This window comes from Cibotium barometz, chromosome 48 (assembly GCF_041138505.1).
Source record: "Cibotium barometz isolate CiBa-2024 chromosome 48, ASM4113850v1, whole genome shotgun sequence".
Classification (NCBI taxonomy): Eukaryota; Viridiplantae; Streptophyta; class Polypodiopsida; order Cyatheales; family Cibotiaceae; genus Cibotium; species Cibotium barometz.
This window is the reverse complement of record NC_141093.1, coordinates 20,955,076-21,099,254: the sequence shown is the minus strand read 5'-3', so window position 1 is coordinate 21,099,254 and position 144,179 is coordinate 20,955,076. Positions and strand designations below refer to the sequence as shown.

The 144,179-nt window shown below is 41.3% G+C and overlaps 1 protein-coding gene across 3 annotated transcripts; it reads right to left on the bottom strand.

Annotated features, from left to right (window-relative positions):
- Nucleotides 1-55,817: 55,817 nt before the first annotated feature.
- LOC147610946 (DUF1997 family protein, putative (DUF1997)) lies at nt 55,818-111,514 on the bottom strand. 3 transcript variants are annotated; one of them, XM_086785610.1, is made up of 8 exons: nt 111,302-111,514; nt 110,231-110,307; nt 109,817-110,050; nt 107,001-107,109; nt 82,093-82,138; nt 58,083-58,171; nt 56,422-56,480; nt 55,818-56,289 (listed from the first exon to the last, which is right to left on the bottom strand). In XM_086785610.1, the coding sequence occupies exons 1-8, from the start codon at nt 111,371-111,373 to the stop codon at nt 56,148-56,150; spliced, it is 828 nt and encodes a 275-aa protein (XP_086641736.1). In that variant the 5' UTR covers nt 111,374-111,514; the 3' UTR covers nt 55,818-56,147. The 3 variants fall into 3 exon arrangements, with proteins under 3 accessions (XP_086641736.1, XP_086641738.1, XP_086641739.1); XM_086785612.1 differs by having other exon boundaries at nt 58,113-58,171; XM_086785613.1 differs by having other exon boundaries at nt 110,231-110,300; nt 111,302-111,443.
- Between the last annotated feature and the right edge of the window lie 32,665 nt (nt 111,515-144,179).

The following is a 144,179-nucleotide window of genomic DNA, read 5'->3' as shown; positions in this document are numbered from 1 at the left end:
TGAATCGGGATAGATGTGAATGGATGAGATGTGATGTGAATGGATGCGATGTGATGTGATGTGGATCGAGGTAGATGTGAATGGATGAGATATTAGTAGTCTTAATAAGCAAGTATGTACATAAAGTCCTTAGACTTTCCCTATTTGACATTATGCACAATGTAAGGCCGCTTTATATATTCTAGTGTCATCGTACAAAAGATAAGTGTCCGTTCGAGTGGGGTCGAGCGAGTGAAACCATGTTAACCCCCTCAGAGTGGTTAACATCCCCTTCCTAACGGTGGGTCGCATCCTTTCATCACCCAAGTCAATGGTGAAGTTGATGTTGGGGTGGAAAGGTGTGGATGTCTAGGATACGCCATGAAGTTAGCATACACAAGGTTAAATGGTATGAATCAGGATTGATTGGTGATAGGCTTTGGGTAACCCTAGTAGAAGTTCTTCATACAAAGCGTGCTTCTATTGTGAAAATGGCTGGGACCCTTCAAAATTAGGTACTTGGTAGAAGCGATCCGTACCCTATGAGTGATTGGCGAAATGAGTGCCAAGCTATAAGATTCCTCCCTCTAGCTTTTGAGGTGTGCAGGTGTAAGAACCTCCCTTTTTGATCTTATAATTATTCCCCTCTCTGAAATAAAAGAAAGATCCTGTTTTGGCCTGGAGAGAGAAAATGTCTAGAGGGAGGTATTTCAAAATTGAGATATTTTTGGATATAAAAATCCTTCTAGTGTCTAAAATGGTTTCCCCCGAAACAGAGATTCAAAAAGAACTTTCCAATGTGCAATTGGAATTAATTGAAAATAGGTATAAAGGACCTTAGCCTAAGGGTCCAGATTTTCAAAAATTTTTGGATTATGGTCCAATTAAGGTTCCTATGGAGGACCAATAGGATCAATCCAAGTGTAGGGAGGAGATAAATTGAAGAATAAAAGAAAACCCCCCCAAAAATGAGTAAATGCTCACATAAGATGAAGAGTGGACTAAGGACCAAAGAAAAGAATTTAAAAACTGAATTTTGACACCTCAATGTGGGGATCTCCCCTCATGAAGAAGGCACCTTTTTCTTATCATTACCCCCAATTTTTAATAAATAAAATGAGATATATTTTCATCTCTCCTCTCTCCTATTTCAAAACTAGATCCAAAAAGTAAGCTGAACTAACCCAAAAATGGTCAAAAATTGACCAAACTGATTTGGAAAATCCTTGAATCAATTTGCTTGGTTAGAGGCTCACTTTTTCCTATAAATAGAAGCCTCCCCCTTTGTAAAAGCTTAATGGTGTTTATGCACTGTTACTCTACTCCTGTCTTGAGCCATCTACATTGAATTTTTAAATAATTCAATTGTTTTTGGCCTAATCCTCTCCAAAGTGAATTGGTGGCCACTATTGCTTCAAACAATAGTAGAACCCTCAATCCCTCAAGCCAAAGGAGAGCTTACAAGCTCCATGTAAGCTAATTTTCTTACTTTGTTTACAAATTTTAATAAAAAATCTATGGTTTTCTTTATTTTTATGAATTGCAGATGATTGAATTAAATTCAAATACTATGCCTTTGATTGAATTAAATTCAAATGCCTTTGATGAAAAGGCCACCCCCTTCTCTTCTTTACATTCCAACCCTTCTTAATCCTAGAAAGATTAACTAAGTGATTACTTAAACTCTTCTTATTGTTTATAGATTAGAGTTCTATAATTCTAAATTGGGTTTAAGTTAATTATAGAAAGATAAAAATGAGAAATGGTCAGCCATACAAAGGAGGTTATGGTAAAATTTTCTAGAATTTTGTGAAAAAGAAACTTTGTTTTTATGTTATTCCAAAAGAGTAATTCCCACCATTTTTGCATCTAAAAGAAATATTCTAATTACTCCATGTACATATTCATCTATGAATATGCATGGATATCACTGATATTAATTATTATATTTGATTTCTATGCATAGAAAGATGCATAATGGAATTTTCATTATTACAAAAGTGTTATTCTTATTAAATTTGATTTCTATGCATAGAAAGATGCATTGTCAGGACTATGGTCCTACGGAAGTCGAACCCTAGCATAAGTTAATAGCTTTCGGAGTCTCGAGAGTATTATTAGTGCTAGCGGGGTTCAGGGGTTAATGGGTGTTAGGATTTGGTCGATGTGTGTACACATCTAAGTTAGCACGGCTCTTAAGTAAGATGGGCGGCCAGGCTAGGAGGTGTGGACACAGGCCAGGGTTTTGGTATAAAACCCAACGAGAAACCCTAACTTGTCATTATATGGTTGGGAGGTGAAAGTGTGACGCCTCCGCTCTACGGCTGCGTCTTCCTCAAGCCGCCATAGCCTAGGCGTGGAGAAGAAGAGAGGGTGGAAGTCGGTTCACCTCCCAACCATATAATGACGAGTTAGGGTTTCTCGTTGGGTTTTATACCAAAACCCTGGCCTGTGTCCGCTAGCCCGGCCGCCCATCTTACTTAAGAGCCGTGCTAACTTAGATGTGTACACACATCGACCAAACCCTAACGCCCATTAACCCCTGAACCCCGCTAGCACTAATAATACTCTCGAGACTCCGAAAGCTATTAACTTATGCTAGGGCTCGACTTCCGTAGGACCATAGTCCTGACATTACTCCCCCCTTCGAAATGAGTTTTCGTCCTCGAAAACAAAAGTGGGGAAACGTTTCCTCATCACACTAATGTTTTCCCAAGTGGAGCCTTCCTCTGGACGGTCCTTCCACTTGATAAGAGCTTGTTTTCGAACTTGGTGGCGAGTACGTAACATGTGGTAATCCAATACTCTTTCTGGTTCATGAGGCAGTATTGGGGGTTCCACATATTCTACCAAGAAAGAATCATCCACCGGCCTTTCATGACCCATAAGGCGTTTCCTCAAACGGCTTACGTGAAAGATGGGATGAACCTTGGAATGTGCTGGTAACTCAAGTTTATAGGCTACTGGGCCCACCTTCTTGAGTATCTTAAACGGTCCACAAAATCGGGGCGACAATTTTGGTACTGGACCCGTTTTTAAACTGGTGGAGTTTTCTGGTACCTTCAGAAACACCCAATCACCTTCTTGAAAGTGAAGTGGCCTACGTTTCTGGTCCGCAAAAAACTTCTTGTAATGATCTTGCGCTTGACGAACATTTAATCGTGCAAGGCGCAACATATCCATATGGTCTTGGAGAAAATCCTTAACCTGACTGATTTTCTCATTCGCCAGTCCCACCGACACTGGTGACCGTGGGGCTGAAAACCATACATCAACATGAAAGGGCTAAAGCCTGTCGTTGCACTATTGTAAGCAAACTCAAGAATAGGCAAATAAGACTCCCAATCAGATTGTTTTTTGCTGACATATGCCCTAAGCTTATCTTCCAGCACTTGATTAACCCGTTCAGTCTGACCATCTGTCTGCGGATGATCAGCTGTACTAAGGTTCAACATAGTACCCAGCTTACTGAATACTGCTCGCCAAAAATGGCTGTTAAACTGACAATATTGGACGGTAAGCCATAAAGTCGGTAAACATTCTCCACGAAAAGGCGTCCCAATTCTGGAGTTGTAACTGTTTTCTTAGTAGGCACAAACCGACAAAGCTTGGTTAATCGATCCACAATTACCCAAATGGCATCATGTCCACGATTCGTTGTGGGCAAGCCCGTTATAAAATCCATAGAGATACTTTCCCACTTTTCGTCGGGAATCTCTAATGGATGCAGTAACCCGCCAGCTTTAAGACGTTCTACTTTGTTCACTTGACACTTCTGACACTGCAGAACATAGTCAGTAACATCCTTGTGAAGTCCAGGCCAATAGAAATGCTTTCTTACGAGAGCATACGTTTTCCGAATGCTCGCATGACCTGCACTTGGACTATCATGACACTCAAAAAGAATTTGGCGCCTAGTGTCTAAGTCCAATGGAACACAAACTCTCCCCTTGTGGAGAAAGTATCCATCATCGATGGAAAAGTTTTTCCATCGCTGTAGTTCATCTTGTGATAAAGAAGAACCATGTGTGGAAGAACTCAGAACACTACCGTGTGAGTGAGAGGGACCCCTCATTTGAACATGATTCCACACCTTTGAGTATGTTGAATCCTGCTTGCATTTGCCTCGTAAAGATTCTAACAATTCGCTTTTCAACTCTGTGAATAACAGCAAATTAATCTCTGGCATACGACTCAAAGCATCAGCTACAATATTGTAACGTCCTTTGCGATAGCGTAGCTTGCAATCATACTCCTGAAGGATCTCAGCCCATCTGGCCTTTCGACCCTGCAAATCTGTTTGGTTCATAAACCACTTTATGCTTTTGTGATCAAAAACAATCTCGAATTACGCACCATATAAGTAATGTCGCCATTTTTGTAAGGCATATATGATGGCAAAGAGCTCATGCTCGTAAGCTGAGTAGTTTTGTTGAGCACGATTGAGCTTCTTGCTCTCATAGGCAACAGGATGACCATCTTGAATGAGAACCGCACCCACTGCCTTAGCACTGGCATCCGTTTCAATCACAAATGGTTTTTGAGGATCCACAATTGCCAAGATGGGAGCCGTAGCCGAAGTAACTTTAAGCTTATCAAAGCTACGTTGTTGCTCCTCACGCCATTGAAAGGTAATTGCCGCACCTTTCAATTGATCAGTCAATCATGGGAGCGGCAATCTTTGCATAACCATTCACATATTTGCGATAAAATCCTGCCATTCCCAAGAAGATGTGAAGTTCTTCCAAACTTCGAGGTGTTGGCCATCGCATAATAGCATCAACCTTACTAGCATCCATAGCAATTCCGTCTGCAGAAATTACATGACCTAGGTATTGTATGCTATCCTTGAGAAATTCGCACTTACTTTCTTTCGCGTAAAGTGCATTCTCGCGTAGTAACTGAAAAACTTTTCGTAAGTGTTCCAAATGCTCTTCTAAAGTGGAACTATAGACCAAAATGTCATCAAGAAAGACAATGACAAATTTACCTAAGTACGGCCTTAGTACGCTATCCATAAGCGTCATAAATGTTGCCGGGGCATCAGTAAGCCCAAACGGCATAACCAAAAACTCATAGTGTCCAAAGCGAGTCCGGAACGCAGTCTTGGTTATATCATCAGCGTTAATACGCACTTGATGATATCCTGAATGTAAATCAATTTTAGAAAAATACTTCGCACCTTTGAGTTGATCAAACAACTCATCTATCCTAGGTAGCGGGTATTTGTTCTTAATTGTTACCGCATTCAAGGAGCGATAATCCACACACATGCGCATGGATCCATCCTTTTTCTTCACCAAAAGAATGGGCGATGCCCATGGTGAAGCACTATGGCGAATGAAGCCCTTACTAAGGTAGTCAGCAAGCTGACGTTCCACCTCAGCTGCTTCAGTCGCACTAAGCCTGTACGATGGCTTACTAATTGGTTTGGTGCCCGGAACGACATCAATGCGATGAGGCAAAGCTCGTTCGGGTGGCAAACCCTCAGGCAAATCATTAGCACTGGCATCCGTTTCAATTACAAATGGTTTTTGAGGATCCACAATTGCCAAGATGGGAGCTGTAGCCAAAGCAACTTTAAGCTTATCAAAGCTACGTTGTTGCTCCTCACGCCATTGATAGGCAATTGCCGCACCTTTCAATTGATCAGTCATGGGAGCAGCAATCTTTGCATAACCGTTCACATATTTGCGATAAAATCCTGCCATTCCCAAGAAGATTTGAAGTTCTTCCTTACTTCGAGGTGTTGGCCATCGCATAATAGCATCAACCTTACTAGCATCCATAGCAATTTCGTCTGCAGAAATTACATGACCTAGGTATTGTATGCTATCCTTGAGAAATTCGCACTTACTTTCTTTCGCGTAAAGTGCATTCTCGCGTAGTAACTGAAAAACTTTTCGTAAGTGTTCCAAATGCTCTTCTAAAGTTGAACTATAGACCAAAATGTCATCAAGAAAGACAATGACAAATTTGCCTAAGTACGGCCTTAGTACACTATCCATAAGCGTCATAAATGTTGCCGAGGCATTAGTAAGCCCAAACGGCATAACCAAAAACTCATAGTGTCCAAAGTGAGTCCGGAACGCAGTCTTGGTTATATCATCAGCGTTAATACGCACTTGATGATATCCTGAACGTAAATCAATTTTAGAAAAATACTTCGCACCTTTGAGTTGATCAAACAACTCATCTATCTTAGGTAGCGGGTATTTGTTCTTAATGGTTACCGCATTCAAGGAGCGATAATCCACACACATGCGCATGGATCCATCCTTTTTCTTCACCAAAAGAATGGGCGATGCCCATGGTGAAGCACTATGGCGAATGAAGCCCTTACTAAGGTAATCAGCAAGCTGACGTTCCACCTCAGCTGCTTCAGTCGCACTAAGCCTGTACGACGGCTTACTAATTGGTTTGGTGCCCGGAACGACATCAATGCGATGAGGCAAAGCTCGTTCGGGTGGCAAACCCTGTGGTAAATCATTAGGAAAAATATCTTTAAATTCTTGTAACAGTTGTTGCAAAGACAAAGCATTAACTGGTTGCTTAAGATTATTTAAAGAGATTTTAGAAGAAGGTAAAGAGAAAGAAGGCATCGCTGAGGAAGATTCATTTGAAGAAGAAACATCATGCACATCAAACCCACTAGTTTGAGACACACAATAACAAAAATAGACTTCTTCTATTTGATTACTATGCTCCAAAAAAGAGAGTTCGGCATTACATATGAGTGGTGTTGGGGGTACATCACGTTCCCCAATAAGTAAAACATGCTTACCATTGGCCTCAAACGTAAACGTATTATGTTCATAACTCCTTTTGAGTGATGACCCTAACCCATACAACCACTCCCGTCCTAAGATGACATCCGCACGAGACATATTCATCACTTGGAAGTCAAGAACCATAGTGTGTTCTTGCACAAACACAGGCACTTGCCGTACTAGAGTATCCCACACATCGTGATCATCCCCCTGAATGGTGGACACCACATAACGATGAGAACTCTTTGTCTCTGGCAACTTTAATTTCTTAACTAATGCATAGTTCAAGAAATTGTGCGTGGCACCATCATCAATGAGAATACGTACTCGATGACCATAAATGGAGCCATGCATACGGACCAAATCATGTGGTCCAACTGTCTCTTGCCACATAGATGCAGTGAGATTACACTCATGCATCTCGACAGTGTGCGAAACCTCTACCGCAGAATACTTAGGGTCAGCATCCAAGGGAAGCGTTTGCACCATGTGTACAGCCTTCTCCTTGACCTTATCCTTATTCTTGCGAGGCAACTGTGGACAATTTTTCTTCTCATGATCACTACCTAAGCAATGATAACATAGTTTCTCCTTCTTGGCCCGTTCAAAGTCTTGTGGAGACAACGAACCACTTGACCCTTTAGACTTCTTTGTGTTTTCAGTAGAATTGCTAGCAAGTTTACGCTTATTAGCATTAAATTGCGAGCCATTGAATTTGGCCGGTCTATCCATGCCCTTCTTATCCATGGTGTCATCAAAGATAAGGGCACTTTGGATAGCCGCTTCCAAAGTTTTAGGATACTGGGTTTTAACCTTTGCCTGATATTCTTTATCAAGGCCTCTAACAAACCCACGAACCTTTTGAAAGTCGTCCAAACCGTCTAGCTTGAGAATGACTTCACGGTATTTGGACACATACTGATTAAGTGTAAGACCTTCCATCTTGCACTTGTCCCAGGCTGTCCAACTCCGATCTTTCTCGTTTTGCGATAAGAACTCCTTTTTAAAAGCTGCCGCAAGCTCCTCCCAAGTCTTAGGGCGAGTTTCAATAGGTAGACTCATCCACCACTTGTAGGCTTTACCTTCAAGTGTGAGACTCGTCATCTCAGTGACCATAACAGCAGCGGGAGTGCGGCGTAAGCGATGCAAGTCCGTCCACTTGTGTAAAAATGTATGGACCGCATCCTTGTTACGATCGCGCTCCTCTCCCTTAAACACAGGCGGCTTCACGTTTTTCAACATAGCCCCTTCCTGCGTTGCAGAGGGTGCAATAGATTCTACTGTAGGATTTGGAACAAGAGGAGGCATAACTATCGGAATAGGCCCTCCACTTGCCGCCGATCCACTTGCAAAACGTGCCATAAATTCAGTAAAAAGCGTGCTCATGTTTGTGAGATTGGTATTGACATTTGTTATAGTGCGCTCAAGTGCAACTACCCTTGAAGTGAGATGCCCAAACTCGAACGTGTCTACCAAACCATAATCATCTAGTGGACTCGCATCCCCTTCGGCACATCGGTCATGTTGTCATCCCGATCAGGCGCAACGGCCTGTCGTCGCGAATCACCCACACCACCACCCAAAGGGTGTGCCTCACTAACATCATGCATATCATTCTCAAAATCGAAGTGAACATGAGACGGTTTCGCTGAGGCCATGGTATGCACGTGCTTACAAATAGAGAACGGATTACCTTAAAAAGCGAACTCCAATTGAAGCGTCGTAGAAGAATTCCTCTTGCATGCACGGAAATCGAGAAGAAATCACCACTCGAGTCGTCAATCAACACATGCATGCAAAAAAGTGTGTTGCATGTAGCATGTCGTTGAAGATCCGTCCACCAAAAACTTCCAAACTTGGAGCATAGAAAACTCCTCTCACAAATTGAAAGAAGGAAAGTTGAAGGTGAAAAGGTCACTTTCCTTGTAGTTTGTGTCCTCCCTTGAAAGAATAAGTAGAGTTCTTTTGAAGAGAAGAACAACACAAGTGAAAAGGTGAAGTGGCTAGCACACTTGCCTTGGAGCTTGAGGTGGTGGGTTCAAAACCCCACTCCTTGGATGGTGAAGTCTCCCCCTTGTGCCACTCAAGTAAGGGAGAATTCTCGCGCGCTCGCCAACGGTGCGCCAACGATCGCTCACCGATCGCCTTCTAGGACTGTCGGACTGCCTTGGTCGCCGCCTTAGGCAACGACGCTCACTGTGAGTATTTATGCATAAAAATTATTTTTTATAAGAATAACGCTTTTATAATTAAAAAAATTCCTTTATGCATCTTTTTATGCATAAAAATCAAATTTAATAAGAATAACACTTTTATAATAAAAAAATTCCTTTATTTATCTTTCTATGCATAAAAATTAAATTTAATAAGAATAACACTTTTGTAATTAAAAAAATTCCATTATTCATCTTTCTATGCATAGAATTATAATAAAAAAATTTCTTTATGCATCTTTCTATGCATAAAAATTAAATTCAATAAGAATAATTTTTTTGTAATTAAAGAAATTCCATTATGCATCTTTCTATGCATAAAAATCAAATTTTATAAGAATAATGCTTTTATAATAAAAAAATATTCCTTTATGCATCTTTCTATGCATAAAAATCAAATTTAATAAGAATAACACTTTTATAATTAAAAAATTTCCTTTATGCATCTTTCTATGCATAAAAATCAAATTTAATAAGAATAACACTTTTGTAATAAAAAAATTCTATTATGCATCTTTCTATGCATAGAAATCAAATTTAATAAGAATAACACTTTTATAATAAAAAATTCCTTTATGCATCTTTCTATGCATAAAATTCAAATTTAATAAGAATAACACTTTTGTAATCAAAAAAATTCCATTATGCATCTTTCTATGCATAAAAATCAAATTTAATAAGAATAATACTTTTATAATAAAAAAATTTCATTATGCATGTCAGGACTATGGTCCTACGGAAGTCGAACCCTAGCATAAGTTAATAGCTTTCGGAGTCTCGAGAGTATTATTAGTGCTAGCGGGGTTCAGGGGTTAATGGGCGTTAGGGTTTGGTCGATGTGTGTACACATCTAAGTTAGCACGGCTCTTAAGTAAGATGGGCGGCCGGGCTAGGAGGTGTGGACACAGGCCAGGGTTTTGGTATAAAACCCAACGAGAAACCCTAACTCGTCATTATATGGTTGGGAGGTGAACCGACTTCCATCCTCTCTTCTTCTCCACGCCTAGGCTATGGCGGCTTGAGGAAGACGCAGTCGTAGCGGAGGCGTTACACTGGTATTAGAGCTAGCGGCGGTAGGCGTGACCTGCACGAGAAAGAGCTCGACGCTGCAGCAAAAGAAACGAGCGCAGCCATCGCCCGTACGGTGACCTGCACGGCAATACTTAATTGGCCAGCTTTGAGGACTGTGCATGATGTACGCAGTTTTCTAGGATTGTGTTCCTATTACAGGCGGTACATACGGCACTTTGCTGAAATTGCTTCACCTCTTCATGCCTTGACAAAGAAGGCAACTCCGTTTAGATGGGCTGATCGGGAAATTACAGCATTCAAAAAGCTCAAAGAAAAGCTTACTTCGGACCCAGTATTGGTGTTACCGGACCTCCGAAAGGCTTTTGTTGTCCAGTGTGATGCATGTGGAAGTAGCATTGGTGCAGTTCTCATGCAAGAGGGACATGTCATAGCCTATGAATTTGATTTTATGCATAAATAGATGCATAAAAGGATTTTTTTTATAAAAGTGTTATTCCCATATTGAAGTTGATTTTTATGCATAAATAGATGCATAAAGAATTTTTATATCAAAATTAGAATTCTCTTAAATTCTATGTTTAAATTCTATGAGTATTTGATAAGTGAATAATTAAATACTCTAAAAGAGAAAATTCTATCATTTTATATTCACACTGATTGTAAAAAAGAAAATTCAAGAAATCTATCGAGATCGAAATATTCAGATAAATGATTAATTTGTTCATTGGAATTTGTAACTAATTTAGAAATCAGTTAAGTGCATATTCAAAGAAAGAAATTCAATAAAATAGTAACTAAATTATCAAACCTTTTCAAGAAAGATAGTTCAGGAAAAATCTTATCTGACTCGAACCTTGAATCAGACTATGACCAAGACCAAACTCTTTCGTCAGTTTCAAGGAAAGAAGATGTGACCAGTTTAGAAAAATACACTCAAAACTCCCGCCAAATCTGAAACTAAATTTGAGACCCTTCGAATTGATCTGTGGATCAAGGTTATAGAATTCGAGGAATTCTGGTATGAAATTCAAAATTTCGATCAAGAAGTTTTGGGGATATTGATTCAAGAGATACTCCTTGTATTCAAAAGAAAATCAAAGTGAAAACTTGCATAGAAACCCTGTTTTCTTAAAGGACTGTCTTACGCCAAAATGCTGGAGGGGGCAGAGGGGTCTCACAGCTCATCTCCGAGCCACCAGACTCTCCATCAACACAAGAGAATGCCCTATAGAAATATCAGGCATACCAAGGGGCTCAACTACTTTCTCTTTACCTTTATGTGATGTCATGTGAATCGGGATGTAAATGAATGATATGGGATGTGAATGGATGATATGTAATGAAAATGGATGTGAATGTGTATGTGAAGAATGGATGTGGATGTATGTGAAAGAATGGATGTGGATATGTATGTGAAAGAATGGATGTGGATGTATATGTGAAAGAATGGATGTGAATTTGTATGTGAAGAATGGATGTGGATGTATGTGAAAGAATGGATGTGGATGTGTATGTGAATGTGTATGTGAAGAATGGATGTGGATGTATGTGAAAGAATGGATGTGGATGTGTATGTGAAGAATGGATGTGGATGTGTATGTGAAAGAATGGATGTGGATGTGTATGTGAAGAATAGATGTGGATGTGGATGTGTATGTGGAAGAATGTGATGTGATGTGTATGTGAAAGAATGGATGTGGATGTGTATGTGAAAGAATGTGATGTGATGTAAAGAGATATGATGTGACATGAATATATGTGGATGTAAAGTGATAGATATGAATGTATGGATAGATGTGGGTAGTCATACATGTGAACGATTGGATGGATGTGGATGAATGAGATGAGATGTGTATGAATGAGATATGTGTGGATAGATGTGATGTGATATTATGTGGATAAAATGTATGTGATATGATGGATGTGAATGGATGGAGGTGATGTGATGTGAAATGGATAGATGTGAGTGAATGAGATGTGATGTGAATTGGGATGTGAATGAATGAGATGTGATGTCATGTGAATTGGGATGTGAATGAATGATATGGGATGTGAATGGATGAGATGTGATGTAATGTGAATCGGGATGTGAATGAATGAGATGTGATGTGAAATAGATGTGATAAAAATTGGGATAGATGTGAATGGATGATATGTGATGTGAAAGAGGATAGATGTGAATGAATGAGATGTGATGTGAATGGATGAGATGTGATGGGATGTGAATCAGGATAGATGTGAATGAATGAGATGTGAGGTGAAATGGATGTGATGTGGATCAGGGTAGATATGAATGGATGAGATGTGAATGAATGTGATGTGATGAGATGAGATGTGGATATGGGTATGAATGGATGAGATGTGAATGAATGTGATGTGATGAGATGTGGATATGGGTATGAATGGATGAGATGTGAATGAATGTGATGTGATAAGATGTGGATATGGGTATGAAATCTGATGAGGATAAATGAGGAAAGATGTGATGAGATGAAAATGATGTGATTGGATGAGAATGGGAATACATATGAAATGGATGTGGATTGATGTGGACAATGTGGAAAGACGAGAGTTCGTTATAGAAACTGTATTTATGATCTGTTTTTAAATGACTGTTTTATGTCAAAATGTTGGGGAAGCATTTTGACCGTCTTGTGAATGAGGTCGTGGGTGGAGACCAATCTGATAAAGTTGCAATAGCTGACGGAGAGTCAATGGAGGACGTCTCGAGTAGCAAGGTCGGCCGAGGTCTTGAGCAACCTCGGTTCAATTTAAATGGTGAGCTTCCGGTACGGTGGATGAGGGACCAAGGAAGCGGCCTATGAGTGAAGCGCTAGGTGACCTACAAAGGATCCTAGAGGGTGCTAACCATACGGTGCTCGGGATCTGGGTCGCCAAAGATACCCACACGTGCGTCGAGGAAGATATTTGGATCAAGGAGGAGTAAGAGTTGTTTTTTGAATTCGGGCATGGATCTGGTTGATTGACCTTCATGGTCCTCAATGGATGAGTCCATGACTCTTTTATATGGATCTATTGGTTGATCTTGCTGATCTTCAACGGAGATTCCATTTTGATTTTTATAAGTGAATATATTGTCGGGTACTGTGAGCTAGGAACTATCGAAAAGGCCCCTGAGTGGACAGGTGGTGAGCGTTCTGGTTGCCAATGATGCCATAGGTACACCGATGAAGAAAAAATTGGAAATTAGGATTCAACCGGATATTTTGGAGGATTATAATCAGTGATACTATAGTTTCATTAAAAGATTGTTTTAAAGACAGCTGAATCTGTGAAAAAGGCAATTTCATATTGGGTGTGTAAGTGGCGTGACTAGTTTTAAGTTTGCATGAATATCCAGCTAGGGGACTTGGGAACTCTTTTCCCTTGTACCCGGGACAAAACCTAACCAAATTCTTAAATGGATCCCATCACTACAATGGTTGGGCGGTTGGCTAACCCACGAGACTAGATGGGGTTAGGCTGGACTGATGGGTCCCTAAAAAGAGACTCAATTCTGTTATGGTACGATAGATGAAGTAAATCTCGGATAAAAATTGTTCTATGGAAAAGAATCAACGACTGTGCCTCTCAAACAAATGAGGAAAAAAGTGTTGGTCTCTATGATCCAAGTGCAAGTCTTTTCCTTGATCTGACTATGGCACTTGCGGGTTCAGTCAGATCAGTTCAGTTAGGTAAGGCTCTTGTCTACGTTATAGTAAAAATATCCTGGAGGAATCGCCCATGCTTTTCGAGCGAGGGAAGTTTTTCCGGGTTCGGTTTTGGAAGAACCGAGGATTAGTCTCTTGTCCAAATATACGTGGGCGAGGCCCCGAGTGAGGGACCCTAACCCGCGTAAGAAGTGCTACTTCCACTGTTAGTACCCCAGAATTCGTTGCGCGGTGGGGATAGGGATCTTTCACAAGACCACCATAGAATGATTTACATAGGTAGATATCACTCGAACCTTCTTGACATGACGTGATATTATATATTATATCACGAGTCCATAGCATGATGGCTAGAGATTGGGCTTCTTTTCTTGGTGAATACGTCCACACCATGGTGAGGTTGTGTTGGTATTAAATTGGAGTCAAAGCAGAGGTTACATGCATTGAAGCTCTTTGGAGGTACCTGCAAGGTCGAGGATTCTCCATGCAATGGGTCATACCATGGGCCACAGGCTTGCACCTAACATGGTCTCCCCATCTAGAGATATATTTGGAGGGTTTGTGTGTGGATAGGTTAGTTGTAGGTGCATGTGTTTGTGTGCCGCGTGAGATGCGAGATATGAAAAAAATGTGATTCCCGTAGAGTGAGATATGTAGGTGATGTGCATGAGCAATGGGTAGAAGGTGGGCCCCTATGTATACTCCTCTAATTAGAAGATTTTACCAAATCAATTGCTTTCTTTAACTCTCTTTGTTGCTACTTCTTACAAATATTTTTGATATCCCTTTTTTAAGGACATCAAGATCATTAGATTATTAATGCCTTTACCCCTTGCTGTGCAATGGAGCTGGGGTAGTCTCTGTGGCTTGAGAGATTTGGCATTAGTGAGCATTGAGGGGATAGAGGCAATGTGGATCAATGAGTGGTGGTGGGGCCGAAGAAGAGGCAATAGAAGGTTCTTGTTGATTAGATAAAGGTCCTTGTGATGGGTCATATCATGGGATAAGCTTGCGCCTACCATGGCCCCCATCCATAAATATACCTAGCTAGCTATCTTGACAATAAGGCTTAATGCATGTGGTTGAGGTAATAGCACCTATTGATGTGTCTACTAGATGTAGAGCATGTGTGTATACTACAGGTGTCGTGCATGGGCACGGGGAAAAAGGTGGGCCCCAGTAGACGCTCCCTTTGATAAAAGCTCCAACACACCGCTTTCTTCAACACTTATTTTTCTACTTTCTTTGACTCTTACACATGGTTTGAGATAGGAAATTGAGTGTTGATGTGTAGCGAGGCTAATTGATAAAGTAGATGTGAATGAGATTGGGTCATCCATGAGAATAGAAGAGTTTAGACACCTAGTATGGCATATACGTTTTTAGAGGGGGAAGTTTTTTTGGTGTGGGGGGGAATTTTAAAGGGTCTAAGGGGGAGAAAAATTAAAAGAGCATAAGGGGGAAAGTTTTTAGAGGGGGATTGTGTGCCATGTGTGTGTGTGTGTGTGTGTGTGTGTGTGTGTGTGTAGAGAGTGTATACATGTGTAGGCATGGGTGCATGTGTGTATGTTTAGTTTTTTTATCGTTTTTTCTTTTCTTTTAAGTTTCAAGTTTTTTAAATCATTATCAAGTATATGCGTATATACGATTAATAAGAAGTGCTATGTTATATATGTACAACATGGTTTTAAGGCTTGGACTTAATATGTGGCCTCACTGAGTGAAGGTGGGGAATTGCTTGCCCATCCATGATGAGAGCTTTGACATCACTGTCATGGGCTTTGCTAATGTGAGTTGGTGTTGCAGCGTGGCACACGGGTGTTGTGTGGCCATGGTGATCTTATTGAGCCTTGGGGTTGCTCATTGTCCCATGATGCCACAGAAGTGTGTTCATGGCACTGTTTGGGGTTTGGTACCATGGGTGGCTCCTTTTTTATGGGAACAAGGATGGGTAAGGCCACTGCATATAGGCAAGAGGTACTACCTCTTGTTGCTTGGCATCCATTTCTCTGACTTCTTTGAAGGTAGTATCGACACACTTGAGTCAAGGTGGAACCCACTGCTCTCCGTTCCTACTTAATCTTTATGGTTGGCGCATCGAAGGCATGGCTTTCGGTCTTCACTCCATCTTTGGTTTAGCATGGATACATAGGCTTGTGGTGTGGATTTTCATGACTTCGGAACCCCAATGTAGGGTTCCCTTACATAGAAGCCATCTAGTAGCTTGGTTGGGACCCAACAAAATGTCAGCTCTATTAGGCTCGAACTGGCATTCGAGGTAGACGCTCTCTTTGGCTTTGGAGATTGGGGTGCAGTTTACATGGTTTTTGGGACCCAAACATAAGGGTTTCCAGTGTAGAAGCCTTGAGTTTCTAACATCTTGATGGGGATCTAATGGGCTAGAAGGTTAGATATAGCTTTGTTGCATGGGGCTCCCGCTTGGGAAATCTCTACTCATGGGTAGGATTCTGTCCAGGTCTTTTCTGTTGAGATATCGAGCTCAACTACTGCTAACGGGCGGACATTGATGACCCACTTGGGTGATAGCTTCCGCATCTACACCACTGGCATGGATGGTGAGATTATAGGTGATATGCGACCAGTGGGATAACAAGCTGTGTGACAGCCATTTTGGATTACTAGAGACTGGCATAGTTATAGTAGCGCCAGCTCATTTAGTCGGGTTCACATTATGGACCGACCCTTGTATGTTGTAGTAGTTGAGTACTATTCTATATAGTGTGTACTCTTATCTTTATATTATGTTGGTTGAGTAGAGAAGAACAAGATAGATGAAAATTCAGCTATCCATCTCTCTCTTGTGTCTTGCTCTCTCTTGTGTGTGTGTGTTTGCTTGCTAGGGTTTGAAGCTTTCCCTCTCCCCCACGTTCTCTTTATGGTATCGGAGCCTAGTTTGTGTGAGAGCTAAGGAGACAAGAAAGAGGCAAGAACAAGTAACGAAGGAAGCGGTACTACATAGTGGGTAAGAGCACCATCATCTCTTTCCCCTTCTTGGTTTAGGTACAGCACCCCCTCAGTAGCTTTGGGAGTTACACATCTCCAATTGAGGAGCTATCTTCATGGGAGTAGAGATATAGGGTAGGTTTATTATCCTACGGGACTTTGTTTTTTCAGCCAGATTCGCATTTCGAGCACGTTACGGGCCCCGTTTCGTCATTGTAGAGTATTTTCTAACCAGGCGATGCAGGGGCTCGTGTGGTGCCTAGGACACCCATGCATATGTCGTGGAAGATATGTATGATGGACGAAATGATTATTGTAATCTGTTACTGGATCTCGTTGGCTGACTAGCTGGTCTCACGGAGAGTCCAAGTGATATTGTTTTTTGAGAAAGAAGAGATTGGATGGAATTTTTATACTGTTTGTCAATGGATTATTTTATATGTTAAAGTTTTAAAGAGGAGTGCGTGCGTATCTGTATTCAAAAGTAAAAGATAAGAAAGGCATTCAATTATGGGTGGGTGAGTAATTGTCTGGTTCTACCGATTCCAGTTGTTGGGTGGTGGTGGCTAGCCCATGGGCCAGATGGGGTTAGGTTGGAATCAGTGGAGTTTTAATAATTAAATTGAAATAATAGGAATATGCTTAGAATTCAAGTAGTTAAATAAAAACCTAAAGAATTTCTCAAATGAGTAGATCAACGGCTGTGTTGCCTGATTTTGGTTAGGAAAAAAGTGTTGATTTTCTCAAATGATTAGATCAACGACTGTGCCTGATTTCGGTTAGGAAAAAGCGTTGATTTCTTCACGTTAAGCCAGTGATATTTTTCCTTCTATCTGGTTTAATCAGGTCAAGGATAGTCTAGTCTCTTGACCCCGTTAGAAAATTCGTTAAGAAAATCAAAAAGGTGGAATCGTCCCCGTTTTTCGGGCAAGGGAAATTTTCTCGGTTTCGGTTTCGGAATGACCACTAGATTAGTCTCGTGTCTGGACATTTGAGAGCAAGGCCCCAAGTGGGAAACCCTGCCCCGCGCAAGAGGAAGCTACTTCCATTGCTAGAGCAATCGGGAATCCGGTGCGCAGAGGGGGCAAAGGGGTCTCACAGAGTGATGACATCATCATTCACATACCAAATTTGTTTACTATGTGCCTTGGGTTCCACCAACAAAGAGACCATGTTGTTACATGCATCTCTAATCCAATTTGGAGAGAAGCAAACAATGACAACTTCCACATATGCCACTTGCTACAATCGGGTTTTCATATTTGTCTTTAATGCTAATGAAGAAATGCTAATGAAGAAGTATTGGTTTTCATCATCATGTGGATGACATCCACATGCCACTTGGTATGATCTAGTTTACATCTTCCATCTTTGATGCTAAATGAAAGTGTATTGGTAATGATGCATGATTATTATACCTCTTTATAGGATTAACTCCACGTCATTTCATCTTTGGATATAAGGAGAGAGGTAACGTGACACTAGATCTTAGAGTGGGACTCTGGATTGGTCATTAGGCTAGAGAGACAATACAATATAACTTTTTCGCAGTCGTTCCAAATTTTGACCTTAGAATTAAAGCGACATCACTACAAACTGATGTTTGAGGATTTGATAGGAAAAGTGACGTGCATACCATTGACCATCATCCAAAGTTGAAGCTACCAACAAAAGTGTTGTGTATATAGGTGTGTTTCAACCCACATTATGTGATTTGTTTGTAAGCTTTCGCAACCCACATTATGTACCTTGTGATTTATCATCACAGGTGGCTATGCCACAAGGAGATTAATCTTATACCACCTCTCTATATAATGATTGGTGCCAACCTATGCATAGGGACACAATGCACATAGAGTTACAGAAGTGTGCACTTTGGGATAAGAGTGTACATAATATGTCTGGAGAGACGGAAGACTCTCTACACTTGTAGCAAGAGTAGCATGATCCGCGTGTAGCTCAATCCAATGGGATTTGCATCCCTTTCGAAGCTAGGGATTCAACCCGTACCAGTGCACGGAAGCTTATCCACCAATGGAGAAAATGATATGAACACCACTACCTTGACATAGACTTTACACACAAGCTCAATCTTGCCATAGCTCATTCACTCATCATCCCACTCATTCATGCATCCAATACAAGAAGTTGGTTAAGCTAATGCACACACAAGCTCAAAGCACACTTCATTCTCAAGCACTTACTTCCCTAGCATGCACACAATCCTTGAAGCTTAATGGAACTTGAAATAAACATGCATTCTCATTCACTACTCAAGCAATGCCTTGCCCATGGATAAGCTACAAGCTATGGAGAAGCTTAAGCTTGAATCCACTACCACACAAAGCCTAATAGAGAATCCACAAGCATCAACAAAGAAGCATGCACACTAGAGAATCGAAATGAGAAGAGAGAAAAACATCATGTCATTGCATTGAATTAGAAGAGCATTGCTCATACAATAGTGTAGATGGGGAGAGAGAAGAGCTTGCACCTCTATGAACAAGAGGGAGAGCTAGTCTCAAGAGAGCTCAAGCATGAGTTTAGCCCAATGTGTCTGTGAGCTCTCAAATGAGCTCAAGCATGAGTTTAGCCCAATGTGTCTGTGAGCTCTCAAATGAGCCACTATTTATACTAAAACTCCTAAAACTCCCAAAACTTCCCATGTGGGATTATTCTCAAGCCCACTCCCACACTCACCTACAACTTGGAACTCTTTACAAGAGCCCTAAATAAGAATGTCAAGTCTCTTGTTTTCCTGCTTCCATCTTTGTGTTGCATCCTTGCCTTGATCACCACTCGTCACGCAACATTCCCCCCTTCCTATTTTGCGCACGTCCTCGAGCGCGTAGATGCCAAGGAAGAGTAGAATCTCCAGTTTGTACCTTCAAGCAAAATGATAGGTGGTTTGTGTGTTCTTTTTTTTTTTTGAAAGCAAAAGTACTGACAGACAATAACAAAACAAGCAATTTTACTGAATAAGACATGGCAATAAACGTCCAATTAGCTAGAGGAAGGAAACATTGAAGCAGTGTAGAGATTGAATAGGTTAGTTCAAGCCTTAATAATTACTACCTACAGCTAACTAAAGTAAAGAATGTTTTATGCCAAATGTATTGTTCTTTTCCTAGAAGGCAAAAGACAACAGTTAATCGAGGGACTATCAACAAGTAGTATACCTAGCCTATGCTAAGTCAAAAATGTCGGTTCAACACTAATAAATCTAACATAATTATGTAGTGGCAAACTCTTGATATTGCTTAGTGTTAATGTTTAATATTTTAAGCACAACGGCGACCATCCTGGATTAGACAAGCATTTCTCTTTGTGCCTTTCTGTCCTCTCTTTTTTTTTTTTTTTTAGACAGGGCTCTCTTTAAGAGTATGTTTGTGCACCCGCGGTATGGCTATTCCTTGCTACACAAGGCATTGGTCTGGGAAAGGTATAGACCTCCCTTGCCTACCATGAATAACAAGGCAATAGACCACAAATATATACACTTTTCTTTTATTTTTATCTTGCCAATTTTTGTTATGGAATGTTTATTAGATTGTCCCTAAGCAATGTCCTAGTAAGGGCAAGATATCCACTGACGGTCCTATGATTAATTTAGTCTCTTTGTCCTAGGTCTGGAACTCTACCTTTGGCACAAAACACTAATTACTTTGTATTGCTAAATGGGTAAAAACAATTACGGTCAAACTTACACTATCAAGTCTAAAGCTACTAAAATGCTATCCCTACTCTAGACCAAAGGAGATGCATATTGCCATGCTTAGTAAAGTGAAATTTATAAACAATCAAGCAACAAGAAAAATACAGAAAACACTAGAGATTGGCATGAGTTCACCTGTTTTTTTTAAAGCGCTGGTTGGTGAAGAATTGTTTGCACTTGATTGTATGATTGTCAGTTGCGGTATTGAAGCGGAAGATGTAGTTTGGTGCTTGTATCTGTTTTATTCCAATAAAACAAACTAAACAGAAAGAAAATTAAAAGGATAAAAAATAAAAAAACATTGGTGCTAAACACCGGATTTGGCCGAGGGGAAAAACCCAATGGGAAAAAGTGCCATGGCTTCAAGTTCTTATTAAGAGAGTACAAGTGCTAGTCTTGCACTGGGGGTGGATGTATGTCTGCATTCTCAGGTGGGTAGACATCAATAGCTTCAGGATGTAAAGATAACCCAGAACGTAATCCTACCCATGGAGAAGATGGCAAAGGAAGAAGTGCATCTTCACTAACATATGGTATGGGCACAGTAGGAAGGCTAAAGAGGCACCTATGGTTTTGAAACCGTTCTAAAGACTCACTCACATTGAGCCAAAACTGACATGTAGATTCATGGGGAAGAAGAACCTGCAAAATGGGAGGGGTTAGCAAACGAAGGGTGTCTTCGCACCATGTTTGAGCTCTTTCCTCTTCCGGGAGTCTTTGTTGGTTGGGTCCACGTTGTTGCGGCATCATTATTGCCCAGAGATTATGTCGTTGAGGTGTGACCCCCATGATCTGCTGCATCATACCAGTGCCATAGCGACAGAAATATGTGCGACACTACCAACATATATGGGAAGCAACGAGCACAGTCGCGGCAGTGTGGAAACGGATGATGTTGTTGGTAGTATAACTCCACAAATTGTCTTCCACAGTAATCCTCACCCACTGGGGCATAAAAATATTGGGAGTGCATCTGAAAAGGTGCAATGCTGTATCCCCCTTGATGCCAGGGTTAGTGCTATCTAGGTCCAAAGATGGACTGCATGTGTCCAGCCAAGTCTCCATTTGGTTATTCTACACAACACATAAGGGAGTGTTCAGATTTTAATGCAAGTTGAATGAAGAATGCTAGTATGTACAGGCATGACGGAAATAGAGCTAATAGATTCGATAGATGAATTGCCAAAAAGTAGCTTTTGTAGCATGATAGCTCTTTCAAGAATGAGTTTGCTTTTGGATGTAACATTATGCAAATTGTTTTTGGGGTGTTGACATATAGCACAGGTTCATTTTTGTTGGACTCTTTTTGGTACCCATTTCAGAGTACGTGCAAAGATTGAAGTTTAGTTGGAGGTGAGATTTTAGCGATAGACATAGGAAATGCATCGGGACAAATAGGAGGAGGTGTGAATGGAGATGTTTGAACACTTCTGAGATTTGGCAACCATATGGCAGCTGTGTTCTTGCCATCCCATTGGACTTTCAAAATTTTCTTGGGTCTTCAGAGTGCCCAACTCTAACACCTATGCCTGTAGACTTATGGCTGGTAATGTAATTTGATTAGGGAAAGAGTAGAATACCGACGACATTCCAAATAGTTGGAGTTGTAGGAAGAACGCTTTTTCCTTGATAGTCAGGGAGTCTACTTGTGTAGGAGCCTGATTGAAAGTTGTCGGCTTTGTAAGACAAACTTTGACATTGCTTGTGTTTTGAGGAATAGACTCTGAACTTGATTCAGTTGCAATATCCTCGTTCTGATGTGTTGCCTCTAAGATAGAAGTGAGTAAAGGTACCCACTTACCTTTTTCTTCCCATGTCAATTTGGAGTATCCCTTCCTGTTCGAGACCTTCTGATGATGTCCGATTGACGCGTCAGTTTGTGTTTCCACCTGTTCTCTTTCAGGATTGGTAAGGCATGATTTCCAGTATTGATTTGGTTTCAGTAAGTGAGGTGGTATTGACTGCTTTTGTTCTTGAGTAGATTCAAGAACATAATTATGTTTTGCTGCAGTAGTCCCTACATTCTTTTTTGGTAGCCACAAGGTAGTAGCACCCTCGTAGTAGCCTTGTGCTTGCAGAACCTTCTTTGGGATCCACCGTTGTTGAGTGGTCTTGTTGGAGGTGGAACTGTTGGTTTTGGTGAACCTCCTCTTTAGCTTTGTATTCCTTGGATGTTCCTTGGCAGCATTGGGTCTTGGCTTGCGAGCTGCTGCTGTAGGTAACCAGATTTGAATTCTCTGTCCTTCCCCCCTTCCGTAGCCTTGTGCATATAAGAGAGATGTTGGCACATGCCATCCTTGAGTATTGTCATTGTCATTATTCACCCAAATTATTGGATCTTTTGAGGTTGTCTCTATCACAGTAGTGATGGTCTCCACCTTTTGAAAAGATGGGAGTGCCGAAGCACTTGATCCTGTAAGGTGAGTAGAATTTACCGACAAGGTGTATTGTCGTGAGTTCCAGTCTATACCGCATCTGGTGGTTCTAATCCATGATCTGCCTAGAATAACATCCACCACTGCTTGGCTCTTGTTAGCAACATAAAAAGTCACGTGCATAGATTGATCCTGAATGGACATATTAATAGAGCATTTGCCTAGGGCTGGGGTTTCATCACCAGAGAAACTTTGGAAGTTCAATGATGCATTGGTGAGCAATGGTTGGCCTAATGATGTCCACGCTTCATAAGACAAAACATTGCAGTCGGCTCCCGTATCTATAAGTGCAGACGCTGCAAAGATTGCTCCTTGAGTAGGGATCCTTACATCAATATGAAAGGGATCTACAAAGTCTTCATCATCATTCAAGTGGATGGCCATGATAGCTGCCTTGCGGCGCTCTCGTGCTAGTGCTACTCTAGCCTTAGCTTCTTCTTTTGCTTGACTTTGTAACAAAGCTTGAGCTTTTTTACGTGTCTGACTAGCATGTATGCGTATCAGCATATCATCTGTTAGAGGTTCTTCATAGCACTTCAAGCGGCTGCCATTGATGAAGTTAGTCATTGGTTCTCCATCTAAGGTTTCCAACCTTACTGCACCACTCGCACTAAGCTCGTTGATCACAAATGGACAAGTCCTCGCATTTTCAGCTTGCGTTTTTGTTTCTTCAATGTGTAAAGTAACAACACTAGATCACCTCTCCTGAAGCGACCTTTCTTCACATGCGTATCATGCCAACGCTTTTGGCGTCGTTTTTCAGCATACATGCCAATGACTGCCAATAGCCTGTCTTCATCTAGCCTCTCCAATTCATCAATCCATGTAGAGAATTCATGATCTATCCACTCAAGTTGTTTTGCAACTCGAAGTGTAGGTACAATAAATTCTATCGGAAGGATAGCGTCCAATCCAAAAACTAGATTGAAAGGTGTCGTGCCTATGGACGTTTTGTAAGCAATTCGGTAAGCCCATAGAACTGAGTGAAGTTTCTGTTCCCAATCTGTTCTATGTCCCTCTCAACAATCTTTGTAAGCACAGTGCAAAGAGTCTTGTTTGTGCTTTCAGCTTGACCATTTGCTTGCGGGTGATAAGGCGTTGACCTCTGATGGATGACCATAAAGTCTTCCAAAAAGAAAGGTAATGACCATTGATAAAATGCACATCCTGGTCACTCACAATCTCAATAGGGGTAAACCGTAGCGTGTAAACACATATTCGTATAAAAACTTTGCAGTGGTCCTAGCATCATTTTTTACTGTGGCTTTTGCTTCTACCCACTTCGTAAGATAATCTGTGGCTACAATGATATACTCAGCATGTGTATGGTGTGCTGGTGGTTTAATCGGTCCCACAAAATCAATTCCCCATTTGGCAAAAGCTCTAACCCCCATAATTGGTCTCAATGGCATGTCCTCATACTTGGTAGGAGGTTTGGCTCTTTGACATTAATCACACCGTTTGACATACTATGTTGCATCATGAAAAAGCGTAGGCCACCATAGTCCTGACCATAGTATAAGTTTGGCAGTTGTTTCTCCACAGAAATGTCCACCCCCAACTCCTGAATGTGCATGAGTCAATACGCTAAGGTAGTCACTCTCACAAACACAAGTCCGTAGGTTTCCATCTTTGCCCCTTTTGTACAGTTGGCCTTCAATAATCTAAAAACTCGCTGCTTCTACCTCTATGGCTCTCTTTCTATGCCTAGGCATCTTATCGTCCATATGACCCTGCGTCAAATACTTCACAATGTACGAACTCCAATTGGGTGTTGTTGAAATATAAAATAGAGTCACATGAGGAATGGGTTTCCTTTGTTAACAAATTTTACAATTTCGTACGTACTCTTCTGTATCAGCATGAAGTGTTGGCCACCAATATCCTTCCCACAAAACTCTTTTAACCGTATCCTTTCCAGAGACATGTCTACCTCCTAAGCTCACGTGGACAGATGAGATAATCTCATCATATTGATCAGGGTCAGGGCATAGACGAAGTATTCCATCTTTTCCTAATTTATACAATCGTCCAGAAAGAAGCTTATAAGGAGCACAATGCTCTATGGTCATTATCTTTTCATTGGTGGGACTAATGGAGTTAACAAATCCTGTCGTTAAAACTTGAATGATGGGCTCTGCCCATCTTGGTGTTGTCTCAACCAAGAATAGAGTAGCGTCAGGAATATCATCATCTATACCAATGGGTGCTTCTCTTGAAGTTATCCTGGAAAGATGATCAGCCCGTTGATGCATTTTTCCCTTCTTTACTGCTACTTCAAATTCAAATTCAAGTAGAATAACAAACCAGCGTACAATCCTTCCGGTTGCACATGGCTTGTTCACAAGGTAAAGCAAAGCTTGATGATCTACGAAGAATGTAAATTTGTTAGCCAAAAGGTAATGCCGAAACTTCTTCACAGCATAGATCATAGCTAAGCCTTCTCTTTCGGTGGTGGTGTAATTCTTTTCAGCACTATTCAACTGGCGGCTAGCATATGAGACTGGAAAGTCCATTTTGTTCTCGTCTGGTTGAGCTAAAATACAGCCAATTGCAAAAGCCGAAGCATCTATATGTACGTGGAATAAATTATCCCAATCCAGCGACTTGAGAATAGGTGCCGTCACTAGTGCTTTCTTCAGCTTTTCAAAGGCTTCTTCACAATCCTATGTCCATTCAAATACAGTAAGGAGTGCGTACAATGGCTGTGCTATTTCAAATACAGTAAGGAGTGCATACAATGGCTGTGCTATTTCAGCATACATGTAGATAAATCTACGATAGTAGTCGTAATGACCCATGAAAACTTGTACCCCTTTTGCATTGTAAGGTCTAGGTAGCTCAACAATAATAGCTATCTTTTCCGCATCCATGGATATACCATTCCTAGACACAATGTGGCCTAGAATCTTCCCTTGCCTAACCATAAACTTGCATTTATCAGGGTTAAGGCATATGCGATACACTCTGCATTTCTCAAAGATTTTTTTGAGATGCTCTATGTGTTCTTCTCTGTTTATGGAATGCACACACAAGTCATCCATGAATATTTCAAGAAATAATCGCAGGTATTCTTTGAACGCATGGCTCATCAACCTCTGAAAGGTGGCTAGAGCGTTAGTCAAACCAAAAGGCATGACTCTATATGCAAACACTCCCCATTCCGTAGCAAATGCGGTTTTGTGTTGATCCTTGGGATCAATAGATACCTGGTTGTAGCCCGAAAATCCATCAAGAAAACTGTATGCCTTCTTACTAGCTACCCTCTCCAATACATGATCAGTGAGTGGAAGCAGATAGTGGTCCCGGACAGTAGCAGCATTTACTTTCTTTAGATTGACACATACTCGTAGTTTTCCATTCTTCTTAGGTACTACCACAATCGGTGAAACCCATTTTGTATGTTCAATCTCATAAATAAATTCAGCCGCTAATAGCTTGTCAATCTCTTCTTTGATCTTTTTGACAAAATTATCGTTATACGTATAAGGACGCTGCTTGGATGGCTTGGCATCCTCACGCATGGGAATTGTAAGCTAGTGGCAGATCTTTGGATCTACCCCCTTAAGGTCTTTGTAACTCCAAGCAAATATATCTCGATACTCTCTCAGAGTAGAGATTAGCAGTTCTTCCTCCACTTGGGTTAAGTCTGTGGTGGCAATCCACATGTTACGTGGCTCTTCGCTTGGTTCTGCCAGGTCTGTTTTCTTGGCGTCCTCAGGGCCATCATAGGAAACTCCTGGTTCCTCAGGTTTCTGTCGAACAGGTTGTTGCAAGACTATTTTCCGATCTTGTATGGTGAATTTCTTGAAGTTTGAGGGGATATTTGTGGTATCCTCTTCTTCCTTTGAGTCATCACTCATGGAAGACCATGCTGCTTTTAGCATTCTCTTCCGTTCTTGCATTAGAGCTTTACGCTCCACTCTCGTCATGGTGCTTTGTTCAGTCTTGACTGAATGCACTGAAGCCTTAGATTTTAGCTTCGGTTTCCTTTTCCTCTTCTTCTTTGGGTTGTCACTCTCCTTCTCGTTTAGCTTTTACACTAGTTGAAAGCCGTATCTCCATTTCATCTCGTCTTTGATGCAATCATCAACTCCCAAGTAGTACAAGTACTCGTTCTTACCTACAAAGATTGGAGGTGGAATAAAGTCTTCTTTATCCACATCTTCTCTTTCTTTTTGTTGTTGTTGTCTCTTTTCCTTGACTTCCTATTTGCGAAACTTTCGGTGACTCTTGCAAAACTTACATTTCGGTTTGTCACTAGGAATACTCAGCAAGACCTCTCTGCCCTTTAACAACAATCTTATCTTCTCTAACTCTAATTCAGGGACTATGGCATCGTCATCAAAATCCTTCCCATCAGATGATTCTAAGCATCTATCCTCATCTCCTTCGTCAGCTGAGCTGTACTCAAGAGGGGATACTTCCTCTACAAATACCATATCTCCTAGCAATAATGATTTGTTTGCTTCATACCTAGGGGCTTCTTGAGGTTCCTCTGCATAGATTGGTCTTAGCATTCTTACGGGAATAATGTCATACCCTTCTGGAATCACAGAACTGTGTTTGCCTTGGCAATGCACAAGTGTCTATGGTAGCTGAAACATGGTCCCATTCTAAGGGATCTATCAAGTTCTCAGGAAAAGGTATAGGGATATACACCTCATCTGTCACACTTCTGTCTATGGTAACATTTCCAGGTTGCAAGTCTCGACAAGATGCTCCACAGATCCATAGATCAGCTCTTCCTTCAGACATAGTTGCTCTCGATGCTTCTGAAGAAGTGGAATCAAACTCATCCACACAGGAGAGAGCGTCACATCTCGATAAGCGTGGTTTTTTAGATTCACCCTCGTGGTTGCATTCTCGTCTGAGGTACAAGTAATTGTAACCCCAATCTTGAATCATTTTCAATTGGCGCATGAATGGCCTTCCTAGGATCACTTCGTAATTTATGTTCTTGCCAAAGTCTACAATAGCAAAGGTATGTCCATACTCAATGCCACATGACTTGACCATAACGTTCTCAAGCAATCCTATGGGACTCTCTAGATTTCCGTCTGCCAATTGCAAACTCATCCTTGTACTTTTAATTGCAGGTTTTCCCCACATTTCCCATACAGTTTTTGTTGCTATACTCACCCCTGCTCCGCTATCTAGAATAGCTATAGATTCAATCTTGTTGATCTCCACAGGAAGCGTAGTATTTACTTCATCGTCTTCACAATGCTTGCCAACTTTGTTCATAGGAACCGGAATTGTTTGCTTAAGCATTAGCCCAGAAGCCTTTGCCTTCAACAACTCCTTAACCTGAATGTTCTGGTTCCACAATCCTTGCTCAGTTAATTGTGTAGCCACTTCTCCCCACAATCTTGGCCTAAGCTTTAAGAACTCTGCGAGTGGAATGGTACACGTAACTGGTGCCGACATTAAAGCTTGTAAACTCCCTATGTCTCGTTCCTGATGAGGTTGTCGTGTCATTGATGGTACTCGCATGATTTGTATATGTGCTTCGTACAGTCCTAAATATGAGGGCAGTGTCTTGCATGTGAGCTTGTTGCTCCGAGCTGAGACAACAGTCTGAGCATCATCTGGTAGAGATAAAGCATCTAATTCTTGAACCCTTTGATTCAAGAATTCTACTATAGAAAACGGTGGGTGACTTCTCAGAAGATGCTAGATCCTCAACTTGTTTTTGCACCACTTCCCACATCTCCCTTGCTACTGCTTCCTCTATTTCAGGAATTTCATCTCCAAAATCCACGGTAGTCAATGGTTTTGACTCTCTGCATTGGTATGAGGTAAATCATCTCCTTCAGGCATTTCTGGGAAATGTAGAGATACAACTTCACTTCCCTTTTCCATGCTTGGCATGGCTTCTAGTATCGTCTCTAAGTTAGGCTTCAAAGAAGCAGGTCCTCTTGTGTACATAGGTGGTGGGCCATCTATTAGAGTCTGAGTATCCCTAATCAACTGCTTATGGATAGCCAAGTTGATTGTCTCTTCACGAGGGTTGGGATATTCTTGCAGCTTCTTAGGCAGCTCGGTCAGAGCTGTGATCCTACTATTATACGCTTGAAGCACTGCATCTAAAGGCTCATACACCTTGTCCACAAGGACTGATCCTCCTGAGCTTTCCTGAGACTCGGATGCTTCTCCCTTTTGCTCAGTTTGAGTTTTCTCTCCGATTTGTTTCGTTTTCAACATTCCTTCTAGCTCTTTTTTGGGATAGAATTTCCTCCATCAGAGCTCTTTTGCTCCTTCGACTTCTTACTCCTCTTGCTGCGTGGTTTACGTCGAGTTGATTTCTTTCTCTCTTTTCCATCTTTGGATAGAACCTTAATCTCAGAGGGTTTCTCAACAACCTCTTTGACATTCTTTTGCACTTGGGCTCTAGTCACTACTCTTAGCGACACTAGTTTGTTCTCCTCCTCAGATGTCGTGGGTGATGGAATCATTTCAACATAGTTGAGGGGCGCTTTAGCTTTTTGTGCTGCCGGATCCACGGGCTTCAACAAGCAATCCTTTGGTAGATGGTCAATGCTACACCCTTGGCAAAACCTCTCTATAGGTGGAAACGTAGATGTTGTGCCTATGTTAGCTAAGAGGGGTCGTTTCTTGTTTGGACATTCTCTCGCCCAATGTGGTCCACCACATTCGTAGCACGGTCCTATTTGTTGCGTGGGGTATAGTCTCTTTGTAGGATATGGTCCTGGATAACCTTGAGTCTTGGTTGGCTGAGATCCTATAAGCATCAAAGAGCTTGGGTCTCCATTAAAGTCATAAACTAGGCTTGGTCCGGTTGGGTTCTCAAAGTTGGGTTCGACAAGAGGATGCTCCACTTCGATGTAGCATGGTTGAGAGCTAACCATCTCCATACCTAATTTAGGATTCTCATATTCCACATATCTAAAGGAAGCTATGCCAGGTGGAGGAGGTTGAGCTCCTAGCACCGGCCGTGCTTGCTCTTGAACAACTAAGGTTCTCTCATGGTTCACAACTTGCTGTCTAGGTGCAAAGTTGTTTGCTTGTTCCCTTTGTATCCTGGCAATGTGATTGCAGTCCGAAGTCACATGTGTATAGTTCCATTTACAAAGCTGGCACCACTTCTTTGTTGGTTGATTACCAACCAATGGTGAGAAGGTTGGGCACTGCTCGGTTTTATGGCTACCTCCACATCCTCCACAGATGTAAGGGCTTGTAGGTACAGTATGTATGTATGATGGTTGGGGTCGGTAGGAAGGTCTGTAGTATTGCCCCATATTTTTCAATACTATCTCGGTAATCTGATCTAGATTAACTAATGGCACACTAGAGTCAGAGCCCTTCCCAGAGCTACGTTTATCATCCGGATGACTATCTTGGTTTCCCATGCCAGTCATGTCAAAGTTGTCATCGTAATCCATGGAATCCATGCAACACTCATTGAAGATGACATGCTTCTTTGCGTACAAGTGAGCGTGAAGCGCCTTGTTTCGTAAGCCCTCTAGGAAGATAGAAATTAATCTTCCTTGGCTTGGCTTCTCATTGTCAGGGCATCGATTGATGTATTGCTTTAGCCTATTTACACAATCTCGCACAGGTTCTTGATCTTTTTGCTTAAAAGCGTAAATTTGAGCTACAGCATTGTGCTTAATTCCCATTTTTGAAAACGCAGCTATAAAGCTCTTTTCCAGCCCATCGAAAGATCGCTTTGCCTCAGGCTCTAAAGTCTGAAACCATGATAAAGACTTACTCTCTAGCGTCAAGCCAAATCCTTCGATTTGCGTATGCGTATCCGTGACTTGCTCCGTATGTATAGCTTGCTTAAAAGCTATACCGCATTGTGCTTAATTCCCATTTTTGAAAACGCAGCTATAAAGCTCTTTTCCAGCCCATCGAAAGATCGCTGTGCCTCAGGCTCTAAAGTCTGAAACCATGATAAATACTTACTCTCTAGCGTCAAGCCAAATCCTTCGATTTGTGTATGCGTATCCATGACTTGCTCCGCATGTATAGCTTGCTTAAAAGCTACTATATGGTCATATAGGTCACCGGATCCGTCATACTTCTTGACAAGCTTTTGCAGCGCAGATGGTCCCACTTTTCTAGAATATTCATCGTCATGTCTCCTATATGAGTCTCGGCCTCTAACTCTAGGCTCTTCAAATGTCAGTTCACTTGGTCTATGGGGTTCTCTTGGAGCTACATATCCACTTGCTCGTGGTCTTTCTTCTCCCCTAGATTCTCTAATAGCCCCGGGTCTCCTCGTAGGATCAATCATTGGAAAGACTGGTCCTTTAGCAGTTGTTCGCATGGAAGGTGTTGGTCGAGCCACACTTGGGGTTCTAGCCCATGGTGGTGCTAGTGTTTCTCCTCGGAAGGCAGATTCATCTAGACGTTCCGTGTCTAAGGTAGACACCTCAGTGAAAAGGGACCTTCCTTTCCATGTCATTTCCCTAACCTCTGGCCATTCAAGGGTCCTAAGTCGTTCCCCCATCTATCCTGAACATGCTTAGTGAAACCTTCTAGATGCTCTACAGTTATTGTATGCGTGACTGGAAGCTCTAAGCTCGGGTGCTTAGTGGTTGCATAGTAGGTTTCTACCACATCCCTATACACCTCTTTAATTGGGTCGTCCTGATAGATTTTAACTACTGGAATTTCTTTTACTATGTCCCATGGGTTTTTCTTGGTCTCTTTTTCTTTTCCCATTCTTTCTCTATCCTCCCAATTCCGGTCAGAAAACAATTCTTCAAGTAAAGAAATGGGCGTACCAGGTCTGCATGATAATCCTGGCACATTTGGGTCCGATGGAAGCTCCTTTTTCTGCTTTGCTTGTGCGCTAGGTTGAAGTACACCCAAAGCATCCACTTGTTCAGGATTTTTGGTGACCTCGTAGCGTACTCCATTTCTACCCATGTACATATCGTCTTGGTAGTTTACCCATGGTGTTGGTTCAAATGCAGAATGAATGTCTGCAATTTTAACAACAAACCGGCTCATTGGACTTTGTAGATCTCACTGCCATGCGCGTTTGTATACAAGAAATGGAGTCTCATGTTGTCAATCAACTCCCCATCTAGGATTTCAAATGGATTAGCAAAATCTGCCATACCAATGGGTGTGGATGGTCTATTCATGCCAAATGACTCGTTTATGTCCATTGAAATATCACTCTCAGTTCTTGAGAGGCTCTCTATTTGAGACTCCGAAGATGTCTCGAGAATGCTCTCCAAGTTGCCAACAACCGATTGAGTGCCGCTCCCTTGAGTGGTTACCCTAGATGGTGCACTAGTGTTACGTCCCCCTAGTATTGTTCCCGAGCGTAGATGCATACGCTATTTTTTGCACGTTGCAGTGCCCAGTTTTTGAATTTTTTTTATTTTTTATTTTTTATTTTATATATATATATATATATATATATATATATATATATATATAAACCCTACCTAACTACTAAATGCAACTAACATGAATATGTGTGTAAATATATTTTTTTATTTATTTATTTATTTTTTTATATTTTTTTTACTAATTACACAAAAATACTAATTATGCAGATTACACTAATTATGCAAAAAATTACAAAAAATTTTAAAAAATGCAGAATATGCAAAAAATGTGGACTCTTAAGAAAACACATAATTTACAAAAAATATTTTATTTTATTTTTTATTTTTTAAATTATTTTAAATTATTTTAAATTATTTTATTTTTTTTACTTTTTATTATTTTTTAAAAAAATTTACAAAAAAACATAAAAATTGGTATGTAGATTTTGAAAAATTAAAAAATAATTAAAAAATACTAACCTTATCCTCGCCTACGAATCTGCTGCAGCCTTATCCGACGCCGAATCTCTCTCTGCTGCGAGTACCTTATCTCCTCATCGCTCTCTCTGTCGCCTCACCTTCTTCACGCCTCCTTTCTGCTGACGTGCCACCTCACCTCCAGGCAACCCTTCGCCTTCGCCTGCAGGCTGAAGTTCGGCCTCTGCCTACGCCGCACCTCCTTCACGTCCTTCTCGCCTCCTTCACCTCCTTCACGCCTCCTTCTCGCCTCCTTCGCATTTGCTGCGCCTACTCCTTCGCCAGCTGCTTCCTTCACTGCAGCCAGTTGGCTCCTCCGCCTGGTGCGTTCAGCGGCCTGCCGGCCCTTCGCCGCCCTCTCTTCCTTTCTGCTGCGGGTGAGCTGATGCCACCGGCCACATCTCCGCCTTGCTCTCAATGCCTTATCTTCCTCCTCCGCTGCATCTACCTCCGCCAGCCACCTCAGATGCAGCCGCTTTCTCTGCTTTCAACCGGCCACCTCTGCTTTGCCGGCCGCCATCTTCTCTTCCTTGCTCTCAGCTGCCGGCTTCGGCCTCTCCTCCTCCTCTTCAGCGGGCTCGGCTAGTGCCGGGCTCCCCCTTGCCAGTGCTGCTCGTGTACTCGGGCTTTCCTGGTTTGCGGGTTGTAGTCTTGGCAGTGCTTGCCTCTCGTGGCAGAGGCGCTGGTCGGGAAGAGCCGTGTGGCTTGGCTCCCTGATTGTATGGTGCGTTTGGATTCTGGCGGTGGTGAGTTAGTGTTGATCTCCGCGTTGCGGTTTCGTTGGAAATAATAATAATAATAATAAGTGAGGGCGGGTAAACCCCCTACGGCCTTATCCGGCGCCTCTCCTCCTTATTCACTAATCTACTTTTTCTCTTCTAATCACTAGCTCCGAGATTCCACACTCGTGCTAACCGTAAACCTAAAAACAAAAAGAATTAGTGTAATGCAAGCTTCTCAACCGGTTTTGAGTCTTCTCCCCGACAGCGGCGCCAATGGAGAGACGGAAGACTCTCTACACTTGTAGCAAGAGTAGCATGATCCGCGTGTAGCTCAATCCAATGGGATTTGCATCCCTTTCGGAGCTAGGGATTCAACCCGTACCGGTGCACGGAAGCTTATCCACCAATGGAGAAAATGCTATGAACACCACTACCTTGACATAGACTTTACACACAAGCTCAATCTTGCCATAGCTCATTCACTCATCATCCCACTCATTCATGCATCCAATACAAGAAGTTGGTTGAGCTAATGCACACACAAGCTCAAAGCACACTTCATTCTCAAGCACTTACTTCCCTAGCATGCACACAATCCTTGAAGCTTAATGGAACTTGAAATAAACATGCATTCTCATTCACTACTCAAGCAATGCCTTGCCCATGGATAAGCTACAAGCTATGGAGAAGCTTAAGCTTGAATCCACTACCACACAAAGCCTAATAGAGAATCCACAAGCATCAACAAAGAAGCATGCACACTAGAGAATAGAAATGAGAAGAGAGAAAAACATCATCTCATTGCATTGAATTGGAAGAGCATTGCTCATACAATAGTGTAGATGGGGAGAGAGAAGAGCTTGCACCTCTATGAACAAGAGGGAGAGCTAGTCTCAAGAGAGCTCAAGCATGAGTTTAGCCCAATGTGTCTGTGAGCTCTCAAATGAGCCACTATTTATACTAAAACTCCTAAAACTCCCAAAACTTCCCATGTGGGATTATTCTCAAGCCCACTCCCATGTGGGATTATTCTCAAGAGCCCTAAATAAGAATGTCAAGTCTCTTGTTTTCCTGCTTCCATCTTTGTGTTGCATCCTTGCCTTGATCACCACTCGTCACGCAACAATGTCCAATGTTCCTTGATTGTTAGAGAACCTTATCTTTTGAGTATATGGGATTCATAGTATCCAAGGATGGCATTTCTACTAACCACACTAAAGTGCAAGCTTATCTTGAATTATTGAGCTTTATAGTCTCCAAGGATGGCATTTCTATTGAACACACTAAAGCGTGAGTTGTAGTTGATTAGCCTCAGCCAAGGTCGGTGAAAGAGTGCAAAGATTTTTAGGGCTTACAAGATGGTATATGATCTTCATAAAAGACTATGCCAGGGTTGCATCCCCCCTAACTATCTTATTGAAAAAATATTTTTGGAGCTTACATGTGGTATAGGGTCTTCATAAAAGACTATGCTATGGTTGCATCTCCCCTAACTATCTTATTGAAAAAATATTTTTGGGGCTTACATGATGGTATAGGATCTCCATAATAAAAGACTATGCTAGGATTTACCTTTTTGAGAAAGGATGTACCTCACTTGTGTACTTGGGTTGCTTGAATGCCAAATTGTCTTTGATAAGTTAAAGGTGGCTTTGGTTTCCAATCTAGTGCTTAAAATGTCAAGATTTAACAAGACTTTTGAGGTACTCATTGATGCAAGTGGATTTGCAATTAGAGATGTCCTTATGTAGTTGCGTATGAATCTCGAAAGCTACGACCTCATGAAAAGAATTATGTAATGCATGATTTGGAATTGCTTGCCACCGCAGTGTATGCTCTAAATATGCGAAGGCATTTTTTGGGTCAAAGGTTTATACTTATGAGATACTTGTGAGCGATTATAAAATTTTAAAGTGGATCTACCCAACCAAACTTAAATATGCGGCAATGCATGTGTGGATGGAGACACTATAGGAATTTGACTTTGAGATTAATTATAGGCATGGAAAGGAGAATGTAGTTACAGATGCATTTAGCATGACAAGGAATGTAGCTTGAGATTAATTATAGGCATGGAAAGGAGAATGTAGTTACAGATGCATTTAGCATGACAAGGAATGTAGCTAGAGATATATTTAGCATGGCAAGAAGAATGTCGCTCTACAGATACACTTAGAATGACAGTGAGAATGTATTTACAGATATATTTAGCATGACAAGGAGAGTATAGTTGTTGCAGATGCACTTAGTATGAAGGCCTCCTTCCTTGTGATCTCAATTATCTCCAACCCTTTGATTGATGAGATAAAAGGATTGATTCTTCAAGATGCATTCTTTGCACATATCATATCTTTGCTCCATCAACAAAGCAAGACCCTAAAAGAGGTAAAGAAGGTGTGCAAGGGTACAAGTTGCATGCCCAAATGAGATTGATCTAAATAGATAATCCTTTAAAAAATCACATGATATCCCAATAGCAAGACATCTAGGGTATGTCAAGACATCCACATCCACATCCATAAAGAAGAGCTCTTATGGCCCAAATTGAAGAGAGATTTATTGCACCACATTTGGTAATGCCTTGTGTGCCAGGATGACAAGGACAATGGTGAAATTGTTTGGGAAACTCCATCATCTTGACATTCCTCAAATTAAATGAGAGTGTATATTTCATTACAAGGTTTCCTTTAGTTAAATCTAGATTTGATTCAAGGAGTGCATAAGTATAGACTTCATTATAAGGTTAAATCTATAGTTGATTCAGCAATGGTGATCATGAAACCACTTGTTGTTGTAGCTCACTTGACTCAAGTCAAAAAGATCTATACTAAGGTTGACATGGTTAGAATATTTCTCATGGAAGGTTGACATGGTTATACTAAGGTTGACATGGTTAGACTATTTCTCATGGAAGTATTTAGACTTCATGGACTTTTACAAGAATGGTGATGCAAAGTTTACATATAAGTTTTGGACTATGTTCTTTGAAGAATTTGGGACTTACATCTCAACATCGTATAAGGAACTAGAGTAACTAGAGCTCTTATCTTATAACTTATAAAGGAATCTAAGCTATTGAAGGGAATTAAGAAGAAATAAGAAATTTATGTTGCCAAACTAAATCTTATAAGTAAGGAATCTAATGCCAAGGAACCCAAATGATTAAGTGAATATGTTGATGTATTTCTCGAGGACTTAAATTAAAAGCCTCTAGCTCATGAAGTAGATCATGAGATTGAGCTAATACTAGAGCTTAGTCAACTGCAAACAAAGCATATAAGATGGCAGTTCCATAAGCAATTAAATTCAAGGAACAATTGAGGTAACTTTTTGAGTACATCTTTGTTTGACCCAATGTATCCTCATGGACTTCACCCAGGATTTTCCACCAAAATACCTCTTGGGTTATGTATTGATTATCGGGGATTGAATCAATTAACCGTAAAAAATAAGTTTCTCATTCCCATAATAGATAAACTTTTGGATCGATTGCATGGTACCTAGATGTATAAAAGAGACATATATAGCTTTAGATATTTTTTAAGATTTTCTTTAAAGGGATATTCAGATTGTATGGATTGCCTAGGAGAATTATAAGTGATAGAGATACCAAATTTACATCTCTATTCTAGACTGCATTCTTCAAAGCCATAGGTACCTCTTTGGATCTTAGTATTGCATAACATTAGAAAATTGATGATAGATTTTGTGGACAAAGAACCCAAGAGGTGGTTGAACTATTTGCATTTAGTAGAGTTTGCTTATAATGCTTCTCATCATCAAAGCATTGGGATGAGTCCATTTAAGGCACTATATGGACAAGGTTTCCTAACACCATTAAATTGGTAAAACCCGCTAATCAAAGAGTGGAAATGTCTAAAAATAGATGATGGATGCAATGGATCATCAAATACAATCTATAAAGAAAGATATCAAAGCTACCTAGGACAGACATAAGCAATATGATGATCCGAAAAGATCCAAAAAGGAACTCAAAGAAGGTGGCATGGTTTTTCTTCATATCGACTCAAGGAAAGTTCTCTCTCCTTAGGAAAGTACAAGAAGATATCACCTAGGTGTTGTGAACCATATGTGATTACATGAGGATTAGATATCTAGCTTATAAACGTCTAATTCAACCGTATCTGAGAATCCATAATGTCTTCCATGTTAGTCTATTGAAAAAGTATGTTCCACATCTTAGTCACATTTTGGATGACGAGAAGATTGCTTTTTTAGCTCAAGGATAAGTAGAACTAAAATCGAAAGTGATCTTATCTGTCAAAGAAAGGGTAAGAGGAAAAATTTCCCAATCGAGGAAGACTCTACTTGGGAGAGGGAGGAAGAATTGTTGGCAAGATGAGAATATCTTAATTATTTAAGTGGGGGAGAATCTAAGATACCTTTTACCATCTGATAAATTAACAAGAAGTATTTCTTTTTTATGGTACATATTCTAGAGAGATACTATAGAGAGAGAGAGAGAGAGAGAGAGAGAGAGAGAGAGAGAGAGGTCCAATGAATGAGGAAAGATCAAGACCTTGAGAAAATAAAGTTAGATAAATGATTAGGGTCAAATTTAAGTAAATTGGATTAAGGTGATGAGTGCACAATTTTATTGGGAATATGTGTATCCCCCAACACACTAATCGGGTTGAAGAGGAAAAATACCTTTAAAAAGTGTCGTAAAGTGTATCCCCCAACACACTAATTGGGTTGAAGAGGAAAAATACCTTTAAAAATTGTTGTGAAAAGTTTATAATAAATAAAATAGTTCGCATACACGTTAAAATTAAGCATATGGTTAGGTATAAAATATTAGTATCGGTAGGTAAATGTAAATGAAAATATGTACAATAATTTACCTAAGGTTAAATAGGTAAGGTCAATATGCTAAGTTTAAATTTCAAGGGTAGGGAAATTAAATAAATGAAGAGATAAGGGTGGATAATACTAGTTGAAGTGAACCATAAGAAAGGCTAGTTCACTAAGTGTAAGAATTAGCTGCATGATGTAGAGGTAGTTGCATGAAAATTGGATGATTACATGCATAGCTAGCTCCAGTTCCATGAGATATGGTGGACTACCAAGCATGAGTTAACTAAAAGAGTGTGTGGAGTGCTCAACCATCATTTTCAACTATGAAAAGACCCCCTAGTCCTCTAAAAATACACATTTTTTAAAAGGACAAGGAGAGAGTACTTTTGCAACATTTTCAATGCTAGCACTTACATTTTACCTTGGTATAATTATTAGTTTGCACTTAGAGTACTTCATTTACACATAAAAGAGCTTAAGAAGTATTTTAGTACCTTCGAAAGTTACAAAAAAAATTTGTGTGCAGCGCATCTACTTCACCTTTGGGCTCTACTCCAAGCCCTAATGCAAGAAAGTTGCACCTAGATTTGCCTGAAATTAGCCTAGCTTAATCTAGATTAGCCTAGATTAGAGAGAAATCTAGAGAAGTCTAAAGATATCCAATATTAAACGATATTCAAAAGATGTCAATGGTTACTATAAACCTAGGGCTAGTGCCTTTTATAGTCCCAGGCCCTCATGCCCCTAACACCACATTTGTAAATTCCCCTAAGCCCCATGTGCCTAGGCCTATCCCCCATCGGCATGTGCAAGCCTAAAATCCCTTTTTTCCCCTTCGACAATGATTTTTGTCCTTGAAATCAAAGGGTGGTTGTGCACAAAAGACACATACAATCAAACATATAGTACAAATACACTCAAATGCGACTCGAATGATGTGAGGACCTCCGGGGTCAAATGGAAAACCAAAAAAATCACACGATCAATACAATAGACCTGATGCCACCTGGATCAAAAGGGTAAGTCGTATCACCCCCACGAGTGTGCAATGGCTGCCTGGATTGAATGTGAAGTAACATTGTCCCACCATTGAAAGGTGGTCACCAAGGATGCTTAGATCAAATGGAAATCCATCAATAATACCATCAAGATCAAGGACTAGATATCCACCAAGGTCAAAGACGAATGTGTTGTGATGGTGTGCCATAATGCTTGTAAGATAATCTTCAATATGACAGAAATTTAATGCCCCAAAACTGGTATTCGTGTCAATGCATAGGCATCCATGAGCATCACAAAATAATGTCTCGTAATTCAAGTCAATTGTGACATCCCTGCCCTCTCTGCGCATCAAATTCTGGAGTGCTAGTAGCAGAGCGGAAGTAGCAACCTTATACGCGGGGCAAAGCTTCCCACTCGCGGCCTCGCCCACGAATGTCCGGACAAGAGACTAATCCCTTGATTTTTCCAAAATCAAACCCGGAAAAAACTTCCCTCGCCTAGAAAGCATAGGCAATTCCTCCAGGAAAAATCTTCTAACGTAGTCAAGAGCCTTAACTATCCTTTGTATTCCGACCGAACCCGCAGGTCACATGTCCGGATCAAAGGAGGAACTTGCACTTGGTTCATAGAGACCAACGCCTTTTTCCCCATCAAAAGAGACACAGCCGTTGATTCTTTTCCATAGAACAAAGATTATCCTGTGACTAACTTCAACTATCGTAACTTGAATAGAATTGAATTTTATTATAGGAATCCATCGTCCAGCCTAACCCCATCCCATGGCTTAGCCAACCACCCAACCACTGTATTGATAGGATCCATTATAAAAATTTGGTTATGTTTTGTCTCGGGTACCAAGGAAAAGAGTTCCCATCTCCCTAGCCAGCACTCATGCAAAATTTAAATAGACACACCACTTATGCACCCAATATGAAATTGCCTTTTCTTAGACTCAACTATTTCCAAAACAGCATTGCAATAAAACCACAGTGTTTCCAACATAATCCTTAGTATTCCAGTTCCAAGTCTAATTTCCAATCATTCCTTCCTCGGCATACCTATGGCATCATTGGCAACCAGAAAGCTCACCGCCTACTCCAGGGGCCTTTTCAATAGTTTGTAGCCCATAGTACCTAGGAATATAATCAAGATTTTTCCATAAAATCCATATTCCGTTCATTCCTTCCTCAGCGTACCTATGTCATCATTGGCAACCAAAACGCTCCACCACCTACTCACTCAGGGGCCTTTTCAATAGTTCCTAGCCCATAGTACCTAGGAATATAATCACATAAAAAACCATATGGACTCTCCATTGAAGATCAGCTAGATCAACCAACAAGATCCATGTAAAAGAGCCATGAACTCATCCGTTGAACACCAGCAAGGCCAATCAACTAGATCCATCCCCGTGTTCAGAAAACAACTCCAACTCATTTTCTTCCTCGACGCACGCATGGGTGTCCTGGGCGACCCAGAGCCCGAGCACCGTATGGTCAGCACCCTCTAGGTGACCTAGCGCTTCACTCATATACCGTTTCCTTGGCCCCTCATCCACCGTACCGGACGCTCACCATTTTAACCGAACTGAGACTGGTCGATCTTGCCACACGAGACGTCCTTCTTTGACTCTCCGCCGTCAGCTATTGCAACATCTTCCACTTATGTCCCCACCACGACCTCATTCCACAAGATAGTCAAAATGCTTCCCCAACATTCTTGACATAAAACAATCTTTAAAAAATAGGTTTCACATACAAATACAGTTTCCAAACAAAATTTCCATCTTTTCACATCATTCCACATTATTCCACATTCTTCTACATCAAATCACATCACATCATTCCACATCAATTCATATCCTTTCACATCATTCCACATTAATTCACATCCATTCACATTATCCCACATCAACTCACATCCATTCACATCATTCCCACATTCATTCACATCATCCCACATCATTCCACATTACTCCACATCATTTCCATATCACTCCACATGAACCCATATCATTCCCCCATCAATCCACACCACTTCACATCATACCACACATCAATCCACATCAACCCACATCAATCCACACATTCCCCATCAATTCACACATTCCACATCCTTCCACACATCATTTCACACATCACCCACATCAACCCATCAATCCCCAAATCAATCCAATCTATACAAACAAGATGGTCTCTTTTCGCTTTGAGCGAATCAAGTTTTATTATCAACTTTCCTTGATCTAGTTATTAGAATCTTTGTTCCACAATCAACCAGGTTTCAGAACTTTCTAAGTCTCGATCATTACTTGGCGGCTCGGTTGAAGGTAACTTTTTCTCGACTCAATTCAATTAAATCTAATTTTCCGTTCCCTTTTGGATCCTGGATCCATTCAAGAATTCCAGATTCCTTTCCCAGGGAATCTAAGAATAAACTAGTCACAAGTATTTAAATTCATCCAAATAAGCATGTTTTTGGTTTTTTTCTGGGAAATCCCTTTTCCCATTCCGAATGTACTCAAGATTCTACTTTTCGAGAATCTAGACGTATTCCAAAAGTTAATTATGTTCATGATTCCTCTTTTTGATTAAAATTTTATCCATGCTTTCTCTATGCACCCCTATAAATATTTTCACCTTCTTTTCTCTATTTTCTCAAAATAAAATATCATGGAAATCCCTCTTTTAGCATAAAATATTTATGCACCCAACTATTTCATTTTTATCTAAATGAATATCATAATCATTTCCATAATTCTCATAAATTGAATGAATCTAGAAAATTTGTGCATAACCTTCTTTATTTTTCTGGTAAATGAATAATGCTCAAAACTCTACTTTTAGCTTAAAATTAATTATGCATAAATTCATTCTCTAATGATATAAATTTTTCCATAGCTTCCCCACATTTTCTATGAAATGATAATACTCAAAATTTTACTTTTAATATAAAAATTATTTATGCATAAATTTCATTTCCTAATGATAAAGATTTTACCATAACTTTCCCATATTTTCTATGAAATGAGAATGCCTTAAATTCCACTTTTAGTATAAAAATTAATTTATGAATAAACCTTCATTCTCTAATGATAAAATTTTGCCATAGTTTTTTTGCATTTTCTATCAAATAATAATACTTAAAGTTCCTCTTTTAGAATAAAAATTATTTATGCATAAACCTTCATTTTCTACTGATAAAATTTTGCCATAGTTTCCCCGCATTTTCGATGAATTGAAAATGGTTAAAATTTCACTTTTAATATAAATATTAGTTTATGCATAAACCTAAGCTTAAACATAAACATTAATTCATCATAAATCAAGAAAAGCATGGTTTTAAGAGAAAAACCAACATGAGGGAGGTTGGGAAGGAAGAAGATTAACAAATAAAAGAGAGCATAAACTTCATTGTTTAGGCTTACCCTTAGTTTTCTTGATTCTTTACCTTGCTAGAATTCTATAGCCCAAAGAAGAAGCTTGGCCACCAAGGGAAAAGGGTAATCTTCAAGAGAAGAAGAGGTTTAGTGAAGCCCCAAAGCTTCACAATGGAGAGGCAAGGTAGAGGGATAATATAAATACACTAAACTGAAAATTACACTAGCATAGAATTACTCTAAGATAAAAATACAAGGAATTCGGGGTCTATTTATAAGTGAGGGAGGCCACCAACCAAGTCCAACTAGAATCTAGAGGCTTCCAGCTTCAGTTTGATCCAATTTGGACAAGTTTTGGACCAGTTAGGCCCACTTTTCAAATCTAGTTTGAAAGAGGTGAGAGGAGAGATAAAATATCTCATTTTTTGGATTAAAAAATTGGAGTAATCATGAGGATTCTAGGCGCCTCCTTCATGAGCTCCTGAGGTGTCAAAATTCTAATTTTTTACTAATAAATCCTCATTTTTTACTATTAAGTACATATACTAGTCAACTCTTCATCTTATGTGAGAATTTACTCCTTTTTGGGGGATTTTCTTTTATTCTTACATTTTTCTCATTCCAACACTTGGATTAACCCTATTGGCCCTTTAGAACACTTTTTGGACCTTAATCCATAGTTTTCTAAAAATGTGGACCCTTAGGCTAAGGTGTCCACCAGTGCACATTTCAATTAATTTCTAATGCATATTAGAAAACTCTTTTTAAACTTCTGTTTCAGGGGAATTCATCTTAAATAAAAGGGATAAATTTATATCCAAAAAATATCTCAAAACTGTATTATCTCTCTCTAGAATATTTTCTCTCTCTAGGCCAAAAACAAAGGAAAATAATGTTTTCTTGCATTCTGAAATAGGGGATGATTACAGAGACTGAAGGGGAGGTTCTCACACCTTTACATCTCAAAATATAGAGGGAGAAATCTTACATCCTATCCCACTTAAAAAACGCGAGATGTCCTCATCTCGCGTCTCAGGCTGCTGGAGGATAATCTCTTTCTTCTTCTATTACTTCCAGTGTTACTGCCTTGGAAGTAGATGGCTGGTTTGGGAACTTCTCTCTTTGACTTCCCCAATTTTGAGACTAAGGTCTTGCATTACTTTGCATTGAAGCTGAGGGTTGGTTAGGGAGTCTACCTCTGAGGTTTCCCTGATTTTGACGGGAGGGACCCTGATTACTCTAGAAGGAAGGAGCTGGAATCTGGAATCCATACTATTTAATTCCTTTGTTGAAGGGTGAAACTTCTGAAGTTGAGTTCCAGGGAATTGTGTTCCGAGAAAAGGCCTTCCGTCCATTCTGTAACTTCCCGTATCCTGGGTTTGTTGACTAGGACCTTGTTGTCTCTTAGGAGGCAGAAGGTGGGAGTCACTTTCCGAGGTTAGGAAAATTTTGAAAGATGATGGTGTTGGCTTCGGCGGAACCTTGACAACAAAGACCTTGGCAAAATCCTTCGCCATCCGCACTGCTCTTCAGCCATAGAAACTAGCTTAGCATTTTTCACCAAGGTATCCAAGGGTTTATTCATTCCCCGAATGAACCTGGCCATCAGCTGTTTTTCATCCAGTGGTGACGAGTATTTGAGGAGAAGAGCGAATGCCTGGTGATATTCCTCCATAGTTCAACTTCCCTGGGTTAGTGCCAGGAACTCGTTCATCTTTGTCTCGAAGAAGCCTAGAGGACAGAATCTCTTTCTGAGGTATGTTTTGAGATCATCCCATGTCTGGGTGTTTTGATCCAAGCGGTTTGTCTCACAGTGATTCCTCCATGCTACTCTGGTTGTTTCTACAATCTTCAGCCTGACAAGAGCCACTTTACTCTTTTCGTTGTAACCAGTGACATCAAAGTACTCCTCCATAGCTTCAATCCACTTCTCTACTGTTTCTCCCAAGTGCTCCCCTTCACCTTTGAAAGGTCCACGCGCTGAGATCTATGAAGAGCTTTGCAAACATCTGGGTCGAGCTCTTCCTCATCATCGAGTCGAGGGGAGAATCTAGGCACATTCCAAAAGTCAATTATATTTGTGATTCCTCTTTTTGATTAAAATTTTATCCATGCTTTCTCTATGCACAACTATGAATATTTTCACCTTCTTTTCTCTATTTTCTCAAAATAAAATATCATGGAAATCCCTCTTTTAGCATAAAATATTTATGCACCCAACTAAATCATTTTTATCTAAATGAATTATAATCATAATCATTTCCATAACTCTCATAAATTGAATGAATCTAGAAAATTTGTGCATAACCTTCTTTATTTTTCTAATAAATGAATAATGCTCAAAACTCTACTTTTAGCTTAAAATTAATTATGTATAAATTCATTCTCTAATGATATAAATTTTTCCATAGCTTCCCCACATTTTCTATGAAGTGATAATACTCAAAATTTTACTTTTAATATAAAAATTATTTATGCATAAATTTCATTTTCTAATAATAAAGATTTTACCATAACTTTCCCATATTTTCTATGAAATGAGAATGACTTAAATTCCACTTTTAGCATAAAAATTAATTTATGAATAAACCTTCATTCTCTAATGATAAAATTTTTCCATAGTTTCCTCGCATTTTCTATCAAATAATAATACTCAAAGTTCCTCTTTTAGAATAAAAATTATTTATGCATAAACCTTCATTTTCTACTGATAAAATTTTGCCATAGTTTCCTCGCATTTTCTATGAATTGAAAATGGTTAAAGTTTCACTTTTAATATAAAGATTAGTTTATGGATAAACCTAAGCTTAAACATAAACATTAATTCAACATAAATCAAGAAAAACATGGTTTCAAGAGAAAAACCACAAAATAAAATGCTTCCCAAGCATGAGGGAGGTTGGGAAGAAGATTAACAAATAAAAGAGAGCATAAACTTCATTGTTTAGGCTTACCCTTGGTTTGCTTGATTCTTTACCTTGCTACTAGAATTGTGTAGCCCTCAAAGAAGAAGCTTGGCCACCAAGGGAAAAGGGTAATCTTCAAGAGAAGAAGAGGTTTAGTGAAGCCCCAAAGATTTAGAATGGAGAGGCAAGGTAGAGAGATAATAGAAATACACTAAACTGAAAATTACACTAGCATAGATTTACTCTAAGATGAAAATACAAATGATTGGGGGTCTATTTATAGGTGAGGGCCACCAACCAAGTCCAACTAGAATCTAGAGGCTTCCAGCTTTAGTTTGATCCAATTTGGACAAGTTTTGGACCAGTTAAGCCCACTTTTCAGATCTAGTGAAAGAGGTGAGAGGAGAGATGAAATATCTCATTTTTTGGATTAAAAAATTGGAGTAATCATGAGGATTCTAGGCGCCTCCTTCATGAGCTCCTGAGGTGTCAAAATTCTAATTTTTTACTAATAAATCCTTATTTTTTTACTATTAAGTACATTGATAAATTTATATCGAAAAATATCTCAAAATTGTATTACCTCTTTCTAGAAAATTTTCTCTCTCTAGGCCAAAAACAAAGGAAAACAATGTTTTCTTGCATTCTGAAATAGGGAGACTAAAGGGGAGGTTCTTACACCTTTACATCTCAAAAGATGGAGGGAGGAATCTTACATCAATGCCTGGATCAAGAGCTGATGTGTATCATGCCTAAATATAGGTAAACTTATGCCCTCAATACATGAACCATCTCGTAACTCAACCAAGGAATGGTCCCCATCACATATAACCACATAAGCATGATCCATAGTATGCATATCCACATGATCTAACTCACACATATCACTATCACATATATCATCATGTTCAGTGTATCATCATGTGTTCATGTATGACTATCATCATAAGTGTGTGTATGTGGTACATTATCATAGGTATGTGGGTGTGATACATCATCATCATCTGAATAGTCCACATCCTAAGGGACATGATCATAATGACTCATGAGTGTAGGGCACTCGCTTAAGTCTCCATGCGGATCATCCCAAGCGAACAATGCCTAAACAATGTTGAGCCATCCATGTCAAGATAGCCACATAAGTCAACAAGAAAATCACCACATGTAGAGGACCTCTGGCACATATACTTCTCTCATCGAGTAGATATCTGAACTAACTAGGTAATAAACCTTCAAGCTCATACATCCATAGATGACATGAATATGCTACCTCATCATAGCATGATGTCGGTGAAGAAAGATCTAAATGTTGGATTCTCATGGTGCCAAATGTATGTGTGAACTCGGCAAATGATATGCAATATGTGCGAATTCGGCAAATGATATGCAATATGTGACTTGAAATGTTAGTTCAATATAGAGCAAGTATAGCTATCTTAATAGAGCATGAGTAGATGCCATTTAATGAGAGTCTAAGATAGTATCATAGTGATGTCGAAGACGATGATGATGGTGAGTAGCACGGCGATCATACGAAGGATAGTAATAAAATGAATAGCCCATAGTGTGTCAACAATCTACATAAAATACCCACCACAAATGTGTGAACATGCCTCAAGACACAAAAAAAATGTGAAAACACACTCACAAAACACCAAGCGTGTGTACAATCCACAAATAAAGTGCAAATGCAAGTGAATAATGCCAACTGAAATGGTTGCGTGTGTGGATAATCCCTCACAAATTCTCAAGGCGTGTAAACAAATCCAATGACTTGTACATCGTGTGTGAACACCTAAAAGCATAATGTGTGAAAAGCCCAAAATAATGCTTGCAAATGAATGTGGCCATGGAGGTTGGCCCAGGGAATGGACAAAGGTAGATGGGCAAGGTATGAAGAGTGAAGTGGTAAGGTAGAAGAAAATTAGAAAACCCTAGGATTTTTTAAATCTCCTCCTCCTTTTATTTCTTCACTTGTACATATCCCCTGCACAGAAGCACGGCAAGGTGATGAAGCACCATAGCCAGGCTCCGAAGAAGCTGCTTTGCAAGACGCTCGTATCACTATGTTTGGTTAAAACCCCAATTAAAAGGCAATGCTTTTGTGTACAGCAAGCTTCACCATAGCTATGAAAACCTTTACTGTGCAAAGAGAAGAAGAAGCCATAGACATACATACAGCAAACAACAATCTCTGTACTGTGTGTTTATTGCCCTTTGATAGACCAGAGAACTAGGCTTTCATACTAAATTTTCTAGGAAATGAACTTGCAGCCATTGTCATCTTGCGAAGCAAACTTGAGCTTCTGCTAGAAACCCTGTGGTGTATGGTGCACATGGGTCTAAACCTGTAGACTAGCTTTAACTCCCAAACAGGGTTAAACTTGGAAATTAGCTGTTAGGTCTAACCTTGATTTCAACTTGCTTTTTAATTCAAATTTTTTTGTTTTGCACACCAAATTGTTAAGACTACACACTTTTGCATCAAGAATTCATCCATAGGTCCTTTGCATAACACTGATGCATAGATTTGCAATAGAACTGCCTTGAATACATTTCTTTGATGAAAATGCATCAAAGACGTTGATGTCCACTATGTGTACTTGCAAATAGTGTTTTCTCAACACTTTTCTGGTTCTCTTTCCTTGCAATACATCAAGACTAATCAAACTTCACCAAGAATGCACCAGATTGCACTCTTCTCAAGGATTCTTTGCACTTTCTTTATCAATGTTGTTGTTGAGCAAGCTTCTTGCATAATACTTAAGAAAATGCAAAAATGAACCAAGATTAGAGTAATTATCTCTTATTGTTGTAAGTTTGCATATTTTTGCACCAAGATTTATTTATTCATGCACTTTATCTTGTAAACTTTACAATTCTACATCAAGATTTGTTGAAATTTGATTATGCACATGAAACTTTGTATAAATCTACAACTAAACTACAAACTGCATAGAAATCTACATAAAACTCCTCAATAGGACTGTAATTTGTATATTGGACTGCTCAAATCTCCTTCAGAACTATTAACTGCACAACTGAAATCTGCATAAAATCTTTAATATGCAACAATTCTTGATAAGACCTCCACCAAAATCTGTAGAGCAAGCTTCAATATCCTCTAGAACTACCAAGATTTTCTAGAAACTAGGCAAATGTAGAAGGAAACTAAGGTTTATGAATAGATTTGATAAAAAGAAGCAACAATCAAGGAGATTTAGCAAGAAAAGTCTAAGAAAAGCACTTTGAAAACGGTTGAAAACCTTAATTTAAAAATTAAGATTCTCTCAAATCTATGGAAGAATTAGGACTTTTGAAATCTGTGATTAGCATATATCCAAAAATAATTATCATTAATTCCATTACTAATCCACTCAAAACAAAATCAATAGAAAATTTGAAAACTGTGTAAAAGTACTAATCCAAAAATGGATTAAGTACTAGAATCACTCCCTAATCAAAATAGCAAGATCTAAGCCAAGAGCTTTGATACCAATGCAAGAAAGTTACACCAAGATGAGCATGATTAGCTTGAGATTAGATTAGCTTAATCTAGATTAGCCTTCATTAGCCTAGATTAGAGAGAAAGCTAGAAAAGTCTAAAGATATCCAATATCAAATGATATTCAAAAGATGTCAAAGGTTACAATAAACCTAGGCCTAGTCCCTTTTATAGTCCCAAGGCCCTCACGTCCCTAAAACCACGTGTAAATGCCCCTAAGCCCCATGTGCCTACGCCCATTCCCCATGTGTATGTGCAGGCCTAAAATCCCTTTGTTACACTTAAAGCTAGGCTAAAAGGTAAAATCAACACATATAATCAAAATTTTACTATTTCTTATATATGAATAGGTTTGATCATTTTAATAATTTCCAATTTAATTAATAGGAAGCACCCTAGTTAGGATAGTTAACACCTTAGGATATGATCTTATTACGGATGTGTGACCAGAAAGGCATAAATAGTCCAAATTGATCCTTTTTCTTAAGGGGATATAAATTAGATTAAGGCTCGAGTATTTTATTAATTTTCGAGAATGGATAAGGTCTCAGCACAAATCCCAAAATAGAGAACTAATTGACCTTTTTCTAACACATTAGCCTTAGATTTATTGAATAAAGATTATTTTAGGATACTATATAAAATTATGTGTTTTATTTTATACCTAGATTAATCCACGCTAGGGTTAGGCTAAGATGAATTGATCTAATCTTAGGATTAGGATACCATATAAAATTATGTGTTTTATTTTACACCTAGATTAATCTAAGCTAGGGTTAGGCTAAGACGAATTGATCCAATCTTAGGATTAGGATACCATGAAAATTTTTGTTTTAGTCTATACCCAAATTAATCCAAGCTAGGGTTAAGCTAAGATAAATTGATCTAATCTTAGAATTGGGATTAATAGTCTAGTTTTGAAGTTATAATTGTAGAGAGACAAAATCCTAATGCACATGCACATGTAGATCAATAATAATTTATTACAATGGAAATTAAGACTTAGAAGCAGCTTGAAATAATTAGATAAATAGTTATGTAAGATTTTAGAGAGAAACATATTAATTATCTCATTAATCAAGGGCATGTATGTGCAAAATATTTTCAAAGGAGATGTGCAAATCCGAATCTTAATTAAGAAATGAGGAATAAAAAACCCATGTGAAACAAATTTATTATTAGTAAACCTTGTTTAATTTCACAGTTCATCTCTCTAGAAATTATTAAAGAAAATAGTCAAACCCAAGGAAGAAAATGGAAAATAATTAATTAGAGTTAGTTAAATCCGATGTGAATTTTACCTTAAATAGGAGGAGTTAAGAGAGAGAAACTCAAAGGAAATTAAGTTATGACCTTAAGAACGCTAGTTTGACAGACCCTTAGAAATGCATAGATATGGTGAATAATTGGTTATCAAGTTAAGGGTATAAACCACTAATAAGATTAAGGTTGAGTACTATCTAAGGAAGCTTTAGACCTAAGTGGAGTATAGTGCTAGCACAAAGATGTAACCTAGAGTAATCATGGTTTAGCTTAATCCTAAAAGAAAAATGCGTGGGATGAAAGATTAAGGTTAGAGATAGATTTAAAGAGAAATCAAGAAAAATATTAAGAATTCAAGATTAAGCCGTAAAGGTTTTATAGCTTAGAGTGATCTTAGAAAAATGTATGACAATGAGTCTAAATCAAGGTATAAAAAATCATTAAGGTCATGAACTTAGATCAAAAATGGCTAAGAAAGAATCTTACATTGACTTTAGATAAAAATAATGATGACCCTCGAAGACCATAGAAGAGGGAAAAGAGTTGCGATTTCTTAAAAATTTGGTGCGATCCCAAGAATGTTGAAAAGAAAGAGTCTTGAGAAGACCTCACTTGGAGTCGCCAGTCTCACCAAGATACATGTGGCTGGAGGAATTCGACTTAGTCAGAGTTTTGACTGGAGAGTTGTGATATCTCGTTAAACATACAATGCTTTACACTACCTCAATTATGTATGTAATCCATGTCGCTAGAAATTAGTGAGTTTACATTGGCTCCATAGGCCTAGTGGTTGGGTGGAAGACTAGACCCATGGGAGTGGATGAGGCTAGGTTGAGTCTATGGAATTGGTCTAAGTAGAAAAGTATTAAACACTCTCCAAAATAAAATCAAATTGTATCTTAGAATGAGTTAACTTGGAGAGAATAAATCAGATTAGAAGTTATGAAAAGGATGGAGAAGTAACCTTCGTAATTGAGGAGTCAAGACATCTTGTTGAGCCTCGGGGAACCACTCCTCCTCGATGTGACCTATTTGTGAGAATTATGAAGGGAAACACCTAGTGGAATCATACACATCACATAAGAATTATTCCAGTCAAACTGAGAGTTGTTGGGATAGTCAAACGTTGGGACATAACGTTGGGACATTGTGATATAAGGCCACTGAGTGGGTTACTCTACACTTAGTTTTTGGTCAATGCTTTCATGGTAGTTTTTGGTCAATTCTTTCATGGTCATCGCATATAGTCACATTTGAGGATATATCGGACACCAGATTTTGGAAGAGATTTGAAGTCATGTGTTGCAAATAGTGGGCCAATGGATTTCTCTCAAGCCGTTCATCGCTGCCTTCTATGATGCTGACATAATTTTTGGCACCACACGTTGGTAATTGCCACTATCATTCCTCACCCAATCTTACCAAAATTTCAAACCTTGCACGATAAGTTTGAATGACACTTGTTTTGGCATAGACAAGGTAATCTCTTGACTTAAATAGGTTTCTTCTTTTTCTTTGGAGAACTTATGGATAAATTAAGAATCTTTTCCGCATCATCCACATGATCAAAAGGCACGTTAGTTGTGGCACGGTAGTTATATCCATTAAAGAAAATGAATTTTACAATTTATCATTATGCAACCCTATTAAAAACCAAGTCTATGCCAATAATGAATAAGTCATTGGGCACTAGACAATTATAAATTATTCAAAGCTATCACAATCTCTATCTTCTTCTATGTGGGCCTTCTTCATCCTTCTTGAACATCTCTAGAAAAGTAATTTTTAGTGTTAGCCCCATGTTAAAAAATGTGCACGATCAAAATGATGCTTAGAAAAATAATTCCAAAAATCTGACAACTAAACACAATGATGCTCCACTCTATAATGGGTATATTAAGTGCACATAAAATGAGAAGGAAAACATATGGTTTCAAACACAAGATGATCCAGGAATTTCAAATAAGTTACAAGTTGAATGACCATATAATGCTAAGGATAGTAATCAAAATATTTAAAAGTAAAAATATCAACTATAGGCGACCAGATGATGTTAAGGATAGTAAAGACATCAACTATGAGCATCCACTCAAAACGTGGGGAAATGCTCAGAGGATCAGATTCTTGCTCCCAAATAATCAAGTCATTAGAAACATTATTAACCTAAGGTATACTAGACTAAGGTTCTAACATTATTAGTGACATTATAAAAGGTGACAAGGATAGAACATTTAAGTGCCATTATTAGTGACATTATAAAAGGTGACAAGGATAGAACATTTAAGTGTTTGAGACATTCTTAGATGGAATCATGTATGTGATCAAGAGAATCAAGGGTAGCATGAGTGAATTGGAGTGAATCATATGTAGGAAATTTCTTACTTTAGGTGGGTTCTTTCCAAAAGACAACCTAAAAAGTCTCGTCATATCTATAGAGCAACCATGGTGTGCTTCTTGTGACAAGGCAAGGTGAGCTTCTTATGACTTTTTCAAGCAAAGGTGAGCTTCTTGCTTCACTTCTTCTTCATTTTCTTCTTATGCAATGGTAAGATTTTTCTTTCTGTTCTCTTTTATTTTCTTATTCTAAGGTGAGCTTATTACATTCTCTTCTACTATTCTCTTGTATTCTTCCATTCTCTTATTCAAAGGTGAGCTAATTCCATTCTCTGATGCAAAGGTGATCTTCTTCTTTCTCTTCCAATTTACTTTCTTTTCTTCCTTTTCATTATGTTTTCTTTGGTGCAAGAAGAAGAAGCAAAAGAATTCTCTTTTTCTTTGCCTTATTTTGAGCATACATGGAGCTATTATGCATGCATACATAGAGCTCTTGTGCATGCATGCTCTATGCATATAGCTATACATGCATAGAGTTATGCATGTACTTATATTTGCAAGCATAAAAGCTATTATGAATAGAATTATGCATGAGCTAATCATAAGATCTCTTATATGCATGCATGCTATATGGATAGAGCTATGCATGAGCTAATCATAAGAGCTCTTATGAATAGAACTATGCATGAGCTAATCATAAGAGTTTTTATATGCATGCATGCTATATGGATAGAGCTATGCATAGAGAGTGCATAGAGCTCTTATAAAAAAAGAGCTCAATGTATTTCTCCATGCTATATGGAAATAACTACTATGCATAGAGCTCTTATAAAAAGAGCTCTATGTAATGACTCTTATGCATGCATACTTTTTTTTTTATAAAGGGTTTCAAGCAAGCAACTTCTTTAACAATCTTTCTTGACACACATTGTCCTATATAAGAGAACTCCCTAGGCACCAGGCCAATGGTGAACGTGGGGTTGGCAAAAAGTCTTGCTGAAGTTGCCTCCCAAAGGATGTACCTCTGAAGCAATGATGATAGCATGCATGCAATTGGGGTACCATGTTTCTTGGAGCCAGTCTTCCTTTGTTTGGGAAGATGATAGATGGGATCTTTTATGTAAGTTGCTCAATTGCAATGTAAATGATCTGGAATAGGCCTTGGCCTAGGACCTCTTTTAACTTTTTTGTAAAGATCCTTTAGTGATAATATTATATGTATATCTATTTCCCAAGAAAAAAAGAGCTTGCTCCTCATCTTTATTATACACACACATAAGACACCCTCATGTGCACACAGGTATTTTAAATGTCTTATAATTATAAATCTCATAATGTATAAAAGCATGCATCAAAAGAAGAAGAGCCCATGAGTAAGAAGAAGAAGGGCTTTTACTCTTCATTCTCTTATATACTATGCATAATGCATAAGCCTTTGTCCATAAAGTCTATGAATAAGAGTATAAAGGCTTATTTATAGAGACTCATACATAAAGCCTTATACATTATACATTATGCATAAGCTATCTTATACATAATGCATAAGTCTTTAAATACATAAGTTCTATGCATAAAGACTTACACTTAAGCTTATTGCATATAGAGATACACATTAGATCTATGCATAAATCTCTAATGCATAAGAGCTATAGAATTATACAAAGAGCTCTTATTCATACACTCTTATGTGATAGATTTATACATAAAGCTCTTACTCATACACTCTTATGTTATAGATTTATACATATAGCTCTTATTCATATGCTCTTATGGGATAGATTTATACATAGAGCTCTTATGCATAAAGCTTGTGTAGCTTGACTTTTTAGCCATTTCTTTACTCTCATATGCATTAGGCTCATAATGTATAAGAGCATTCATTCAAGCTATATATAAGAGGATATATGTATGCATAAGACCTGATAGTTGGTGCCAGGATGGAGCATCCAACAAAGTGCCAATATTATGATGGATTTTGGGCAAATTGTGTGACACCACCTCAATATTTTTAATTCACTTCACAATGGTGGTTCAAATTTCGGAGCCCGGACATGACTGTTATTGTTCTTCTGATGGTTGTTATTTTGCCAATAAAAAATTGATGTAGTCTCACACCTTTTTTTAAAAGTGAAACCATTGTCTAATTAATTACTCAAGGTATGGTACAAGCATAGCTGTCCATGACGAAGGACAACTATGGTACAACCATAGCTGTCCATAAGAAGCATAGCTGTCCATGAGGAAAGACAGGCTCAAAACAGTGGAAAAACACATCTAATTGCCTAGTAGTGATCTCACCCAAGACATAAGAGTCTCGAAGAGATTCACATGTACTCTCTCTCTCTCTCTCTCTCTCTCTCTCTCTCTCTCACACACACACACACACACACCAAGGATGATATGAGTATACTAAGTTAAGTTGTTCAATAATATAAATGAACATGGGAGATCCTATAGCGTGCTGAAACCTAAGCATGCATTACCAGTGAAGTCACGCCTTGAAACTTGAAGTTTAGTCACAATATTGGGACAAGCAGTGATCTTTCGCCTCGAAAAAGAGACCTTGGCACTCTAGCATAAGTTCCTCAAAATCTAAAATGTCATGAGAAAAGTGTACACAATGATGGACACAAGAAACTTGGGGAAGGGTCCAATCCTGGGCATCATATAACTCTTGAAAGGAAGCGTGCAGCTCAACCACATTCACATAAATGACTTGGATCATGATTCAAAAGAACAGCCGGCTCTCAAGCTTTCAGACATGCAGACACAGGACTGGACATAGAATTCAACCATACACTTGACACATAACACACCACTTGTCGCAAACTTACATCTCTGATTGAATGTAAATCCACAGCATGCTTCTTACCCCAAAACCAATTCTCTTTACGGCATGCAAACGTGCTCAAAGACTAACATGCAAGGATCTAGTTCAGGATTATCCATATAATAAGCCAAATTCATCACTCCCACCACATGGACCTAATAGACAAACATGAGCTAAGTAGTTAATATACAAACTTAACTTGGGCGAATGTATCAGGAACTAATAGACCAATCAAGAGGCTAATGGCAGAGTATCAATGGGGGGTTTCATAATAACCCAACCTTACTGGGATTTCAGATTACCCAGATTGAAGAATCTGGGAAAGTTTGATGCCTTGTGTTGGGGACAAAACAGTGTGCCACTATGAATAGAACTAGGTGTGCTTACTGCTTCAAGGTCGATCAATGCCTTAGAAAAACCCTTAAGGGACATCTATCATTCCTTAAGACCAGCACAATACTCACATTTTCATTCACAATGAAGATCACTACTTAATGAAATAATTTTTTATTAGATTACAATGGCAGTTAACCTCAACTGAGTAGGCTATGTTTGTGACTGTACAAGCGGTCTTCATTTTTCTTGAAAGTACAAGGTTTTGCAATCAATGAGCTTGTTAAGCCTCTCCCTTAGTTTCTTAAAGGACTCAGTTCTATGAATGAGAGTATGTGTAGCGTTTAGAATTATAAAAGACCAACCCAATCTTTTTTTCCCATAGAATAATTATGGGATTCGATGTGTAGGCGCCCCGAGCTCTAGCTTTAGAGAGCTTGACGATCTGCACGATCCCCTTTCTTCTTCACACACTATCTAGCTTTGAATTAGGAGCTTGTTTTGCCCCATAACAAATCTCCAACAGGTGTTTTTTCCACATCATCATTTGTCTGTGACCACCTATAGTAGTCATCAAGCAAGTGATCAAGGAAGATTGGTACCATTCGATCCACCATAGCTTGTAGTATTCTGCAGGACACTCCAAAAGGTAAGAATCTCCAAAATGAGATATGTTTCCTCTACTCATTTCCAAGATTTTAGCTTCTGTGAAATATGACTCATGGCTACTTTTCATGCATAAGTGGAGGTTTAAAAACATACACATTGCCTGGTGTCTCCACAGCTGAAAGGGGCAGAAGTGTAAAAGGGAGTGTGTACACCTGCATCACATGAATCAACGTCACCAAACTACATCCTGGACAGTTGTTACCATATTGTTGGAAGACAGCAAGCACAAAGAAAAGGTAAGGCAGTTGTCATTGTCGAAGTGTGTACATTGAACGTTTAAGAATTTGAAACAGTGACCAAATAAGACGAGAAAGGATCCCCTGTCTCATGGGATGACCTGGCTATAAGCTTGATGTGTGAGCAGGCGTATCAGCCTCAGGTCTATGACATGAGCTTCCAGTCACTACTCAACACTTGGAGGCAGCTCTCGCCTAGATGGCACAATAAGGATGCCCTATGGCCATGGTTTCTCTAGCTGTGCTCTAGTTGAGTGACTGTGTACGACCTTATTATTTGTGTCTCTGGCCCAACGTTGACCTGCATGCTTAGTAATGGAAGTGAGGAGTGCTTCCTCTCCTCCCAGTATGTTTTTTCTTTGGAGTCCCCCTCCTTGTCTCAAAATCTGATGGAAGTAGAGGGCCACGCATATGTAATGCTCATATCTGATGACCCAACAGAGAAGGCCAAAATTTCTGAAGAACACACAAAGAAAATCTCCCCCAGATCTTGTATATACAAGGGATCTCCAGCATGTAACAGATTCAGCATATCCATAGCCCAATATTCTCTTCCATCACATCTCCCTCTCTCATCACTTGAAGCCTGCTCCCTGAGTTGTGAGGCCAGGAGATCCTTGCTGCACGTGACATGTTTTCCCAAGTATCATGGCATGTGAATTGTGTATAGCATGCGTCATTGAGCATCTGGAGTGAACTTAACCTTAGTTGGTGACGTATAAGGTTGTCCTGGAGGAGGTAACAGATTCAGCATATCCATAGCCCAATATTCTCTTCCATCACATCTCCCTCTCTCATCACTTGAAGCCTGCTCCCTGAGTCGTGAGGCCAGGAGATCCTTGCTGCACGTGACATGTTTTCCCAAGTATCATGGCATGTGAATTGTGTATAGCATGCGTCATTGAGCATCTGGAGTGAACTTAACCTTAGTTGGTGACGTATAAGGTTGTCCTGGAGAAGGGTTCATCTCCTTGGAAACTCGACATATTTTTCTGGTTTCAAGTTATTTTCCAAACTTAAACAAGGAAGGATAACAATATATACTTTCTGAGAGAACTCCCTAATATTCATGACCATGAACTTCACCATGCATAGCAGAGATTTACATGCCACAACATCCCTCCTTACATTATTAGCACCCAAAGCATAGGGAGGATGTGTACACTGTTCACATGGTCTTGGGCTGATCATTCCTTGCTGGATTTCAATGGCATCACAATGATCTCCTAACTACTAAGATCTCATTCAATATCGTCTTTTATCTAGCCCATGTATACCCATAGTTTTCTTGTGCTATCCCAGCAGTACATAATTTTCCTGACACCTACGAAAGGTGAGTGTAAACTCAAGTGTCTATACAGTATACCTAGTTATTCCATGATCTTAGCTTGGGTAAAGCATATTAAGTAACTCTAGCAGTGGATAAACCAATAAGAATTGCAACAGCATGTTATCATGTGTAGTCTAAGACCACAATAAAAAGAAAAGGGAGGGAACAAGAAAAGAGGGGATGGCTACCTCAAGAGAGACATTTAGCTGGATATTCACCTCCAAAGTTTGATCACTTTGAGAGTTTGTGTCCCAAGTCAGCTGATTACGCATACTCGCTGCAAATTAAAAGCATGATAGGGAGTTGGTAAAGTCATTCCTTGTAATCAGCTTGCAGTTTACACTGTTAAAACTCACACAATGCAAAGATATTATTCAGCTCAAGATTTAAATCCAATAGTTTATCATATATCTAATTCAAAATCATGGTATGTGACTGCAGAATACTTGAACTCCAATTTGATGTACATGATCCTAACTCGCATTTAATGTCAGTAGTTCTCACATTAGGAAGTGGCTGTTATTGAGAAGGCAGAGCTGCAAGATTTTCCTTGGGAATGTGTTTTGGTGAAGCAAGGGTGAGTGACAAATCATGATTACGAAACTCTAGAGCTAGTTACATAAAGCTCTATGGTTGGGCAAGTAAGGTAGGTCTGTTGCTCCATAACCAAATTGTTTTCACAATCTTTAGCCCCTAGCTATGATTACACTTCACGGACGTGGCATAGCAGGCCTCCATTTGAATTTTGAATCTATCTGTCACTTCAAGACGCACTCTCGACTGTTCTCAAGCTCTGATTACCATTAGCATTTCAAGATGCCTTAGGTTTAAATGTTGAAACTCCTCTATAACCCTCTTGAAAGATTCAAGAGATCAAGCCCTGTCAGAAAGCCCTCGTACTGAAACCGGCCTCTGGTAGAAACCAAAGTGCGGTAGACTAGCAGTCACCTATCCAATTGTAGTCCAGACAATTAAGAAGTGAACAAGAGCTAGAATGCTCCATAACAAAAAGGAAAAACGACACCTGTTGGCCCCAAAGCTTGGCGCCCCTTACGGTATTTCTTTATTCAAATTCAATGGAAAAGTTTAACTGAGTACAACAAAGCCAGTCAAGGAAAATAAACCTGCATGTCCAATCTGGCAGCCCTCAAGACCTCTTAGCATAGAGGATTCACATACAGATCTGTGTCCCACGAAAGCAACACACTGTGGTCTCCTCTAATCAACCAAGACAATACAACAGGGCAACCTTGAGTATGCATCTGACTGTTCCATGTTCATGGCTTCAAACTCAGCCAAAGTACAAATCCACTGTCCAACTCTGTTCCCACCCTTCAAACTGCCATACCCCTCCTCTCACAAAGGGCCAGAAGAAACAACTCTGTAGCAAGCATAAGCCAGTGGAAAGAAAGAGAGAAAGAAATGTTCAGAGTATACCAACTGCTCTGCCAACTGTTATGCACAGTTGTGCACCAGATGGACTGACCGTACCAGCCTGTACCCACAGCCGCCCTGTGTCAGCAACTCTGCAGCACACGTGTGCACCTGTCCGTACAGATTTGTACTTGCAGCACACATGTGTACCTGTCCGTACTAGTCGCCCTGCAGCTGCCAGAGTGATGCGCTGCCTGTACTGCTGGACTGGACTGGACTGTACCCGCCTGTACCTGTCCGTACAAAATTGTACCTGCAGCCGCCTGAATGATGCGCCGACTGTACCAGTCTCCTTCCACGCAGCGCAGCCAGCCAGTACCTGCAGCACACGTGTGTACAACTTTACCACAGCAGTTCAGTACCCGCCTGTACCTGACCGTACAGTTCTGTACCTGCAGCACACGTGTGTACGGCTTCCTGCAAGCGACCCGTTCCAGCTTGTTCTCCACGCAGCCAGTCGACTACCCGCCTTCTTCAAAAAGCAAGAGAGAGAAGATGGAGAGGGAAGCGTGTACTCTAAAAGTAGAGTAGCCCACTCCATAATTATCCTAGTGGCCCCTTTAAAGTTTATTAAACTTTCTAAGGGCCATCCAAGGTTTATAAACTTTATAAAGTTGATACCTTGGTCCCCCTTCACACTTGGGGTTGTCCACACATATTACTTTTGTCCGGACACCCAAGTATGCATCTTGAAAATTTTATTTTGCTCACCAACCACCACGCTCACACTTGTACCGTTCCACTTTCACAGGGTCATGACGTACCCCCCTCTTGAAAAATGGCAAGCGTCCTCGATTGCAATCTAGTGATATAGCAAAATATCCAAAGTGAAAAGTACAATATGGCAAGATCAGCGTCCCAATCTCTCTATGCATATGTATCACTGCAAACCAATGGTGTAGTAATAGTCCAAGTTGTATACCACTGTGAACCATACACAACCTTTTTTTTTAGTGGAATCATAATTATATTAGATTTACAAGATGACTATCCAAAGTAGATAGTCCCAAAGTACATCAACTGAAGATGTCAATATAAGACATATATACATCATGATCTATTTGGTCAACCTGCATGCAATCGAAGAAAGATTGATGCAGGGAGTACGGAAAAAAAGAAAAAGCAGAAAAAACCGCATCACCGAAAACTGCATGGTTGCGAACTTTCCATAGTGTCCATAAAGCCCAGTAGCGCACCCATGAGAAGAAAAGAGAGAACTCTAGTCTGGGCAAATGAAGACTAAATAGCCAGAAAAACTTTCCAAATATCATATTTGGAAATCTAGCCCGCAGAAGCTGGATGAGAGGAAGAAAAAACTCACGAGAAGAAGGGCAGCTCCAAAAAATATGAATGACTGTCTCCCTGGAAGCAGAGCATCTATGGCAAGTGGATGAGGATATATGTCTGCGTGCCAGAAACTGTCCTGAGGGAATAACAGCCAAAAGAACGCGCCATAAAAAGAGCTGTTGTCGAAGAGGAAGCTTCGACTGCCAAAGAGATCGCAATCATCTTTTCCACCACCAAGATGACCGATGCATATGCCAGAAGAGATTTGCCCGTTCAGAAACCCAAGGCAATGGCAACAAATGTTTATACAGACCAGCAACTGTAATATCAGATAGCCTCAAGGGATGGCATGAAGAATCAAAAGAGGAGATAGTCCAATCCTGCAGGCGATCTCGAATTTCCAACAGTGGAATCGGCAAAAAAGGCTGAAGCATCTGAATTATATCACGCCAAAGACGACGATAATGAGGTCCCAAGCCATAATGTGCAGCAGCCTGTGGAAAAGAAAGAGGGGAGCCATCAGGATGGATGACATCTCCCACAGAGGTAACACCCTTTGAGTGGAGAAAATATGAACGCCGGGGTTCTTGCACCGCCAGGGGAACTGAAAATGCTTTGGACCAGTGGATGCTCTCAGCGCGGAGAGAGTTGCCTTGTAAGGAGCCGTGACCATTCCATTTTAAATTTGAAAAGACAAGCTTCCAATCAGCAAGTAAGCCAGAAATGAGAGGGCAGCCCTTAATTTTGCCAGTAATGTAACCAAGAATAAAATCCCAATGAGTAGGTTGCCAATGGCCAAAAGCCAAAGTCGTCAGATGAAGTAACAAATGACGGATCATCGCTGTCCAAGGCTGAGTGCCTTCCAGAAATTGAAGCATCAGTTTACCTCTGTGGGCAAGAATATGCACCTGTAAATTAAGGATATTTAAGCCTCCATGCATTTTGGGGGTGCACAAACGATTTGCCGAAAGCAAACGTACACTCTTTTTCCCCTGCTTCGACCTCCTGAATATCTCAAAGATGGTGGACATAAATAAATTCAGCTCCCCCTTAGAAAACCTGATGAGAGGAAGGTAGAACTGAATATAAGCAACCAAGATGGATTGGAGAATCCGTAAACGAACATGTAATGGCCATGTTGCAAGTTTCCAGTATTCCAACTTTTTCTTGAGCTTTGCCAAGACCCAATCTGTTTGTTGACGGCGAGTGACTGACCATCCCAAAGGATATCCCAAATGCCGAATCAAATGAGTGGAGTGAACTATTTCTCCTGGCCATAGCAAATTATGCCACTGTAAGGCCATCCCATCCTGGAGCTTTCCATCGGCCACAAGACCTGATTGCATCAGACAGTTCTTGTTCAGAGAATTTTGTTTCTAGTTGTTGCGCCTGAGTAGCACAAAGGATGGGGGATGCATGCTGTAATAACCGATGACGTGCATCACACACTTCCATGGCGTGAGAATCGTCCTCACCAAATTGAGAGGAGAAATGGGTAACACAAGTCGCAGCCAATTGTGCTCGGGTGGAGGTCCACGTGTCATCTGAAATTAAAGTGCGACATATAGATGCAGCTTGTTTTCTAGAATGTAAACTCTTGAAAAAAATTTTGGAAGAGCAGCCTTTGTCCAAAAGCGCCTGTTGTCGTGCCCGTATCTCCCATTTGACAAGCTTTCGGTGATCATTTACCTGAATACAGTGACGAGCTTGACATAAAGAAGTGGCTTCAGCCAAAGTTAGGGAGCGAAGATGACTAAGCTCGATTAACGATTGGCATGTTTGCTTAGCATAAGCAACAGTCTGTCTCCAACCTTCCAGATACTGTTTACCATAATCACGGATGAGTGATTGCATGCGAGCAATAAAAGCTGTCCATGCATAATCCAAGTCAATGAAAGATTGAGGAAAGAGTGGCTGACAAGCCTCAAGTATCAGTGCTTTGAATGCATCATGCTCCAAGTAACTATTATTGATGATAAGCAACCTTCGAAGTGACAATCTGTCATCAGGCATGTCGTGCAGATGAACTCTGAGCCATAAGGGTACATGATCTGAATATGTAAATGTATAATCCACCCACAATTTGGTCGTGAGAGTATCATAATGAAACGGATCAAGCTGAGCTTTGTAAGTGGATTGTGCATTATGTTGGAAGATATACCCAGGCGTCAGGGGCTGAGATTCTTTCCAAAGATCAATCAGATTAAGCATTGCTACAAAATCCGCCCACGAAGACGTCTCAGTAGCAAGCATATGTGTACGACCGGATGTATTATCACCAGGTTGAGGGGCATTATTGAAATCTCCATATATGAATGCTTTCTGTCTCCAAGGGTACAATTTCATTTGTTGCCATATCTATCCTCTAGCCTGAGAGGATTGAGGTGCATATATTGATGCAAATTCAAAGATTTCACCCTGAATAAAGCACTGCATAACCATCCATCTGCCTTGGAGGTCATTAAATGCCATGACTGGTTGTAAATGATGTTTCACAAGAAAAAGTACGCCCGAAAAGGCATGGTGGCCTGCATAAAAAATATCATAACCAGCATAATGGCCTTGCTGTCCAGCGTAGTGATGTTGATTGTGTTCCTGAAGAGCAACGATATCTGGCTGCATACGCTTCAAATATGCCCAAACCATCTTCCACTTTTTAGGGTCACACAAACCCTGTACATTGAGAGTCAAAACTGTGATATATGACATCATATTTATAGTGTATGTACAGCATGAACAAAAAAGTAACTCAAGCTTGCATTTCCTCCACAGGGTCTGCACCCCGATCAGGAGGAGGAATATCTATGAGACGGGTGGCTAGCAAGCTAGCAGCCTCTTCTTCAGGAAACAGAGTACGACCTGCAGTTACAGTAGCCCAGGTGATGCCAATTCCAGAATTTTCTTCTGGGGTATGCCCACTAGAGGAGGCTCCATTCCAAGTTCTAGAAGGCAAAGGACGCCTGGGGATAATTGTCCTGCGCGGTGGCTGAGATGTTTTGAAGTGTCTTTTCTTTTCCTTTTGGTGAAGAAGTAGAGGGATTAGCCACAGCTACATTCATATTAGAAGAGACTGGCATTTTGCCTTTTTCTTGAGGCATAACAAGAGTCTTTAGACTTTTGTTTTTAACCCCTGAAGGACCAGGAGTGTCCTTATTCTGCATTGGGATGGGCAAGGCATCAGGCGGCATCTTATGGAGGACCAGAGGACATTGAGATGCCATATGTCCAAACTTTTTGCACTCAAAGCATGAGCCTGCAAAAAGACCCCATTTGAGTCTGAAAAAAGCACTCCCCATGGAAACGTTATTTATGGTAACAGCATAAGATTCCGGAGTGGGCTGATCCGTGTCCCATAAAATACAGAATCGATTTGAGTTGCCATTTGGTCTAGGAGGGCATACAACCTTTCCTAGAGATGCTGCAATTTTAGGTAACAAGGAGGCCAAACATTGGGGGAAGTCCACCACTTCTACCCAAACAAGACAGCGATGCTTAATCAAAGCTTGATAGTCTCTGGTGGGGGACCATGGCAATACATGAACCATCTGTTGTCCATAGAAGAGAGGGGAGTGCTCTAAAAGCGGTGGACCATACACAACCACAATATCCAATGTGACTAGTACACATATATCATAGAAGTCCCATAAACAGATGTGCTGTCAGCCATCAGTACCTTCGGGTGAGACAAAAGCTGCACCAAGCGACCTCTAGATGTCATCTGAGCCACTTCCGGCTGAGCCTCATCTGATACATCCTCAGGCACATCCCCATGGAAAGGTCTAAGTAGACTCACATGAAATGCATTGTGAATCCTCCAGTGATCTGGTAGCTTCGAGCGATAGGATACCTCACCAATCTTTTCCAGTACCTGAAAAGGTCCATAATAGCGCATGCTCAACTTAGGGAATAAGCGCTCTTTACCCTTCATCTTTTTGAGCCTAGCTTTCTCAAATCACAAAAGAACCCAATCACCCAATGCAAACTCTAATGCACGTCTGTGACGGTATGCTGCTTTCTTTTGCTTTTGCTGAGTTTTCTGGAGTGCCAACTTAACTCTCCGATAAGCTTCATCCATGTTCTCCACATACTGGTCAGCCTCAAAGATCTTATCCTTTGTGTGCAAAATAGGTGGTACCTTCTTCCCTCCTTCTACAATCTCAAAAGGCGCCTTGCCCGTCGAAGTATGGACGGTGTTGTTATAAGCAAACTCCACCAAAGAAAGATACTTTTCCCATTGTTGCTTGTGCTCTGACACATAACACTTAAGAAGATCTAACACTGTAGAATTTGCCTCTTCTGATTGACCATCTGTTTGTGGATGAAATGATGATGAAAACTTGAGAGTTGTACCCATGTTGTCAAACAACCCTCTCCAAAATAAACTCATCATCCATGGATCACGGTCACTAATGATAGACGAAGGCAAGCCATGATACTTGAAGATGTTCACCATGAACAACTTCACCATATGATCAACTTTGATCATGTTACGCACGGGAATGAAATGAGCTTGCTTACTGAACCTGCATATGATAGTCCAAATGCCATCATTCCCCGTTGGTGTCCTCGGAAGATCAAATATAAAATCCATGGCAATGCTCTCCCATGGTTTATCAGAAATAGGTAAAGGCTGAAGTAACCCCGGTGTCTTTTGACGGTCAAACTTCACCTTCTGACATACGATGCATTGCCTAACAAAAGCATCAACATCTCTTCTCAAGGTCGGCCAATAAAAGAAAGTCTCAACTGCCTTTACCGTGGCGCCAATACCTCTGTGACCTGCATATGGTGGAGCATGACTTTCAATCATAACCTTGAGTCGTAATTGCCTGGTAAAACACGGTCTACCATGCATCAACAAAAAACCATCCCTGAGAGTATAATGATCATGCCGCTGACCCTCAGACATCTGATCATAGAGCCTTCCAAAATCCTCGTCATGGGCATACTGCTCTTTCATCTCATCAAGCTCATGATGATAAGCAAGTGAAACTGCTGAGACCTGTGGCTTGCGTGACAAAGCATCTGCCACAACATTCTTTTTGCCTTCCACATGTACAATCTGAAAGTGGAACATAGACAAAAAGTTGGCACATCTCATATGCTTCTCAGAAAGTTTAGTTTGCGTGAGGAAATAACGCAAAGTCTGATGATATGTCTACACAGTGAAATCAGCCCCAAGCAAATAGTGTTTCCATGTAGAAAGAGCATGAATTACAGCCAACATCTCTTTCTCATAAACCTGCAAATGCTTCTCGGCATTCTGTAATATACGACTCTCATAGGCTATCACATGTCCTTCCTGCATGAGAACTGCCCCAATGCTGTTCCCACATGCATCACACTGGACAACAAAAGCCTTTCGGAGATCTGGTAGTACCAATATGGGATCCAAAGTAAGCTTTTCTTTAAGCGTTGTAAAGGCTGCAATTTCCCGATCAGCCCATCTAAACGGAGTTGCCTTCTTAGTTAAAGCATGCAGGGGCGAAGCAATCTCAGCAAAATACCGTATGTACCGCCTGTAATAGGAACACAATCCCAAAAAATTGCGTACATCATGCACGGTCCTCAAATCTGGCCAATTGAGAATTGCTTCCACTTTCGAAGGATCCATACGGACTCCATGTTTAGACACGATATGCCCCAAGAAGTGTATCTCTTCCAAGAAGAACTCACTCTTCTTGCCATTAATGACCAGCCTATGCTTCCGAAGTTCTTCAAACACAATGGCCAAATGCTTCCTATGCTCCTCCTCTGTGCGTGAATGCACAATCATATCATCAAAGAATGTGCCCACAACCACTCTATGGACCGGAAAATCCTGTCCATCATCCTGTTAAATGTGGCAGGAGCATTTGTCAAACCAAAGGGCATAACTAAGAACTCATATAGCCCGAACGTGGTCCGAAATGCTGTCTTATGCACATCCTCGGGTCTAATGCGTATCTGATGATACCCGCTTTTCAAGTCTATGCGACTAAAGACTGTTGAGTCCTGTAAGCGGTCCAATATGTCATTGATCCTCGGAATAGGAAATCGATTCTTGATGGTGTTCTTGTTTAGCGCCCTGTAATCTATACACATGCGCCAAGAACCATCTTTCTTTTGCACTAAGAGCACAGGTGAGCAAAAGGGTGATGAGCTAGGCTGGATCAACCTCCTTTTTTAACAACTCTTGTACCTGGCTCATAATTTCCTCTTGTTGGGCTGCACTAACACGGTACGGCGGTCTATTTGGTGGGGTGCTTCCCGGAATTAGATCAATAGCATGATCTTCTCGCCTTTCCGAAGGAAGCTCTCCTGGCAATGACTCGGAAAAACAATCTTGGAATTCGCGTAAGAAATCAGTCCTGTCTTTATCTAACATAGACAAATTAGATTTAGACTCATCATCTTTTGCATCATTTACAAAAACCAAGTACGCGGAAAGATACTTTTTCATTACTGATGAAATTGCCGAAGCTGATACAATAGAAACAGATTCCCCTTTTAGCTTTACATCCAAAATATGCTCTTTCCCTCTATGAGTCAAAGTAATCTTCCTGTTATACGTGTCCACCACTGCATGTACTCTATGGCACCATGGCATACCCAACAAAACATCACATCCATCAAGTGGCATGATGAAGAACTCCTCACTGTCCACATGATCCTGCACATGAAGCCTGAGCTTCCCAATAATAGGGGTAACGGGTTCTGCATACCCAGGACAAGCCATATTAGCCTCATACAAAGGCCCCATCTCCTCTGCGTGAATCCCCAATCGGCCAACCAAATCCGGTGAGATAAAGTTGTCTCTAGCACCTGTGTAAAAGAAATCAAGGCATTCTGATATATCTCACTTTGCCCCATGCCCTACACAACTTAATCTCTTCACCACCAGGCTGTTCCCCAACAAGATCAGGAACTAACCCTGCAGAAGGTTTTGGTTTCTTAGACTTGGGCTCCCCTTTAGTGTCAGAGTCCTTTTGGGACTTACGCTTGGGACAGTTAAAAGACTTATGTCCTTCCTCTGTACAGTAAAAGCACTTCCGAGCATCCATCAAAGCCTGTCTCTCCTTAGGAGTTCTCTTGGGCATTGGTAACTTCTTATACCGCTTCTCTGTAGACCCTTTTGCATCACGCAAAGCATGCCCTGACTTTTCAGATTTCTTGCTTGAGCTTTTACTTCCTTTAAATCCAGATGAGACTCCAGTGAGTAACGCATTTGCCGTCATAGCATTCTCTATCATCTACGACATATTTGTTACTCAAGTCTTTATGCAATAGTCACGCACTTCCTTGGGCAGCCCACAACAATACTTCTCCACCTGCTCAAACAAAGGCACTGCACGATAAGAAGTAACTGGGAGTAAAGCTTCCCAAAACTTCTTATTATAATCCTCAAGATTTTCACACTTCGATGCATCCAACCTGTGCCATGCTGTCATTACATCCACCTCAAAAGTAGATGTGAGCCACACGGAAGAGAACACCTGTTTAAACTGTATCCAAGTAGATGGTGCTATGCCCTGTAAAAGAAGAGTGGACCACCACTGCAATGCATTGCCCTTGAGAAAAGTCACAGCTTTTCTCACCTTCGAGGATTCCGTGTAATTTCCACCAAAAAAAGCAGCATCAAACTGCTGTAAAAAGGTAAGTGCCTTTAGCTTGTCTTTGGCCCCACTGAATGTGTCAAACTTCATTGCAGCTCCCCCTTCCTTATAATCCTTCGCCTTACCCATAGGCGTTAGATTATCGTAAGGAAGTGGCTTCACAAGATTGCTACCCCTAGCATTCATGCCCATCATAGGGTCAACATTGCCAGTTCCCACACCTGGCATACCATACATTCCTCCCATGTTTCCAAACATACCACTATGCATACCAGGTTGCATGCCCCCATACATGTTTCCTTGCATTCTGGGCTGCATGCCCCCAAACATGTTTCCTTGCATTCCGGGCTGCATACCACCATACATATTCCCTTGCATACCAGGCTGAAAATTAGCTCCAAAATTCCCTTGCATACCCATGCCTCCCAGAGAGTAACCCCCAGTCATAGATTGGAACAAGAGCCACCACCAAAATAGCTTGGATGCATAGACTGCTGCGGAATAGGTGGCTGTCCGAAAAAGGAACTCTGTGAGTTTGCACCAAAAGTGTTTTGCATGTTCGGAAAATGTCCAAAAGAAGGATCCTGTGGGAAGGCACCACTATTGCCCTGAGGTGGGTTCCTAGAACGCACTTTCTTCTTCTTCTTCTCAAGCTCAGAACGGGATCTCATAAATTCAGCAAACTTCTCACTTTGAGTGAGCTGCATAAACACATCCATTACCCCTGCCAAACGATTTTTAAACTGAGCATCATCTTCCTCTTTACTAGGCATGTCTTCTGGCTGTGTTACATCCTCATATTGTGCATCTTCTGTAGCCTATTCTCCTGCAAGAATATCCTCAGATTCATTTCTCTCAAGAGAGGCCTCTTGCTCTTCCTCTTCATCATAAAAATATTCATCTTCTGTGTCTGACATGCTGCTGAATTTTTCAGCAATGGTTTTCCTCGAGACAACCACGAGCTCACCCCCTTAAGAAAGTTGATGATAGGTCCCGGCAACGGAACCTTGAAACCGGCCTCTGGTAGAAACCAAAGTGCGGTAGACTAGCAATCACCTATCCAATTGTAGTCTAGAAAATTAAGAAGTGAACAAGAGCTAGAATGCTCCATAACAAAAGGAAAAACGACACCTGTTGGCCCCACAGCTTGGCGCCCCTTACGGTATTTCTTTATTCAAATTCAATGGAAAAGTTTAACTGAGTACAACAAAGCCAGTCAAGGAAAGTAAACCTGCATGTCCAATCTGGCAGCCCTCAAGACCTCTTAGCATAGAGGATTCACATACAGATCTCTGTCCCACGAAAGCAACACACTGTGGTCTCCTCTAATCAACCAAGACAATACAACAGGGCAGCCTTGAGCATGCATCTGACTGTTCCATGTTCATGGCTTCAAACTCAGCCAAAGTACAAATCCACTGTCCAACTCTGTTCCCACCCTTCAAACTGCCATACCCCTCCTCTCACAAAGGGCCAGAAGAAACAACTTTGTAGCAAGCATAAGCCAGTGGAAAGAAAGAGAGAAAGAAATGTTCAGAGTATACCAACTGCTCTGCCAACTGTTATGCATAGTTCTGCACCAAATGGACTGATTGTACCAGCCTGTACCCACAGCCGCCTGTGTCAGCAACTCTGCAGCACACGTGTGCACCTGCCCATACAGATTTGTACTTGCAGCACACGTGTGTACCTGTCCGTACTAGTCGCCCTGCAGCTGCCAGAGTAATGCGCCTGTACTGCTGGACTGGACTGGACTGGACCCGCCTGTACCTGTCCGTACAAAACTATATCTGCAGCCGCCTGAATGATGCGCCGACTGGACCAGTCTCCCTCCACGCAGCGCAGCTAGCCAGTACCTGCAGCACACGTGTGTACGACTTTACCACAGCAGTTCAGTACCCGCCTGTACCTGACCGTACAGTTCTGTACCTGCAGCACACGTGTGTACGGCTTCCTGCAGGCGACCAGTTCCAGCTTGTTCTCCACGCAACCAGTCGACTACCCGCCTTCTTCAAAAAGCAAGAGAGAGAAGATGGAGAGGGAGGCGTGTACTCTAAAAGTAGAGTAGCCCACTCCATAATTATCCTAAGGGCCACCCAAGGTTTATAAACTTTATAAAGTTAATACCTTGGTCCCCCTTCACACTTGGGGTTGTCCACACATATTACTTTTGTCCGGACACCCAAGTATGCATCTTGAAAATTTTATTTTGCTCACCAACCACCATGCTCACACTTGTGCTGCTCCACTTTCACAGGGTCATGACACGTACCATGTGAAAGAACACAACATGTGGTGTGACCAACTTCACACACCCCCACTAGCTTTCCATAAACGATTTCTGCTCAAGATTACAGGGGAAAAAAATAGATGGAGAATAAATCAGAATTTACAGTTGAGTAGCCCTGCAAGTACAATAAATGGTTTGCAAGTTCCACAATGCACCTCATGGTTGAGGCTCAAATGGCTCTGAACTGCTCTTACAAAAGTTTTGGATGCTAAAGAGCAGAGGGGGTTTTGGCTGTGCTGCCAAATGCACAATGAAGACATGGAATGATCTGTAAATATAGTTGTCTTGGGACCCCTCTATAAGCCACAAAGTAACCCTGTTTGGCCAATCCCATGTCTACCATATACACCTGAATTCATGGCCATCAGTATATAGCCTATACTAAACCCCTTTAGGGCCACAAACCATGAACTCCATCCTTCGGACCAACAGACACCAAGCAGGCCCAAACTAGCTTCTTATGTGCTGCAAACTCGCTCTCGCAATGCTGCCAAAACTGCCCTCCCTCCATGGCTTTTAAAAAGAGCATAATCCAATATAGCTTGAGCCAGACCTTCTAAAAGCTATCAGATGCTTCTCATCAAAGACATGAGCTAGATGGGGTGGCCCACAAAGATGTGGATCCACAACCGCCAGCACACCCTCCCCCCCCCCCCCTCTCAATGTCCATCTGGAAGGTGAATACTCTCCATGTACGCCACTGACGAGCTGCCAAAGTTGATGCACATATCTTGCTGCGATAGAAAATTTTATCATCCATTGATCCTTGGATGAGACAGGTCTTAACAATACCTTGGTGCCATGCTTCCCGAGGGCTTGTTTTAACATACAGAATGCATCCTGCATCTTGCAAAACCTATAGAGTGAATGAGAGACCAATCCCAATAAAAGGAACTTGAGCTTCTCCATTCACCAACATCAAGAGAGGTTCTCCTAGAAAGCAAGCCATGGTGTAGTCCGTGTGGAGGCACACACCTGCATCTCGGACTCCCAACCCTTCATAATCCTCTTATACAACAGTGTCATGGAAAGACATGATCCCCTGTGCAATGCCTTCACCATGAGGCCTCAATTTGATGCTCTCATGCAGCTGTTTCTTGGAAAGATGTGATCCTCTTTCAACATGAAGCCTCACCTTTGAAGCTATTTGTACCTCAGCTTACAAAGTGATGCTATCCAATGACATTCTCTGAATCCTCTTGGATGTATGGGAAGCACACCCAATGTCAAATTCTGAAACCTCCAGGATGTGTTGCAAACAACTTTGCCCACGCCTCCCACATGACACACTCGGCTCCCTCCATGAGCCTTGTATCTTTACTAGGCAAGGTTCATGCCATTCCTGGCTAAACAGACTCATCCACTATGTCGCCTAGACTACTTCCAAGCAACTATAGTTGTGGTTTATTTTTCCTTCAATGCAAAGGAAAGCTGCTCCTCGTACAGCTGATACACAACCCTATTTCTTAAATTCTAGCCCTATTTCCTGAATTCTGAAGAATATACACTTTGGATTGTCTGCAATCCTAAAGTGAACAATCCACGTTACTCAGTGCTCTTACTTCCTGTAATATGCGGAAGCTTCGGAGAAGGATCGGTACTTCAAAACTCAGAAAACAGCACTCTTTTCGCGACGGAATTAACGCACAAAACTGAAAGACGATGTGCAGAAAATAGAGAGAGAAGGGGAAGATGGAGAAGGACACAGTATTGGGTCCCAATTACCCTCTGTAGGGCCCCCACCACGGATGGTGTATTTGCTTTATTAGAATGATGTAAATCTGAAACAAATACAAAGTACTTGACCTTTTCTTGGCTGGAAAACCTGCCCTTGACCTTCAGTCCTTCACCCCTTAGCTTTAGCAAACCCTTGGCTGTCCTGGCCCTTGAATGCTTGAGGCTCTTGGTGAATTATGAGATGACTACAATGGATTATGGGCTGGGCTTTTATACTACTCCCTTCATGCAGTCGGCTGGCTTCAGGACAGCCCACGACTGAGTATTTTTAATAAAATACTCACACACTTTAATAAAGTGTTTTCACACTTGTAATCCCTGCTGTCCAGCCTGCGCATGCTTCTGGGACAGCCCCTGGCTGCTGGGCATGCTGCGCATAGGTGTGGGGACTGCCCCTACACCTGGCCGACTTGCATATTAGGGCTTTAAACTCTGTCGGCTGCCTGTCCAGAAGCTCTGGAGCTGGCTGACAGCCCCTCCAGCCCTTGCCTTGGCTGGTGGGCAATATCTTGGGCCCTCCTGGCCCCTTGGGGGTGGTTCTATACCTCCCCCATGCCCATACTAAGTATGCCAATGCAAAACCTTGCCCTGGGGTAGCCCTATGGGCTGGCCCCATCTCTACATGCAAACTACATGCCTACAGAGGCCTGGCATCCAGTTGCAAACCAGATACTCAGCACATCTGACATCATTCCAGAGGGAGACTCACAGCGCGGACTGGCACTGCTTCATGTGCAGGACAATGCACACCTGACCTTGGACTCATGTGCAGGACAATGCACACCTGACCTCGGACGACTGAGATGGATCCCTGGCTGACTCGTCCCGGACTGGGCTCACATGGGACCAGTTCACCATCCCAGGTCCTGCACCTTCTGTACAGAAATGTCTACGTGGCATCCAAGTGCGGGATGCACGTGACATCCCCTTCTGCTTAACTTGACGGAAGCTGCATAGCCTCCAAATAATCCGTCAATAAAGCCGGATAGTCTTCGAAAAATTCTTTGTCGAGCCATACCGCTTCATGAGTTCCTCGGTCCTGAAACTTCGTGAGGAACTGTCGTAGTCTTCGGCCTGAGCCATGCTTGAAACGGTGCAGAAGGATCTGTTCTGGAACTATTACTTCTGCTTCATCAATGATGTCTGGTTCCGATTCGTCTTTGACCTCTGAAGGGGGTGGACCTGCATATGGCTTTAACCAACTGACATGAAATACATCGTGCATAGTCCAACTCGGAGGTAGCTTTAACTGCATAGACACCTCATTAATCTTTTTCCGGATGGGGAATGGTCCGAAGCTCCTGAAAGACAACTCTGGGCATCGCTTGCCCACCTGCTTTAATCTTTGCTTCATAATCCGAAGATATACCCAATCTCCTTCCGAAAACTTCATGTCCCTTCTGTCTTTATTGGCCTGTCGAGTGTAGGCCTCTTGCGCTTTAGCCAATCTGTCTTTAACGGACTCTAGGATCTCCTGGTAAGACTCCGTCACTCTGTTCGCCTCCGGTACTGAAGACGAAGTCCTGGTTAACAACGACTGGAAAGGCCTTCCAAACGCTGCCTCATATGGAGTCCTGCCAATAGCTGAAGAAAAAGAGTCATTCAAAACAGCTTGAACTAAAGGCAAAAACGATTCCCACTTACCTTGCTGATCGTGGACGTAACACTTCATCACATCAAAGGCCAACTGGTTGTATATCTCTGTCTGGCCATCTGTCTGTGGGTGGAATGCACTGGAAAAATTCAGCTTAGTACCAAAATTATCAAACAATGCCCTCCAAAAATGACTGGTAAACTTGGCATCTCGGTCTGACACTATGGTCCTAGGAATCCCACCAATCGGGTACCAATGCCGAATGAATAGCTGGGCGACATCCTCGGCGGTCACATTGGCCCTGCAAGGAATAAGCATAACAAATTTGCTGAACCTATCAACAATCGTTAAACACTGTGTATTACCCTTACTCGGACTGGGAGGCAGATTTGTGACAAAGTCCATCGAAATGTCTTGGAAAGGACCCTCAGGAATTGGCAAAGGCTGTAACAACCCTATCTTCTTTCCACGAGGAGCTTTCACCTTTTGACAAATGTCACAGCGTTGTACATAAGTAAACACATCACGCCTCATCTTTGGCCAATAGAATTGCCGTTCTAATTTCTCCAGAGTCGAATTCATGCCCCTATGACCACCTGTAATGGCGTCATGGGCATCATGGAGAAGAGCTGCCCGGAATGATTTCATGACACACAGTCGGCCTTTGTAGTAAAGCCAACCATCGCGTATCAGAAAATGGCATGGTCCTGTGGCATCCAATGCCTGTTCCCACTGTGTACCGAATTCCTCGGAATCCGCGTACGTGTGCTTCATGTCTTCTAGTCCTGTACCAACAAGGTCTAGTCTAGTGGTCTGAATCATAGCTACTTGTCCCTTCCTGCTCAAAGCATCGGCCACTGGATTGGCCTTTCCTGGAAGGTACTCAATCATGCCACCGAACTGCTGGAATATCTGACTCCAGCGGTGTTGTCGATCACTCCACTGTGCACTTGGCATCGTCTGAATCCAGCGCAATGCCTGATGGTCAGTGCGAACCTCGAAGTCACGGCCATACAGGAAATGTTTCCAATGTTTCAAGGCCTGAATGACTGCTAGGAGTTCACGATCATAGACTGAGTAATTCTTTTCGGCGGGCAGTAACTTACGAGACATGTAAGCTACCGGATGACCATTCTGTTGCAATACACCTCCAATTGCGATGTTACTCGCATCGGTGATCACCTGAAATGGTTCGTCCCATGAGGCAAGGGCTAAACAAGGCGCTTCAGACAAAGCCACCTTGAGGTTCTGGAATGCCTCCAACGCTCGTGGAGTCATTCGAATCTTTTGCCTCCTTGTTTTCACTCCCTTTAGCAGATCGGTGAGGTCTGCCGAGAGATCAGAAAAATTGTCAATGTGGGTGGAATATGCCTGGCATATACCCACAAATGATCTAATGTCATAAGCAGTCTGAGGTACTTCCCAGTTAACAATCTCGGCCACTTTAGCCGGATCAAGTCGTATGCCTTCGGCACTGATTATATATCCCAAGTAATGTACCTGGAACAGATAAAATTCTGACTTCTTTTCATTGATATAGAGCTCGTTGCTTTCCAGCAACTTAAGGACTTTCTCCACGTCAATGTCATGCTGCTCAACTGTAGCTGAAAATATGAGTATGTCGTCCAGAAATATGAACACACACACTCCAATCAACTCCCGGAAAATACGCATCATCATGCGGTTAAATGTAGCTGGGGCGTTCGTCAAACCAAATGGCATGACCACAAATTCATAGTGGGCCCGTTCTGTACGGAAAGCTGTCTTGGGGATGTCCCCCTCAACAATCCGAACCTGGTGGTACCCACTCTTTAAATCCAATTTAGAGAACACCTTAGCTCCATTCAGCCTCTCGAGAATATAGTCAATTCGAGGCATCGGGAATCTGCTCTTGATAGTCAGCTTGTTGAGTGCACGATAATCGACACACAACCGAGAAGACCCATCTTTCTTCTTGACAAATAAGATCGGTGCTGCAAACGGCGACACGCTGGGGCGGATGAAGCCAGCTTGCAACAATTCTTGGAGTTGGCGGTCCAACTCCGATTCCATTGCCTTAGAAAGGCGATATGGAAACTTGCTCGGGGGTTCCGAGCCTGGGAGGAGGTCAATCTTGTGATCCTCCGGTCTGGACGGGGGAAGCTGGGGAGGGAGACTGTCCCGAAGAAAAATCTTCTGGAACTTTTCATGGAGAACCGAGTACTTCTCGGAAGCACTGGCCACCGTCTGGGCTGTCTGGATGTAAATCATCGCACACTGTGCGCCTTTCCTGACTGCTCGCTTAGCCTGCAAGTGGCTTATGAGCGGAAAGTTTGGAATACCTGGCTCACACTTAATGGTCACCGGGGTGTTTGACACATTCCGATCAATCTGGAACGTGTGCTTGTCCCACTTGACATCTGGGAGAAACTTGTGAAACCACTGGATACCCAAAATTATGTCTGCTCCTACAAGAGGGGCAACCATAAAGTCACGCACAAACTCTATGCCCTGAATCACTAATTTAGCACCTAGAGCTTCATACTTGACGCTCGTAGTCATACCTGTGCTAAAACCCTCAACTTGTTTGTCCACCGGAGTTAGCTCGAAACGGGCACGCCTAGCGGCCTCTTCCGTGATCACATCCTCCGTGCTGCCGCTGTCAAACAAGACAACGACTCTCTGGCCACCTATGTAGCCAAAGGACTTGAGCAATTCGTTGCGCTCATACTCCTGGTCATGGGCGCCCTTCTGCTTATCTTCAAGCTCCCGGCTAATAATTGCTCCAACTGAAGCACCGGGGGTTGAAGAACTAGGGGTAGCCACTGGGGTCTGTGTGGGAGCTGTGCTCACCACGGAAGCTGTGGAGGCGGCGGCGGCCTTTGGAGGCTTCTTCGGACAATCCCGAGAAGTATGTCCTTTTGTGTGACAAAAGTAACATCTACCCTCCTTCCTGTACTGAGCAAGCTCCTCAGCACTCAACTTGCCACCTGTCTTGCCTGCCTCCGCTTTCTGGTCTGGAGTAAGCTTAGACGCATTGTTCGAGTTCTTGGAGCCAGAGGCTCCTGGGCTCTGTCCTGGGGAAGACCCCGTCTGGTTCTGGCTTTTGCCCCCCGAGGCGTTAGCCTTGGGAGAAGCCGGCTGGGAAGTCTTGGGCTTGCCACCATTGTGTTTCATTTCTGCACTCTGCGCAAGCGAGAGTGCGTCCTCAAAGGTGGCTGGTCTAAACATACGCACCTCCCATTGGATTTGCGTGTCCAAGCCATACAAAAACTGCCCTTTCTTGTCCGCATCAGATAAGCCTAATTGTAAACACAAGGTCGAAATTCTATTGGCAAACTGAAGGACTGGTTGCGCGTTCTGACGCGCTCCCCTGAACTCGTCTTCGAGTCGCTCAAGGTAGTGGGGCGGTAGAAACCGCTGCTTAAGGTCACGGACGAACTCGTCCCACCCATAAGCTGCCATACCTGATCTGGTGTGGGCATGAGCCCACTGAGTCCACCAAGGAATGGCCTCACCTTCCAAATACCAACTGGCTAAGATCACTTTGTCAATATCTGATTTCCTAACTGCGGCAAAGTAAGCTTCAAATTGATGTAACCATGAATACAGAGTAGTGGGATCGAGTTTACCATTATACTTACTGAAGTTCATTTTCTCGGGAAAATGATTCGAGGGCGCCGCCGGTGTCAATCTGGCGTCCAAAGCTCGAAGGTAACGCTCGTGTTCCACTCGTCGCATGGCTTCGTCTTCTCGTTGTCGAATCTCCAATGCCCGCATCTGCATCTCAAGCAAGGAGCTTGGCTGCGGCTGTGACCCCTCGAGAGGGTCCCTGTGACGAGGATCTGGTATCTGGGGTACGGAAGGAGAGGGAGGAGGAGATGGAAAACGCGACGCTGGAGAGCAAGAACGCTCCTCCAGAGCCAAAATCCGCGCCTTCTGTTCATCCAACTTGGTTGTCTGGTCTGCGATTGCTCGCATCATCTGCTGGAACATGTCTTGTACACTCAAGCCGGGTGCCCTAGCTGGGCTGCCTGGTGCACTTTGGTCCCATGGTTCTGGTTCTCTCTCGTCGCCGAAGTTCGCCATAGCGGGAAAATGCAGTTCCTTTCCGGAACGCAATCTGACCATCCACTATCTGTGTGGGAGACTTCCGGAGGCTTCCGGAGGCTAAAAACCAACCGTCCTTCGAGGGACAGGAGTCACTCTGAAAGGGGTAGTCCACCGGCGTCTAAAAACCAACCACACGAGCGAAAAAATTTTCTGGTTTTCTTTGCTGAATCTTCGTCCTTGAAGTAGGCTCTGATACCACTGTAATATGCGGAAGCTTCGGAGAAGGATCGGTACTTCAAAACTCAGAAAACAGCACTCTTTTCGCGACGGAATTAACGCACAAAACTGAAAGACGATGTGCAGAAAATAGAGAGAGAAGGGGAAGATGGAGAAGGACACAGTATTGGGTCCCAATTACCCTCTGTAGGGCCCCCACCACGGATGGTGTATTTGCTTTATTAGAATGATGTAAATCTGAAACAAATACAAAGTACTTGACCTTTTCTTGGCTGGAAAACCTGCCCTTGACCTTCAGTCCTTCACCCCTTAGCTTTAGCAAACCCTTGGCTGTCCTGGCCCTTGAATGCTTGAGGCTCTTGGTGAATTATGAGATGACTACAATGGATTATGGGCTGGGCTTTTATACTACTCCCTTCATGCAGTCGGCTGGCTTCAGGACAGCCCACGACTGAGTATTTTTAATAAAATACTCACACACTTTAATAAAGTGTTTTCACACTTGTAATCCCTGCTGTCCAGCCTGCGCATGCTTCTGGGACAGCCCCTGGCTGCTGGGCATGCTGCGCATAGGTGTGGGGACTGCCCCTACACCTGGCCGACTTGCATATTAGGGCTTTAAACTCTGTCGGCTGCCTGTCCAGAAGCTCTGGAGCTGGCCGACAGCCCCTCCAGCCCTTGCCTTGGCTGGTGGGCAATATCTTGGGCCCTCCTGGCCCCTTGGGGGTGGTTCTATACCTCCCCCATGCCCATACTAAGTATGCCAATGCAAAACCTTGCCCTGGGGTAGCCCTATGGGCTGGCCCCATCTCTACATGCAAACTACATGCCTACAGAGGCCTGGCATCCAGTTGCAAACCAGATACTCAGCACATCTGACATCATTCCAGAGGGAGACTCACAGCGCGGACTGGCACTGCTTCATGTGCAGGACAATGCACACCTGACCTTGGACTCATGCAGGACAATGCACACCTGACCTCGGACGGCTGAGATGGATCCCTGGCTGACTCGTCCCGGACTGGGCTCACATGGGACCAGTTCACCATCCCAGGTCCTGCACCTTCTGTACAGAAATGTCTACGTGGCATCCAAGTGCGGGATGCACGTGACACTTCCCACATTCCGATGACTTGCAGCACCATGGTCGAATTTGATAAGGTGAGAAATTGTGCTTTTGTTGTTGCAAATTGAGACTAGCACCTCATCAAAAAAGAAACTTTGGCACCTCATCTATTGTGCCTTTGCTGTTGTCACTGATTGTGACCACAATCCACTCTCATTGACTTAAGGGTACTAAACCATTGTTGGCTTACTGTAGAGCCTTGAGTCGTTCCATTCCTGACAATCTGAAGTATCGACTAACACAATTACCTAAGCTTCCACATGAAGCCTCTCCCAAAGGATGAAGAGGTAGTTCAACTCAAAGATCTTCATTGACTCTTTTCTTGACCCAAGTCTTTTAAGTCCCAATTGTAAGCCCTAGACCCAGCCATGGAACTATCTAACAAGAAACCACATAGGAGCGGGGCTTAAGCCTCACCTCCCAGCCATAGAATCCTAGGACTCTCCCCCGAGCTAGAGGCCATAGCTACTACATCCTTGGAGAAGCGCCCCCGCAATAAGATCTAGCGTCCCATACCACTAGGCCACACCCTACAAGTGGCGTCGGGGTGATCATCCCCGATGGGCCATGCTCAACGATGTCAGACCAAACGATCGTCCATGTCAGCAAAATACTGGCCTCTTCACATGAGACACCGGCCTGGCCTCAAGTGAACGAGACGCAAAAACTGGAGATGGACCAAATGGGTATGCGGGTTTGTTAGGTGGAGAACTACCTGGCACAAGATCTACGGGGTGATCTTCCGGCCTTTGGGGAGGTAATTCACCTGGCAACGAGTCAGCAAAACAGTCGTTGAATGCATTAAGAAAATTCCGCCTATCATTAGACATAGCATCCACATTTTGATGATTTGGCACAAGACTATCACGCACAAAAACCAAGTACGCTGAAAGACTCTTTTTCATTGCTTTATTAATTTGGATGTGTGATACAAGTGGGATGGAATCCTCTTCTTTGCCAGCATCAATAAAATGCATGCGGCCTTTATGCATAAAAGAAATCATATTAGACTTGTAATCTTTGCGGGGCTCAAGCCTATGATGCCACGGCTTGCCCAACAATACATCACATCCATTCAGTGGAGCAACTAGGAAATGCTCATTATCAAGGTAGCCCTGGATATGGATGCGCAACTTCCCTATCAATGGGGTAACCTGCACCTCTTTACCAATAAATGCAACTTCGGCTTCAATCTGAGGTCCCATGTTTTCAACCTCAATACCCAATGCAGCTGCCATTTGCATAGAGATGAAATTGTCAGTTGCACAGTCATCAAACATGAAGAGTGCGGGCTGATCCTTGATTTGCCCCCAAGCCTTGCAAACCATTCGCTCTTTTGCATCATTGAGTTTTTTTTTTAAAACCTGCGCCCACCTGCCCTGCTTTTTATGTGCGCCTAACTACCTGCTTTTTGCCCAACCAGCTGCCCTATACCAGGCAGTTCATGCACTGATCAGCCGGTTGTCCAGTTGGCACAACCCCCAACTTAGCCTTGCCCTGGCGCTTGACACCCCTGCGCTTGAATCAGGTTGCCACACTACTGCCGTGCAGGCTGGCTGTGTGAGCCGTCCAGTACTCAGCCGGTTGTGCTTTCCCAAGCACCGCAGCCATGGCTAGCTTGGATGCTCCATGCGTCCATACCTGGGAGTCCTTGCAGTGCAGCCAAACTTGGCCCAAGTACAGCCACACCTGGCTGCCTTGCAGCGCAACCAACCAACCGTAAGGCCTCCTGTATTGGCTGTCCAGATTGCGCAGAGCAGCACTACACAAAATATTCAAAATAATCTTCTGGAATTTTACTATGATGTTTAAGAATGAGAATTGTGTTCATCCCAATGAGGTTATTCTAATGAAACTTTTCTTAGTCGGGTGCAGGCCAAAATGCAGGCAAGTAGGAAATCCTTCCACGGCTCTGTGTAGGAGTCACTGCAGTAAGGAAAGGAGAACCGCAGTCAATGAGCATGGCTCTGCTCTAATCTTTCCATCAAGGATGCCTAGCCTCCCTTCGTGGAGAGGTTGGACAATAACTCTCTAGGTCACCTTGGCCCAGGCTACATGGCCAATCACTGCCGGACCATAAGAAGTTGTGGATGAGCTGCTGGACCTTGCCGATGCACGATCGAGAAAAGCCCTAGCAAGATGCAATGTACCACATGGTGGCCAATAGAACCTGATTGGCCACTACCACACGGCCTGCCATAGACAAACGTGCCGAGATCTAGTAGAGACGCTTCCTCCGAATGCTCAGGAGGAAGGGGGGAAACCTGCTGCTCGAGGTAATATCAATGCCCAAAGATATACTGCCGTGGTGCCTCTACGGACCCACCGGAAGGCATCAACTGGTCGCAAAGTCAGAAAGGAACTATTCACAGCTGCCATCATTGCACTGATGTAGCCAATACCATATTCAAGGGCTGATTTTAGATCCCTCGTAGAGTGTTACTGTCTTTGTGTTGTCCTATTATATGCAGTCATGCACCAAGGGTGATTATCTACTCATATGTAGGAGTGGACCCCCATCCAGGTCAAGGAGTAGGAATTATAGCTGTTGGCATGACAGAATTCAAGAGAGTGCAACGCCGTTGAGGAGTGAGCCATCAGCCTAAATCATTAAAAAAAATCCTCTTCAAGACAAAGGTGTTGTCTTAACCTTGGGCGCTATGTAGGTGACGAAGAAACCTTCCTTCATTGGCCTTTTCTTAAATAGGATAGAAACTCTTTGATAAACAAGAAATGCAGCAAATTAATCAAATTGAAATGTCCACTTACAAAATAAACGGAAATTTTGCCCTTTTACAAACAAAGCAGCCACATTTTGAAAAGTCAACCTCTTGGGTGATGCAAATTTGCACAAGTTACACATTACCTGAAAAGCGTTCATTCTGGCTCTCAACTGCTTCAGATCCTTCAAACTGTATCAAAACTCCCAATCATACATGTGAAATTGGTCAATTTTGTCCAGTTTGATATGAAAACTCAAACAAAACTAAATTTAAATGATGGACATGGAGAAACGTCAATATTTTGGTGAGTCATCTGTCAATAATCTCTATACCCATCAAGCATGTGCATATGGATAAAAGTGTATTACATTCCCACAATGGAACACCTTCCCCTGTAGAACATAAATCCACCAATGCTGACAATAATACACTAGTATGCATTACCAGCATGCATGGTTTCCCCCTTACCCCTCGTAGCAAAGTAGTGAATATCTCATGGCTGCACTTCCAGATGATTTCCTTTTAAAAATGGCCAGTGTTCACAGGGCTTGACAAGGAGTCTCCCCCAATGTTTTGCTATTTCATACAATCAAAAACTCATGGGATGAGAAAATTCCTTATTCCTCAACATGTTATCTTCCACCCCATTTGTGTTTTAAAAATTCATTCAAGACAACTTCCACTCATATATATGATAGTTGACAGACTATTATAGCACACAAAGTTAACTGATTAGTGGGTGACGATGAATCATGATCTGCTAGCCAATGTAAAGAGTTCCTATCAAAGGGATTGATGTTTCATTGCACAAGGAACATATAGGTAGCAAAGAACTGAAAGAAAACACTTGTACTACACCCTTACAACACTAGCAATGGATCACACCATCGAGACTTCCATGGCAAGGAACTGACACATTTCCCCTCCATTTCTGTGGGGTATCACATGCACACCTTAATCCGGTGCCATGTAGACATGACTATTCCTTACAGCCGCCTTAAGGGCAGAGTTAGAGGTCATATATGGGCAGTTTGGAGCCAATTTGGTGGCCCTATAGGTGCCCGGAGGTGAGAATGCACCAATGGTTGAGACATATTATGGACACAATATGAACACATTTTATGACATTTTTGATGACTTATTCTGGCCTGAAAAGTGAAATCCGACCTGATTACGACTTGCTATCACTCTCCTATATAAAGGCAGGTCATGGGTCATTCATAATTTTTCAAAGACACAGATTGCAAAGCCAAGACCAAGGACATGCAGTCTAATAGTTTGGATCAACCAAGTACATCTCCAAATCAGTGTTTTCCATTAACGCGCAGTGGAAGACAGTAAGCATAAGTTCATTTGTAGCATTCATAGTCTAGATCTACATTGGATCTATGACAATCAGATCTACATTGGATCTATGACAATCATTGTAATTACTCATTCATTCAATAATATATAGTAGGAGTAGGTTAGGTAAAGAGTCTCTCTCTTCTCCTTCTCTCTACTTCTCAATGTCATGAGCATTGATTAGCCTTAATCTTTATTGCTTGTGTTAATCATCACTAAGCACGCTTCCACATAGTAGTCATGTAACATTGGTATCAGAGCAGGTTTGCATGTGTAAGCCCAGCGGGGCGTGCAATGACAGACTCAACCATGTGTCCAAGAGATAAAGATATAGAGAGAGAGGAGCTAGAAGGGAATAGGGATCTTGCACAGTACACCACATTGAGTGGGGAACATGTCCCGTCCCCTTACAGAAATTTATTCAAGAACAATCCACGGAAATAGAGCTAGAAGGGTCAAACAGCTACATTCCCTCCCTCTTATATCACAGTTGTCCTCAACTGCGGACTGCAAGAGTTCCAAGCACATCCATATGTCCCTTCCATATGTTCTTGGTACATCCATTTGTTTCAAGGTACATCAAGTACATCCATATGTTTCAAGATACATCAAGTACATCCATATGTTTCAAGGTACTAGCCCCATCTGGTGAGCTTGTGCATCTGGTCTTTCCCCTATCTGTGGTGTCATCTGCTCATCTAGCAACATCTCAATGCCTTTTCTTTAACCGATACCTTTGTTCTTGATGGTACTTCTTCATGGCCTGTCACATGTGTTAGATAAAATAAATGCATACTTACCTCCTGCAAAAACTAAACACAAGCTAGTCAACAAACAAGTATGCATCATTTGCGTCTACTAGGTATTCCAGGTACTAGTCAGGTAGTCTGGAGCCCAGTGAACTAGCACATGCCATAAATCTAAGCATTGTCCACGCATCAAAAACAGCACACAAAGTCAAAGAAAGTCAAACATACATCAGTATGCAATGCACAAGTAATGATCCTCTTGAGGATAGTCTGAGCGGTCCTATCTGGTTTCACTGTAACCGTGCTGAGCCATCTAGCCACTAGGACCGCTCAGACTATCCTCAAGGCCATCTAGTCACTAGGACGGCCCGAGAGTTCTTCCATAGTCATCTGGGCCATTTGACCGCCCGACTATCAAATCCAGTACAGTCATATGGACCATTTGGTCGCAATGAACGCCTGACTGCGAAATCCAATACAGTCATTTGAGCCATTTGGTCACGACCGCCTGACTAAAAAATCCAATACAGTGATCTGGGCCATCGGGTCGCAATGACCGCTCGACTACGAAATCCAAGATATCTAGCATCGTTGCCACCCAATGGGTCATCTGGCATCATTGCCTCCCATATACAAATCTCATTCTGGCATTGTTGCCGTCTGATGGGTCATCTGGCATCGTTGCCTCCCATATACAAATCTTGCTCCTCAGACTATCGAGCATCATTGCCACCCAACCAGAGCATGTCCAAGTAACCATTATAAGCAGAATAACGATCAATTCTAGTCCAATACAATGAAGAGGGCTAGAGGTATAATCCCTCTCTTGAATATGTCTTGATCGCAAGACGTTCATATCTATACTTCAAATACATTTGGACCAACCACTTCCTCAATGTTCATAAGCTTAAAGTATATCTGGATAGTCCTAGGAGTACTCCTTTGGCATCCATTTCATGCCCAATAGTGAATAACTCTCGAATTCCAAGAGGAACTTTCTGACCACTGTCTTTTCTCTTTTTCTCACAGAATGAAAATCAATCTGTTTTGGTTCTTCCACCCCTCGTGGATCCTTCAATACAGGCTCCTCCTGTACATGGTTTCCATAAACTGTCGTGGAAGGCATTATATATCCTCCAATGATCTGAAAGGTCCAACCGATAACATACATGGTTGATCTTCTTGGTATTTTGAAAAGTCCATATACCATCATTCCCTAGCTTTGGCAATCCAAAGATAAAATCCATAGCAATATTCTCCCATAGATTGTTCAATGGATGCAATAATCCTGCTGGTGTTTGTCGATCAAACTTGACCTTCTGACAAACCAAACATTCTCGAATCATTAAGTTCAATGTCCTTTTTCATAGTAGGCCAAGAGAAGTAGCTCTCCAAAGCTTGAAGTGTAGTCAAGGTGTCTCTATGCCCCATGTAGAAAGGAGCATGACACTCTTCCATTACCTTGGCCTCAATTCCTTGTGTCACACATAACCTTGGTTTGCATGATAAGAAAACCCTACTTGATGACATAAAAAGTCACCAAATTTCTATTCTGTAATCTGTTCCAAAACATCTTTGAAATCCTCTTTGGTAGCATAAGGATCCTTCATCAAAGTGAAATCCATATGGTAACCCATCGAAACTGCATGGGTCAAGGATCTTCGAGATAAAGCATCTGCTACTTTGTTGTCTTTCCCATAGGTATGCATAATCTGAAATGAAATTGGGCCAAATAACTAGCCTATCTTACATGCTTTTTTGATATCTTAGGTTGAGACATAAAATACCTCTGCTCTCGACATGGCTCTGTCACCCCAAGAAAGTTTCTTCAAGAGAAATCCTGCTATGATACCACTATAAGCCCAGCAGGGCGTGCAATGACAGACTCAACCATGTGTCCAAGAGATAAAGATATAGAGAGAGGAGAGAGATAGAAGGGAATAGGGATATTGCACAGTACACCACATTGAGCGGGGAACAGGCCCCGCTCCCTTTCAAGAATTTATTCAAGAACAATCCACGGGCACGCTGGCTAGGATCAATACAATCAATGAATACAAAACAAACAGATATGCCGATGTAGGATATCCAAGTCGATGTTGATGTCGATGTCAAGGCACAAGATCTCTGATGCCAAGCACACCACAGGGATGACCCACAAGTATCTCTCACCGGGCTAGTACCAAATCTAATATCCAAATCCAAATCCAATGAATCCAACTCCAATGAATCCAAATCCAAATCCAAGTCCAAGTCCAAATCCACAAGTCCAAATCCAAGTCCAAGTCCAAGTCCAGGTCCATGTCCAGATCCAAGTCCAAGTCCAAGTCCAAGTCCAAGTCCAAGTCCACAAGTCGAAGTCCAAGTCCAAAACCAAGTTCCATGTTTCATACCCAAACTTCATGCCCAAGCTATATATCCAAGTTCCATGTGTAAGTTCCATGCTTCATGCCGAAGCTTTATGCCCAAGCTATATACCCAAGTTTCATGAACATGTACAAGCTTCATGCCCAAGTTCAAGCTTCCAAAACTGGGCAACGGCTCTGGAGTGGCTGAGCTGGGCGGTGGCCGGGCTGGGCTACGCTAAGCGGCGGCAGCCCTGGGGTGGGTGAGCTGAGCAGTGACCAGGCTGAGTTGGGTGGGAGCAACGAGTGGATGAAGATGAGAGTCTCCTTGCTCTCCACAAGCTTGATGCCCAAAACAAGATAGCTCTAGCTTCTTTTATACTTGGAGAGGGCCTTGCTTTTTGCCAAAAAGCCATCACGCTTTTGCTTTGCCTTTCTATGCTTTGCTTTTCTCTTTTTGCCTTTGCTTTTGCTCTTTTTACTTTTATTAATAAAATATTACTCAACTTTTGGTGCTTTGCTTTTCTGGCTTTAAGGCCTTGCTTTCTTGGCCTTGGAGCTGGCAATCCAAAGATAAAATCCATAGCAATATTCTCCCATAGATCATTCAATGGGTGCAATAATCCTGCTGGTGTTTGTCGATTAAACTTGACCTTCTGACAAACCAAACATTCTCGAATCATAAAGTTCAATGTTCTTTTTCATAGTAGGCCAATAGAAGTAGCTGTCCAAAGCTTGAAGTGTAGTCAAGGTGTCTCTATGCCCCATGTAGAAAGGAGCATGGCACTCTTCCATTACCTTGGCCACAATTCCTTGTGTCACACATAACCAGGGCTTGCATGATAAGAAAACCCTACTTGGTGACATAAAAAGTCACCAAATTTCCATTCTGCAATCTGTTCCAATACATCTTTGAAATCCTCTTTGGTAGCATAAGGATCCTTCATCAAAGTGAAATCCATATAGTAACCCATAGAAACTGCATGGATCAAGGGTCTTCGAGATAGAGCATATGCTACTTTGTTGTCTTTCCCATGGATATGCATAATCTGAAAATGAAATTGGGCCAAATAACTAGCCCATCTTATATGCTTTTTTGATATCTTAGGTTGAGACATAAAATACCTAAGACTTTGACAATCTGTCTTGATAACAAATTCAACACCCATAAGATAGTGCTTCCAAATCTTTAAAGCGTGAATGATAGCCATCAATTCTTTCTCGTACGTGGATGCGGTCTTTTCGGCTTCTTGAAGTCTTCGACTCTCATATGCCACGGCATGGCCCTCTTGATTCAAGACTGCTCCAATGCAGTCTCTTGAAGCATCACTCTACCATGCATGGCTTTGATAAATCTGGAATAATCAATACCAATCCTTTGCTAGCATAAAACTTTAGTGCTTCAAAGGATCTTTTTTTGCTTTGGCCCACCGAAATCCCACGGCTTTCTTTGTCAAATCATATAGTAGACTTGCTACCACAGCAAACCATTTGATGAACTTCTTGTAATAAGAGTATAAGCCAAGGAAACTTTGAACTGCATGCACACTAGTCAACTCTGGCTATTCCACAATAGCCTTGACCTTATCTGTGTCCATCCTAACCCCTTCCTCGGACACCATATAGTCCAAGTAGTTAATCTCTGACAAAAAGAACTAACTCTTCTTGCCATTCACATACAACTTGTGCTTCCCCAATTCCTAAAATACCATATCCAAGTGCTTTCGATACTCATATTCGTTCTTTGAATGCATAATAATGTCATCAAAGAAAGTAGTTACAAACTTTCTATATGCTCGAAATATTATTTCCACCCTTTGGTTGAGCTTAACCCCAATAGTGCTACATATCTCTCCCGAGAGACCGCCAAGTGCGCGCACGCGGCCTATCACTGGCTCATATAGTGACATCACAACCCAAATTGCATCATGTGGTAATTGGAGCTTCTACAAGAGTCCAATGAGGCGGGATCGAGGGACCGAATCAAATGCTTTGTGGAAATCCACAAAGCAGCAATACACACATACTTCTATGTGCTTCCTCTATGAGAACCCGTGGAGTGAATATACGATCCAATGTGGAGAAATTTCTCTGGAAACGTGCCTAACCCAACTGCCTTGTGACCCATATACTCTGCTATAGAGCTGATTATGTCCTCAAGCACTAACCCATAGATCTTGGCCATACTATGCCTGATCATAATAGACCTGTAGTTATTGGGATCCGTGGGGTCACTTGCTTTATGAATGGGAACGATGGTGTTGGTGATCAAGAAAGGGGGGAAGCCTTCACATATTGCTCTGTTAAATAACCTTTGCAAGAATGGAGGCTAAAACATGGTGTCCATGTGCAAGGTGCTCCGCTCATAAATCCTCTCGATCTCTTGCCCTCCCATTCTGCAGCTTCTTTAGGGCCTTGGTGACATTCGTAGTGTTGAAAAGATAGGATGATGTGGGCCTGGGCATGTGTGCCATTTGTGGTATTGGCTGATCCGGCACATCATATAGCTGCCTCGCATATGTCTCCCATAATGTGAATTCCTTCCCAAAATCTTCCCTAAACACAACTGAAAACAGGGTTAGTACTAAACCAAATCATGAGGTAGCTGGCTAGCTCACCTCCCAACCGTGACCGGTATCCACCGATCTCCCTTGAGCCAAGGCTAGGGCTCCTGCACAATCCCACAGGCCAATGTCTTAACTCCTGCATCCCATATCACCGAAACCTGCTCGAAGGCCTTCGACACGCCAACCTACGTACACGGCATGAGCATGTTTGCTCTCCAGGTCCAAGCCAGACCTTCAGTGGTGCATGCACACAATTGTGTCTCATAATAACCTAGGTCCTCACTTGTATAGTGATAACTATGCCATAAATAGCTAACCTGCTATAAACAGCCATTAAGCTTGTTTTATCAATCCAAGAACCTTAGCCAAGTATCTGCATGCTAATCCCTAATCCCGGGGCTCTCAAACCCCGTTGGATTAGGTCCCTAATTCATAGATTAGTGTCTAGGTACATAACCCTCTTCAAGCATTTACTCTTAAATGAAATTAGGAAAGCACTTTCTCTTCTTTTTGCGATACTATATCACTTCTTCCTTCTACTCTTGATCTACATACCATTGTTGGCATGCTTCAAGATAGGGCCATGAGAAAGAAGACCAACCAGGGTACTTCCGAGACTCTTCTTTAGGCTAAGGGCAAAAGTAAATGGCAATCCAAGGTTTTCACAAGCAACAAAGGTGACCACAAACCTACCATCAATCCCACTCATAAGGAGCTTGTCATTATTGTGGTCTCAAAGGTCACATTCAGCCTGATTGTCGCCGCAAGAAGAAGAGAGAAGGTGGTTCCGCTAAGAAACCCCCCAATCAAACCTCTTCATCCACCAAGGAGACTTTCTTCATTGGTATTGAGGAGCTTTCCTTTGACTCCCCTCTTCCTTCCACCTCACGTCTTACGGATTGGGTGGTTGATAGTGGGTGTTTTCCTCACATGACTCTTGACAGGACCATTCTTCATGCCACTTGTCCCAGCTCTTCGACGGTGTCTATTGGTGATGCTTCCAACTTGGAGGTCTCTTCGGTTGGTAATGTGCGACTTAACTCTTCCTTGGGCCAACCTTCTGTCATCAGAATACGCAGCGGAGATGATGACCAGATCTGGGAACACAAGAGCAAAACACAATGCAGAAAATAACAGCACAAGAGAGAGAGAGATAGAGGCGTGTAACTCTGCTCTACATACACAAAAGAATCCCGGAATAATACAAATGTGACAAGGGGGCTGGGGGCCATTTTATATGGCCCCCCAACAGCAGTCGGCCTGCTGTAGGGCAACCGACAGGACCACAAACCCCACAACTTGCTGAAATGCACAGTCGGCCAGCAGCAGGGGGGGTTGGCCAGCATCAAGAAGGTCCACGACCTGTGCAAAACAGTCGGCCACCTCCAGTGTATCCACAGATGCAGTCGGCCAAGTTCAAGGTCCTCCTACAAGACTGCCTCCCATGCCACAGAAAAATAGGAAAAATGGGGAAAAAATACGAGTGGTGAGGAAAAATGAGAAAACACCTACTAGGGCGGGCACACCCACGACAAAGGCCCTGGTGTCTACAGAAAGACAGGAGATGGCTTCTAACACCCCCTCTCAACTCCTGGCTGTGAAACCAACCACAGGGAGCTGGGGTGCCGCCTGAGCAAATCCTGAGATGCGACTCCGTGAAGAGGTCCACCGTACTGTCCTCCGTCGAGCAGAACTCTAGCAAGATGTCAACGACCTGTTCACGAACAAAGTGCCTCTGGATGACCATGGGTTCCTCCAGTGGAAGCCCAAGCCTGCAATGCAACCTCTACAACCTCACCACCTCACAAGCACCCCGGTACTCTGCCTCTGTCGTTGACAAGGCAAAAGATGACTGCCTCTTATTGCTCCATAAAATTGCTCCTGGGCCTGAAGTAGAGCTCCTCGTGTCCGGATCTCCTCCCCAAACTGAGTCACTCCAACCATGGAGTCGAACTCCATCAATCAATCCCCCTCCTGTGTAAAAGAGTCCATGATCCTTCGCATGCCGTAGAAACCACAAGATACGCAATCCTACCTCCCAAAGAGTCATCTGCAACCATGAGCTCAACTGCCTCATCGGGAAGCTCCCATCCAATCTGGTGTCCATCAACCAGATCAATGAACCATTCTGCTTCTAAGTCAAAGAGGCATCACACTGCTCACAAGGATCAACACCTGTTACGGTGCAAAGCCAAGTCCTGGAAACCTGCTGAAGACCACGCAAGGCCTTTTGAAACCTGTAAACCACCCCCTCTGAATCCGGAACCACAGAGCCTGGAGAAACCACCTCCTTCTGCAAGTAATCAACTACCACTTGCCTGGCTTTCCGAGAGGTCCCTGTGGAAAGAACATCCTCATCTATAGGAGTTTCTTTGTTCCGAATACTACGAGACATCAGAGCATAAGTTACCTATTCAATTTCCTCTGACTGACGAACACAAGAACCACCAACATTAGTACTGGAAAGTTCCTGCCAACTGCTGCCATCAACTGGTAAACTATCCACCAGCTGGTCACGGAAAGCCTGCACTTGCAGCATATCCACACTTAAGTGGCCATTACCAGACTGCCACTCATGACAAACCTGAGGACCTGGGAGAGAGAGTGCTAAAAGCTTGTAAACTCCATTCTCCACTTCGCCTTCCCAAACCACCTGGCCTGTTGCTTTGTCCCGGAGAGCAACAAAATGCTCATCAAACTGCACCCGTACACCAGTCTTGCAAACCTGATGCACTAACAACAGATGAAAACCAAGTGACGGAACATACAACACCTGGGAGGAATGCTTCCCTCCTCTGCCATCGGGAACTATCTCCATCGTGCCCTCACTGTGAACTAGGATAGCGGATGTATCCCCAGTAAGAATGTGACCAGAATACCTGCAGAGATCCTATAAATCAGAACGGGAAGGAGTCATGTGCCTGGAAGCACCACTGTCTAGAATCCACTCCCGAGTATCCATTGCGGAGAGTCCTCCAACCTCCTCCCAGCCTAAAGAAAATGAAACATCGGTGTCCACCTCCAAGTGCACAAAAGCCGGAGTTTTCATGATTGCTGCTGAGGAATCTTCACCCTTCTCGGTCTTCCGCTTGGGACAATGCCTCCAATAGTGGCCTTTCTCGCCACAATCATTACAGGTCCTCTCTGCCTTTAGTTTCTCGCGGTCAGTAACAGACTTCTTCTCAGAAGACTTCTGTGATGAAGCCTTCCCTTTGCCCGTGTTATGGCCTCTCGACCGTTGGCCAGTTAAGGCCTCCGAACCTCCACCCTGAGGAGGGTTCGTGAATCGTTCCTCCTGGTCCAAGACCATGGGCACAAGCTCCTCCCACATGATGGTGCTGAGCCTGCCACTGGTAATCAAAGACGAGTAAAATGCTGAGTACTGAGAGGGCAAGTGTGACAGCAACATTATGGCCATGTCCTCTGACGATATCTCCTTCCAGCCTAAAGAACTTCCTGCTGAAGAGCCTGCAGCATGTTAATATGCTCCCGCATCGTCGACGACTTTGCAGGGCTCATAAACCGCATCTGTACTTCCAAGGAAATCCTCTTCATGGGCGATACCTGGTTGTAAAGAGAAGCCAAATGCTACCATATACCTCTGGCCAGCGTCATATGCTTTACATGATTGATTACCTACGGTGTGCAGTTGAGAAAGATAAACGAACGGACCCTGGCGTTGACACGATCCCACATATGTGCCTGTGCCTCCCAGTCCCTTCGGATCGACAGTAACTCCCCTTCCTCTACTTCCGGCCGTGGAACCCCAACAACGACGGAATCAACGAGGTCGTAAGACTCCAGAACAAATTCCATCATAACCTTCCATATGCCATAGTTGTTCCTGTCCAACTAACGGTCCACCGGGAACATGGGGAGTGTCGGGATCTTCACATGCCTCTCGGCCATCTCTAACAGATCTCCCATTGCGGGGATGTACTCTGAAAAAGGGTGGGTGGGTGGGAACAAAAAAGAACTTACACCTGCAAGTGGCTGTCCAGCAAATCAGCCTGCCATCCTCTTGCTTCTCCTCTTCCCAAACAGTCCCGAACAGTCCACCAATCAGCAACACAACAATCCCCCTCTTGCTCACACAAATCCCAAAAACTATCTAGAGCCTAGGCTCTAATACCATGTCAGAATACGCAGCGGAGATGATGACCAGATCTGGGAACACAAGAGCAAAACGCAATGCAGAAAATAACAGCACAAGAGAGAGAGAGAGAGAGAGAGAGAGGCGTGTAACTCTACTCTATATACACAAAAGAATCCTAGAATCATACAAATGTGACAAGGGGACTGGGGGCCATTTTATATGGCCCCCCAACAGCAGTCGGCCTCCTGTAGGGCAACCGACAGGACCATAAACCCCACGACTTGCTGAAATGCACAGTCGGCCAACAGAAAGCAGGGGGGGTCGGCCAGCATCAAGAAGGTCCACGACCAGTGCAGAACAGTCGGCCACCTCCAGTGTATCCACAGATGCAGTCGGCCAAGTTCAAGATCCTCCTGCCACTACAAGACTGCCTCCCATGCCACAAAAAAATAGGAAAAATGAGAAAAAAATACGAGTGAGGAAAAATGCAAAAACACCTACTAGGGCGGGCACACCCACAACAAAGGCCCTGGTGTCTACAGAAAGACAGGAGATGACTTCTAACATCTTCTATCATTTGGGATGTGCTTCATGTTCCCAAGCTCTCTAGCAATCTCCTCTCAGTTTTTCGGCTGCGGAGAGCGGCGTCTTACGGATTGGCTCGTTGATAGTGGGTGTTTTACTCACATGTCTCCTGACAGGACCATTCTTCATTGTCACATGCACTCTGCACTCAGTGCATGGTGACAAACTGGCTCATCATCAACAGTGCAACATTTGTACATTATTAGAACCCAGTAGGATGATATTTGTCGTATGCCGTGACCCCACTGTACATCCTCAGACCAGGATAAGTCAGGCACGAGCTACGTAGGTCATTCCTCAGCCTTAGCGGGTCAGTCAGTCAATCAAGTCCCTTAACCCACTTGGAGAGAATCATTCATGCATGTAGAGTCAGTAGAAGCCTTAGGGTTTGCATCAGAAAGCACTCTGTATCCTACATAATATGCATTCATATGCCTGTGCATCATTTAGAACATCCCAAAAGCCTTATGGAATTTACTAGGATTTATCTGGCATTTTTTTCATATTTTATGGTATTTATTTGGCATTTATTGTCATTTATAAACATAAAGTTTATTAAATTACGACCAGCCAACTTGACCAACCCCTATCTAGTATAAATAGGCTTGCATAGGGCTTAGTTTCTCATTCAGTCTTCAGTGTGCTAAGAGCTTTCCTCCTCAGCCCTAGGAGTACCCTTGCCTTCAACACTAGACTAGTCTCATCCAGCCTTGGAGTACTTGAGCTTTGCTTCTCCAGCCCTCTGAGCATCTGCGTTTTGCCTTCAGCCACCCACACTTCTTCAACGCAGCAGTACAGCAGCCCACAGTTCTTCAACACAGCCAAACAGTACATCTACAGGCCTGAATCAGCAAGTAGACCTGCGTTTTCTGCATATCCAGCAGCAGCCGGCCTGTGCGCAGCAGCCCCTACAGTCTGCGTTTTCTGTCCAGCAGCAGCCCCTACAGTCTGTGTTTCAGTGGCGCGTTTGCAGCTTTCCAGCAGTTTCAGCCTAGATTCATCAGTCTACATCAGTATCCAGCATTCAGTGCATCATCCAGGCATACACCAATCGTCTAGTAAAGGTATTCTATCATTCATAAGCATTTACAACATTCTAACATAGCTTAGAACAGTCCACCGCCTTCTTTTCTCAGCCTCAGGTGTGCAGCCCTTCCTCATGCCCTTGGGAAGAGTGCATAGGCTCGAGATCAGTTCATTGAGGTGTTTCTACAGCCGTGTACAGTTCAGCCAGGCTTCCGATCCTCCGAGATCTTGCATTTGGCTTATCTACAGTCCACAGTCATTCTCTCTAAAGTAATAAAGCAAATACTATCTCGTTATCAGGATAGGGAGCCCTTCAGTGGGTAATTTGGGACCCAATCTGGTGTACAGTTCTCATATATCTCTCTCTCATCTCTTTAAAGTTTGAAGTATTAAAGTGGATTGCTAAACTCACGAAACTCAAGATACAGAAGACGGTGTGAGCATTTGTGTGACAGGATCTTCCAATACAAAGACTTCCGCTGCATATCACATTCATGCCACTTGTCCCAGCTCTTCGACGGTGTCTATTGGTGATGCTTCCAACTTGGAGGTCTCTTCGGTTGGTAGTGTGGGACTTTACTCTTCCTTGGGCCAGCCTTCTACCATTCGGGATGTGCTTCATGCTCCCAAGCTCTCTAGCAATCTCCTCTCAGTTTTTCGGCTGCGGAGAGTGGTGTTGGTGCCAAGCATTGGATGCTTGGTGAATCATTTTAGGCCCAATGGCCAAGGTTGAGAACCCGAGAGACTCTCAATGTATCGGTGAAGGCTTCAATTGGACAAGGGCCAGGCTCAACTTAAAAAAGGCCCAAATTTCACGGAAATGGGAATAGGCCACAAAGGTAATAAAAACGTTCTCACATGAACAGCCTTTTTTAAAGCTCTAAGGTTTTAAAACCTTAAGGACCAATATTGATCTTTAACCCTTTCCTTAAAAAAACGGGCTCTTCAAAAGTTACGGGCTCACAAGTACTGGTCGACGTGTGGGCAGGATTTCCCCCCTTCTTCTGCATTGTCGGGCTTGACTCCCCCTCCTTGGTCGGCGTCACGGTCGGTTAAATAGCCCATGTGCCACCACTCAGGCAGCGCCCAACCACCTACACAGGATGCGAGGATGAGATCGTGCGGGCTCTTCCATATTTGTTGTCCTCTCCTTTGTCAAGCAAGAGCAGCAATCTTTTCGTGTTTGAAGGACGAGAGCGATGCTTTGTCTTCCTCCTCCTTCGTCTCTTCTTCTTCTGCTTTGTCTTGTTGTTGTAGCCAAACACAGGCAGCAAGAACCCCTGCTTTGATACCAATGTTGGCTCAAGAGCTATGGCGGATGTGTGAGCAAGAGAGCATGGCTAGAGAGAGAAGGAAGAGAGAGAGTACAAGATAAGACACAACAGCTTGGGGCCTGGGCACAAAGTACACTTGATTGCTTGATTGATTGATTTGTGAGTACATTGGTGCCCCTTTTATGGGCTGAAAGTACCTCTTCTTTGACCTTATTAAATGAGGTGTGACATCACTGTTTACCTCAAGGGAAGATTCTAGGCTAAGAGACTGTTCCCGCACTTAACTCTGATTTCCCAACATTTACTCCATTTTATATCACTTTTTATCCAGATATTTATCTGATGTAAATTTTCAGCTATTTTATAGCTTAGTTTTAGGTTTTTAAAGGCATTTTATCATTTGTCCAAACTAGTAGGTTTTTCGCTACAGCCGACTAGCAGACATATATATATATAAGCATGAACATTGTTCATTCATAATTATTCAATACATTTCAGATCTTGATTGTCTAATTTCACTTGTGTGATCTCTACTTGCTTGTGCTTCATATTCACATATTCTCACATTGTGTGGGGTGTGCTCTGGTGGTATGGGACGCCAGAGTGTATTCTCATGTAGGATCTCACAGCAGGTTTCTAATCTAGAACACTCTATGCTTGGGCACTCAGCATAGTTAATCTATGGTAATCATGAGGGGCAGTGCTAGTCTATGAATTTCAACAAGATAAGGAACTTTCTTGGTTTGTCTAAGCATGACATGTTACCCGTAGGGTGATTCCTCACACTCTCTCGAGATGGCCAAGTGATATTGATGCATAGTGATGCATGAGGCAGCCTCGGAATTATACATGAGAGAGAGAAGAAGTTTGAAACTTTGTCGTCTAGGACTAAGTGCCTAAGACCAGGTTGCATATCCAAGATTCAGGATCGCTCAGTAGTGGATGTAACTCCACATATGATGTTAATTCCTTTGTTTGCTTTTGGAAGTCGGGCCTCTACATGAGGACATGTTTGGGGGAGTGAGAAAAAGAGTGACATGATATGTTACTCAAGTTACTCATCGAGTAATGGACTTTCCCACCTCTGTTCAATAGGGTGTAACCCATTGACATGTTAGGGATGGAATTTGTTGTAAAATTGTATGTTGTCTTCAGTTTTCAAGCAAATGGGATGTACACAAAATTTGATCCTTGCTTGCTATATGATGTATTATGTTGTCACCGAGGCCCAATGCAATGATGCTATTCATCCCTTTCATTCCACACTTTATCTCCCCCCAGCTCGACAAGGATCTCTCCCACCAATAATCCCCCATAGGAATTCCCTCATAAGAATGTACTTGACCTTCATTTGCCATGTGTGAAAGCCCTCCCCCACGAACTTATCTATCGGGTATGATGCCATGATGATGCAATGACGGTGGTCGTACCTCTTGAGACTCTCAAGGGTAGTGTCAAAACCCTTTACACAGGGATCAAGTGCTTAATGACCATTAGAACAATGTTCCCTCTTAATGACAAGCAGAAATGTAGTGTAGGTTGGAGGATGCAATTGAATGCTCAAATCAAAGGGGTTTTGCAAAAGAATGGTATGAAATAGCAACTCCCTCTAACAATCCCCTATAGGAATTCCCTCATAAGCATGTATTTGACCTTCATTTGCCATGTGTGAAAGCCCTTCCCCATGAACTTATCTATTGGGTATGATGCCTCTTGACTCTCAAGGGCAGTGTCAAAACCCTTTACACAGAGATTAGGTGCTTAATGACACTCCGTAATGACCATTAGTACAATGTTCCCCCTTAATGACAGGCAAAAATGTAGTGTAGGTTGGAGGATGCAATTGAATGCTCACGTCAAAAGGGGTTTTGCAAAAGAATGGTGTAGCATGAAATAGCAACTCCCCAATGTTAGGTTTGAACCCTCAATGGTAAGGATTAGTGCATATAATAATTATGAATCCACTGTTAATGACAAATAACAGAAAATTGAGAAAATGCCTGATGCTCACCAATCACCTATCTAAAAGGCAGAGAAAAGGAGATTTTCTCCCACAACCAGCCTTTTTCCCGTCCAGAAAACCCTATATAACCAGCCCTGGTGTCAGTCTTCATCATCTTTCAAACTACTTGTGTACAACATGGTGCACACCCTGTCTTCTACAGCATGCAGCCATTAACGCAAGTAAGATGAGGTCAAACTGCTGCTCCATCTGTGCGTTTCAGCAAACATATGAAAAGTGAGTTAGGAGAGAAAGTGCCACCCACGAAGCTGGTGTGGAGATAGATCGTCTTGTGATTGAGTGAGCAAGTACTAATTGATGTCTGTGCGGATCCGGAACTTCAAACCAATTGAATAGTGTTCCCACTTCCAAAGTGCATACACCACCGTGAGCAACACTTGGTCATATATGGAATAAGGTAACCCAACTCCAAGGGGCTTTTGGCTCTTTAGGCAACCGTGTGCCCAAGCTGCTACAACATTGCTCCAATACAAGGCTAATCCAAATCCAACAACCAAAGAACGAAAGAAGACGACATGAGAGCTTCTCGAAGCAAGCCTATTCAACAGATCTGGCAGAATACACGATCCTCCCTCGTAGCCTCTATCAAAGGATTGGTCTCGCGGGCATAAAGTGCCGGTAAAAGACAGTAAACCCAGGAAATCCCGGAAACTCATGTACCTTCGCACATTACTTTGCCTAAATTCTAAGATGAGGCCTACTTGACAAAGAAAAGCACTTCAATAAGGGATCTACATCAAAGCCAACATTCAAAGAAAAAAGAGAGAGTAAGTGCCATTTATGAGGTAAGCCTAGACACTTCGAGAGAGATTGTTACACCAAGAATAGGCTATCTACAAACCTAGTAGAGGACACAATGATAACACTCTCACGGCCATCAAAGAAGAGATCTCCAAGGAGATCACAAAGGACATGGAGGGAAAACTCGAAGCCAGGAAGTCAAGATGGGTTGAAGTGGTGAAGAAGAACATCCGTAAAGAAGTGAGGGAGGAGACTCAAAGGGAAGAACACCAAATCATTCACACCATCATTGAGGAGGAGAAGATGAGGCATGCCCGCCGCCTCAACATTCGAGTCATAGGTATAGCCGAGACACCCGACTCCACTCCCGAGAAAGATGTACAGCTTCTATGCATGAAGCTCGGCTACAAGGAAGAGGACCCTCTCTTCTTCACCAAAGCATGGAGAGCCGGGAAAGACTCAACACACAAGCGAGCCCTCATCCTACAGTTTGCAGAAGAGACGGAGAGGGTCACCTTCATGAGGAAGAGGGTGATTCTACGAGGATTACAGGGAGATCCCATTTATTTGGATGACGACCTTACAAGGATGCAGATAGAACACAGAAAAACATGCATGCCCAGAGTCCTACAGGCCCAGAAAGAGGGCAAGAGAGCATTCTATCGCAATGGCCGTGTCATCATCGATGGCAAGGCCACCGATTAGCGCCAAGCGGCCTATGGGACATCGGCTATGGAGGATCCAGATTCAAAGATACACATAGCAGTTTGGAACTGCAATGGAGCACTTTGGACACATCCTGGAAGGATGGAGGAGGTCATGGAGGGACGGGACATCATACTACTTACAGAGACACACCAGAGCCCAGAGAGGGGGCTACCCAAAGTAGAGGGCTATCAGTGGGAGTTTACATACGGGGGACCACACGGCAAAGCACATCGAGAGGATCTAGAGGTATAGCGGTACTCTTCAAGCGAGAGCTACAGGAGCGCCTACAAGTGGTAGCACGTGACCAGGAGGCTAGATACATGTGGATTAGACCGCAGCTCTCAGCAGACAGGGTGTTATACATTGCTCTATGCTACTTCTCTCCTAGAGGATCGAGATATGGCATGACAGCAGAGGAGGAGAGTAGAGGGGAGGAGGAGGACACAGGGCCATTGGGAAAGTCACCATATGCAGCCCTTTCAGATGAGATCATACACTACTCCAACCTGGGGGAAGTCCTCCTTATGGGAAACTTCAATGCACGAACACAGAGCCGACAGTGCGACATTTATGATTTCAAGACCCCGAGGTGATGCACACACTAGAGGTGGAGGACACGGGAGCTTGCAGGGTGTCAGAGGACATGGGGCCGGATAACACTAGATATGGTCATCACTTACTTGAGTTGGGAGCGCGACACCATCTCGTTATTTATAACGGGATGAGACAGTGGCAGGATTCAGGAGCACTGACGTGCTTTCCACGATCGGGGGAGGGGGGGTAGCACAGTGGACTACATCATAGGGTTCATGGAGACCACACAGGCAGTGACATCTTTCACCATCCCCCCTTGTCCTATTGGTGCGGATCACACGTACCTCTTATTTCCACACCAGCACCCACACAGCCCACACAGGCATCACATACAACTTTCTACTTCACCCATGACTTGGCAGACATATATGAGTATCATGACGGGCTATTCCAGACGGATCCCTTGTCGCCTCTAGACACACTCACCACCCATCTGTCATCTCTACTACATACAGCCGCCACCCGCAGCTTCCCCCATCATACACACATTGCACACACAGATAGATCTGGGAGCATGCCCCAGAATCGATGGTATGATGATGAGTGCAGAGAGCTATATAGACACCTCTGTGCCCAGAGAGCACTGGGGACCATTACACAAAGACAGGCGAGCCGACAGATGAGGACCCTCACACGCCGTAAGAGGCGTGCATATGAGGAGGCACAGTACTGGGATATATACCACCTACTCATGAGCAGAGATCCAACCACTGCATGGCGCAAGATGAGAGAGCCTCGCCCTCGTACCCCGATTGACGATCCACACACATGGCACACATATGCAAAGAGCATCTACCATATCCCTCAGCAGCCGCCCATACCATAGCCACAGGAGTCCCGCCCTACCACCTCTACTTTCTTTACCACCTCAATGGTAGAGAGAGCTATCCGCTGGTTACAGCATGGGAGATCGGCTGACCACACAGGTATACAGAGTGAGCATCTTATTTATGCAGCTGACACACTGGGACCCTTTGTTGCTCACCTCTTTAATAGGGCACTAGTGGAGGGCCTACCAGTTGAGTGGACTAAGACATGCTAGACCCCAGCAACTACAGGACTATCATGATTGGTCATACATTGGCCAAACTTTATGGCGCAGTGCTCGAGGCACAGTTGAGCTCATATGCAGAGAAGGAGAGACTGCAAGCACCAGGGCAAGTTGGATTCCGACGAGCTTTCTCCACTATTGACCATATATTCACTCTGAGATGTCTAATTGACCAGGCTAGGGCGCGGGAGAAGAGATTATACTGCTGCTTTGTGGATTTCCACAAAGCATTTGACACAGTGCCACGAGAGAGACTCTTCTAGCGTCTACAGTCATTGGGGATCCCATTAGAGATGGTTTGGGGATCCCATTAGAGATGGTTTGGGGCATCTATGCTTTATATGAGCACGTCCTCGGGCGCATACGATGCCCCGGGGGGCTATCTGATGTTATTGCTAGCACCATAGGTGTGAAGCAAGGATGCCCACTCTCTCCTACACTATTTGGGCTATACATCGATGAGGTGGCTGACTTCATTGGTCACGGTGGTGGGGACGGGGTAGACATCTCAGGTACCATAGTCCACATTATGCTATATGTAGATGATATTATTCTGGTCTCTGAGTCGCGGATGGGACTACAGCACCATCTCCATGCACTCGATGACTTCTGCACACACAGGGGGCTTACAGTGAACCTTGGGAAAACCAAGGCCATGATTTTCCACACCTCAGGGCCGGTTCGACGACAAGCCATCTTCACACTAGCAGGAGGACAGGTAGAGGTGGTAGACTCATATGTGTACCTGGGGATTCCAATTACTCCGCCAGGAAGATTTACTATGGCACAGGCAGCCAGGGATAGACTCACACGAGGGTATGCAGCTCTAGCCATGCTAGACAGACAGTGTCACCAGGCACACTTCCAGGAGCCCCGCACGAAGGGGTGGTTGTTTGACACACTAGTCACCCCTGCTTTGATGTATGCTGCAACAGTATGGACACCTGGGCTCGCCACCTCCACATGGTCTCACATAGAGAGGCCTCAGATTCTCATGCTCTCACGGATGATCCGCAGCAAACCCTCCGTCCCACATGACATTGTCCGGACAAAGTTTGTTGCACGGTGCACCTCCTACACTAGTAGAGGCCCTCTTCCAGACGATCTGCCTCATACAGAGGATCAGAGATATGCCATCAGATCGACTCTCACATAGAGCTTTTGAGGCGTCCAGGCAGTTCGCAGAGAGTGGAGATAGGAGATCATGGTATTCACAGATGATACAGTGGCTCACTCAGCATGGTCTCGACATAGATCACCTGCCACCTTTCCACTATGATATACATGCACACCACATCCAGCTCTCTCACAGTGAGAGGAACAGAGTTCTTCGGCAGGATTTATGGCAACGATACACTCAAGAGACTTGGATTACACCCAGTCAGCCTCTACTGCCGAAGATGCTATACTACAGAGATCAGTTTATGCGTATCTCAGCGGATGGATTCATACAGAGACCTGGATACATGGATGTGTACATGCCTCACAGTGCCCAAGTGGCGATTGGCTAGCTCAGAGTGTCATCACACCAGCTTGAGATTGAGGCACGTAGGGCAACACGGATCCCCAAAGCAGAGAGGATATGCAGACTATGCCAAGAGGAGGTTGAGAGTGAGGAACATTATGTATGCAGATGCAGAGCATATAGTGTCATTAGAGAGAGATACACCACCATCTTCAGTGATCCCTCACTCCGCCAAATCATGGAGTCCGCAGACCAGTGCAGATTTGGCCAGTTCTTGTTAGAGACACAGCGCCACAGAGAGACACTGATACAGACTCATACCACAGGGAGAGGTGGGCGACAGCTCCAGCTCACTGATTTCTTCCAGAGATCTATCCCAGTGCCTACCCTGACACAGGAGGGGGTTACACTTCACCACTCTGCGGACCTCCGAACTAGACGAAGACCGAGAGCACCAGGCTACCAGACTCCCAGACTACATCAGAGCAAGATCACAGAGATACGGGTTCGACATCAGCACCATATCCAGGAGCGGCTAGCTCACTTACACTCACACCTGGAGATCATGCTCCGAGGTATTTTTGCCTCGCCATCGAGGAAGATCACAGAGATACGGGTTCAACATCAGCACCATATCCAGGAGCGGCTAGCTCACTTACACTCACACCCGGAGATCATGCTCCGAGGTATTTTTGCCTCGCCATCGCCTATGTATCACATATTACACCCCCATTATGGTACTGGTAGGAGCTAGACAAATCTGCATTGCATTCTTGTATACCCTACGCATATAGGTTGCATACTTATTACTAAGCCTCTAGCAGTAGTGCTCCATCCATCACACCCCCCCACTAGCTCAGTACTTGCATACTTTATTTCATGTTCATTTTGTCCTTTTTTTTCTGGACATCCAAAAGACATTGACAGTTGTACATTGATTTGTCTCATAGGTCGAGTTCGGCCTCTAGTAGACGTTTATACAGCTTTCTTTCTTTCTTCTTCTCTCTCTCACTCTCACTTGAGTTCTATTTCATCTCTCTGTCTCTCTCTCTTCCATATCCATGTCTATGCTTCCACACACCATGGCTTGATCTCTCCACCTCTCCGTCCACTGTTGCTCACTACCTCCTGGACCTGGCCATGTTTCCCATGTGGTATCAGAGCTAGGCTCCATTCCATTGCCATGCTTCACCTTCTCCCCTTTTGCGTTTTTAGGGTTTACATTTTTTAGGTTTTTTGCATTTTTAGGGTTTTTGCGTTCTTAGCCTTCCATGAGCATCTATGTGTTTTTCTCTTCATGGGCCACCCCCTTCATCTTTGTATTTTTCTTCTCATGCACAAATTTGCATTTTCTGATCAGTTGTTTGCCTTCACAAGAACGGTAGGCATGTCACCTCACAAATATGTTGCGTTTTGCCCTATTAACAGCTCCTAATAGCGTGGCAGCCCATGTAGGTGCCTTCTCATATCTGTGAACTTGATGCACAAAGGGGGCTAGCAAGCGGTGAGAAGATGGGCACCCCATGTTACATGACTATTAACACAAGCAATAAAGATTAACGCTAATCGCATGCTCATGACATAGAGAAGTAGAGAGAAGAAGAAGATTGAGACTCTTTACCTAACCTACTCCTACTATATATTTCTGAATGAATGAGTAATTACAATGATTGTCATAGATCCAATGTAGATCTAGACTATGAATGCTATGAATGAACTTATGCTTACTGTCCTCCACTATGCATTAATGGAAAACGCTGATTTGGAGATGTACTTGGCTGATCCAAACTGTTAGACTCCATGTCCTTTTCGTCGTCTTTTCTTCTTTGCCTTGCTTCTTCTTCACGTTGTTCCCTTCAGCAATCTTGGTCTTCACATGCTTGTTGGTAAATCTTTGCACTTTCTTGGGATGCCCGTTCGAACATTGCCCAACTAGCTTCACTTAACTTTTTCATCAAAGCAAAAATATCCTCTATTGTTTCCATGCAAAAATGCTTGCTGTTTTTTTTTACTATAATCAGTCCCAAAACCTTAAAACTAGTCTTCTACATGCATCCTAGACACCCTAGAACCATGCTAGATTGAAATATAGACTTTCTAGTACTATACTATGTTGACAATGAGCAAAAAGCTGATGCAAAAGGCAGTTTTAATGCAAAAATGCAAACCCTAAAACGCAAACCCTAATTTGCTGATTTACATGCTGTAACTGTTTGGCCCTCCTAGCTCTATTTCACATGATGAAACCCATGCCCGGACACCAGACAGGTGGAAGAAGACATGGGGACACAAGGTCCATAAGGTTTGATTAAGAAAAAGCACCATTCTTGGTCAAAAAGCAAGAAAAAGCAAAAAGTCAAAAACAGGGTTGACTGCGAGCCAAGGGCACCATTGGAAAGAGGAGACTGAGCCGGACCAAAAAGCTAAAACACGCTTTGCCAAAAAGCAACTCTAAGGCCAAAAAAGCAAGGCCTTAAAGCTAGAAAAGCAAAGCACCAAAAGTTGAGTAATATTTTATTAATAAAAGTACAAAGAGCAAAAGCAAAGGCAAAAAGAGAAAAGCAAAGCATAGAAAGGCAAAGCAAAAGCGTGATGGCTTTTTGGCAAAAAGCAAGGCCCTCTCCAAGTATAAAAGAAGCTAGAGCTATCTTGTTTTGGGCATCAAGCTTGTGGAGAGCAAGGAGACCCTCATCTTCATCCACTTGCTGCCGCCGCCCTCGCCCAACTCAGCCCGGCTGTCGCTCAGCAAAGCCACCCCAGAGCTATCGCTCAGCTCAGCTCGGCCACTCAGCCTGGCCTCCGCTTAGCTCAGCCACCCCAAAGCCGCTGCCGCTTAGCTCAGCCCGGCCGCCACCTAGCTCAGCCCCTCCAGAGCCGCCACCACCGCTCAGCTTAGGCCGTCCTCCGCCCGGCTCCAGCCAGTTTTGGAAGCTTGAACTTGGGCATGAAGCTTGGACATGAATATGGAACTCCGGCCGCCACCTAGCTCAGCCCCTCCAGAGCCGCCACCACCACTCAGCTTAGGCCGTCCTCCGCCCGGCTCCAGCCAGTTTTGGAAGCTTGAACTTGGGCATGAAGCTTGGACATGAATATGGAACTTCGATATATAGCTTGGGCACACCTCGACCTCTCACGGACCATCCGGTTGGATCTCCTCGGTCTAAACATACACCAAACTTGGGTGTCATCATCAGAGATAGGGACGAAACAAAGAGCATTTTTTGAGACTCATCAGGGATGAATTCTTTGATATCCCGAGGTAGATGTAGATCCACATGTCACATCCTATGCACATCCCGATTTGTCAGCTCAGAGTATCCTCCCCCACCGCCCCTCCAAGTAGAGACTGGGAGAGCCCAGAACATCCAATGAGAGGAGTCGATATGCAAAGTATGCACCATAGGGGAGGCAGAGGATGAGGCCCACTATATGTTCAAATGCCCAGCGTATTATGAGATATGGGGGAGATTTCACTGCCTCTTCCAGGAGGGGTTCATGGGGGGACCACAAACATCACGGGATGACTAAATAGGGACGGAGTATTGAGAGGACATGCTGAGAGACAAAGCCAGCCCATACAAGACGTGGTCCAGAGATCCATCACTGATTTATTCATGGCATGAGCATGCCACCCATGCTGACACCACTGCATCGACATCAGCTCATACCAGCCGTACACACAGGGGCCATATTCTCCTCCCAGAGGAATCCTAAGTGGGCAGGCCTAGTCCATCCTATGTGCCAGGCGCCCCTGACCCAGAGCACCAGGGATCTCCACCAGACAGAGACAGATCCATGAGATTCTCCAATGACATGACATGCCCTCACCACAGCCGCATCTTCCATCATGAGGCTTATAGTCATGTTCCAGTTTTCGGTTTTCACGTCCTTTTTTTTAGTTTTTCCACAGCACTATATACCCATGGTATTGTTGTACTATTCCTGATCTCATAGGCCCTTTGGATCTTCCATAAACATTAGTAGATCTCTCTCTCTCTCTCTCTCTCACACACACACACACACACACAAAACAGAAATTCTTGCATCAAACACAAAAACATTAATAGATCTTTCTTTCTTTGTTTCACACACACACAAACAGAAATTATTGCATCACATTGTGAGCCAAATTTTGCAGCCCACTCACAGCAGGTAAAACATCCTTGTACCTTGTAAACTATACACAAACTTAAAATGCCAAAAGACAGCAGACATCATGCTCTCCCCACCCTCGTCCATATAATTATATTTATAAGGGCATAAAAGTTGTCCATACAGGTATGTTTTGGTTATTGTCACACCACAAAAACACCCCTTACATTTGTTGAAACAAAACTTACTGAGTTCTACTCTTATTAGCCAACATACATCCACCATACACACAAGCCAGCCACAAAACTTAAATCGTTACTAGTACATTAGGTGTCAGCCATGCCCCATAAACCACAGGAAAAAAGCACACAAAACTCATGTATCTGCTCACCTTGCACGATAGCATTTCTACAATGCATTCTTGTTCATTGGCAACAACAGAGAGGTCCACCACTGGAGCAACTTCAAATTTCAAAATCTCCAGCTTTGGTAATATACATCTGGACATCCAACAAGAATCACAAATACATTACTGCCAACAACAGTGTATTCAAGCATGTTGTCAATTTGTGAGATCTTCCCACGACTTGCCTAGACAAGCAAAAGATGTTTTTGAGCGAGTGCTTCAGCCTACCTTTCACTCAGATGCATGTGAGGATCTTTCCTCCACTTGCCTAGACAAGAAAAAGTGGCTTTTCAGAGCAAGTGCTTCAGCCTACCTTCAACTCAGATGCATGTCTTTCTAGAGGCTAGTATTAAGCAGAAATATCTTCCCCATTTTGAGACCTGATTTATGAAGGAACAGAAGAGGCTATCAGAATGTAAGTGGAAATGCACAATAGGATGCCTATGTGTATGAGGAACATGAAACAACGGGGGCAAAGAGCAGCAAAAGGGAAGAAGAAACTCGAGCTGCAAGCAGCAGGAAGAGAGACATAATGGACAAACAGTATTGGCCCAGGGCTGGGCAGCAAGGCCACACAACACTGGCTATTAAAAAACATTTTGCAGTCTCTTGCTGGGCAACACCACACCCTTCACCTTCCATTTGAGCATTCACCCTCCACCAGAGCCCAGCCTGTGCACACCGGAGAGCAGACAAAGAGCAGATCCAACCTCCATAAGGGTCCAAATTCATCAGAGCAGCACCTTTATCCAGAGATCTAATCTCATGTCAGGTTCCTGCAATCTGGCTGTGATATAAATTATTTGCTTCAGTGCTTACTTCTCAGAGTGCACAAGTGAGGATCCAATTGCACTTGCCATTCAGCCATTTTTGCACTTTCACTCCCATTCAGTAATGGAAATACTCAGAAAGGGAGAGAAGAAAGAGGAAATGGAGCACCCCTCAGGGTCTTGTTTGTGGTAGTTGCTCTTACCTTTGAGTCTCTCATTTCCTTCTCAGGGGGAGCACCCCTCAGTGTCCTGTTTGTGTTAGTTGCTCTTACCTTAGAGCCTCTCATTTCCTTCTGGCCATTCCATTGAGTGCTAAATCCATAGAATAGCTTTACACACTCTCGCATATAACTAACATTGCCAATTGGTATCAGAGCAAGCTTGGAGCGATTGTTTTCCCCAGACCCAAGGTCTTTATGGTCACATTGAATTTTGTCTGACAACTGACACAGAGGCCTCAGACCACACAAAGCAAACTCATCTCACTAAGTTACCAGAATGGTCATTCAATGGCTTACATGAGCCGCAGATCAAACCCAATAGAATGGAACTACTCGGTATCTAACAAAAAACTCCTAGCAACGATCCACGCCTTCAAACACTAGAAATATTTCCTTTATGGGTGGAACTTTACAGTCTGAACCGATCACTGAGCACTCAATTGGCTTCAAACAATGCTAAATGCACAATGGAGTGAGCGCCAAATCCATTGGAGTCAAATCCAGTTTAAATGTGGTAGTGATGAAGTCCAATTTTATGCAAAAAAAATATACCAAGGTCTTGTTTGGTGAAATGATCATAAAGAAAGTGTGGACCTTGGATAGTCAAGGATGTGAAGTCAAAAGAACATGAGAACCAATAAAATATAGAGGCTCTTATGTTCATGTTAGCTTCAAAAAAAGAGGAAAACCTCGGAATGTGTGAGGGCTAGATCTATTCTTCCCATATAATGATATACCTAGATGAATCCAGGAACATGCCCAAATTCACCTTTTAGGAACGTGCATGTTATATACTCATGATAGTCAACCCACAAGACTATATAACTATCAACTCCATTATGCATAGTATGGACTGAATACTACGACATCCCCACTAACGTCATCAGTGCCTAATAGTGGGTGTAGAACACTGTATCAAGATATGCTCACACACGCACTCCACACACACACACACACACACACACACATAAGAGCATATATTCACACAAAGACCTTCGTGCTGAGTTTCTGTCAAACCTCCGGAGATGCAGGGCAGACTCAGCCATAATGAAGCCTAGCACTAAGAGAAGTAGCAAATAGAAAGAATTAGTACAATAAATAAGTAGTTGATAGGGCAAATGCACCGCTAAAGATAGAAAGAATAAGCACAATATCAACTGGCCGCAACTTGGACGAAAAATTCACAATGTGAAATCTGCATGTCCGCTAATACGACTGAATTATATACCTAGATGAATCTAGGAACAGGCCCAAATTCACCTTTTAGGAACGTGCATGTTATATACTCATGGTAGTCAACCCACAAGACTATATAGCTATCAACTCCATTATGCATAGTATGGACTAGATACTACGACATCCCCACTAATGTCATCAGTGCCCAATAGTGGGAGCAGAACTCTGTATCAAGATATGCTCTCACACACGCACTCCACACACACACACACACATAAGAGCATATATTCACACAAAGGCCTTCGTACTGAGTTTTTGTCAAACCTCCGGAGATGCAGGACAGACTCATCCATAATGAAGCCTAGCACTAAGAGAAGTAGCAAATAGAAATAATTAGTACAACAAATAAGTAGTTGATAGGGCAAATGCACCACTAAAGATAGAAAGAATAAGCACAATATCAACTGAAGATCTATTCTTCCCATATAATGATGCCTTCTCCTTTTGTTAGGCTTAATTAAACAAGAAATGTAGGAGAAGAGCTACGCGAGCCCTCGACTCAGCACTCAAATGAGGGGCAGAAGAGCTCAGCAAAAACAAGACCTATTCTTGCATAAGGTGGGAGGCACCATACCTGAAAGTATTGCAACCCACATACTCATGGCTTTGCAGAGCATTGGTATTCAGCATTGACTCCATTCCCGCTGGTTGACACAAAAACTCACTCAATGGCTTTGGTATCCCTGTATTATTGACATGGGTAGGAAGTGGAACCCTTTGCCTTCTTTGGACACAAAGGTTGGCTATTTTTTTTCTTGATGTTCTATCTTCACCGTCATTTTCGATCTGCGACACTGTTATTGCTGTTCTGCAAGCAACTCCATGCTACAGAAGTTTCAATCGACAATAGGAGAGAGAAAGAAAGTTAAGCTATCTAAAACATCTCACAAGATAATGGTGAGAAACCTTATATGTGTGTGCTTCCAAGAAATAGAAAGGTCAAAGCAAGGTAGCTACCAGAGCTAGCATAAAAAGTAGTGTAAAAAACCTGTGCTGCCAATTGCTTGAAAGTGGACTCTCAAAGGTCAGGCGGCATGACCTAACATCCATGTAACTTTCTGAAATCTACACAAACCCTAACTTCAGATAGCTGGCAGCACGGATCATGTGCATTCAATTAAGATTACAAAAACTTTAGCATCCTAGAAAAGACGACAAGGGTCTGTCAGCCGAGTAGTACATCAAAAAATGGAAAATTTAACATGCACAATGGCATGAAAAAAAACAAAGGGTGAAATAAAAAGGCAAACTATGAAGGGCCTAAAAAAAAGATGATTATATTGTGAGATAATGATGGGGGATGCCCTTGCTTGTTGCTATCAATCCCATCTCCCAATGATCACGACAAACAAGATTGGTTGGGGTCGGCCACCCCGCGCCCTTTTCCAAGTCCATTCCCCTTTTGAAAACAGGTGGCTGCTCAGACTTTTCCAGACAGGCATTCAGACCAATTTCGGGAAGCAAGATGGCCATCCCAATGCAAGCAGCATAAAGAACATTTTCCATGCTCACTACCACATCATTGGTTTTTTTTTTTTCTTGAGTAGATCCTTTTGCAACTGCAATTCGGTACGCGCAGGAGGCAATCTGGTTTATTTGCCCAAAGATGGATGTAATCTACCACATCATTGATATTATTCTTCTTGAGTAGATTCTTCTGTAGTGTCAATTTGGTACTACCCACCTGGAGGCAGCTTGGTTAATTTACCCAAAGGCAGTACAATTAGGGCTGCAAAGCCACCACAATACCAACAGGGCTTGAGGGGATTAGAACTTGGGACCTCCCTTCCCCAAGTCACAAGCCCATACTGCTAAGGCTACACGCCTGATGGCTCTACCAAATCAATGGTTACCCCATCCATTCTCAAGAAGGCATCAATACAAAGACCCAATACTAAAAAGTACAAAGTCAATAGTTCTGCTAGCTAGCCGGGCTAAGGAAAAGCCATTGCCAGGGATACAAGAGCTCGGGGTTCGAGTTCTGAGACCAGCAAGTGCTATAAGAGATGTAAACAAGAATGCAAAGCAGGATCATGGAATCCAACGGTGGGTATTGTACCTGGTAACGGCAAGATGAAATCTCCCGGGCGCAATCTGCAAAAGGGGGTAAAAATGTCGAAGCGAAAGCCATGGGATCGCAACTACCCACTTTGCAGAAGTTGCGGGGAACTGGAGTTTACAGCGTTCTGATCATCTTCTTCTTCTTCTTCTTCTTCTTAAGAGACAAGACACCTCACTTTAATTTGCTTGTGGCTACAGGTTTTGGGGACTCCACTACTGAGATTCTAGCCTTTTTTTAACAAGTCCTGCTGACTCGTACGCATCCATTTATATGTGCGCACTTATTTCACTCTAATGAATTAATTAATTTTATCATGGCTGCTTCTTTTTTTATTTTTGGACGAAAACCTTAGCTTCACTAAGGTTTCAAACGTTGGTCGCTCCCTCTAACGTGGTATTTAATTATTAAAGGTACCCTTTCTAAGAGTACCCTTAATGAAGGATAGACCGCTGCGGGAGACGGAGAGAGAGAGAGAGAGAGAGAGAGAGAGAGAGCTCGTAGTCTCTGCGCTACTCACAAACATAAGTGAGAGAGTGGTAGAGAGACTCGTAGTAGGGAGCAACGAGATAGAGAGAGAGAAGAGGCACACGAGAAGATGATGAGAGAGCACACGGGGCGCTGACTTCTCTTTATAGGGGCACCATCATTTTCCAAATATAATCCTTACCCACCACCCTATTTTAATTTTTTCCCCCCTCCAACCCTACCATGACGGGGGTACCCTACTGAGAATACACGGTCATTAATTAATGCGCACTCAAAAAAACATTATGGGTACATATCACTGATTTATGTGTGTATTTTATTTTTATTTTTTGACTAATATATATATATATATATATATATATATATATATATATATATATATATATATATATATATATATATATATCAGCAAAGACCTCTTTACATCAAAACAAAACCAAGTGTCATCTTATTATCCCTACCCCCCACAACTCTATTCACTATTGTTTAACAAATTACATAACAAATTCAATCTATCATCCTCCATTACAAAAGAGGATTGCTCCCAAGACACATGATAATTCTGCAAAATGCAAGCCTCCATCAATGCTTCAATGGTACACCCTCTAGGGGTATGTTCTTCCAGCACATCTCCCTTCCTTGACCAAATCTTAATAGAGTGGGCCTTGTCCCCACAAGGTTCTCTATGAATGCCACAAAAGTATGATCTATCTGCTTCTCTTTCAGATACCATATTTTGGTCTTGGGACCAAGCTTCACTTGTTTAGGCTTCACATTCAGACATACCTACATCATTCCAACTACACATTAGGTTTCCCTAGTATGCAAGAGGGGTTCCTAGCAAGTACAATAATCAGTAGATGTCATTCTGCATTCTCTATAACATCAGTTCCAGTCCATCAATCACTATCATGTTCACACATACCACATATCTACACATATACATACACTTATGCATCATTCCTGTCACATCCAAACCAACATCCAGTACATTGTGAAAGACAATACAATTCATAGAAATCCAGATTTCCCATAAATAGTAAGCCCTTATTATACTGAACATAACATCTTCTCCCTCCCCATTAGCAGTCCATTTTCCCAACATTTAGTCCCCGCACTGTGTCTGAATCCCTAAACCATGCTCAACCCATTTCATTATTTTTCCCCATGTTCCTCTGATAGCTGGGCAGCTCCAAAAAGCATGTTTGCCATCTTCTAAAGCAGACTTGCATCTGGGACAACACCCACTAGTGAAGTTCCTCTGTGTTAGTTTCACTCCAATAGGTAATGCCCACATGCAGACTCTCCATAAGAACACCTGAAATTTAATAGGAATAAGAAACTCCCACAATTCTTTCCATTTCTTTTTCCAACAACCAGGACTCCAGCTCACCTTCCATATTCTGTTGCAATGATCCACATTCATATCCCCTTTCCTTAATTCTAGATACAAAGCCCTAGTTGTACCTTTCATCAATTTGACCCCATTAACCCAAGCCCAGTCTTTGATCCAACAAGACTCATCAAAGGCAGTAGGAAACCAGTCCCCCTGAACCTGAATCAGCATGTGTCTCATTAAATCCCTTTCCCTTGAAGGTAGATCATATTCCTGATGCAAGTTCTTTCCACCCCACCACTATCCAAGCACAGCAATCAGCTAGCCTTCTTAGTCCCCTATTATTCAAACTCCTTGCATAATAAGTGTCCAAAAGGCCCAATGGTGTGTTGTATTTATGAGACCACCATAGACCTAAGCTCAGCATTGAATTCCCTGAAGCCCATTAACCCCCATCCCAAACCACCAAGCTCAAAACATCCTTCCAATTGTTACTCAGCCTCTTGCAAAAAGGGGAAGCAGTCACTTTTAAAGGAGCATGGGAGAATAATTTTTCCTTCCACCCTAAACCTTGCCAACTCCCTTTAGATAGAACCAAGGAGGCCTCCACCAATTCCCTTACCATTACTATCCATGTTTCTTCTTGACATTTTAGAAGAAGACACAAACATTTTGGAAGAAGCAGAGCCGCGGCCCCCAATTCCCTTATCATTATTGTCCATATTTCTTCTTGACACAAACATTTTGGAAGAAGCAGAGCCACCCTTGCTAAAGTTTGAGTTGGTAGGTGCACAATACCAATTCCCCCTTCACTCTTAGCATATACAATTTATCCCAATCCAACCAAGCTATAACTTCCCAGTGCCTTTGCCATTTTTCCACAAAGAAATCCTTATGGGGCCCAAGACTTTCTTCCAATAGCTTTTGCCAAATTCTAACACAGGGCATAAAAACATTATATATGCATTTAGCACTCTATTGCACACCACAATTCTATCATGAAAAGGAATTATGACCCCTTCCCACTTCTTTATCTTTGCTGAGAATCTGTCTAAGGCCCAACCCACCAACTATTTATTTGTGACATCAACCCCAAAAGGGACTCCCATATGTCTTACAATCTACCCTCTTTTGACAACCTCACACCCCCACCTTTATAAGTCAAAATCATTGTCTTCAGACAAACTAATGTTCTGGATTTCTGGATATTACACCTTGATCCAGAAGCATCAGCAAATTCCTATATAATGTTTAAAGCATGTCTCACATTTTCATTGTCAGCCTTCAAAAAAAACAGTGAGTCATCAACAAAACATTGAACAACTAACTGCTCAATGTGCCTCAGTCTTAGTCCAGTAACAATCTGTTAGCATCTTAGGCTCTCTAATACCAAGAGCTAAGGCGTATGCTGTGTATGACATGAAATATCCTGCTCTACAACTTTGAAACCCACATGCATAGCCAAAGACATCAAAGTGCCACCTCCTTTTCTACAAGGATCACCCTGTTAACACTTGAAGGTATAGGATATCCTCCTAGAAAATATGAGATTGTTTTGAAAAAACAATCTCATATTTTCTAGGATCACCCTGTTAACACTTGAAGGTATAGGATAGCCTCCTAGAAAATATAAGATTGTTTTTTAAAAAAAGAAGGGAAGATATGACTCATTGGAGAGCCGGCCATGTACAATATACATTCTTTCAAACGGAAGCGATTTCAGGTAGTTACCCGATGCAGAGTCTTTACCAACTCCTTGTCTCTTTATTTTTGCTCCTCTTCTACCCAAAAATTCATCCACCTGCACATAAAGTTACAAGAGGAATTATGTTAGCACTTATCTAAATCATAGGTGATTGTTTAATGGCCAGAATCATTATGAATAAGCTTAAAATTTACTTGATAATTTTCATCAGCACTACACAATTATCACTCCAATGGTTTATTAATTTTTCTACTTCTTTCTTTTTGCTCGGCGCTTCGAAATCATCTGGATCCTCCACTATTGGACCCTTATTAGTCACATCATCTAGCAAATTCTCATCATCTTTTAACTCCTCATCAGAATGAGGATCTTGAACAGAGAACTGAGCATTTGTCAATTTTGCCTTAGTTGGAAGCTTTTTCTACTTCTCAGCCTCTTTATAGCAAAGCTGTAATGCTGATTTCGGATTTAAAAAAGTGTTGAGTGACCCTAAAGTAGGATCCTTAAGCACCCATTCTCTCTCTTCCTCCAATTGCTGAGCAAGCATGGTCAAGCAGTAGTCCTCCCCCTTAAGTCAAACAATATATGAATGTCATAAAGCATCACAAACTCACTGCCACCAATTGTAAAAGATGGGAGTGCGGGGACAGGGATGCCATTGGCTTGCATTATTAACTCATCATTAACTTCGATGTCCTCTTTTGCCTCCAGTGGTAATCTTTTTAGGTCATGGTCATCATAAAATACCTCATTACCTTCTGCAGTTGCTATACTTGACAAATAGCAAATGAAAGCAACTGTTTTCTCTACCAACCTACACTCACCAGTGTGGTAAGGACAATTCTAATAAAGGATGCATATAGATTTTGGAAGAGAAGGTACCCTTCTAACTATTTTCCTTTCATTTGCTATACTTGACAAATAGCAAATGAAAGCAACTGTTTTCTCTACCAACCTACACTCACCAGTGTGGTAAGGACAATTCTAATAAAGGATGCATATAGATTTTGGAAGAGAAGGTACCCTTCTAACTATTTTCCTTCTTTTAGGGCTGTTCTTCTTACCAAAACTTGCTAAATGAACAAAAGGAACACCATTAATGTCAACAACATATTGCTCCACCAATTTCTCATACCTTGTGATCTCCTTGCCCAATTGCTCCTTACACTGCTCAAATAGGTTTTCCAAATCAATTTGAGGATTAAACATACTGTACAGCTGTTGGAAATTGTGAAGAAGGGAATTCTCCTCATCATCCTCACATTCATTATGCGCAAAGTTCCAAAATAACTCATCTCACTTGTGACCCCTTCTGGTGCTTGGTCCTCCTTATTGTTTGGTGACTCCATCCTCTCCTTACCCTTCTTTACCTCCTTTCCTATCCTGTCTGGTGACTCCATCCTCTCCTTGCCCTTCCTCACCTCCTTGCCCTTCCTGTCTGTGGTGACTCCATCCTCTCCTTGCCCTTCCTCACCTCCTTGCCCTTCCTGTCTTTGGTGACTCCATCCTCTCCTTGCCCTTCTCACCTCCTTGCCCCTCATTACTCTATTCAAAACACACAGACTAGTATTAAAATCAATTCACTCAATGACAATTGAATCTCTCTCTCTCTCTCTCTCTCTCTCTCTCTCTCTCTCTCTCTCTCTCTCTCTCTCTCTCAATTGGCCCTATCTATCTATCAGTTTAAGCTTCAGAAAGGAAGACATAAACGCTAACATAAACGGTACTCCCAAAACGTGCACAGTGGTACCATGCTAGTAATAAATAATAAATAATTGATGAAATACAAAGATGTTAGATTACTATTCTAATTATGAGTAAAGAGATGTATAACAATCAATGGTACCTCTAAAATGCGCAAGGGAACATACAGGAGCTACTAAAATACACCTGGCGTTTTGGAGGTACCACTTATTAAATTCTAATTTATCCATGACACATATTCTCAAATGCCTTATTTTCCATCTAGTGCTACAAAGGGATATTCTCTTTGCTATATGACATCTTGTGCGATTTAACGTTACTACTGAATATTTCTAAGGGAAGCTACAATATGTGCGAATAAAGCCTCCATTAAAGAATCCTTAGTAATATAAAAGCTGTAATTACATATAATGAAATAATACAATGAGGGGTACCTAATATTTGTAAGGGAAGTTACGATATGTGTGAATAAAGCCTCCATTAAAGAATCCTTAGAAATATCGAAGCTGCAATTACATATAATGAACTAATACATTAAGGGGTACCTATAAAACACGTAGGGGAAGGCTTCCAAGATATGCTTTGCATGTTTTATAGGTACCGTATTTAACAAAACTCATTGCAATAGAGTGAAAGGAAGACATGACTGGCCAATGTCATCTATGTTTGTTGCACGGGCGTTTTTTACCTGTCTTCAATGTGAAGCACCTGCTTTGTCTTCCTCTGTGGATGTGAATGATTGTCTCTCTGTCTTCCTCTCTCTCAATTAAAAGTAGGTTGTGTTCTCAAAACTAGGGTTGTCTCTCTGTCTTCCTCTCTCTCAATTAAAAGTAGGTAGTGTTCTCAAAACTAGGAAGAATACCCTCTTCTCTCTCAATGAAAATAAGTACTATCTCTCACTATATGGTCTCTCTCTCAAAAAACGCATGTACCTCTCTGAAAAGGCTACCTCTTTCTAGTTTTTCGTGCGCATTATCCCTAAAATGAAAGCTAAAGGACACGTTGAAATAAGCACTCCCTCTCTCTCCAAGGGATAGGAGTAAACTATTCTCTCTCACACACACTATAAGGTCTCTCTCTCTCTCTCTCTCTCTCTCTCTCTCTCTCTCTCCCAACAATAATACCCCTAGTCTCTCTTCTCTCTACTTAATCGTACCTCTCTCTCTCTCCCCACAATAATACCCCTAGTCTCTCTTATCTCTACTTAATCGTACCTCTCTCTCTCTCTCTCTCTCTCTCTCTCTCTCTCTCTCTCTCTACTAAAATCCGTAATTCTAAGCGTACCTCTCTCCCTCCCTATAATAATACTCCTCTCTCTTCTCTCTACTTAAACTATAATAAAAGCCCTCTCAAGTGGTACCTTTTACTCTCAACTCTAATTAATCAAGCATACCTACATCTCTCTCATGTACCCTTGACTTATCTCTCATGTACCTATTGAACCCTCTCTCTAATTAATTGGTAAGGTTCAAGCCCTCTCTCTACTGATGACGCGTATGCTCGACCCCTCTCTCTACTTATAAGGGGTACCTTTTCTCTCTACATCTCTCTCTACTTATGAGGGGTACCTCTAAATCAAAATATGTGTACTCTCTCTATCTATTACACGTACCTTACTCCCATCCCTCTACTTATTATATATACCTCTAATCCCCACTAGAGCTTTACTTAATGAGCCTCACCCTCTCTCTACTTATCACTAGGCTCCCTCTCCCTCGAGGACATGCGCCGTCTCTCAATTCTTCTCCCTATTCTCTCACCTTATTCTATCATTGCCCACCCTTTCCATCTCTACCGCCTGTCCCTCTCCACCTCTGGCTCCTATTCAGTGTGCCTTGGCACCAGGCCTCTATAGCCATTGTGCTCCCTCACACCAGATCTCATCCTTTGCAACACTCCGTGGCACCATGCCTCCACAGCCATCATGTTCTCCAGCACCAGGTATGTGTTTCGCCATGTGGTCTTGCGTTTTCATGTGGTCCTGTAAAACGTACAAGAGTACACTTGCTCTCTTGTTGCAAGTTCTGGTGTGCGTACTTAAGGTACCCGTGTAGTATTTTTCATTGGTTGTGCTACTAAGTGTATACCCCAAGCAAGATAGCTATATGACATGGTATAACTAGAGAAAATCCACCTATGGGTACCTAAAGTACGCTCATACATTTGTGTTGTTTCCCTTCCTTTGGTTATGCATGTTTTCTGGGTACCCTTAGCAAAATACTTAAATTTAAACAAGGGTACCTCCAATATGTGCATATGGCATTGCAATAACCATGAAGCGCTATATGTGCGTATTGGAGGTACCCCTTCATATTATGTTTATTTTCAAGATATATAAGATTACTACAATTGATACCATCAAAATAGACCATATGTGCGTATTGGAGGTACCCCTTCATATTATGTTTATTTTCAAGATATATAAGATTACTACAATTGATACCATCAAAATAGACCATTTCATAGCATTGTCTGTACTTGTTCACACTCAAGGTCGTGTGGTATCGGTAGAATGCACATATACTGATTCAATAGGAATATAGCTAGTCTTCATGCATTTTGGAGGTACCCATTGTCATTGTGTACCCCTAGCAACTTTGTCTTCAATTAAGCATAGTAGTGCTGTTTTATGGTAAGTTTTATGTTATATTGTAAGTTATTTTATCAATTTAAGTTTAAAGGTGAATAACTAAGGGATATGTTACATAGTAAGGGTTCTCTAATTTTGCACATGTATGAAGTGTTGTGAATTTATAAGGTTCTCTGATTTAGCATATGGATGGTGTGTATTTTAAAGAACCAGTGTCTCCAAAGATGCATAATAAAGGTTTAGTGTGGTTAGTAGCATAGGTATCCAGTGTTGTTCCAACAAAGAATAGCTACAGAGTATATATTACTATGTTTTAATAGCTACAGAGTATATATTACTATGTTTTAATATAGATAACTTTGATAAATTTCAGGTTTGTTATTACTGATGGTGGCAAGAACAAAGAAAACTGCTAGAGAAACAGGAAGAGGGCAAGGCCTTGCCTCACTTGCAGCAGCTGCTTTGGCCAAGAAAATATCAAGGAAAGGAAAGCCTATCCATTTGGTGCAGAGAAGAGCGTAGAGGAAGAATCAACAATTATCAGTCCAAAGGGAGATAAGGAAAGCATAGAAAGCCACAATTATATGTGTACCCAAGGCTCCCTTCAGAAGATTAGTAATAAGGAATGTATCAGAACGGTGTAAACATTGGCTAAGGTGGTACACAACATCACTCGATTGTTTGCAATTGGCAGTAGAAGATTATCTAATAGAGTATCTCATCGACGCATATTTGCTTGCAGCACATGCACACAGTGTCATTGTTATGGAGAAAGACATGAATACTTTAGGCACGATTAACAAAGTTTCCAATGTTTGTCTTGTGACTACTCCTCACAGCATGCTCAAATTTGAAATACTATATGAGAACATGCATGAGGTATTTATATTGGATAGCCATATCTGTCTCAAATTGGAGCAGAGAAAAAGTAAAAGCGAGCTTGTAGAATGGTTTTCATACTGTGGACAATGTCTGGCTCATGATACTGCCTTACCATGCCTTGTAAGTCAAGACTCTATTTTTTCTTAAAATTATCCTTTAAATATTGCATTATTTGTGTGTCTTATAGAAGAAAGCTATTTCAGGGGTCATTAGAGCTTGGTTATGATAGACAATGGTAGCCAGAAGATTTTTTTGGCCAACTCCCTTCCCTCAACCCATAAAAATGTTAGAGTGAGTGTAACCTACATAATCATGTGAACATTAGTGTCAAGTAATTCTCTCACCTAACACCGAGTATTTTTGTTTTTTTTTAAGGCATGTAAAAATGTCGCTTGCAACCATCAAAACTATTGTGGCTTCCAAAAATGCGAAGACCGCAAATGAATTTTAGTTTGGTATTCTAGAGGTGCTCGATCAACGCGACAGTAGCACATGTGGATGGCGGGTTATTTATTATACCAAGCACATCATTGACTTTTATTACTCAATAGATAAACCACTGGTAAACAAAAATATCATCTAATTTCATTTTCAAAATCACAAGGGTATTACACCAAAAATATAAAATAATGCTTTCTCATTTCAGGACTTATTACAAGTTTATGATGATGATGAGCTCCTTTTGTTTCGAGTTGATATGATCATAAAGATAATCCTACAATGTTTGGACCCTAAGAGCAGGAAGTTCGAGGTTCAACAGCTCTGCCATATGCGAAGAGAAGAAAGAATTTGATCACCGAGAAAGAATTTGATTTGGATGTGAGTTGGTTACTTGAAGATAAGGGAGAGGAAGGCAAAGAAGAGTGCTTGGCATCTACAAGTGGAGCTCATGAGTCGATGGGAGATCATGATCTGATGGCCAAAGTTGATGTAGAAATTCAACCACCACTTGTACATCCTGAAGGGAGTATCTTGAATGGACACCAATACGGTAAGAAGGGAGATCATGAGCCGATGGCCAATGTTGATGTAGAAATTCTACCACCACTTGAGACTGAGCAAGCACACACCACCAAAATTGATGTAGATCTCGAACCAATGCTTGGCGCGCTGAGCAACAAAAGTCCACCACAACCGCTTTAGCTTAAAGAGATCTAGATGGCCAGCCTACCACCAAGAATGGGAGTGGTGTCAACCAAGAATGGGAGTGGTGTCAACCAAGATAAAATGTTGACATTGGAGCAAGAGAAAGGTGAGAATGCAGAAGATGATCCGAAGAAAAGAAAGCTAATAAAGATAAAATAAGAGGTGCCAGGTACTGAGAAGGAGGAAACGGTTCAACAAGTCGAAAAAGAGATAGAGGTGACAAGAGGTATTGAGAAAGTGGAAAAGCAACAACAAGTTGAGAAAGAGACAGAGGAGGAGCTAGATGTTGAGGCATGACAGAAAGATCTAGGTGATGAGAAAGAAACAAAGGAGGTTCCAGAAGTTGAGGCATTGCAAAAAGAGGAAGGGAAAATTGAGGAGACACCACATGTTGAAAAGGAGGCACAAGTTGAGAAAGAGGGAAGAAAATTTGAGGAGCAACATGTTGAGGAGAGCAGCTTGAAAAGGGGGCCCAACTTGAGAAGCCACCACATGAGGTCTAACTTGAGGAGCAACATGTTGAGGAGCCACCACATGAGGTCTAACTTGAGGAGCAACTTGAAAAGGGGGCCCAACTTGAGAAGCCACAGGTTGAGGAGTCACAGTTTGAGGAGGTCAAAATTGAGGAGCCACTATAGGTTGAAAAGGGGGCACAAGTGCAAGAGCCATAGGTTGAAAAGGCCACAAAAGAGGAGGATGGCCAATTGTATGGTCTGGAGGAGCTTGCAAAGGAAGAAATTAGTGAAAGTGTAACAAAGGAATGAGTATCTTGGGGAGTATTTTGTAATGTATCAAAATTACCTTAAGTTTGTATTATTGACACTACTGTTAATCCAATTCTAGGATTAACAAGAGCTACCACCATTATCTTACATCAAGGAGTCACGATAGATACACCAAAGGGTCATACATTCAAGAAATGAAGCAATAGTGTCCAAAGCTACAACTTGGGCGGGTGCCCGTAATGGTGTGTCAGAGTATTTATGGCAATTCCCGCTTCAAGAGCGTGTGGATAGCAAGATAGGATGAAGTCCTAAGTGATATACTTCATGGATATATTATGAGAGTAGTCATTGTAATAGCATTAGGCCTCTTATGAGCCTAAAGTGCCCGGTCCCACAGTTTAAGTGAGTGTGAACACTTATGGCCATGTATATAAGTGAATTTCTCTCATAATACAAGATACTTTCCCATTATACAATTGAGTCTTGCTCTTGCTAATCCTCTTGCTAATCTCTCTCCCTAATGCATGCTAGTGAGTGTGTGTGAGTGAAGCAAGGTGAGAGGAGGGACGAGGACCCGTAGTGCAACACGGCGGTGTGACAATGCTCGCGGGAGACGCGGTGGAATTGCTTCTCAAGGAGTTGTAGAGCTTGGAGACCTCAAGGGTTACGAGCTCGGCCATTGGAAAGATCCTCACGATAGTTGCAGTTCACCAGGTAATCTCTTTTTGGATGTGTTTCAAGGAGGGTTAGGGTGAGCCATAACTACTTTATTTTGTACTTCTTTACATTGAAGAGATTTTTCTCTTCTTTTGGAAACCTAAAATCAAATACATACTTGTGATTACAATTCTCAAGTATGGCAAAGTTTGATTCTGTTCATATATAAGGATGTAATGTCTTACCCTTAATGTATCTGTTTGGAAGGCAAAATTTTGTGGTAATTTAATCTCATCCTTGTTGATTAGATCTTGTCGTAGCTGTTCAAGAGTGCATTCCCTTCCTAATGAGATAATTGTTTGGACTTGGTTATTCATGAGAATCTCAATGTATATAATGGGATTGTTTTCACTGTCACTTGCATCACTGTCTAAGGACACTCATGTTCCATACACATAGTGAGAGCACTTGCAACAAAAGGATAGAATGAGATTCTGGCTCTTTATCATATAACTATTGTTTGGACTTGGTTATTCATGAGAATCTCAATGTGTATAATGGGATTGTTTTCAGTGTCACTTGCATCATTATCTAAGGACACACTAATGTTCCATTCACAAGTGAGAGTGCTTGTAATAGAAGGATAGAATGAAATTCTAGCTCTTTATCGTATATTTAACACTAACTATTTTAGAATCTACCTCACATATAATATCATTAACTTTCTATCCCAACTCTTATCTAAGAAATCTAAAATTGTGTCCTACTCAAGATTCTTGTAGACTAACATGGTATTCTTTGGGGCTATTGGGTAGTAGGAGAAGAAATCAACAAAAACATCAATGGACATAAGGAGTTTTATTTTGACTAGCCTTGTGGGGTTATTTGGTTTTAATGCTTTCTGAACTTCATGAAATAACTTACAACGAATAGACTCAATAATGTTAGAGCTAGGTAAAGGCCAATCTGGGGCCAAGAAAATCAGGTACTGAAAGTACTTCTAACCTTCTTGATAATGAAAGACTCCCATTCAAGTGATAGAAGTGGTTAGAAAAGAAAATACGTGATCTTGCTAGCTCACTATGGAGCCAACCACAATACCACAACAGTTGCTCACCTATAAATGCATGTAAAACATTTATTACCCCTACAATGATCTTCATTGCCTGCCACTCTTCATAGGATGAAGGATATAAGTCTATAAAATCAAAGACATACGGTAATAAGAATGTGTATTATTTTATTAAATAAAAAGCATTAATAGCAATGAAGAGAAAGAAACTTACAGTTTGGCCTATGCAAAGGAAACCCTTGTGGCCTTTCAAGAGACATAACTCTTTGTGCATGTAGACATGTTGCACCAAACCTCTTTGACAATTCTTGGGCTACCCATAAGAGTGAAGTCCTTCACTCTAGGTTTCCAACTATCCAAGAACTCATTAAAGCTTGATCTTTTATGCTTTCTTGATTGAAGAGAACCCAGATTCTTTTGGTTATAGTCAGAGGTATCCACTGATTATTTTCATCTAATGTGTTGGCTAAGGTTATTGCCACTATTTGAGAAGAGGGTTTCCTAGATTTGTGTAGTGTACCCATAATGGGAAAATACAAGAGTATGTGTAAGTGATAGGAGGAATGGATGTGCAACGGAGTGGAAAAGCAGTAGGGAGATGAGAAATATTTAGTTGAAGATGAGCTATGGAGTGGAAAAGTAGGTGGGAGGTGAAGAGTGAATATGAGCTATGGAGTGAAAAAGTAGGTGGGAGATGAAGAGTATTTACTTTCAGAGGGAAAACATAGTGCTAATGGAGATGAGATGAGAGAGAGTGAAAAGTTGAGCACATACTATCTGTATCAATGTAGTCCTCTGAAGAGTGAATATGAGCTATGGAGTGAAAAAGTAGGTGGGAGATGAAGAGTATTTGCTTTCAAAGGGAAAACATAGTGCTAATGGAGATGAGATGAGATGAGAGATAGTGAAAAGTTGAGCACATACTATCTCTATCAATGTAGTCCTCTTTCTTTATTCCATATCTTCTTTAATGCAATGTCAAACTTGTAGACCATATCTTCTATAATATCTTTTGAATATAATTTTCTCATATATATAATCTACAAAATATAGATTTTTAAACGTTTTTTAAATCATTTCAAATATGAAAGGTAGTATTATTAAATTAGGTGGACCGTTACAGTTGCTTTGAGCTCATTGGTGTAGAGCCTAATTTCCAAAACTGTAAAGGCCCTCCAGACCCCCCCCCATTTCCCCTAATGCCATTTGGGTTAAATAATGCACTGACAACCTTCAACAGATGGATGGAAGATATATATGTAGAATAACTAGATGATTTCATTCTAGTATTTTTTAATGATATTTTGGTTTACTCTAAGAGTGAGGTCTAGCATGAGAATCATGTCCAGAAAGCCCTAGAGATCCTAAGGGAAAATGAGCTTTATGCTCGAAAAACCAAATGTGTATTCTTTTCCAATAATCTTACCTACTTGGGATTTGTGGTTACTAAGAAAGGAATCACTCCGAACCCATAAAAGGTTGAAGTTATCATTCATTGGCCAGCTCCAAAGTTAATTAAGGAAGTTTTTGGATTCTTAGGCCTAACAGGCTGGTGCCACATTTTATTAAAGATTATGCTGAGGTAGCTACCCCACTTACTGGAATGCTTAAAAAGAAATTGCCTTTCAAGTAGATTTTAGAGCACAAGAGTAGCTTTAACAAGATAAAGCTTAATGTGGCAACCTTCCTTATTTTGAAACTCCCCGATTTCTCTCAACCCTTTCACGTAGTGGTAGTAGACACCAGTGGTCAAGCCATCGTCAGTGGCATTTTAATGCAGGAAGGAGAGTGTCATTATTTAATGAGTCTTTATTTTTGAGCTTTTTAGACTAGATGGAAAAAAAATTAGAGTTTTTTTGGATTTTATGTAAACAACTTATCATTTGATGATGACTCACTAAAATTGATGCAATCCAAAAACAATGCAATCCATAAATACTTAAGTGTAATGAGCTTGTGATGCACTATATAAATACTTCACTTGTGATGCACAAAGAGCTCTAGAGAGAGAGCTCTAGAGAGAGAGAGAGAGAGAGAGAGAGAGAGAGAGAGAGAGAGAGATTGATTCATAAAGCTTGCAAAAACTATTGGCTGTCTCCGAATTGAACACTGGTCTTTTTACAAAACTGTTGGCTGATAACCGAGGTGTAATCCTTGGTAGAAAAGAGATAACATAGCTACAGAATGTTTCATTACAACATGGAACTTACATATTTCCATATCCAAAAAATTACGTATATCCATGTCTAAAAATTGACAAAACTTAACAAAATATTTTTTTTTACTAGGTTCATATCTAAGGGCCTGGCTTAATAAACCTTGGCTGACTAAGAATGAATGAAACATCTCTTGCTGTGACAATGTTGGTTGATGAATCATCATGTGGTGTTGTTTGTTTAATCCTAGCACCCTAGGATACACAAAGTAAAGGTTCTTACAACCCAAGTAAGGCTTGTGAGTTTGATCCCTTTGCTGAAAGTTTGGACATGAGCACACTAGTTCTGCCTTTATATGGACCTCATAACATTTCTTTGTTAAAATGGTGAAAACAATGTGTGCACCAAGTAAAGCCCTTTTTTCTGCCAAAAATATAGCATCCATTGCTTCAACAAAGTGATATCGTCTTCTCAGCATCTCTTGATATTCCATGTCTCCATTTCTTGCTTTGTTTACTTGATGGCCCACGATTCTTCTATCTCAGGATTACCCTCTCCTTGCTGCCTATTACAGAGGTGTGATTGGAGATGACCCAATCTCCTTCAACATAAAACCAGCTTCTTTAAGGATTGCATATTCCTCTAATGTGATGTTAGTTCCTATATCAAGTGGCATTATAGGCGGCAATTATGGCACACGTTTTACTAATTTGTCCATAGCCCATGTGTGCTCGACATCATGAGCACAAAACCACATCTATTGTGGTATTTCTTTACCTTGGTGCATTCTCTCTGACCAAAACATGGTTCCATTGTGCCTAGAGATCTGCTCACCACCATATTTGTGCAATTCTTCCTAGCAACCATACCAAAGAATTTTCTCTTTATGTGAACATGCATTCTTCTGATTGACCATAAAGATCTATGGATGCTTTCTTCAGAGATTAGCACTGAGCTACTTATGTCAATGGCTTATTTTCTTGAAGGTAATGGTTTATTTCCTCTGGCAATGCTCTGTTTGGCAACTTGTCTAATTCATCATGTGAGCAGCTACAATTGGAGGTGTAGTTTCAAATCGTGGGAGATCCCAACAAAGGGGAAAAAGCCAAGAACGGGGAAGAAGCAAGTCTCGCTCCAAAAAGGATTTGGAATGCCATTATTGTGGCAAAAAGGGACACATTAAAAAGCAATGCTACAAATGGAAAAATGATCAAAAGGAAAAGGGAAAAGGCAAAGACAAAGAGAAAGATGAAGCCAAAGATGTAAAGCCAAAGGGCAAAAGTGGAGTCAAGATTGAAGAAATCAATGTGTCACATGCAGGTGGCAGTGAGGATGAGCGTGCGCACTCGGGTCCACCACAAGACTTCTCACATCGTCCCTCCCCCCACCCCCTTCGTCCGGGAGGGGGGCACTCGCATTCCCAGGAGACGCGCAAGCGCCCCGTGCGAGCACTCGCGCTACCGTAAGGCACACGAAAGCTCGCCCCGCATGCACGAAATCGGCCAAGGCACGTGCGAACCCCGCTCGCGAGGAGAGAAGGGGACAAATCGGTGCGGCGCGGCGGGCTGAATCTCAGCGGATCGTAGCAGCAAGGCTACTCTGCCACTTACAATACCCGGCCACATATTTAAGTCGTCTGCAAAGGATTCATCTCCCCGATCGTCTGGAATTGAATTAATGGTTATTCTAATCATAGGGATATTACTAAACTTTATGCTTTCAAATTATTGAGAATTATCAGCAGCGGAGCTATGGTAAAATTTTTAAAAAATTAATACATAAATCATTTTCATTCATAATATGAAACGAGGACTTCCTACCATATTCTAGGATTAATCATCCTAGATTAATTGAATGATTCTCATTATAATCATGGAAAATTTGATTTTTATGTTTATGCATAAATAGTTAATTAGAAAAAAGAGAAATTTCTAGTAATCCATTTTTACGTTAAAAGAGTAATCCCCATGACAATGGAAATCCATGTATTCCAATGAAGTAAGAGAAAAATTGGGATGCTAAAATAATGTATATTTTATTTAAAAATTATAGAAGAATTTTAGTTAAATTTATCTTTTTGCATAGATAAGTTTAAATGATGAAAGAGGAATTTCCACCATAGAATTCAAATATTTAAATGAGGAAAGTGTAATTCCTAGTGTAAAGGAATTAATGGAGATTTTTATTTAAATTTTAAGAGAAAATTTAGTTAAATTTATCTTTTTGCATAGATAAATTTAAATGATGAAAGAGGAATTCCCACCATATTGGAATTCAAATATTTAAATGAGGAAAGTGTAATTCCTAGTGTAAAGAAATTAATGGAGATTTTTATTTAAATTTTAAGAGAAAATTTAGTTAAATTTATCTTTTTGCATAGATAGGTTTAAATGATGAAAGAGGAATTCCCACCATATTGGAATTCAAATATTTAAATGAGGAAAGTGTAATTCCTAGTGTAAAGGAGTTAATGGAGATTTTTATTTAAATTTTAAGAGAAAATTTAGTTAAATTTATCTTTTTGCATAGATAAATTTAAATGATGAAAGAGGAATTCCCAACATATTGGAATTCAAATATTTAAATGAGGAAAGTGTAATTCCTAGTGTAAAGGAATTAATGGAGATTTTTATTTAAAATTTAAGAGAAAATTTAGTTAAATTTACCTTTTTGCATAGATAAGTTAAAATGATGAAAGAGGAATTCCCATCATATTGGAATTCAAATGTTTAAATGAGAAAAGTAAAAATTTTAGCTTAATGGATATTTTTCAGTAATTTTTAAGAAGAATTTTAAATAGATTTAATTTATGGTAAAAGAGGAATTCCCATGATAATTGGATTGCACTCATTAAAATGAGAAAAAGAGGGATTTCAAGTTTATTCCAAAAAAAAGTATGATATTTAGTTAAAAAGAAGAATTTTTATGATAATTAAGAAAAGATGGGTTTGAATTAAATTTTAGTGTCAAAAGATGAATTTCCACCATAATTCTATCTAATGAATTAAGGTTGAGAAATTATGTGATAGAAGGAATATCTTTGGATATTTTAATTGGTAAAATCACTAAATGGATATTTACCCAAAACTAGATGTTTATCTGAAGGGAATCCTTGTAGAACTAAACCGAATGAATTTGGTTAGACTACGAGAGGGACGGACAGTAAACCTACTTGTCCATCTCTCGATCTGAATCAAGTAAAAACTTCATGACCAATTCCAGTTTCTAATCACAAAGAATAGACTACGAGAACTAAACTAGTTTTTCCTGACCGAACTCACCAAGAATCTAGATGGACAATCAAACTGAATGATGGGTAGATTACCCTGATGAGAGATCAAGGATCCTCATTATGAAACTGGGAATTATGGAAAAAGGGTTTTTGGAACCAATCATAAATTGGAATTTTACTTGCATTGGAAAATGTTTTACGCTAGAATGCTGGAGGAAGCATTTGGCTTATGTTTTTCTAAGAGGAGGTTCGTTGGAATAGCTGGTGGGGAGTCGTCAAGGGATGTCACTCGCGGCAAAGCCTGCCGAGGTCTTGACTAGCCTCGATACGGTTAAAATAGTGCGCTTCCGGTATGATGGGCGAGGACCGACGAAGCGGTCCCTGAGTGAAGTGCTAGGACACCTAAGGAGGATCCTAGAGGGTTCTGACCAGGCCATGCATGTGCTAGGACACCCATGCATATATCGAGGAAGATTTCGGATGGACTAGAATGAAAGATTTTGGGAACCAAATTTTGATACTAGATCTCGTTGGTTGGCCAGCTGGTCTTCAACGTAGAGTCCACAAGATATTATTGTAATACAATGGACTCGAAATATAATGGATTATATTGTAATACAATGGACTCAAAATTTTGAAAAATGATGATCAGAAATATTATGATTTCTATTGAAGGATTGTTTTAAAGCCTGTCGAATCTGTTATAAATGGTAATTTCATATTGGGTGTGTACGTGGTATGCCTACCTTAATTTTTGCATGAATCGCCAGTTGGGGGGCCTGGGAACTCTTTTCCTTCGGTACCTGGGCAAAAACACAACCAAATCTTTATAAAGGAATTCCACCAATAGAGTGGTCGGGTGGTTTAACCCATGGGCCGGATGGGGTTAGGCCGGATCGGAGGATTCCTGAGAAACAACTTGATACGATTAGTTACGTTAATTAGTTTAAATCCTAAGAAGACCTTGTTCTGTGGGAGGGGATCAGCGGCTGTGCCTCGTAAATGAGAAAAAAAGCGGCGGTGATTCCATGGACCAAGTGTAAGTCTCTTCTTGATCTGACTATGTGACTTTAGGTTCGGTTAGATTAGTTTAACTAGTTAAGACTTTGATTCGTTAGAGTAATTTCCCCGTTTTAGAAGATTTTTCCCATGGTGGAATCGCCCGTGCCTTTCAGGCGCGAGGGGAGTCTTCCGGGCCCGGTCTCGGAGGGACCGCCCAAGCTAGCCTCTCGTCACGCAGACATCCGCAGGCGAGGCCCTGAGTGTGGACCCCCGCTCCGCGCCGCTTCCCCCGCGCGTCAACACGGCACCGCGGCTAGGGGGCAGGGGCCTCACAGCTGGTATCAGAGCTTTGTTGACAGCTAATAAGGATAAACGAATTCTTATCAAAAATTGATAAAAAAAAACTCAGAAAAAGCATTTTTCATAATGTATTTTCATTCCGCAAGTCTCATTAATAAAGAATTTTTAATCAAAGAAATTATTATTTTTAGATGGAAGTTCCATACTTATCTGGTGTTCCCGACCTCACCTAGTCACAAGACATGACTGTGTTCGCCTTCGAGCATCTCATCTCTTCTGCTACAACTCGAACAAGCCGAAGTCAGACTCACACGCCATTTCAAGGATTTATATTTTCCTGACCCAAGGGAGAGACGACAGCATAAGTGGTTTGCAGGGCAGTATGTTCACACCTCTTGTGACCAGCGTGCGATGTTGAGGCAGAACCTCTCATTGGCCATGATTCTGATGAAGCTGAAAGTGGTACATGGTATCATTCTATGTCATTCAACGCCTCAGAATTTTAGACTTTCATGCCAAATCTACAGACTCCTTAGTCGCTTTATTCCTAGGAGAAGATAATAGCTCCCTTGGCAGTAAGAGAACGTTTGTATCAGGGCATGGCTATGGCCCCCAGTACCGCCATCTTATGCGTCTCCCGAGAGGAGATTTTGATTTCTGGAGCTGAGCTGCTCTATGTACATATTGCAACTTTTATATAAATAAAGAGATGTTTTCTAGAGAAAAATTCCCTGTTGTATAAGTGATTGTTTATGGATGAACTGATAAAGAAAAATTTGTTACCGGACATATGTCATAGATCTCCAATGTAAGATCCCCGTCCCCACCACGCAACAGATTCTGGGTACTAGCAGCGGAAGTAGCACATCTTGCGCGGGGCAGGGTCCTACACTCGGGGCCTCACCCACGGATATCCGGACAGGTGACTAATTCCTCAGTTCTTCCACTTCCCTTGCCCGAAAAGCACAGGCAATTCCTCCAAGATAAAATTTTACTCTAAGTAGTCAGGGTCATTACTAACCAAACTGATCCAACCGAACCTAAAGTCACTTGGTCAGATCAAGGAAGAAACTTGCACTTGGATCATAGAGATCAACGCTTTTTTCCCCATCGAGAGGCACAACCGTTGATCCTTTTTTTTCCATAGAACAATTACTATCCGAGATTTACTTTATAGAACAATTACTATCCGAGATTTACTAGTGTACTATAATAGAAATTGAGTCTCGTTTTACGGATCCATCAGTCCAGCCTAACCCCATCCAGTCCCATGGGTTAGCCAACCACCCAACCACTGTAGTGATGGGATCCACTTAGGAATTTGGTTAGGTTTTGTCCCGGGTACCAGGGAAAAGAGTTCCCAGGCCCCTAGCCGGATGTTCATGCAAACATAAAGCTAGTCACACCACTTACACACCCAATATGAAATTGCCTTTTTCTCAGCATCAGCTATCTTTAAAACAATCCTTTAATGAAACCTTGTATCACCGATCACAATCCTCCACCAAAATATCTGGTTGAATCTTAATTTCCAATCATTCCTACATCAGAGTATCTATGGCATCATTGGCAACCAGAACGCTCACCACTTGTCCACTCAGGGGCTTTTCCAATAGTTCCTAGCTCATAGTACCCAGCAATATAATCACTTATAAAATCAAGATGGAATCTCCGTTGAAGATCAGCAAGATCAACCAACAGATCTATATAAAAAAGGCATGGACTCATCCGTTGAGGACCAGCAAGGTCAATCAACCAGATCTATACCCGGTTTCAGAAAACAACTCTTACTCCTTATTCCAATATCTTCCACGACGCACGTGTGGGTATCTTCGGCGACCCAGAGCCCGAGCACCGTATGGTCAGCACCCTCTAGGATCCTTTGCAGGTCACCTAGCGCTTCACTCATAGGCCGCTTCCTTGGTCCCTCATCCACCATAGCGGAAGCTCACCATTTAAATCGAACTGAGGCTGGTCAAGACCTCGGCCGACCTTGCTACGCGAGACGTCCTCCGTTCTCCGTCAGCTATTGCAACTTTATCAGGTAGGTCTCCACGACCACATTCACAAGACAGTCAAAATGCTTCCCCAGCATTCTTGACATAAAACAGTCATTTACAAACAGTTCACAAAATACAATTCCTATAATGAACTCTCGTCTTTCCAGATTGTTCCACATCAATCCGTATTACTTAGCCCAATTCCAAATCATATGTGTATCCATTCTTAACCAGATACATCATTTTCCATCCCATCACATCAGATTCATTCACTTCTCATAACATCCTTTCCTATCTTTCTTAAATTACATTACGTCTCATCATATCCATTTCTCATTACATCTCATTCATTCACATCTTATATCATTCATTCACATTCTGATTCACATGACATCTCATCTCATCCATTCACTCATATCGACGTCACATCCATTCACATACATATTCGCATTCATTATTCCACATATACATCCACATTCGTACATCCACATCCATACATCCATTTTCACATCCACATCCATACATCCATTTTCACATCCACATCTACATCCACATCCATACATCCACATCCACATCCACATCTACATCCATACATCCATTTTCACATCTACATTCATACATCCAAATCCACATCCATACATCCATACATCCACATCCACATTCATACATCCACATCCACATTTATACATCCACATCCATACATCCATTTTCACATCCACATTCATACATCCACATCCACATCCACATCCACACATCCACATCCACATCCACATCTACATCCATACATCCATTTTCACATCCACATCCACATTCATACATCCACATTCACATCTACATTCATACATCCATACATCCACATCCACATCCACATTCATACATCCACATCCACATCCACATCCATACATCCACATCCACATCTATATTCATACATCCATTTTCACATCCACATTCATACATCCATACATCCACATCCACATCCATACATCCATTTTCACATCCACATTCACATCTATATCCATTCCTCCATTTTCACATCCACATTCATACATCCACATCCGCATCTACATTCATACATCCATTTTCACATCCACATTCATACATCCATACATCCACATCCATATATCCACATCCACATCCATACATCCACATCCACATTCACATCCACATCCATACATCCACATCCATACATCCATTTTCACATCCACATTCATACATCCACATTCACATCTACATCCATACATCCATTTTCACATCCACATTCATACATCCACATTCACATCTACATCCATACATCCATTTTCACATCCACATCCACATCTACATTCATACATCCATTTTCACATCCACATTCATACATCCATACATCCATACATCCACATCCATACATCCATTTTCACATCCACATTCACATCTATATCCATTTCTCCATTTTCACATCCACATTCATACATCCACATTCACATCTACATCCATACATCCATTTTCACATCCACATTCACATCCACATCCATACATCCATTTTCACATCCACATTCATACATCCACATTCATACATCCACATTTTCACATCCACATTCACATCTACATCCATACATCCATTTTCACATCCACATTCATACATCCATACATCCACATCCACATCCATACATCCATTTTCACATCCACATTCATACATCCACATCCACATCCACATCCACATCTACATCCTTACATCCATTTTCACATCCACATTCATACATCCATACATCCACATCCATATATCCACATCCACATCTATACATCCATTTTCACATCCACATCCATATATCCACATCTATACATCCATTTTCACATCCACATCCATATATCCACATCCACATCTATACATCCATTTTCACATCCACATTCATACATCCACATCTACATCCTTACATCCATTTTCACATCCACATTCATACATCCATACATCCACATCCATATATCCACATTCACATCTACATCCATACATCCATTTTCACATCCACATTCACATCTACATCCATACATCCATTTTCACATCCACATCCACATCTACATTCATACATCCATTTTCACATCCACATTCATACATCCATACATCCATACATCCACATCCACATCCATACATCTATTTTCACATCCACATTCACATCTACATCCATTCGTCCATTTTCACATCCACATTCATACATCCACATTCACATCCACATCCATACATCCATTTTCACATCCACATTCATACATCCACATTCACATCTACATCCATACATCCATTTTCACATCCACATTCATACATCCATACATCCATACATCCACATCCACATCCATACATCCATTTTCACATCCACATTCATACATCCACATCCACATCCACATCCACATCCACATCCACATCTACATCCTTACATCCATTTTCACATCCACATTCATACATCCATACATCCACATCCATATATCCACATCCACATCTATACATCCATTTTCACATCCACATCCATATATCCACATCCACATCTACATCCTTACATCCATTTTCACATCCACATTCATACATCCATACATCCACATCCATATATCCACATTCACATCTACATTCATACATCCATTTTCACATCCACATATCTATTTATAGAATACAAGAGAATTCGTATTTTTGATATAAGATTTCTTTACGCATCTATTTATGCATAAATTACATTTTAAGGAGAATAACACTTTCGAAATAAAATCAATCTTTTATGCATCAAATTCATTTTAAATGAGAATGACACTTTTGAATTAAAAATCAATATTTTATGCATCTTCCTATGCATAAAATCAAAATTGTCAAAAATAACTCTTTTGAACTAAAAATAGATTTCTTTATGCATCTTTCTATGAAAATTGATGAAAATAACTCTTTTGAAATAAAAATAGATTTCTTTATGCATCTTTCTATGCATAAAATCAAAATTGATGAGAATAACACTTTTGGATTAAAATAATTCTTTATGCATCTTTCCATATATAAATCCAATTTAGTAGGAATTAGACTTTTAGAATAAAAGAATTTCTCTTATGCATCTAATTTATGCATAAAATCATTTATGATGAAAATCACACTTTTAATATAAAAAAATATCCTTTATGCATATGTTTATGCATACAAATCATTTATGATGAAAATCACTCTTTTAATATAAAAGAATTTCTTTTATGCATCCATTTATGCATAAAAATCATTTATGATGAAAATCACACTTTTAATATAAAAAAATATCTTTTATGCATATGTTTATGCATACAAATCATTTATGATGAAAATCAAAGAATTTCTTTTATGCATCCATTTATACATAAAAACCATTTATGATAAAAATCATACTTTTAATATAAAAAAATATCTTTTATGCATACAAATCATTTATGATAAAAATCACTCTTTTAATATAAAAAAATTTCTTTTATGCATCTAATTTATTCATAAAATCATGTATGATGAAAATCACACTTTTATAACCAGAATAACAATTTCAATATACTTCCTTCTATGCATAGAACTTAATTCTAAAGAAAGTAACACTTTTTTAATAAAATATTTTTAGTATGTATTTTCTTATACCTAGGATGAAAATTAACACTTTAAGAATACATATACGATGGGAATGACTCTTTTTGAATAAAAAATAAAAATAAAACTTATTTTACATAATTTTAGAAAATTTCACCATAACCTCCTTTGTATGGCTGACCATTTTTCAATTTTTAACTCTCTAAAATCAACTAGAATTTCACCAAGAGTATTTAAATCATTCTAATGTAAACAATTTCTATTTATTTAAGAAAAACATTATGAAAAACTTGATTCTATCCATTAATCATTCATCTAGGATAAAGAATGGTTGGATTTACTAAAGAAGAGAGGGGAATGCCTTTTTTTCAATGAGGACATAACATCATAATCATTTTAGAGAAGACAAAAATCACAAAAACCATTAAAATTAAGCATAAATAAAAATTTATGTATTTCCTTACTACCATTCATCAATTAACTTCAATAGCATTAAAAAGCCATTCCAATTAAGCTTCTCAAGCTTGAGAGGGGTTGAGAAGAGAGAAACATTGAGAAATTATGGAAAAAGATCAAAATTCACAATTTACCTTACAAATTGCTTGATTCTTTGATCACGGTAGAGGCCCCCAACCAATCAATTGGTTTGGTGTGTTGATGGAGCCACCAATGGAGATTGAAGAAGGAGGGAAGCTCCAATTTCTTCAATTTGGAGAGATTTTTAGAGAATAGTAAAAATTATCATTATTTAAGCATAATTCTGGCATAGTATAATTCTCCTATTTTTTTACAAAGGGCTCAGGTTCTATTTATAGGAGAGGAAAGCTCTAGCCAAGACCAAATGATTTCTAGAATTTTCTAGATTCAATTTGGTTGAATTTGGACTAGATTTGGACCTAGTTTGGTTCCTTTTTTATTCAGTTTTGATTCTGTCTGATCCAAGAGAGAGGAGAGATAAAAATATCACATTATTTTTTAGTTTAAAACTCATTCAAGCATGTGAAGTAGGTGCCTCCTTGAAGGGACTCCCCTTCCTTACACATGTGTCAAAATGGAATCATTATACCCAAAATATCTCATTTTTTTAGTAATACTCATAGTTTTTTTACTAATAACCCTTGTACATGGTCAACTCTTCATCTTATGTGAGCATTTACTCATTTTTGGGTATTTTCTTTTCCAAATTGGATTTATCTCCTCCCCACACATGGATTGATCTTATTGGCCCATAGGAACCTTAATTTAAAATTTTGAAAAAATCTTGACCCTCAAGATAAGGCCTTGAACAGATTATACTGGATTTCTAATGCACCTTTTGAAAATCTTTTTGAACTTTTGTTTTGGGGGAACTTATTTTAATAAGAAGAGATATTTTTCCATCTAAAAATATTTTAAAATTGAATTACCACTCTCTAGAAGATTTTCTCTCTCTAGGCCAAAACTGGGTAAAACAGAATCTTTCTTTTATTTCAGAGAGGGGAATAATTATAAAATCAGAAAGGGAGGTTCTTACTCCTGTATACCTCAAAAGCTCGGAGAGAGGAATCTTACATCCTACCCCACTTAAAAAACGCGAGATGTCCTCATCTCGCAAAGTAGAGGACAACTCTTTCCCTTAAGATCCAACTTATTCTGGGGTTCCTTATATTCAGTTCAACCCAACATAATCTTGGGATAATTATCCCTTATACAGAACTCATCATTAAATAATAATTCATTCAGATCATAACATTCTTATTTTTAACACAGTAATGGTCCATTAGATTGAAAAAAGATTTCCTTCTGACCATTCCTCCACGGGAATTTTAGTCAAACGAGTTCTTAATTTGTCATCCAATTATCTTGATCCACCGGGTCAAGTGTTAATAGTAGCAATCTGACAACACAATCCACTAATCTCATAGTGATTTGCTGGAGTCATTAACGTCATTCTAGTTAAGAACATTATCACAGGGACTCGTCCCATTCATCCTCATTGTGGTTTTGCTCAGCTTATTACATTTCAACTAAATTTCAGGAATCATCATTTTTCAATCAAAATCCAAATCAACTCATCAGTTCACAACCAAAATTTAAAAATCATATCAACTACATTCGAATTCATCATCTAGATAGTATTAATACTTATAATTTCAAGTCTTAGATTTACTCGTATATATTGCCAGTAAAGAGCTGCAGTTACACCCTTGGTATATACGGGTAGTCATGGTTCTTGGAACTAAAAGGTAAATACCATCATGTCTAGGCCTCAAGCAAGTCAGGGATTCCATACAATTGCGGTACTTCCATCTGAAGACCCAATTACCAATTTACGAATTTGAGTTTGAATATCAAATTGTATGAATTTTATCACACAATTACAAGCTTTTAGTGCTTCTTGATAAATTTTTAACATATTTGGCTTCTCGGTTGATCCTCATTAGCCAAATAGCTCTGATACCAACTGTAAGATCCCCGTCCCCACCGCACAACGGATTCTGGGTACTAGCAGCGGAAGTAGCACATCTTGCGCGGGGCAGGGTCCTACACTCGGGGCCTCGCCCACGGATATTCGGACAAGTGACTAATTCCTCGGTTCTTCCAAAACCGAACTTAGAAAAACTTCCCTTGCCCGAAAAAGCATAGGCGATTCCTCCAGGATAAAATTTTACTCTAATGTAGTCAGGGTCATTACTGACCAAACTGATCCAACCGAACCTAAAGTCACTTGGTCAGATCAAGGAAGAAACTTGCACTTGGATCATAGAGATCAACGCCTTTTTCCCCATCGAGAGGCACAGCCGTTGATCCTTTTTTTCCATAGAACAATTACTATCCGGGATTTACTTCATCTAGCGTACTACAATAGAAATTGAGTCTCATTTTACGGATCCATCAGTCCAGCCTATCCAGTCCCATGGGTTAGCCAACTACCCAACCACTGTAGTGATGGGATCCAATTAGGAATTTGCTTAGGTTTTATCCTGGGTACCAGGGAAAAGAGTTCCCAGGCCCCCTAGCCGGATGTTCATGCAAACATAAAGCTAGTCACACCACTTACACACCCCCAATATGAAATTGCCTTTTTCTCAGCATCAGCTATCTTTAAAACAATCCTTTAATGAAACCATTGTATCACTGATCACAATCCTCCAAAATATCCGGTTGAATCTTAATTTCCAATCATTCCTTCATCGGAGTATCTATGGCATCATTGGCAACCAAGACGCTCACCACCTGTCCACTCTTTCAGGGGCCTTTTCAATAGTTCCTAGCTCATAGTACCCGGAAATATAATCACTTATAAAATCAAGATGGAATCTCCGTTGAAGATCAGCAAGATCAACCAACAGATCCATATAAAAAAGCCATGGACTCATCCGTTGAGGACCGGCAAGGTCAATCAACCAGATCCATACCCAGTTTCAAAAAAAAACTCTTACTCCTTGTTCCAATATCTTCCACGACGCACGTGTGGGTATCTTCGGCGACCCAGAGCCCGAGCACCGTATAGTCAGCACCCTCTAGGATCTTTCACAGGTCACCTAGCGCTTCACTCATAGGCCGCTTCCTTGGTCCCTTATCCACCGTACCGGAAGCTTACCATTTAAATCGAACCGAGGCTGATCAAGACCTCGGCCGACCTTGCTACACGAGACGTCCTCCGTTGACTCTCCGTCAGCTGTTGCAACTTTATCAGGTAGGTCTCCACGACCACATTCACAAGACAGTCAAAATGCTTCCCCAGCATTCTTGACATAAAACAGTCATTTACAAACAGTTCACAAAATACAATTCCTATAATGAACTCTCGTCTTTCCAGATTGTTCCACATCAATCCGTATTACTTAGCCCAATTCCAAATCATATGTGTATCCATTCTTAACCAGATACATCATTTTCCATCCCATCACATCAGATTCATTCACTTCTCATAACATCCTTTCCTATCTTTCTTAAATTACATTTCATTCACATTCTGATTCACATGACATCTCATCTCATCCATTCACTCATATCGACGTCACATCCATTCACATACATATTCGCATTCATTATTCCACATACACATCCACATTCGTACATCCACATCCACATCTACATCCATATATCCATTTTCACATCCACATCCACATCCATACATCCACATCCACATCCACATCCACATCCACATCCATACATCCATACATCCACATCCACATTCATACATCCACATCCATACATCCATTTTCACATCCACATCCACATTCATACATCCACATCCACATCCATACATCCACATTCATACATCCACATCCACATCCATACATACATCCATTTTCACATCTACATTCATACATCCATACATCCACATCCATATATCCACATCCACATCCATATATCCACATCCACATCCACCTTCACATCTACATCCATACATCCATTTTCACATCCACATTCATACATCCACATTCACATCTACATCCATACATCCATTTTCACATTCACATCTACATTCATACATCCATTTTCATCCACATCTACATTCATACATCCATTTTCACATCCACATTCATACATCCATACATCCATACATCCACATCCATATATCCACATCCACATCCATACATCCATTTTCACATCCACATTCATACATCCACATTCACATTCACATTCACATCCACATCCATACATCCATACATCCATTTTCACATCCACATTCATACATTCACATTCACATCTACATCCATACATCCATTTTCACATCCACATTCATACATCCATACATCCACATCCATATATCCACATCCACATTCACATCCATACATCCATTTTCACATCCACATTCATACATCCACATCCATATCTACATCCTTACATCCATTTTCACATCCACATTCATACATCCATACATCCACATCCATATATCCACATCCACATCTATACATCCATTTTCACATCCACATCCACATCTACATCCTTACATCCATTTTCACATCCACATTCATACATCCATACATCCACATCCATATATCCACATTCACATCTACATCCATACATCTATTTTCACATCCACATATCTATTTATAGAATACAAGAGAATTCTTATTTTTGATATAAGATTTCTTTACGCATCTATTTATGCATAAATTCCATTTTAAGGAGAATAACACTTTCGAAATAAAATCAATCTTTTATGCATCAAATTCATTTTAAATGAGAATGACACTTTTGAATTAAAAATCAATCTTTTATGCATCTTCCTATGCATAAAATCAAAATTGACAAAAATAACTCTTTTGAACTAAAAATTGATTTCTTTATGCATCTTTCTATGAAAATTGATGAAAATAACTCTTTTGAAATAAAAATAGATTTCTTTATGCATCTTTCTATGCATAAAATCAAAATTGATGAGAATAACACTTTTGAATTAAAATAAATTCTTTATGCATCTTTCCATACATAAATCCAATTTAGTAGGGATTAGACTTTTAGAATAAAAGAATTTCTCTTATGCATCTAATTTATGCATAAACTCATTTATGATGAAAATCACACTTTTAATATTAAAAAATATCCTTTATGCATACAATTTATTTATGATGAAAATCACTCTTTTAATATAAAAGAATTTCTTTTATGCATCCATTTATGCATAAAAATAATTTATGATGAAAATCACACTTTTAATATAAAAAAATATCTTTTATGCATATGTTTATGCATACAAATCATTTATGATGAAAATCACTCTTTTAATATAAAAGAATTTCTTTTATGCATCCATTTATGCATAAAAATCATTTATGATGAAAATCATACTTTTAATATAAAAAATATCTTTTATGCATACAAATCATTTATTATGAAAATCACTCTTTTAATATAAAAAAATTTCTTTTATGCATAAAATCATTTATGATAAAAATCACACTTTTATAACCAGAATAACAATTTCAATATACTTCCTTCTATGCATAGAACTTAATTCTAAAGAAAGTAACACTTTTTTAATAAAATATTTTTAGTATGTATTTTCTTATACCTAGGATGAAAATTAACACTTTAAGAATACATATACGATGGGAATTACTCTTTTTGAATAAAAAATAAAAATAAAACTTATTTTACATAATTTTAGAAAATTTTGCCATAACCTCCTTTGTATTGCTGACCATTTTTTAATTTTTAACTCTCTAAAATCAACTAGAATTTCATCAAGAGTATTTAAATCATTCTACTGTAAACAATTTCTACTTATTTAAGAAAAGCATTATGAAAAACTTGATTCTATCCATTAATCATTCATCTAGGATAAAGAATGGTTGGATTTACTAAAGAAGAGAGGGGAATGCCTTTTTTTCAATGAGGGCATAACATCATAATCATTTTAGAGAAGACAAAAATCACAAAAACCATTAAAATTAAGCATAAATAAAAATTTATGTATTTCCTTACTACCATTCATCAATTAACTTCAATAGCATTAAAAAGCCATTCCAATTAAGCTTCTCAAGCTTGAGAGGGGTTGAGAAGAGAGAAACATTGAGAAATTATGGAAAAAGATCAAAATTCACAATTTACCTTACAAATTGCTTGATTCTTTGATCACGGTAGAGGTCCCCAACCAATCAATTGGTTTGGTGTGTTGATGGAGCCACCAATGGAGATTGAAGAAGGAGGGAAGCTCCAATTTCTTCAATTTGGAGAGATTTTTAGAGAATAATAAAAATTATCATTATTTAAGCATAATTCTGGCATAGTATAATTCTCCTATTTTTTTACAAAGGGCTCAGGTTCTATTTATAGGAGAGGAAGGCTCTAGCCAAGACCAAATGATTTCTAGAATTTTCTAGATTCAATTTGGTTGAATTTGAACTAGATTTGGACCTAGTTTGGTTCCTTTTTTTATTCAGTTTTGATTCTGTCTGATCCAAGAGAGAGGAGAGATAAAAATATCACATTATTTTTTAGTTTAAAACTCATTCAAGCATGTGAAGTAGGTGCCTCCTTGAAGGGACTCCCCTTCCTTACACATGTGTCAAAATGGAATCATTATACCCAAAATATCTCATTTTTTTAGTAATACTCATAGTTTTTTACTAATAACCCTTGTACATGGTCAACTCTTCATCTTATGTGAGCATTTACTCATTTTTGGGTATTTTCTTTTTCAAATTGGATTTATCTCCTCCCCACACATGCATTAATCTTATTGGCCCATATGAATCTTAATTTAAAATTTCGACGAAAAAATTTTGACCCTCAGGATGATAGGCCTCTTGAACAGATTATACTTGATTTCTAATGCACCTTTTGAAAATCTTTTTGAACTTCTTTTTTGGGGGAAACTTATTTTAATAAGAAGAGATATTTTTTCATCCAAAAATATTTTAAAACTGAATTACCACTCTCTAGAAGATTTTCTCTCTCTAGGCCAAAAATGGGTAAAACATAATCTTTCTTTTATTTCAGAGAGGAAAATAATTATAAAATCAGAAAGGGAGGTTCTTACTCTTGTATACCTCAAAAGCTGGGGAGAGGAATCTTATATCCAATAAGATCATTTATCTTATTTAAGAAATTATTTTTCGAACCTCTTAAGTCTTAGGATCTGATGGATGATATCAAAATAAAAATTTAATAATAATATCATTTTTGGTAGAATCATGAGACGAGGAAACCGTGGCCGTAAGCCAGACTCTCTCTCTGAAGATGATGGGCTTGACCCCGACGTTCGCAAGGCTCTTCATAGAACTCAGCCAGGATCCTTCAAAGGAGAAGGGAAGAACCTAGGCGAGGCTGTGGAGAAATGGGTAGAAGCTATGGAAGAATATTTTGATGTCACATGCTACAATGAGCGAAGCAAAATGGCTCTTGCCAGGCTAAAAATAGTGAAAACAGCCAGGGTGGCATGGAGGAACCATTGTGACACCAACCATCTGGACAGGAATACTCAGTCCTGGAATGACCTTAAAACCTATTTGAGAAAGAGATTTTGTCCCCTTGGGTTTTTGGAAACTCTAAAGTTGTGGAGACATTATCTTTTGGGACAAAGGTTCACCTTGATGACAAATCATCAAAGTCTGAAAAGGATCTTCACCCAAAGGGATCTCAACATGCGTCAAAGGAGATGGATGCAAACTCTGCAGGAATTTGATTTTAAAATAAAGTATCAGCTAGGGAAAGAAAATGTGGTTGCAGATGCGCTCAGCACAAAAACCTCCTTGCTTGCAACAATAACAGTGGTGTCAAATCCATTGATCAATGAAGCAAAGGAGAAAATCTTGCAAGACAAGTTCTTTGCCCTTATTACTACCCTTCTAATGCAGGAAAGCAAGACTCCTCAGGAAATGAGTCGAGTTCTTGGTTA

Bases quoted from the DNA above. Each gene is read 5' to 3' on its own strand.
- LOC147610946 (XM_086785610.1), bottom strand. From the start codon at position 111,373: ATGGCTTTCGCTTCGACATTTTTACCCCCTTTTGCAGATTGCGCCCGG. The intron at 56,481-58,082 runs GTAGCCATCCCC...CATGTGATGCAG, and splicing joins AGCTAAATGTCTCTCTTGAG to GTGTACACACTCCCTTTTAC. The intron at 56,290-56,421 runs GTATGTTTTTAA...AGTGTCCTGCAG, and splicing joins GTGGAGACACCAGGCAATGT to AATACTACAAGCTATGGTGG.